The 116,071-nt window shown below is 42.9% G+C and overlaps 1 protein-coding gene across 4 annotated transcripts; it reads right to left on the bottom strand.

Annotated features, from left to right (window-relative positions):
* Window positions 1–21,245: 21,245 nt before the first annotated feature.
* On the bottom strand, window positions 21,246–98,351 carry LPAR1 (lysophosphatidic acid receptor 1). Of its 4 annotated transcripts, none has more exons than XM_055699272.1 (5): window positions 97,856–97,947; window positions 97,289–97,446; window positions 73,637–73,806; window positions 61,386–62,133; window positions 21,246–26,793 (listed from the first exon to the last, which is right to left on the bottom strand). In XM_055699272.1, the coding sequence occupies exons 3-5, from the start codon at window positions 73,694–73,696 to the stop codon at window positions 26,492–26,494; spliced, it is 1,110 nt and encodes a 369-aa protein (XP_055555247.1). In that variant the 5' UTR covers window positions 73,697–73,806; window positions 97,289–97,446; window positions 97,856–97,947; the 3' UTR covers window positions 21,246–26,491. The 4 variants fall into 4 exon arrangements, with proteins under 4 accessions (XP_055555247.1, XP_055555246.1, XP_055555248.1 ...); XM_055699271.1 differs by lacking the exon at window positions 97,289–97,446 and adding an exon at window positions 82,289–82,390 and having other exon boundaries at window positions 97,856–97,923; XM_055699273.1 differs by lacking the exons at window positions 97,289–97,446; window positions 97,856–97,947 and adding an exon at window positions 98,180–98,351.
* Between the last annotated feature and the right edge of the window lie 17,720 nt (window positions 98,352–116,071).

Below are 116,071 nucleotides of genomic sequence, written 5' to 3'. Positions count from 1 at the left end.
GGAAAGCTTCGGTGATGCTGTTAACTGCAAATGTAAAGGCTTTGCTGCTGTTACCTTATGAAAATAGCAATAAATGCCCTGTCTGCAAGCTGCGGAGTGAGGTTGCCTCAGGCCAGTGCTTTAGCTCTTTGCCTGCTACATAACAAACCCAAGCAATGCAAGGGCAAAGATAGCCTGTCCATAAACAAGTCTGTGAAGGCATGAGGTGGGTCAGGGGGATTCCTTTATCTGACTCTGTAGACTGCCACAGAGATGCCATTGGTGAAGGACAGTACAATGAGCCCAGTTTGAAAGCACAGATTGGTGTTCTCAAGTCAGCTTGTAAAACCTGACCACCTAGCTCTCTTCAGACTACAGGGGATCTGAGTGAGCAGGGATTACTTGGGGTAGACCACAGACGAGATGAAAAAGTAACCCAAAGTAACCTCCCCATCTGGTTTCAAATACAAGGGTCCCGAATCATTCCAGTTCAGACTACAAATTCAGCAAATGCTGCCGTTGAAGTCTTAAAGTCTTCACCCCAGATACCCCTAGGATAGATCTGAGAATTTGTCTAAGTCCAGACATGAGCTCTGAACCTTCCTGTAACTGATAGGAAAATGCTGGGAAAATACTGGAATACCTGGAAGAGGGACAACCAGCAGGCCCCAAAGGTATTTGTTTTACTATTCATGGCTTTTAATGCAACGCCATGACTTGTGGATATTTGAGTCTAGAATTACCACTAAGCTTTGATATGAAAGCAACGCATTAAACTCTGGGTTGTCCAAAAATTTTGTGTGTAACAAGCATGGTCTTTGTTGCTCTGAGGCTGTGATCTCACATCAAACCTCCGACAATTAGCCACAGATGCAGTTGCACACTGCAGGGTTTTAATGCTGAGTTTCACACCACAGATTTTGAATGTCTTCAAGTATTCACTCACCCAGTTTTTAAGTATCTCACAGTATGCATATACAGTTACACCATGATTCATTACACACAGTCATGTCAGAGCAGCTATCAATATTAAATCACAAAATGCTGGAGAAAGATGTTGCCAAAGATACAAAAAAATGTTGACGTAACTGCTTTGGGACAGAACAGGAAAAGCACAGGAGCGCACATATATTTTCTTGTCACGCTAGGAAGTGAATAAGAAATAATATTAAGTTCACATCAAACTTTAGTGTGCTAAATTATTTCAAAAGATGTAACAAGGTCACATGTTCCAAGCCAATTTAATTGCTGCAGTTATATTGAACAATTGTGTTAAAATGAAACAAAATGTAAAAAGAAGCAGGTATTAAGGAAATTGTTAGGGATACTACAAAAAACCTTGAAGACTTGAAACTTTGTTCTCTCCAGAAATGTACATAAATGACTGTGCTTGATCTCTGGGGTATGTGTGTGATTTCTGGATTCATGCAAGCTAGGGAAGCTACTCTTTCAGATTATTTCATTCCATCAATTTCTGGTCTCACCCATAAACAAGCCTAGAAAATTAAGGTTGGGGGTGTGGTGCTGGGAAACCACAGCTATTTTTGTTCCTGAATGTAGTGCAAATCTGGAGAAGCTAAAAATATTGGTGCATCGCCAGAACGGTCCTTATTTCAGCAAAATGGGCTGGTCCAGAACTGACTTGGAGGGCATTGGGCCCAATCTTATTGCCACTTACAAAGAAAGTGTCTCATCTTTGCCAAGTGTGAACAGGCAAATCCATGGCAGGAGTGCAGAGATGGGTGAAAAGTAGCAGGATACATTCCTAGCAGAAACAGAAAATGGTTGAAAGTCTGTGCATACATACAAATACTTTCCTTTTCCCCTTCTCTCCCTCTTGCCTAAGGCCAAAATAACAGAATGATCCAACTGAAAAATGGATCCCTGCTCTGTCTTTCAGTGGCAAAAAACACCGGCACCCATTATTCAGAATGTCTGACTTAAATCATAGGGGAGTCAGCAAAGGCAGCCAGGGACAGTTTTGAAGAGTATGTTACAAAATAATAGATGAATGTATAAAGCAGCTTGGGAAATTTCACAACTGGCAAACTCCACACAGGACCTTACCACATGTTTCCAAGAAAAAAAAACAAAACCCAAAACACTTATCTGCCTGCATGAAAGCCAGCAGCTTTATTGCTGTCTGGCTGCATTGCACCAAGCCTGCATGGGAAAGAGCTACAGCCATCATTCTGCTCACTTTGCTCTGCACCATGCTTTCTCATGCACAATGCAAAAATGAAAGAAGAGAGGGAAAGCTAAATGCAGAGATACAAGCAAAGAGAGGCAAGATACGGAAAATTACTGGAGCAGAAAAATACTGAAAAGCCAAATGGCAGGGCCAAGCTGTTCCACCAGGCTCTGTAACATGGCAAATGGCTCAGGACCTCTATTATTTTATTACAAGCAGATGATATGCAAGGCCTGGATCATTCGTCCTAGGCAGCCAGGTGCTTCATACTCCTTGGCCTTTTCTGTACAAAGCTTTTTTTTTTCCTCCTTTTCAGGTTTTCTCCTGCTGCTTTTGCTGGTGCAGTTCCATTTCTGACAGCAGGAAAAAACATGCCAGTGCATGGTGTTTAACCACGATGCCAGCTAGATGTCCTCTCAAAAGCTTTAGAACGTGGCTTATTGGCCAAACCCCAGCTTTCACAAGACATAAGTCACATTAGTCTGCATCGTTTGCCTGCTAGTTCGGATGCATTTGGATGGAGCAAGTGTATATAGGGAAAGAGGCAAGAGGAAAGAAGCCATTACCATTTCCAAGTTCTCCAGGCCCTGGAAAGTTTTACTGAAAGAAATCCAACTGAAAACAAAAAGGGCCATCAAAACCCAACATGGAAGCTAATGGCCGCCTGTATCCCCATGATTTCTAGGTGCTTGCGTTAGAAACCTGTGAAGACTGAAGGGTGGTGTGTGCCCACTTTGGGCTGGGGGAGGAAAGCAGGGGCAGTGTGAAGTCAGTGTGCCAGGGGCTCATTTTTCAAGGTCTGGATGCATGGACTGCCCAGCTGTGGATCACGAGTGACACACAGTGGAGGGGTCCATAAGCAGGGAGAGAATGAAAGGCAGGGTGCAGCTAAAAAACCAAAGCACTATGCCTCATGTCTAATTTGAGCAAAACCCCATACTGTGTAGCTGCAAGACCACTCCTCAGCAACGCCCCTACCCAGCGCTCCTGGGCTTTCATGCAAGGGACTGTAAACAAACAAAGGAGTAGGAAACAGAAGGGGGAAAAGAAAAACCTAACACCTTTCTCAATGAGGGATTTGGCTCAGAAAAAGCAGCATAATAAAACAGGAGCTCCTCTCTTCTACCTACAGTTGAACACAATATGAGTAGGAGAAAAAAAACCTTCCCTTTCACGCTGCTCAAGAGCCCCAAGCACACCCCTCCTCACAAAACTGCTGCTCTGTGCCAGCCTTTGCTATTAACACCTCCCTTCCCACAGTGGGTCTCTGGAGGTCCTCGCTGGCCAGCTGCATCCTTGGTGCTCTGCTGTGCTGATACAAGATGGTTAAGTCCTGAAAAAGTGCACCCAGCTGTGCATAGAAAAAGATGGAAAGTAGTTTACTGCTAAACACCTCTTCATGAGCTTTCTGCAGAGCGTTTTCTAATAACTTGAACTGTTGTGCAGAAAATCTGATTTCCTAATTGTGTGCTGGGGTTTTTCCTAACTTTGTGAGCCAAGCTATTAAAACTACCTTGTTGCCTTCTGTTATGCTCTTTCCTTCTGCAAAGATGGACAAGCTGCTTTTACTTTACTGCAGAGGAGTAACGACAAGGCAGGGTAGGTTTAATGACTTAGTGAGAGTGCAGATGCATTTTCCAGGGGCAGAGCAAGTGTTTTTTTCATCTGAAGGAGCATGTATCTGCTCCTGTCCCAGTGCCTGGCAGGCGCAGTGCCTCACCCATCCTGGCTCTGTCTCCTGCATTGCAACTGGCTGAAAACTTCTCCTGCTTGCTATCTCCTCTTGAATATACAGCCAATTTTCTCCTTTATGGAAAAAAAAAAATCTTTTAGAATAACAGGGGATATGAGATAGATTTTGCCTTCCCTGATCAGTGTAAGTTATACTATCCTTGGAGAGCAGCTCCCTTGAAATCTGTGAATTGTGCCACAAGCTCCAAATAGTAAAGGCAGCAATTGCTTGCTGCAAAATGGAGTTTTGCAGACAAAGGAGGTTTGGAAATTAAATGTAAGTCATAGTGTTCATTGAGGCTTATATACAAATAATTTACAAGAAGTTATTAATAGGTGCTTAATAGTTTGCCTTAGTCACTGGCAATCAATTTTTAAGGAGTCCAAAGGGCAATGAACTGCCTCTAGCCATCAATTACCTCAGAGTTACTTGAAAACCACCACGACACATATTAGTCATGAAACATTTAAAATCTTGCAGTAACCTGTAATAAACCTTTTCCAGCAAAACTTTCATGCAAGTGATGACTGCATTTGTTCTGCAGCGCATGGTGTGCTTCCTGTCTGGATAGATATTTAAATGGTCTGCAGAATCGACCAATGCCACTAGGATGACACAGGATAAGATGACCTGCCTTTCCTGTAATCTTCCCCAGGGTAGTACCTCAGGTTTCAGAAACTGAAGAGTGACTTTGATGGGGCTATGCTGATTTATAGGAATTGCGGTTGTAGCCCTGTAGCAGTTTTTCATTAAAAGTAATAGGGGTTATTACTAAACCTGCTAATGATATCCTAAAGTTTTGATTTCAAGGCATGTGGCTGTAAGAAGTGACTTGGTATGGGGTCATTCTGGTTTTTTCCCTTCTTTAGAGTCACTTTGGGAACAATTTTTCATCTTTGCATATGGTTGTACAACTGCAACGTGATAAAATTCACATACACATAGAAAATTTATTTCTAACTAAAGGGCCTCTGTGACTAGCCAAAAATTCCTCCCTGAACAGTTTTGTGGAAAGCAGTTGCCAGCTCAAAGAGTTTTGATTCATTAACAGGACTGCTGATAGGAAGTGGGCTGGGAATAGTCTTGAATAAATTGCATGAAGTAATCCCCAAACTTTCCATATTATTTGAACAGTCCCTGTGTGCGCACAACCACTCTTCTTCTATCTGGGACTGCAGGAGTGATTCCATACCTACAACAGAGACAAGCTGGGACTCCTTGTCCAGGTCAAACTTACCTGCTCATTTGGTCCCACTAAAACCAGTATAACTGGCTGCCACAGACGACCAGGTCAAATGAGTCTGATAAATGGTAAGATATTTATATTACCATTTACACAACTATTTCTTCTTCTGCTGCTGCTCCTTTGTTAATGGCATACAGCTACAGAAGAGGCAAACTTGAAGTAGAAAAGGGAGAAACTCTGATGTGCACGAACAAAATGAAAGCACTGTGAAAAAAAGAGGAAGAAAAACTGGCCAGTAAATACACATCTATCATATATCCTCACAAATTGTTAAATGCTCCCCACAGTCCTGACTTTGTTCTTTCCAGCAAAATTATTTCAAGTTGTGGAATCCAGAGAGCATCAGAAAACATCTTGCCTGATTCATATATTCACTAATCCATTAAACTGTTTTGTAATTGTATCAATGTCCTTGAAGGTGTAAATGTGTATTTGTCCAAAAGCATTTTAAAGAGCTTTAGAAACAAAGAGACAGAACTTCATATGTGACATTCCACTACACCGAGTATGCAGGTCATGAGTTTAGCATGCCGTTTCTCTGACAGCAGACTTCTTCCCTCGCTTTAACATCAAGAATAGGCAGACTAGAGCATGTCAGATACTTATTTCAGTAAAGTGGGCTCATCTATAACAAAAAAAATATAATTTTGCTGTGTTCATTACACACATGCAAAACTCACTTTTGTTTCTTCCTGCTGGAGCAAATCCTCAAAACATATCCCTTGACTCTAACTCAAGAGGTCTAAATTTGCTGTGAAATTCTGAGTGATGCACAGCTGCTCTCTTTAAAGTTAGGACATAATGGTCCTAGGTGCTGCAGAAACATGCAAGGGTGAGGATATTTTTGCTCCACATCTATCACAACATGCAACAGGTGGGGGAAACAAGAGGGCAGGGAGAGAGTGGAGAGAGCAGGACAGTAATATAAGCGTGTTTTCATGTAGAGAAGTGCAGCTAATTTGTTGAGAGCTGTCAGCAAAAGTCAATCTTCTGCCGACGTGTTTCTTCCTAGTTCATACAAACCGATTCTGCTCTTATCCTGTCACTTGGACACAAAGACATGCTGAGACTGGATGTTCCTGAGGAATTATGCTTGGGACAACCGGAGCTACAGCTGAGCTTCTTTCACAAGACTGGGAGGTGAGCTCAAAATGGAGAGAGGTGTACCTTAAGTGGAAGTTCTGAAAGACAGGAACATTGGGTATTGTTTCATCTTCAGTCCTGCTATTGCAGATGGTGTGACCCAGAAAATCAAGAAATTTGCTAATGGAAAGCAACCTGGAGGAGTATTGGTCAAAGCAGGTAACACAATAGGGAGCAGAACTGACTGGCAAGAGCACCACTGAGTCAGGAAGCGCTTGGAAGATGAGAAGGATGGTCAAAGAGAGATGAGGAGAAGGTAAGGTGGAGAGGCAACAGAAACAGTCAGCATCTGTAGCTGGTGGAAACTTGAGGAATTCTCCTCTGCTTTCAAGGAAGACACTTTGCATCTGCAATGGTCAAACTACCTTGTAGCTGCCTTGAGTTTTTTACAGGCAGTTAGATTTTTCCAGACCACCTCTAGACTTTTATGGAAGAAAAGGTCACTTAATAACACCCCTTCTTCCAAGAATCCATCCCACAAGAATTTCCAGTAATCCCTTGGCCATAGCATTGCTGAAATATGGATTTTCCAGCTGTGGGAAGAGACTTGTTAAGGTGATTAGCCCCAAATATCTTTTTAAAGCACAACTCACATGCCTCTGGTGCTTTTCAAAGTTTCCTCAGAATCACATGTTTTGATTAACTTCAAGATAATTTAGAAGATAAGCTAGATGATTAATCTGCCTGTTCTGGACACAGAGCTAAGATACGCAATGTTAATGGATTTCCAGATTCCTGATTCACCACAGAGATACAACAGCTGTGGATGAAGAGATCCTCCTCTACCAACACACAAGATTTGGTCTGTTCCCCCCATGGTCTGCAGTCATTACCACCCCGAGGGCTGGCATACAGGTACTTGGTCTGTAAAGTGCTTTGGCCCCTGTGGGGTGCAAAGGTTTTCCAGTGGAAGACTGTGACATTTTCTCCTTGCTGCATTGATGTTTCTTTTTTCCTCTCAGGTGTCTCAGGACAGATGCTGCCTGCCTTTCCCCCTCTCTGGTCTGCCAGTAGCTCAGGTTTCAGTCGTGATCACAAGCATTTCCTGGCTACTGGTGTTTGTGTCAGCATAGGGGCTGGAAGCTGTTTCCATCCAATAGTAACCAATGAATGACACTTCTAAAAAAAGGAAAATAAAGGTCTTTGTGCTGGTTTTGCTGGTTTTGACTCCTGTGGTGGAACCTGACATTACTTCTGGGGGAACACAGCTGACACGTTGTTCCCATGTTTTTGCCTGTCAGTTTTTGTGTTTATGGCTTGCAGAAAGGGTTGGGTTTTTTTGCCTTATACCCTGAAAGCCTCTTGTTCCTCCTTCATGGTGCAGCCCTGTGTGGCCATAGGCTCCTGACATAGCCTTGCGGCAGACGCTGGCACAGCAGAGCCAGAGCAACGGGGTTCTGGACAGTGTGCTCCCGGACCCCCATTCCTGGGCAGAGGGATCAGCCTCGGGACACAGCATCCAACCAAACAACTGCACCACATCTCCAGTGCTTCCACACACAGGGGCATCAGGGGACCTGTGAACAGCAGCTCACACAGCTCCTAGAAATGCTGCCTCTGGATCGCCCACACCGATGTATGAGTCTTCCAGCTCTCCAAGTCCTATTGTTTTGAACTGTCTTTAAGCCACCAGAAGCTCTTTTTCCAGCCAGACCTTGAGAAGTTGCATTCTGAAAGGGACTTCTGTGTCATAAAACGTAAGAAAATACAGTGAATGAGACGTGCACACACACACCCCACACCCCCCCTGATTATTAATGAAAAGTCAAACTGATGTGTCAATCTACATTGGCTGCTTCTTTTTTGTTCCGTTTGTCAGCTTTTTTTCTTTTCTTTAACCTTTACAAAATAATGTGCTGTTTGAATTAATTCCTCTAGGCAATAATCACTTAATGCTTTTCAAGTTGTCTAGGTGTGGAGGTGTATTAACAATGTTACACACTAACACATAAAAACACTTTAAGGTGGGCTATTGTATCAGGTGGGGTTACCAACCAGATGTTTGCCTCAACATATTGTTTGAGCTTAAGGAGCTCTGTCAAAACTTTGTGCATTGCCACAGGATCAGCACTGACAGAAAACCAGCATTGCTTAAAGCAAAACCAGGATTTGCTTAAGATCACCAGGATTTAGGAGTGATGCATACAAAGACTAACACAACAGAGATGTGCATGAAGCAGGAAGAGGAATGATGGTTTTCAGCAAACTGTGGAGCTATTAACCTTTGACACTGGTTGGTGTCCTCATGCTGAAGCTGCTTGTACTGCTTGTCCCTATCTGCTTACCTTCCACTGCCTCGAAGTAGGATTTTGAGGGGGTGTCAGCTCTTCTTTGGCAAAACAAGAGGGAATAGACCAGCAACTGTGTTTTTGCTGCTGTTTGGGTTTACGTTAGTGAAACCCTGGCTCTTGTGACTACCACTGAAGCCTACAGAGTCATAGTATGTCACTGGCTATAGCTAATCAGAGCATGGGGGGTGGGTGTTTGAGAACTGTCCAGTGTTGGGCTAACTCTTCTCTTTCTGAAGCCACCATGAATTTTAGTGTCAATTTCAGAGACAAGATAGTGCCGAGGGCTATGGAAAATGACACCTCTGGAACCATGAGATTGTTGTTTTAAACAGCTGTATGAGAGAGGTATTTACCTGGGTGCAAAGAGTGTATGCACGGGGTTGGAATATCCAAAGCACTAGTTCTGAAACCCCTTTGTAGTGACACCACTCCCTGGGTCAGACAGACAGAAACCCCTCTGTCCATGTGGGTTCAGCTTTCAGTTCCCATTTCCTCTTTACAGCCCCTGCACTTCCTTTTCCCAACATTTTCTCGATTCCTGCTGTTAACACCTCTCCATACTGTGAATGTCATCATGCCATCCCTTTCCTAGAATCATTGTTCAGCTCACTGCTAGCCTTCCCACATCAGCTACTAGTGCTCATTCACAAAATAATAGGAAATGCATTCAGCGCTCCTAACATGTCTGTGCTAATGTATGATGGATCATTTCTGGAAAGACTTCCAGCAGCACGTCTTCATTCACCTAAATTACTTCTGTTCACTCTGTCAGAATTTGCTGTTTATTGCTTCAGAGTTTGCTAATGGAAATTGGTCACACAGCAGCCCTGGCTCCTCAGCCCTCCTGCTGCAGCTGGAGTTGGGAGAGGCACTTTCTGGGATTCGTAAAGGCTGATGATATACTGGGCCCTGCCTTGCAACTCCCAGAAATAATTCTTGGAGGTCAAGAATGCTAGGTATTTTCTAAAGGCAGCTCCATCTTCATGCCTGGAGCTGTGAGCATTCCCCAGCTGTTTAAGATCATCCCTTTTGGCCAATAAAGCATATGCCAAAACCATCTTTCAGCCAGTCTCCTATACATTTCCTAAGCTCTCCACACCACCCCATGACCTCTGTTTATTGTAAACATCACAACACAGTGAGGATTTTTGCATGGGGGAGTGAGTAGCCCCTGAGTAGGTGCACAGACTTTGCAGACATGTCCTGAGAATAACCCATTGCAGAGCCAAACTGGAGAGTTTTTTTGAACAGGTGAAGAAGCGACTTACCGGACAAACATTGCACCTGTATTTCTGGTTGTCCTTTTCACTTTTCTTTTGGATGTCAAATTATTTGCTTGAAAAGAAATATCCTAAAGAAAATTGCTTTGTCTAGTAGTGTAAAATTTATTATAGTTGAATATCCAGCTAGGTAGCAGGTAAAACCAATAAATATCAAACTAAATAGTAATTAGTTTTACTCTCAGCTGTTTTTATTTATTTTGAGAGGAGCAATGGATAGTGAAACACCTTTGAAAAACTGAAAGGTAAATGCATTTCAGCAGTTACAGTCCAGGAACATGAGCTTTTAAATGTCCACAGCGTTTAAAAGGAGCTGCAGGAAAAGCAGGCTGCTCTGCTTACTCTGAAACCTACCTTTGAAAACATGAACAACCCCCTGTCTATTGGCAAGTTTGCCATTATGTTGCTGCATCTCCAAGAGTTCACATGGGCTTATCCAGGGAGGATAATATGCCAGGGAACAGGCATTTCCCCCACTGGATGTGGATCACTACCTGAATTCAGAGCCCCAGTTTTTTAATAACCAGAAAATTTTCTTACTCCTGACTCTGAAAAGTCTCCAAAACATATAGGACATGAATGGCCCACAAATTGTAGTGGCAGGTTTGTAGGAGATGGTGAAGCTGGATGGGAATGTTTCTCAGAAACACATTTGCAGTGTCAGTTTATGATTCGTACTGGTTGTGAACAAGCTTTAATTTCCCCCCATCATTAGCACTAAATCTGTCTGAGATGTTCAAAATAGTGTGGAAATCTTTCCTTTAGAAATCTCAGCCATTGTATCTGTACGATTTCAAGCTAAGAACTTAATCTTTAATTTAAAAAAAAGCAAAAATGTTATGAGGATAATGATAAGGACAGTAGGAAATCAAGGTTCAAAGACAATACTGATGCAAGTATTACCAGTGTCCTGCAGTCACACTTGTACCTTTCCATGCAGAGACAGCTCAGAGACCAGTCCTTATCACAGGGGAACTTGGTCCCTGACCTGAATGTTAATATGGACTTTAGCCTTTGTTTTTATTTTCATGAGTTTTCAGAGATTACACGTTGTCAAAGGCAGGTTTCGCTCCCATTTGAAGAGTAGAAGCAGTGCCCACGTTTTGATTCTGGTTTTATAGACATGCCTATGGAGTTGCTTTTCTGATGGCAATAGGATCATTTGGCTTTAACAGGAAAATGAGACAAGATTGTGATTCTATGGATGACAGTAACACCACTTTTTGTGTTTCCTCGTATGCTTCTGGAAACAGCTTAAATGATCTATTTCAGTAAAAATTTAAAGCTGTTAACCTGCAAAAACTGATTTTTCCAGGGTGTGAGACCTGCAAATCTGTGCAAACAAGTTATGGTCTTACTGCAGAAGTACTTCTTACCAGTATATTGAACACTGCAGCAAAACTGATGGAGACTGCATGGAAAACAAATGCTGTTTCCTTCCTAAGAATGGCCACTGGCTTGTCTGAAAAGCACTTGTTTGCTGTAATGAACAAATGCTCTTATGAAATAGATGCAAATGGTTGGCGTTGTGCATTCCTTAAATCACTGGTGTGGCACCTTCTTTTTTGCCTCCAAGGAGATGTTCAATGGCTAGGTGGGTATTAGCATCCTGAGCATCCTAGTCATCCCACCGTGAGGCAGCTTGCTGGGCAGTGTGAAAAGTTCTATTCTGTGTTGAGTCCCTGGGACCATCGGTGAGACTCACACTTCCTTCCACGTCAGGGACATTCCCACACAAACCTCTCTGAAGTCGGCAGGACTTCTTTTCCATCACCTTTAGCAGCCTGGGGGAAGGCAGCAGACCCCTGAAAATGATCTTTCAAAACAACTTAAAATGAGAAGGCTTGCATGTGCCCTGAGACTGTTAGCACTCCGTAACTTCAGTTATTCTAGAAGAAGATACCTTCCAATGGTACCAGCCTTGTCACTCTTGGATGCTATATTCCCATTCATTTATGGTTGCACTTGCAAGAGAAAATCGATGCTGCCTTTCTTTCTGTCTCTACGCAGAGACATGAGTGCTCTGCCAGGAGGCAGATTTTGAGCCACTGTCCTACATCCATTCAGCATACTGTTACAACAGAATTCGGCAAGAGAGTGTCAGGCTGATTGTTTCAGCAAAACAGCTATGGCCATGGCCTTGCCTTTGGTGAGGGAAACCAGGAACACATTTCCAGCTCTCACAAAGGTGAGGAAAGAAAGAATCCCAACTAAAGTTAACACAACAGGAAACAGAGGGTCTGGCAGCTGGAGGGCTTGGGGTCCATCCTGCACAAAACATGATGGAAACCAGCCCCAGTGAGCTGGCAGCTGGCCCACAGAAGGTCAGTTCAACATGGTCACTGGAGCCCTTCTCCTCCCTGGATTAGACATTTAATCTTGGTATTTATGAATGAAATCTCTTTGTTTCCCCTGGGGAATTACCAGGCATGAAAGGACCATAGACCCAGAAGAGAAAAACAGGGAAAATGGAGAGAGGAAAAGCCAGGTCATATTTTTTCATAGGGTGTTGTTGTTTCATGCTCCCATCCAACAGCCACCTCAGCCGCTAGTGAGTTTGATGCTGTAGGTTCCAGCCAATATCCTCCATAATAGATCTCTTGTCAAGTTAGTCTGCTCTTACAAATGCTGCTCTGTGCTGTAGTCATATTTTGGAGCTGTATGGCTCTGCTCCTTGTTTTTCAGGCAAAGCCCATTCCCTTCTCTCTCCTCCCAAGCACCACAGGCTCATCTGTAACAGCAGTCCACAGGTCCACATGGTCCCAGTGACTTGCCATAACCTTCCTCAGCAGCTGTAAGGGTCTGGGTTTGCTTAAAAGATAAACCTGCTGACTAACTCAAGCCTTCCAGGCTTTCAGAAAATACAGCTATTTCCTGCTGGACACTACTTCAGCATCCTACTTTTCAGCAAGTCCTTTGATGGCTTCTTCATCTCCAGTCCTGCAGCACATCAAGATTTGCAGTTCCATTAGTTTTCAGACTGTGGTCCAGCAGAGCTTAACCACAAGGAGTTTTTCAACTTTACATTTAGTCCATTACATTTACGTTTTTCCACATTTCTCCTCCTGGTTTATCATCACTGAACTTATATTTTTCCTTCTTCCTTCATTACTAGTTTTTGGTGTCCAACTGCATTCTGACATAATTCTCTTTTTCTGCTTTCCTGTCCAAGTTCTTCTCCAAGAATGAGGTAAATACATTACTAACCGGCTCCTGCCTGAGTTGACAATGAGTCAGCTGGGTGACCAAGTTACTTAACTGAGAGGCTATTGAGTCCTGCCCCAGAAACAGCCTCATCTCCTGGTGGAAATACTGTCCCGTGGAGATGTTCATTTATTGCTCTGGGTTCTGCAAAAACACATTACAAGGCGGCATTCCCCATACTGTGGAATTCACAGTGGAAAGGGAGCAGAGAGAATAAATCTATTATCTCCTACTGAAATGGAAAACTCAGACACTGAGGGAAATTGCCTAGTCATATACAGTCTGTGGCAGAACTGGGCATCATTTCTACCTCTGGAGTCTTGGTGCACTATTTTACTCAGCTGGCTATATTCCCTCTTTCTTTTGATCATTCCTTGCATTTGTTGAATGTGTCCTGGGTCTCTGTGTTAGAAGCAGGACCAGAAGAGAAGGCAGGGGATGGTACAGTGACCAGACTGCTGCATCATACCATGCGGTGGCCTCATACATGGGCACTGAGCTCTGGGAGAGAGACAAGCAGTGGGACCACAGCCACAGCACTTCTCAGCACAGCCCTATGCTGCCAGCCGCAGGGGCAAACCCAGCTGCAAAGGGGCTGGGGACAGTTAGGGAAGAAGGAGGGGGCAGAAGCCCACCCAGTCTGGTGGTGTGGTTGCAAAGGCTTGTGTAGCTTTATTGATGAACAATTCTTTGATGACTGACTGGATCTGCTTTGTTTTTCATTGTACGCTTGACTTGCACACAGTGTTAACTAATGAAATCATGGTTTTCTTTATTGAAATCACACGTATGTCACTGTTAGTTCATAGCAAACAACATGGCTTCATAACAAATTTATACACTGTGTAATTTTTTTCCACTCAATGAAAAACACACTGTTTTGTTTGGACAACCTCCAGACTTTTCAGTTATGGAGTTACTCACCGAGGTGGAAGCATGTGGGAGGTTGCTTTAAGCAACATTACTAGCAAAGCCACCTACTCTGAATATTGGCTGCTCTTGTACTTTATTTGGATGAAGAGTAATATTTTGAAAAGTGTCTAGGCTACTTAGGAGTCCATGGCCTGCACCAGAAAATTTCACTGGTGCATGCTGAACTGGATGTGATATTTTTCCGTCAATGGTTGCACCTTCACACAGTAATACAAGGCACTGAAACAAAGATGCCTTTTACTAGTGCAGTTTTTTGGTTCCAGAGTGAGAATAACCTGTACTGGCACAAGCAATGGTAGACTAGGACAGATACATTGACTCAAGCAAAGTTGCATCTCTTCCCTTGTATTCAGCAAAATGGAAGCAGCCACATTTGTGAGCGACTTAGGGCACTTGGGAAGAAAAGTCTTTTTGACTTTAAGCCAAAGTATTCTACCAAAACTGTGCTTCTTCAGCTACAAGATAGCTCTGGGGAAATGCTAGCCTTGCAAGTAAAGAGACAGAGCACTATCATTATAAAACAAGAAATCTGTGCTTCAAAGGCTTTCTCTTATACCACTGTGCACTGGAAAATGGGTAGAAAAAACAGGAACTTGTATTTTGCATAGATGACTTAGATGTTTTTTCTTACACCACTGCCTGGTGTCTGCTAACTAACAAAACATCTACCTTGGCTACAGCTGTGCTGCAGGAAACTTCCAAAATGCTATTCAAATGCTGGAGTGAAAGAAAATCCCAAAGCCTGCTGCAAAGCACAGGATGTGCACATCCTGCTGGTAGTATCTGCTGTGGGACGGATTCTTCCACAGCAGCTTAACCCTCCGGCTAGGCAATGCAAGGCAGAAATGCCACTGGCCAGGAGCCACTGGAGAGGCAGAGGGGCCATCAGGCTGCCATTTTTTCTATGCTTCTGGGAGGACCCCCTCATACTAACAAAGCCGTATATGTTCTTTGACACGTCCTTCTTGGCTGAGTTATAGCCATCGAGCACAAGGTAAAGCTAGTGCTGAGGAGCCCATCCTGAGTTCACCGTGAAGCACTGTGACTGACATCTCCCAACAACAAGCCTTAAAGCCTCAGCCCAGACGTTTATATCCTTGCTCCCTGGGCCAGGTCTGCGATCATTATAATCCATGCTATGGATTCATTATAATCACATAATTCCTTCCACTCCAATTGAGTGGTCTTCTGCTGTATCCCAACAGAGATTTCACCTCTTTACAGAATGCTAAAGGCAGGGAAAGTAGCCCGGCCTGGCTCTATTTCATAGAACTACTTGCAAGAATTTTTTGACACCTTCTGCTTGCAACATGGCCATGTGGCTCACCTGTGGCTGCTGCTCCTAGCAAGGCTCCCCTGGCACTGCCACCTGCCCAGGCTGACTTCTCCCTTCAGATAGACATGGGGGTCCCCCCTACACCCCACAGCCTCTTTGGTCCCTGCCTCCCTTTGCTCCACTGCAACTGTGGCAGGGCAGAAACTGGGGAGGGAGAACAAAACTTCCCCAACTGCATCCCCTTCCTTAAGCTCACTGGGTACATGTCAGATTCGGAAGCTAGTGCTGGCAGTTTCCAAGGACTGCAATCCTTCTTTAGCAGGTAGGTTTACATGTTTTTTGGGGTTTTTTGTTTTAAAAAAAGAAAGCTGTCTTCTATGCATGATGACAAAAAAATCATCATTTCTCCCTTTGCAGTTGCTCTTTGTGCCTTTCCAGGATTTTGGAGTATGCACTTAATCAAATTCAGGGTGTGTTCTGCTTAGGAAAAAATAAAGTAATGCTGCCCAGTGTCTGTCAGTTTTTTGCACAGAAATATAAAATAATAATAAAAAAATACATCCTTTAAAGTCTTCTAATTCTGCAAGTTTTCATGAAGTTTGTCTAAGCAAAATCATTGCCTGTGTCACAATTGTGTTTTATTTGTACATTTGCAATAAGAAATTAAACATGCCTGGTGTTTCCAGACCAAAATATACATCATAGCACAGCTGATGAGGAAAGAGGTCTTGCCAGTCAAGAGTCTCAGTTCCCGCTGTACTTTCCTGTGCATTCCCTCTGGTAGATGAAGTGTGGATGGCTTGTGCTTTTAACCACATGGACTGAAAAGGAGGATTTCCACTTCATAGAAAATCTGCAGGGTTTTGGGTTGGTTTCTTTTTTTTTGTTTTTTTTTTTTAACCCTGAGCTATGTTTTTGAGGAATGATGATCCACAGGGAACATTGGTGCTTCTGAACCTCCAGCAGCTGTCATTTCCAGCACGTGGGTCTGTGTGAGCTTGGTGTGGTCATGGCCAGATGCCCCAGCCTGGTTGCCCCTTCCTGGCACATGGCTGCCCTCCCTTGCAGGTGGGCACCACATAGCTAGCAGTCCACCTGCAACGCTCCCCGCAAGCCCTTGCATCTGGGGTCTCAAAATTACCTTTCCTCCCCCAAAATGTGGAAGGTTTCTCTCTCTCTCTCTGCTGGCTAAGGGGGGAAGAGGGCACAAGCATACCAGGTTACTGTTTCCTGGGCTGCTGCTGCCACCACCCCTGCCTGTGAGCACACGACCCTTTGGCCAGCAACCTGAAAAGTCTTAGTTTGCTGCTGGGATCCAGTGTGCCTGGTAGTTTATAACCCTGGAGGGATGTCCCCACCTGGACATTAAAGGTAAAGTAAGTGACATGGGAAGGGGAAAACAACCATGAGTAAAAGTAGTGCCAAGAACCAGACTTTTGCAGACATCCACAGAAGCATGGTTTCATCCTTCACTTCCTCAGGCATGGGCTGTGAACCTTCCTCATCCTTCTCCTCCTCCTTTTCTTTTTCTTCCTCCTTCTCCTTGTCCTTCTCTTCCTCCTTCTCCTCCTTCTCCCCAGTGTGTTGACCACCTCCAAAATGAGTGGTTGGCACTGCCAGGCTTGGGGTCCATGTACACACAGGGCACTGTTGACACTGGTTGGGCAGTGCAAGCCTGTCCTGGCCAGAGCCGGACCGTTCCTGAGCCCTTTGACAGACGCTCTCTTCCTTCTGCCCCTGTGCCTGTCCCAGGTTGAGCATTCCTCATCCCACCACTCTTTCCACTGACACTGCTGGAGGGAGCAGAGCCACGGACAGGAGTGCGTGTATCACTGAACAGCAGGTGAAAGGATAGATGATCTGAAGGCTAAGCAACAGCTCACGCCTAAACATGTTCATGCAAAGATGTAGGAATGATATTTCAAAAATAAAAGAAAGGTCAGTCATCTTTTTCAAACCCTTAACCCTGTCCAGCAGAGGAAACTCTGTTTCCCTGATGTGCTTCTTTAAGAAATAACACAGGGGCAACCAGCTTGCCTGCAGCATATTGCGTTAGCTGTAAGGACATATATATATGATATTAGCATGTCCCCTGACACAAGAATTTCTATACAAAGTTATTGTCACTTGCTAGCATCTAGTTGTGGCTCAAAATCAGACCTCACTGTGAGCAAACAAGATAGGGGTCTGGGAGGCAATGGCAGCTGGACTAGCTCAAAGCAGGCACATTTTTTAGTAACTCCCTTGAACTAGGGAGTGTTTACTTATTTTGAAAAAGCAGGATTGCAAAGAGACACTTGAGGACAAGAAGAATGTACAAACTTCAAAACCTGCGGCAGAATAAGCATTAAAATATCCAGATATCATGAACCTTGGAAATAAGAAGTGAAAAAAAAATAATCTGTGTCAGTCCTTGAAGCATCCTTCAACCTTTCAGTGGTAAAACACCATTTATATAAAACCAGTTTAAATTTCTGTTGAAGTGTGGGTGGGAAATGGGAAAGCTTCTCGTTTCAATTGGCCTTTTGAGCTCTTAATAAATGAAATACACCTAAAACAACAGTGTTCTATGGCCGTGTGTGTCTGTGTGTGTGTGTGTGTGTGTGTGTGTCTGTCTGTCTGTCTGTCTGTCTGTCTGTCTGTGTCTGTGTCTCTGTGTGTGTTTGTCTCTGTGTTCGTGTCTGTGTCTGTGTGTCTGTGTCTGTGTGTGTCTGTGTCTGTGTGTGTCTGTGTGTCTGTGTGTGTGTGTGTGTGCGTGCGCGTGTGCGGGAAACAACAAAAAAAACCCCAAGAGGCAATGCCATGGAAAGGACATTATTCTTTCCAAGACAAAAAATGCCACAACCCAAAATCCTTTCTGAACTTGCCAGAAAGCCTTTCAAAGGATCATACAAACCAAATCCTGCACAGAAGGACAGAGGGTGTTGTCTCCTCTGCTGTCCCTCCCTCACTGCAATTTTTCACCTCCCTGTTCTCTATATATTCTGTTTCTTTATTTTCCATAGAAACATTTAGACTGGAAAAGACCTTTAAGGTCATTGAGTCCGACTGTAAACCTGACACTGCCAAGCCATGTCCCTAAGTGCCACAGCTACATCGTTTAAACACCTCTAGGGCTGATGACTGAACCACCTCCCTGGGCAGCCTGTTTCAATGCTTCAACACCCTTTCAGTGAAGAAATTTTTCCTAATGTCCAATCTCAGCCTGTCCTGGTGCAACTTAAGGCCGTCTCCTATTGTCCTGTTGCTTGTTACCTGAAAGAAGACAGTGACCTCCACCAGCCTACAGCCCCCTGTCAGGCAGTTCTAGAGAGCAGTAAGGTCCCATCTCAGCCTTCTTTTCTGCAGATTAAACATCCTCAGTTCTATCACCAGACCTGTGCCCCAGCCCCTTCCCCATCCCCGCTGCCCGTCTCTGAACACGCTGCAGCCCCTCTACGTCCCTCTTGCAGAGAGGGGCCCAGACCTGAACACAGGGTTCGAGGGGCGGCCTCACCAGTGCCCAGTGCAGGGGGACGGTCACTGCCCTGGTCCTGCTGGCCACACTGCTGGGGACACCAGCCAGGGTGCTGCTGGCCGCCTGGGCCCCCTGGGCACACTGCTGGCTCCTGCCCAGCCGGCCGTCACCCAGCACCCCCAGGCCCTTTCCCACCAGGCCCTTTCCAGCCGCTCTGCCCCAGCCTGTAGCGCTGCGTGGGGCTGGTGTGACCCAAGGGCAGGACCCGGCACTGAGCCCTGCTGAACCTCACACGACTGGCCTGGGCCCATCGCTCCAGCCTGCCCAGGTCCCTCTGCAGAGCCTCCTGCCCTCAGGCAGGTCAGCACTCCCCCCAGCTTGGTGTCATCTGCAAACTGACTGAGGGTGCACTCGATCCCCTCATCCAGGTCATCAATAAAGATATTAAACAGGACTGGCCTCAGTACTGAGTCCTGGGGAACACCACCTGTGACCAGCCACCAGCGGGATGTAACTCCATTCCCACATCATCCCCCAGGGAATTACAAAGAAACCGTATCTGTGATGGAAAGTACCTGGTGTTTACCTTGCAGCTTGGTTCAGAGATGGTTTAGTATGTGGAGGAGCTGCAGAGAAAAGCAACACAAATGAGGAGGAACTGGGAGGGCTCTTTGGAGAGGTGACAGGAGAGTCTGGCAAGAGATTGAGCTTGCAATGACTAAAGGAGCGAGCAGCAGATTCATAACCATGTCAAGGCTAAGCAGTTGAGAAGAGGATGGCTTTAGACAAAAGTGGAAGAGGCTGATTCACATCTGCTCCTGCCGGACCAGCTCATCTGAAGCAGTCCTGTCTTCCCAGCCTGGGAGGCGCAGATCTCAAAAGGCACAAAGCAGGATGGAGCGGTTGGCCCATGCAATGCTGAGGACTGTGCTGCCGGCTCTGGGCATTGTCATCCCAAATGTGCTGGCTCTCCAAGCTCCTGCTCTGCATGCTGCCTACTGCATGCTGAAGCTGTGTCCTGCATTGCTGCACGTGTTGTGTATTTAATGTTAACAGATCACCATATAAACAGTCTGACTTTGCCAGCAAATGGTGATCCGGGGCTTAAAACAAAAAATCCCAGAGGCATTGCAGTGTGTTTTCACAAGGCGTGATTTATTTAGCAATTGTGTATTTTGGCTTTCTGCTTGCTATGTCCAGTAATCAAGCTCTGTGGGGCTGCTTTACATTACACATGCCATATCATGGAAAGCTCAGCACCATGGCATTAGTCATGAATCACCAGGGTTTGGGGACAAGAAAAAAACAAACTCATCCCTTTTTGTATTTTTGTACTTAGTAATGCCCTGAGTGACTAGTACTGCAATTTTACCTTAGGCATGCCAACTTTACTTTCTGTTACTTTGCTGAAGCAGACACTTGGTTTCTTTCAGTATGTAAGTGATTAGCTTCTCTAACAAAAGGCAGGGAGGGGGTTAATCCTTTGCCTAGGTTAACCCTTTACTTAGGACCTCATTTCTTCAAAATGTGAAACAGGAATTGGCATAAGAAATAGAGTCTTAAGCCAGCTATGCTCAAACAACATTGAAATAACACTTTTTTTTTTTTTTTTTTTCAGTTCTTCCTCCTTCCTATGGCTTTGCAAATGTGTGTGTGGACACATTAATTTCCATGTATAAGCCAACCAACTTTGGTTTAGTCAATGTACAACCTTCTACAGTATAACAAAAACTGGGGACTCATTCTAAAAGAAACAGGTCCCTGCACAGCCAGAAAGGAAAGGGTAAGCGAGAAGAGAGAAAGGAAAGGGAGAAGGGAGAGGGAGAAAGGAAAGGAAAGAGGGAGAGAGAAAAGAAGCAGCAGGTTTGTTTTCTCTATGCAGGAAAACTTTTCAATGTAGCAACAATTACATAGGAGGCCTGAGGTTAAATGGTACAAATGTGGACTTGAAGGAAGTGGGGCAGGTAGAAATCAGGAATAGAACTGATTAGATGATTTACTGGCAATAACCCACCCCTTCACTGTCCCCGTGTTTCAGCCCTACACCATCTCCTGGAACAGGCCAGCCGTGCCTCTACACAGACACGCTTTTTGGGTAATTCCCCTCCACACCCAAAATACTAGCTCTCCCGATGAAGGTTATTTCTTGCACACTCTGTATTACACATGCTAAATACTTTATTGTACTAGATACAACCTCTAAACATTTACAGTAAGTGCACTTAATAGCAAAATTGTTTGCCAGACTTCACTGGCTCTCTCCATACTTGTGAGTTATAAACATGGTTTTCTTTTAACAGGAAAACAAACGAACAGATTCCTGAGTCTCCCCCCAACACTTCTGGTTATCAGAAGTGTATCACATGCAAATGGGAACATTTCACAGAGGCTCTTGTTATAATGCTGGCTGCTTATTAGTGCTGGATTTCCATATACCACAGAAGACAGCAGCATAGTTTAATAACCTTGGTACTTGGGTGGTTTTTTTTTTTTTTTTTTTTTTTTTTTGGGGGGGGGCGTTTTGTTTGTTTGTTTTTGTTTTTTTGTCAACCTCTTTTCTTCTCCTTCTAGACTTAGAAAACTGGAGCTGGGTGAATAACTTTGTGGGAAAATCCTCTAAAAAAAGAAAACAGGAGGAAGAAAAAGGGCAGTTTCTCTTGAGGAGGCATAGTTGGACAGATGTAAGAGTTAATACTCTTTAAGCTTTCTGTCTATTTGAAGTGGCCTTTCCAATCAAATAGTAAAACTCGGGCAATCCGCCTGAACAAATGAGTTTGCAGTTGCAAAACTCCTCCATACAGACATCAGTGTATAGCACAGACTGATCACCAACTGATCGAACTGATAGGAGAGGTAAGGGTATTTTCCAACCTAAATGATTCTATGATTCTATGACTGGTAGAATTGCTATTGTAAATTGCTCAGCAGGAAAGCCCTGAGGAGGAACAGAAAGGAAAAGTCTCTGTTTGGGTTATGTTACTTCTGCAGCAGGTGGAAAAGAGCCATCTGCTAACGCTGACCTCTGCCAGCTCCATTCTGTCTCATGGTCAGAAGGGACCCAAAGGAATGACAGCTACAACAGGGATGGGGGTCACACCTCAGCAGAGGATGGGGACAATGCCCTAGAGAAATGCCTTTGACAGCTCTGCTTTGCACCACCTTGATTCACAGTGACTGAAAGGCAGACTACAGGTCTGTGCATCACAGCCTCTCCATCTGGCAGTGTCCTCTTTAATCCCACCTGGGGAGAACAATGTGCTGGGTGGGCTTTTATTTCTTTCATGGAAAAAGCAGTGTGGTTTTAGCCCATGGATAACTGCTGCCAGGACAACAGATAGAGCTGGTGGTGGTTGCATCGCAGAGAGGAACCCCAGTTGGCTTCACAGTAGTTATGCCTGGTATCTGGCAGCATACTTCTGGTGCAACACAGAGGTCAGAAAAAGCTACCAAAAGCTGCCTCAGAAGCAGTGCCCACTTGAGTTTCCTGGGACAGATTGCCTGCGGCCAACCCCTCCTGACCACCACCAAGGTACAGACCCAAAGACATACTCCCCAGAGTGACTTGGAAAGTTTCATCTAACTGCAGTGCCATACTGGGAGAAATTTATGACAATACTGAAAAGTTACTTTGGAGGGGAAGAAAAACTAAGATACTGGTCATAAAAATATCTCCATTCCTCTTTTGACACCCAAGTTGCCCAGGCTTTGCACCATGAACATGCCTGCCCTTTCTTTTTTCACTGAGTGACCCACACCAAGCCTTTGTTGCCAGCTTGTTTAAGCAGTGCCACAGCTGACTGGTTGGGTAAGACAGAGTTAAAAAAACAACAGTGGATCTTGGGGCAACTATTATAAAAATGCCATTACTGGTGCACTACAGGCAGACAGGTGTGCTTGGTTTCAGGAATCACTGAAAAAGCTCTTAATTGGTCTGCCCTGTTTCCTTGTGCCAGCTATCTGCCCAGCTTTGAACATCCCAGTGAGCAGCCAGCCTGAGGCTACCAAGAGATATCAGAGAACACAGAGCAAAAAAGGGGTTGACAAGAAATGCAATGTGTGTCAAACACAGATTACATTTTCAACTTTTCATGTAAATGCTGTGAGTAACAGTTCTGTGGACCAATGGGGTCACCCAGCCTCTATAAATGTGATAACAACAAGGAGTTAAAATTCTACTTAATAATACTTCATTCAAAGAAAAAAAATTTAGTTCTCAGACTTGTGCTACCACCAAAAAAATGAAGTAGGAAAAATACATTTTCTTTGACCTACAAGTTATTTCATCAACCATATTCCTTTTAATACACAACTCCCCACCACTACAATTGCTGAAACAAATACCATTACATTTGAAGTTCAAGATGATTTACTTGGACCAGAGGCAGCCAGCAACAAAAGAATTTTAATGACTGTGGGAGGATCGTTGGTATTTTAAGAAGTCTTCTAAAACCTTTTGAAGGATTTGAGATAAGTAAAAATAAGTGGAGCGATTTTTTTTTTCCCCATAAGTACTTTGCACCATGTTTTCACATAGCAGGAGTGAGTTCTACAACTGCACAATGAAGCTGGAAAATCTGAACAGAGAAGCAAAAGTTAAAATCTGAGATGAAACGAAGTGGCATGGGAAACACTCTAAAGAAGACAGCAAATGAACCCTATTCCAAGCTCTGATTTTTATTCTCTTTGCTCACAGCAGCTTTAATTTCATTAGCTTGCAAAGAAACACTCAATCCACAGATCAGATTTTTCAAGGATATAGAGAGATCATGTCAAAAAAATAAAGCACTAATTAATTTTTAAACAGCAGCCACACGCTCAGTGAGTTCCTCTAGTGGAATCGTACAAGCAACGTTTGCGTTCTGTTGCCTTTGCTTTAAAGCATCGCACTTCACCTTCTGGAAGAAAAAGCCACCTGCTGCTAGAAGTGCTCTGATTAATCTACATGACAACTGAAATTTTAACTGAAATTTAACTTAAATCTTAAATTTAAGTGTTCAAATGGTCCAGCTTCTTGAATTGTCAAATGCCTCCTTGGAGAAGAGCTGATCGATGTACCTGGGCAGCAACTGCCACCTGTCACAATTACAATAAGAAAATAAAAGCTGCCCTGGACACATATATTCACAAGCGGCCTCTGGACCCACCTGCATATCATGAACAATTGCATGGTTTAAAACTATTCACCCACAACTTCTCTAAAATCACTGCACTTTCAGCACAGTAAGCTAAGGTGAATTATTTGCTGCTCTTTTCTTAAGATCATCATCCCCCCACCCTATCCAGGAGAGATTCACTAAACAGCATGCAAACAGCAGTGAAAAGGACACTTGGAAAGGGCACACTGTCCTCACGCCTCCCCCAACCCCCGCCCAACCCCCCCCCCAAAAAAAACACCCCCCCTCCCAAAAAAAAGGAAGTGTCTATGATATCCTTCTTTCGTGAGGGAGTTGGGGACAGGAAAAAGTGCTCTGCCTGATCCAAGGAAGAAAGCAACTATGAGCACTCTTGAGAAAAGGAAATTATTTTTTAGTCAGATGTTGCCGGTCATTGGAGGCACTCTTACCCTCTCCCTTCTTCTGCTTACCTGCAATAGCTCAAACACCATGCAAGCAGTAATGAAAATTTATGAGTGGCTTAGCAAGAAGATGTTTTTAAATCAAAAAGTTCATATAGCTTGTTCTTCTCTTTCTCAGTACTGTTATGTGGATAAAAAGCAAATCGGCCTTCACATTCACTTGCTCTCAAATAGAGTCAGGAAAAAGAGCTGGTTTGTCCAAAGTAAGTGTGACATTCAGTAACTCGGTCAAATGGCAGATAATGTTGTGTTTATCTTCTCTGCCCGCTCCATCTTCCACAATGTCCACACAAATTTGGCTTGACAGTACAGATGAATTTCAGTTTTACTAAAAGCCATGGCAAAACTTCCAGCTTTATTCAGTGGAGACAGTTTCTGCTCACTTGCTGCTCTTCCCTCCCTCAGTGAGGAACTGCCTTTCCCAAGCTATTTTATGCTTGGAAGCATAAAATCCATACATATCTTCAAAGCAAGGGATGCTAAAAACTCTGCTGCTTGCTGGGCTGACCCTGCCTCCTCCATTTCCTCCTTGCCCGAATGGGAGAATATTGCCCCTTATATTACATTCCAGGACAGTACTTTGAAGGATACATCTCTATTTTTTTTGTTTGTTTTTTGTTTGTTTTGTGGTTTTGGCTTTTTGTTTGTTTTTTGGTTTGTTGTTTTTTTTTTTGTTGTTGATATAGAGGCAAATTATGATGAGTAAAATGCCCCCAGGAATTTACTGTTGATATATTTGACATTGTCAGGAGAACACACAGCTTCCCAGTGAAAGGTCCCAAGTTTTTTATTAGCAAGATCCCATGTTTGTTCACTTTTACCCCTGTCAAGGAGTTTTGATTAATGTCACTGATTCTTGCTAACGAAGATTCACACAATTGGCATTTCCCTTCAAAACAGCCATGTACATGAAAAAAATCCGTCTGTTAGGTTAGCTGTTCATAACAATGTGCATGTGTGGCTGTTACCTGTAGCATGGTCTTATAGGTATACAGACCTATAATATATAGGTATATATATTGCAAGCATCACTTGCAATAGCTGACTACCTATGTCGTTTTCACCTTACAAAATAAAATTGTACCTTTGTTCTTAGTAGTCCATGGCTTGTAGGATGAAGCATACATCTTTTGAAAGATAGCCTAGAAATGTTTCTCAGTGCAAAAATGCAGTAGCTGTTTGTTTTTTCTAATTACAAGAAAAATACCATTAAAACATATCCATTTTTTTACATTAAAAATCCCTTTGCTTTCCCAATGCCATAAATATATATATTTTAAAATCTATCAACCTGACTGTAGCCCTTTCAGACCTTAGCAATGTGTTGTACTTTAAGAACTTGTCCATGAAAAACTTGGGACCCCTCATGTGTCATACATTGCATACTGCTCTTCAAAGAACAACGTTAAATACCTTGTGACTAGAGTACTGTTTATTTCATAATCTAAACAAACACTGGAATACAGTCTATGCTTTTCTACTTTCCTGAAGACTTTACAACAAGGGTTTGTTTTTGTTTTTTTTACCTAATTAAAACAATCTGCATACACACAGAGCATGCATGCTTTCTAACACCAGTAATGAAGGTAAGAAGAGTCAGTTTCCATCATCTTTCTGTTGCCTGTATTAGAAAAAAAAATACTTTTGTTTTTAATGTAGTTATGGCAGAGTGGCTAAGGATATGAAGACTAGAGCACAGTTTTACTCCCTGCACAGAAAATGTTCATCACAAGCATGCTGATGATGATAAATATTACATGTCTATTAAATGATAGGCATACTTTTATCCCCTTTACTCCCTTTTTAAAAAGACTAAGTGGCTACATGTAAATGCAGTGAAGCAGGTATAAGCTTAATTAATCGGAGTTGATTCAGACTGGCACCAAGATGCAGCGAAGTCCGACAAAGTCTCAGTGAGGCTTTCCATGAGCTATCGATGACTTTCACCACAAGGCACCTGCCTTCTGCTTTTTGAAAGCAGAAATCAAAAGCCTTGCAGCTCGGCCAGTCCTGCAGATGGGGTGGACTGCGCCAGTGTGTTGGGCTCCCTGGAAAAGAAGCACTTGTAGTCCATTAGTGTTTGAGAAAACCTTGTGAGTGGGTAACCTTCCCTGGGGCCGTGCTCCCACCCAGCTCTGTGGCATAGCCCTCTGCTCTTTGTCGGCCACGCGGCTGGCTGCGGTTTTACACCACCGAGTGGTCGTTGCTGTGGACACCAGCCAAGATGGTGTGGTTCAGTGAGGATGCCGACCGGTCCGAGCCTTCGGTGGGGCCGTTGGCACTCTCACTGCGCTGGCAGCAGAGGATCTGCTTGAAGGTCGCACTCATCTCCTTGTCCCGATAGGAGTAGATGATGGGGTTCATGGCGGAGTTGAACTCCGCCAGGAGCAGGAAGAATTTTTCATAGGCCAGGACGTTACACTGGGGACAGCAAACATCAAGGAGCAGCAAGACTAATCCTGGGGTCCAGCAGATTATGAAAGCACCTAGGAAGAGAAAGAGAGGACAAAAACCACCAAACCCCACAAATACACTAATGCACCATTACTTGTCAAAACACTAAGAGAACCATCCAACTGGAAGTGACAATGGTTTTCTCTTCCAAGAGTATCGTTCCCACACTATTTCTTCGTTGACCTGATGAGAGGGATGTGTTTCAAAGATCTGTAAATGGTTATGGGCAGCACATCAAAAGAGCAAGGCATTCCCCACACACACACTCACCATCCAAAACTCTGCTTGGCAAATACTTTTGTGTTTAAAGTTGATAATGAGGAACACTTTCCCTTCAGCTAGAGACCTCTGACTAATCAATCTCTTGATCAGGAGAAACAATGCAGTAGTTTACTTCTCAAACTAATAACAACAAAGAAAACCTTTCTGTGAGTGCTGTGACTGAAGCATCAGTAACAGAAAAAGAGTGGTGCAGGCAGCGATTCTCAAGAAAAAGAAAGACTGGGTCTTGTTAATCCATTTCAGCCCCATTATGTAACGGAAAGTCCTAAACACACATCCTTCTTGCACTGAAATGCCGGCCTTCAACAGATCTACTTCTTTTTTTAGGGCTCTATTCACTAGAAATTCAGAGGCTCCTCAGGCTTCAATAGCGTAAATGCCAAATGCCTCACACTGATTAAAATGCTTCCCCCTCCTTTCACTGCTTTGCAAAGCTCTGAGGGGAGTAAAGCCCAGAACAAAATTCAGAGTTCAATACAGAAATGAAATCATATGCCTTGCACTTTTTTGGGAGTACTCAGTTAAGCAAAGATGAAAACCCCTTCCAAGGTTATAGATGTTTTAAATATTAGCACTGCTGGGGAAGCCCTTACACACTAGTCATGTCAGAACAAAGACAGTGCTCCTGAGATTTTCCAGGCTGACATGCTTGCCTGATGTGGAAACCAAGTCTTATCATCAGTGGGCAGGCTCAGCACAGGCAGCAGCAATAAGGGCTTCCCAGCACTACCTGGCAAGCGCTGTTTTCAGACAGGTTCTCCTGTCACTGTGGTATTTATTTGCTAACACACTGACTTTGTTTTTTTCTGCAGTGATGCTCTCTGCAGGTCTAGCAGCTGACTACAGTCAGCCTCTGGAGCATGCAGACTTTTTGCCGTGCCTGCCAAGAAGGTGCCAAGCTATTTCCAGTTTGGGCAGCAGCGCCTGTAAGCTGTGCAGACACCTTTCTGTTTGGATACCAAACTCACCTAGATCAAACAGAAAAATGTTTTCTGAAGGGCTTTGCAAACATGCGTGGTGTGCTGCGCTACAGACACTGGTTGCCAACCAGGCAACCACACACAGGCTTCCTACGTACCAGAAGACATCCCTATACTGAGCTTGCTCGCAACTGATGGTGCCACAGTGCCACTCAATGCCTATCACTTTGCTGACCAACTAAGACTGCAAAGGGAAAGAAGCTGTTAGGCAAACTGCTGGCTGACAGTACAAAGCATCGATGTCTTTGGCCAAATGACTTTGTTAGGGGCTGGCAGCAATTTTACAGCATAGGGATGAAACTCTCCCACGCCAAGGTGGCATCAAACACAAGAATACACTTCACAGCTTTTGTCTGCAGCTCTTTTGGAATTCTAGCAGTCCTAGAAAAGAGTACTTGAAACCCATACAAAGGACTACAGTCTTTTGTCCCTTCCTTGTACCAGTTCCCAGAAAAGTAGAAAACGTCACCTCTTTATTTGCAGGATTGTCTGCATTGATACAGAGGCTGTCCTCTGCATGCAGCAGCTCTGCTGAGCTGGTTTCTGCAGAAACCAAGCTAAACTTCCCAATTCAACCACTCACTCCTGAAACTGGTGTGTTCAACCTCTTAGCTAGCGAGGCAGTGGTAGACTTTGTTCCAGCTTGAGCATGTATTTTCTTCATTACAGTCTGCCTCAGGAGAACATCAGAGAAGGGAACAGTGCAAGTCTTGGGACCTACAGTTGAGTACCAAAGACGATGACAGCACCCTCACCAGGCCTGTAGCAGAGAAGTCCAATGCGGGAACAATAGAGCTGACAAGAAAGCTCTCAATGCATTGTTCAAAGTTGCAATTGAAAGCTTCCAATTTTTCAACAATTTTTTGGTTTTCTTTTGTTTCTTTTCCCCCAGATCTGTTGTTGAGAATCTGAACATGCCGAACAGGATACGGTGTTGCTATCATTTTTTGGGTATGTTAAAAGCATCAACAAGAAGAAATAGTACTGTGAGGCAGGTAGGCATTTGCCCTTGGGAAAGCCCCAAATTCTTTGACAAAAGTCCACATGTGGCCCACTGCATTGACACTGGTCTCAGGCAGAGTTTCTGAGCCCTTCTGGGCTCCTCAGTATCTCAGATAGGTCCAATAACTCATATGCTGAGGCTTGACATGACTGCACTTCAAAGTGAACTGTGACTGAGCAAGCAACTAAATGCCCTGTGAAGCTCAATGCTACGCTGAAAAAAGATAAAAACAAAGGGTCGCTTTCCCACACGGCTCTGGAAGGGTATGGAAGTAATTACTCTGCAAGTTGTCACCCTGCTGCTCACACTGGACATGGAGCTGGGTCAATGATGTGCTGGCAGCCAGGGTGTCAAGAGAAGGAGAAACGCACGCTGCCCAGCTCCAGACCTGTCTGGGTAACATGGGCTTTCCTCTGCCCTGGCCCCCAGCCACAGGCCAGGCTGATTTTCCAACCTTTCCCCCATGTGGCAGCAGCAGCAGCAGAGGAGCACACAGCATCCAGGACCTCACCTTTGTGCAAACAGGGCTAGCTTCAAGTCTCTGAACAGACAGCTCATTTGTTATTGGAAACTAAAACCCACTGAAGACAGCCCCATTCATTCTAGAGGGTTTTATTTTATTTTAGCCCCTGGGATTTTCCTAGCAAAACTTCCCATCATGCTAATGGCTCCTGCAGCTTATTAAGTGCTTGCAAATGGTGACACAAACAATGCTTTGGGTTTTCTCACTTGTTATGTAACTGTCAGTACCCTGGAAAATACTGGAAAGCATCACTCATGGTAAGGGCATGTTTGAGTTAGGTACTGTGCAAGGAACATAAAAATGTCAGGCTCCTATTACTTCAGATTTAGGAATCATCTGTTAACATTGAATTCTTTCTCTGAAAGGAAACACAAGCTTGGAATTTATTTTTCCTACTTCTTACTTGGAATATTTGTCAAAGTAAAGTGATACTAAGCTAAAAGCTAGGTTAAATTCTCCCCTTTCCAGAAATCTGTTCTGTATTGATTTCACCAAAAATGAAGATCTAAGAATATCACATCTAATAAAACTATGAGATCCAAAAACTTCCTGCTATCAAATACTGAAAAGCCTTAAGCGTACATCAAAATCTTGATGTATTTTTCTGCTCAGGAACAGAACTGAGAGTAGCCTGAAGTAAAGTATGAGTAATTTCCACATGTACCTTAATATTTTACAAACATGGTCAAAGCAATGATATACAAAGCAGTTCTATTGCATTCAGTGAATTAATTTGTTCATCTTCATGGGTATGTCATTGTCACGCCACGGCACTAGGAGAGCCCAACATGTACAAATAAAATCCTTGGGTGGCTGAAGAGCACCATGGCCTGGAAAGATAGCACCTTGGGGTGACACCTCCAACCCTGGCAGTCCTTAGAGGTGCTGGCACTGCACAAGGCTGACCAAGCTGTCCAGTTGCAGAAGGAGGAACATCTCTGTGTTGCCTGGCCAAGTTCTGCCCTGCAGGTCTGGCAAGAGGGATGGGTGGGGAAGAAATGGCCATCAGGCTGAAGGGGCAACTGGCTAGCCATGAGACAGAAAAGCTTGAGGGAACCAGAAAAATGCCACTGTACATTTTAAAAAAAGATTTAAGGAGACAAGAGGAGAAGGGCTGATACAGGCCAAACTTTCTGTTGCTGTGTGGTACTTTCATCCATGGCTGAAACTCCAGCTCCTCATGCATACCCTGTCTTGCTGTGCTGTGACAGAAGTCCACCGAGGGCTTTCCAATCACCACAATATGACTTCATCACATCTCCCTGAACCTGGTGCACCAGAGCAAATTGCACTTCCATAGTAGCTGGATGCTTGGGAACTCCTGGGTAAGCATGGCATGGCCTCACAGCAAGATTTGATTGCAAGACAGTAAAAACTGTTGTGGGCAGTAGGCATATGAAACCAACCATGATAGATGACACAAAAATAAGTGAGTAGAAAAATAAAAGAGAAAACTCCAAAACCCAGCAGCAGAAAGGAAACAAGCTACATGAGAATAAGCACGGATGAACTAGTCACTCATTACTAGGATGCCAGACTGGATGGCTACTCATGAAACTTCATGAAACTTCTCATGTTAGCAGGTGAATCATTTTGTAAGCAGCAACTTTCCCTCCCCCCCCCCCCCCCCGACAGCCTAAATCTGTGTTTATTCTATGAATGTTTCTTTTCCTCTAACTCACAACAGCAAAAAAGTGTTTCTGCTCCTGCCAAGTCACACACTGCTGTCCCTGGGAGGCTCCAGTGGGATGCGGCTCTTGTCAATGCACACCTATTCTGAAACACCCCTTTTCTCCTGCTTAACCATATTATGTCCCTTTTGTGTGTCCTTTTCTACCCATCTTGATGTTGACCCTGACTTTGCTGTTTTCTGGCACAGCCTTACACCCACCCTGCAAATCCCTTGTAAGAAGAAGTCCATATGGAGGTGAAAAACTATAGAAAGGCCCTCTTGGAGTGAGAGAGGAGAAGGGGGGATAAAGATCTCACTTGTGTTTGCAGTTTTGTAAAGATTACAGAAACCGGGTAAGGCACTACCATATCAAAGACAGAAAAGACCCACTCCAGCTGAACTGCAGCGACATTTATGTTCTGCCACTCTTGCCCACACACTGTCCTCTCCAAATCCCTTCCTGTTGTCAGTGGCACTTGTGACAGGTGGCTACACCATCTCTTCCACTGGGTTGATGGTGACCTACAGAGGAAAGGACATCGAGCATCACTGCCAGTTACCCACAGGGAGAAGGGTCTTGCTGCACATTCTGCAGGCTGAAAGCAATGCTATGGGGAGATGATTTGTTTTATTTAACAAAACTATAGCCAAAAAGACCTACAGAAATGCCTGGCAACTTCCATGCCCTGATACAATCCCACCCTCAGCAGGGAAATCCACTTGCTGTGTTAGCTGAGGAGCAAGCTCATCAGCCACAACACAACTGCACTTCTTCATGCCCTAGCCATCTGTAAGCTGTATCAACATCCCTCCTTATCACACTGCATAACTGTCTTGTGCATAGCATGAATAGACATAAGTACTGCATGAAACAGTGCTTATTTAGTTACATATTGTTTTCCCCAGATACAAATATTAGAGAATGAAATCTAAAATGAATGCTGAATAATTATATATGCAAAAGATCCATGAAGATCATTTATCACACTGTAAACATACAGAGTATATGAGTTGTTCTTCTAATTCTAGTCTGACATAATTTTCCCCAATTTTGCCACAATATTACTACAATATTGCTTATAGTTCTAGGTGGATGAAAACACAGTTGTTGCTGGTTTTTGTAGTTTCTGCTGAAAATAGTCTATATTGGGGTAAGGTGTGCTTCCACGCATGGAATTTTTATGTGAAAAAATAAAATGTGGCTACCACATACGGACCAGATTAACAAATGTAACATAATCCTATGCTGAATTTGGCAAATTCTGCAGAACCTCAGATATACAAGGCTTTTCTCTCCATCCACAGACTCCAAAAGACTAGTGGAAGATGCTAGTGAAAGACAATCCTTGAAAAAGGAGGAGGGCAGCATGCAGCAGGCCAGCAAGAATGGTCTTGTTGGAAAGGGTGCTATCAAAACCCCTTCATTTATTTAAGGTGTCTGTGTTTAAGGAAGCTGTGTGAATTTTGAATTAGTGAGAGATTTGTAGCACACTCCTGCCATTTTTGATTGAGGGCAGAATGCTGCTTTCTCTGACATGTGTCTGGGAGACTTGGATGTGATGGCCCCCTTTGGGTTTCAAGCCAAACATTTCTCTGGTGGAACTGTGTATGAAAGGAAAGGTGGATACCTCCAGCAGTGTGAAACAGGAGATGAGAAACAAAACAACACTAAATAACATCTACATGCATATTCATGCAGTGGTATCTTAAATATACATCTCATAAGATGATTTGGAGCAAGATGACCCAAGCAAATATGAGAAAATACACAACTATGTGGCATATGGGAAGAGCTGGGTGGTATGAGCTATCAGCTTCTCTTTCACAACACTATACATACCCATCCCTGGGGACCCCTGTTTTAGTCTTCCATGAGCTGAATAGCTCTGAATGTGCAGGTTACAGATAAAATCCAGACATCAGCTTTTCCAAGGACCCGAACTCCACATGAGAAGTTGACAGGTTTGCCAGATTTTTCAGTATACTGCATCCATGGTTTGGACAGGGATTTTTAAATAATCTGTTTCTGCTAGTACTGCATCCATTCTCTGACTTCCTACCTTCTCTACAGCTATATGCACCAGCACATTCCGGTTTCTTCCTGAATCCTGTCTGGGCTTGCAAGTTTGGTCAGGCTTTGCACAAAATAATGGGTGGATCATGTAGAACACAGAAATCTTGCCTTGATCCAAAACCTATTTCCCCTTCCCAGCAGGAATACAGTGCTTGCTTCTAACATGTCTTCACTTTTGAACTCCTGTGCACAGAATTTACTCAGTGTTTAAGGGGTGGCCACCTTTGTCAACAAATCACCCCCTCTCTGAGGATCCTTTCTGCTTCCCTCTCAAACCATTCATCTGGTTTAAAACAAGCTGATAACTTTACATGAATGCTTTCTTGGGGCTCTGCCTGTGCTCTAGCTGGGCTGGGAGGAGCGGCAAGCCTTGCCTACAAGTTAAGTTCCAGTGCATGTTAACATCACCTCATTCTGGGCTTTAATATTTAGTATTTCACCTGTCTCTCAATCTCTTTAATGTTCCTCACCTTCTTTCTTTCCAGAGAAAATAAAGTAAAAAACCTCTTCTTAAATGGACATGCATCCTTGACCACAACTGATACTCCTGATGGCATACAGACTCCTTTGCTACAGGCTGGCCTCTGCTCTCCCTGTTCTCTTCCAGTGCTCACATCATTTCACATTTCACATCACCACACTGCTCTTGACAATTTGTCATTGAAACACTGATCTTACAAATTCCTCGGTGAAATCTTCAGGTCAAAGTCTTCCTTTTAAATCAAACACACTTCTGCATCTACACCTGCTGCACACAGGGCCAGCTGAAGACACCCCTGACTCACTGCAGCATTTCACTGGGTGCTGACAACAACCGACAGCCAACAAATGTGCTGGTAGCACCAGCCGCATGCCTGCTGCCTCTCAGCATGGGGATGCTCAGACGGAAAAAGCTTGTGGTCAGTACGACTGCATCTACAGCCATTGCACCTCCCCGTTTCTCACGGTGGCCGACACCTTCGGTCTTCTCTTTGTGTTTTGGTTTGCAAGCCCAGACCAGGGTAATGAAGAGCAGGTTTCTCTCAGGAGGACTTGCCAATGGCAGCTGTGGGAGTCCTCGTGAGCTTGCTCCCTGCAGCACTCTGAGCTCGCCACGCCTGAGTGCTTGCTGCCAAGTGCGGGAAGCAGGGTACGCTGACACTTGGCCTCCTGCCTCTTCTTCTGAAGGTCCTAGCTGCTGGGTGTCTTTCCACCTGGACCCTGAGTGGCCTTTCCATAGAGCCTGGCATCAGCTGCGGATGTTTCAGATACCACATAGGTCTCCATGCCGTTGTGTTATCTCTGTAGTATCCGAAGCTTTTGAAGTTTGAAACAGCAACAGACAGAAAAGCCTGGAGAGAACTGATAACAAAACAAAACAAACTGAAGAGAAAATGAGACGTGAGCAGAAGCAAGCAGTCAGAACTGATCTGTTTATTTCATGGGTGCTCATTAAATCCTAGCCCAGGTTAACACTTGCCTGGTGTCATTCTCTGCCTGCTGCTTGCAGTCCTGCAAAATGAGTTCGCTGGTCTCTGGCCAGCTGATCCAGCGCCTCCCCAGTATTTGTTGACTGACACGTCTGAAGGAGAGATCAAGTGCTAATGCAAATGGAGGAGACCAGGACTGTTTTTCAACTGACACCTGCAAACCAAAGGCGTTTGAATACCTTCGCCTTTCAAACTTATGCTTGTTGTGGTTTTAAAGAACAAATCACAAAGGCAGCACGTGCAAACCACTTTCCAAAAAGAAAGCAAAAGCTTTGGCCCGTGGCAATTTATCCACATGCATTTGAATCCCTCAAATCAAAAAGTGTTAAAGGAAAACAGAATTCACCACTGATCTAGTGACTGCAGGAGAGAGACAGTGGTCCCCTCACCACTCCCTGCAAAAGAAGAAATGAAGCCTTTTATCTATAAAAAGCATTTTAGACAAAAACAGGAAGTCATTAAACACCAATGGTCAGGATTCCAACTGATTTCTAAATTCATAAAGATACGTGAAGCTAATCTCTGAATAAAAGCCTGGCTGTTGCCAAAGCAATCTGAGTATTTATCTCTGTGTAAAGACAAACAGTAGTCCCTGTGGAGTTTTGCTGTTGCCAAAAACCTGACATATGGAGGAAATTTTAGTGTCTTTTTCAGCTTTCAGCCGTTCTAGATGAGCCTTTATTCTCTGTTGTGGACACAAACACTCCTACAGTCCCAAATCAGTGGCAGTAGCTTGGCTGGAAAAGGAACACAAAAGCCCATCTGATAAGAGGCTCCTGAGGCTCCTGGTCCCTTCGACACAGGACAAAGAAAAGCAGGCAACCGATGTCTGGGGAGAACTAGAAGCAAGAAACTGCCTTTCAGTCCATTTCTGGCAACCTACCTGCATCCCCTAGCCCAAACTCAGCCAGGATCCTCTTTGTGGGCACTGATTGCGCAGGGTCATAACTGGGGGTGCCAGGTGGGTGACAGACCCATGCCTGAACAGCAAGAAGACCCTGTCCTAGGAGTCTGGTGAGGCCTTCAGGTCCTGGATGCGGGGTAGCTGGAGGTGGCCAGGTCTGGCGGCGATGCGGTGTGTAGACAAACACGCCTAGGCAAGCACGATGGCTCGCCACAAGAGGTCATCTGAGGCGGGAGTGGGACGGCTGGCACCCTGCAGGCCGGGCTCACAAACTAGAGACTGTTCTGCCCGTCTCCACAAGGTATATTTAGCGCGCCTGGGACTTGGGTGTTTCCCCACTTCTCTAGTACCTGCAGTTTTCAATCACAGAAAAATCATTCACAGCCATGATGAAAAAAAACCCTGTCTTGCCCACTTTTCCTCTGGAAATCCATGCACCGCCTGCGGTGCTCTGGTACTTTCCCATGGACAGTCACAATGCTACACTCAAACAATACAGTTTGTTTAGCAGATTTCAAACAACTCTGGTACAAGAGATTGTTTAATTGTATTTTCTTTTGTTGTTAAGGGCATTAAGTGTTACTGATAATATGTTTGGATAAGCTCCAGTTGCAACACAAGTTTCCAAATGAAGCATGGGTGGATGCAATTTAATATGTAAAGGACTGCTTTGATTCTTACATAAGATGAAACTAATAATATTAGAAGAAAAATATTAGCCTCTATCTGCTTCCTTAATAGCAATAAAATTTGTTTCTCCCATGCGAGTACCAGACTATGAACAGGAGAAAGGGTTACAAAGAGGTAGAGATACTTAAAATGACTGTTATATTCCAGCTCTACCTCAACTACAATAAAACTGTGTGTGCTTTTATTTTTGCATAGACATATGACAATTTATCTCATTATAGCTAGCTGGTTAAGCTGTGGTAGACACCCCTCGAAGGAACTGCATCAAGACCAGTTACACAAAACAGTTTAAAGAATCAGAATCCACCGGTGGCAGTGCTCCTCTGGCAAAATGAAGCACATGAGCTCCGGGGTGCAGTGGACAACAGGGGAAAACCCCTCTGCGTTAAAGGGATGTCACTCCAGAATAAACCTTCTGGAAAATCAGTCTGTCTTTTAGATATGTTAGGATAGCCTCCTCCTCAAAAAGACCTACTCCTCATCTGAGTAGATGAAAAGACTGCCTTAAAGCAGCAGCAGTGTTGGACAGGCTGTATACAAACTGCAGCGCTACCGTAAGTCACCTGCACACCTCTGCACTGAAGCAGCGTCTAGGTCATACAGATATTACTCAGGTTATCAGACTACCAGTAAGGTGTCTACAAATAGCAATGATAAAACAGAGGGATAGCAGACAGATATGGCATAACACTTCACGAGAGAAGCACTGAGTAAAACGAACCACCCAAATTTTTCTTCTGATAAGTAAATTCTGACAGCTTATCAGAAGGGTAAATTCCAGGTTTTAGCACTTAATTCCATATGTACTTGTTTAAACCTGTCTCTATGAGGCTGACAGCTTGGGTAGAAAATGCAGCTTGTGGTCTATATTTCTACAGGAAGATGAGACATGATTTAAAGGGATGCAGCTACCTCTTGGTTCTCACAGATACTTCTGAATTCCCTTGGAACATCTCATTTTCCCTGTCTGGACAAGATGTCATCATAGTGTAACTTATGTCTTAGGCGAGAATGGAAGATTAGTATTTTATCAACTACACTGAAGCCAGCCTCTGGCTTTTCTTTCATATTCAAAATCTGGATTCTCTTTCATATCAGTCAGAAAGGAGCAATGCAGTTGGGTATAGCAGGTACTTTTTTCCCTGTCAGAAGGGTGTTTACTGTCCTGCAGCATATAATTTTACTGTGGTAATGAAAGTATTTCTCATACTTAAAATGGGAAATACAGCGAAACAAGTCTGGAAATGTTTCATTGCTGATGGTAGATGTCTGGATTCCAGTGGCAGCTTTTCTGTGTTTTCCTTTGTATTTAGCATTACAGAATCTATATTGATTTAAAGTCTTCAGGCAAACACAGAAGACAGCACTGATAAAGTTTAGCCTTTATTTCAACTCAGCTTCCAGAATCACACTGCCAAACCACGCATTACTGCGGGAAAAAAAGAGTGTGTATGCAGCTAGCCCCCCTCTCTCACCAGTACACAGTTGTGGAAAATCCTGGGAACACAGCTATTTGGGGAGAGATCCTTTGCGCAGTTCCATGTCATTAGGTCAGGACAAAGCAAGGGAAAAATTCAGAATGCATTGGACACCTCCATCACTACTAGCGAGGGAACCCCAGTCTGATCCACCTAAAGGGTTAGCTGTTAAAACTGCTTCTGGGTTAGGTGAGTGACATATCCTCTCACCACGACTGAGTTTTCACAGACTCCACATATTTATCTGAGATGTGAGTTTGATTCAGCATACTGAACTAAGCTAGTGTTTCAGTTGGTTTTCAGGAGCAGCGCTCTACCTTTGGCAGTCTGCTCTCCTGTGCTATATTTAACCCCTGCTATACAAAGTATGGCACCTAGAAGTGTCCAAGAATAGCGCTTGCCTTTCAGCTACTGTGTTAGCACCACATCCTGCGTCACTGTGGCTTAAAGATTTCTATATAAATAGCCTCTGAAACCACAAAAAGAAGCACTATCACACTATTTTCAAGGTTGCTCAATCTGCATGTTTCTGAGGATGTGACTCCTTTGACCTCTGGCACACAGTCTGCTCCAGTGTCCCCATAAAAGACTGTAGATTTTGGCTATGATAAAAAGGAACAATAACGACGAAGGAAAAAAAAAAAAAAAAAAAAAAGCGGTCTTCTCTTTCAGCTCACTTACTCCCACCTACTCATGAAAGAGCAATTTTATTGCAGCAGAATACTAAGCTACTTTCAACACCAAAACCGGGCTGATTCCCAGCCACCTCCATTTCTTTCAGGGGTGCCCACAAGAAGTGCCAGACAAAGGTCATTTAAATCCAGCCCTTATCTACCAAGTGAGGAAGGAAGAGGTGTCAACACTGCTGCTTTCTTTCTAGCATGCCTGGACCCCAGCTCGGCTTTGTCCTGGGTCTTCTCCTGCTGGGCACGGAAAAAGCTCTGTTCCCACCGAACTCTTGGCCTCTCTTTTCTAAGGTTACCTGTCTCCAGACTAAAGGGTGAAACCACCTCATCCCTTAGGAAGACACAGAGAAGGCAAGCTGCTGCCAGGGGAGAGCTCATGGCTGTGCTCCCTCACAGACATGCCGGGGAGCGTGCTGCTTCGGCAGGGCAAGATCTTGAAAATTCTTCCCTTTTAGCACTCTCTGCTTGCCAGGGACTTCAGTCTTCAGGGGATAAGGGATTTAAACCATTCAATGTAAAATCTTTGGCAGTTGTAAATGACACCATCTAGTATTTTCAAAATACAAGACATTTATCTGAGATGCAAACCGAGTGGATTTGGTAATAATTCACCTCACCATTATATGCGGCAGGACAGTACTTTTTAAAATAACCACTAACAACAGCTCCATCAGATGCAGCACATCAGCTAAGTACAATGCAGGCCACACCAATGGCTGCCAGAAGCAGAATATACCTGTTGAAAGTGTTTGCTTCGCACTTGGAAAGCCTGAGACTGCATGCAGAGAATGATAAAGCAGTGGCATCCAAAAAGCAAGCCTCATTTTTTATCCACGCTCTGATGGCCCTTAGATCTGTCTAATCCCCACTGATTGATCCCATATGCTGTGCCCACTGGCCACATCTGCACGGCATGCTGCTCTGATCCGTCAGTGAGAATAGGTTCTAGATGCAGGTTTGGGATGTCTGCTCAAAGAAAGGGGACAGCATACAAGCAGGGAGCCAGCCATCAAAGAAATCATAACTCCACTGACTTCCAGAAGCAGTTGTAAAAACAAACAGTTGCAAATGGTACAGCTGCACTGAAAGCAGGACTCCAAAAGAAAAACAAAGGCTCCTCCATACTCTCTGTGGAAAACCACAAGAACTTTCTGCAAGTTTATCAGCCCTTAAAAGAAGGTCTTAGTATGTCTAAGCCATCTACTGTAGTGCATCTTTCTGTTCTAAACAATGCTGGGTTGCAACCATGGATACAGGTTGCAAAATAGAAAACCTAACTAGCATAACATCAGCTGTAGTTCCCCAATGAAAGAAGAGCTGAATGACCAAGACTGCTACCAAATCATAAAGGCAGTTTCCAGCTGGATTACCTTCGGCATCTTGCACAGGTCTGCAGCTCAGCTATGGGGCTGAGAAGGCAGTAAATTGATGGGCTAGCAAAAGGGATGAGACAGGGCCATGCTGATTAAAAGTACACCTCCTCAAATCACTGCTGCCAGCTTCTGAATTGCTCCATGTTAAAAAAAAACCCTACAGCACCAAGGAGACAGGTTCTGCTCACTGGCACTGCTCGATGGTACCAGCATGTGTCCAGGAGGTGAAACCTGGGGACACAGGAAATATGTTTTATTGCAGTGTGAACTAATCAAAGCACTACATTGAACACTCCTTCTCCAGGACACACTCAAAATAGTGCTTGCATGATCATTCAGATTGTTCCATCCAGCACTGCTCACAGGAGTTGAAGTCAGATTATTTTGGGACAGACACACCAATAGACGAACTCACAAGATTTCTGCAGTTGTTTTTGTAGCAGTTGTTTGTGGGCTTGCACCTAAAGCAAATGGGAAGCTGCATGAGATAAACTGAGACCTTTGAGGCAAAAGGCCCTCCACTGAGGAATTTTTGGATTAAAAAAAAAGGCAGAAAGGGCAATTAGTACATTGTAAGCAGATTGGTTGCAAAATCCTATTCAGCAAAGTAACTGGTTCTAAGAAGTACCTCTGCTGCTTTAAATGAAATGCACAGCTTTTTTTTTTTTTTTTTTTCTTCAAAAAAGAATAAACCCCAACAATTTAGCAACAGACTGAAGGAAGAAAATCATACCTAACCTCATTTTCTTTTAAAATATCTTAACAATGAAGGAATATTGAGGGAAACTCCCAACACAGCAGCAGTGTTTTGGGAGGCACATAAAGGAGAAGCCCTGATACAAACTCAGATCAACCTTTGCTGGACTTCATTTAAAGCTCCTGGTGATAGTTGCTGGCTTCTCACCACTTTTCTGCAGAGCTCAGAGCAGCGGCCATAAGCAAAGCCAGGCTAGCAAAACTAGGGATGAATGCAGCAAAGCAGCGATGCCATTTCAGTGATGTAGGAAAAGCTCATGCCTCCAGCTGCTTGTCTTTAATAGGCAGGCTTTGTAGCCTCGGGATTGATCACAGCTGTGGCTCAAATAACAAAAAGCCAAACCAAGCGACACAACAAGCTTCAGATCTGCTGGGTTCTTGCTAGCCGTTCTGCAAACCGAGAGGAGGAGAACAGCACAGATTTTCTGTCTCTGATACCTTCTTGGAGAAACAAGTGACAAAAGATGAGTGCACTTGTTCCTCCTCAAAATTAATGAGCAATCAGCTTCCTTAGTCACCTGGTGACACCAGAAGTGTTTTTACTGGCACCAGTGCTCTATCCCCTGTCCTGCCATCTGAACCCTAATACGGTAACTGCATTCATTAATGCGCTATCTTTGTGTGTGAGAATACAATGGGATAATGACCAGGAAGGTTTTCCAGACTAACCTACTGCAAGTTTGATGATTCCATAGTACTTCCAGCATGTATTTTTCTGAAAACACTCACTATTTATATTTATTGTTCACTACTCTCCTGCCTTAAACAGCATTTATCAGAGAAGGCTGGAAGCACATTTCACCAGCTGTAATACTTTTAAGGATGCAGTTTTGGTGTATGCAATGAGGCTGAACACGGCTATGGGCGCATGACAGGTAACGTGGTCTGGGCAGGACAGAGTCTTTGCTGCTTGTTCATTTCATCAGCTTTTGGCTGACCTCAGGTCTGAAGCCAACTGAGTGCTTTGCAAAGCCTGCGGTGTCGGGATCCCTTCGGAGCCACCTGGGTCGGTGAGCTCTGTGTGCTGGTGCACAAGATGTCCTTCCTGGTTGTGACTCAGCCGCCCTCCTCCCTTACTGACATGGCTTACCTGCAGAGTGTGCGCTCCTCACGCCTGACCCACCGCCGGAGAAGCCCGAACCAGTGCCTGACCATGGGGGTTTTGCAAAACCCGAGCTGTGCGTGACTGGGGAGGGGAATGGGTGAGAACAGGGAGGTGGCAGCAGCACTGCTGGACACTGTTCCCCTCTTACCCTTCCCAAAACCAGGAGGATTTTCCCTAGCAAGCCATAAACAGTGTCACTCTTTCACAGACAGTGCTGGCTCTTTTTTTCCCCCTCCAAACTGGCCAGGGATCCCTCGAGATCAAACCCTGCTACTGTTGCCTATCACTGTGACTGTCCTCTGGCATCAATGCTTTCTATGCTACTGCATAATAATACATTTAATTAAATATTTAATAATATATTTATATTTAATTTAGAATAAATTATCTATAATATATAAATTATATAAAATATAGAGTTTAATAACATAATTAAAATAATCATTATGCGATACATGATAATATGATTTGTTATATAAGAATATAATATAATAAAGTAGTACAGTTACTATACTATTGGCTATACCTTACAGTCACAAAAGAAAAAAAAAAAGGCGCAAAAAATGGTGTCTGCACCTGATCTACAGCCTGGAAGTTCCTCATCTCCTCCTTACTCTTCATGACAGAATAATGATTCATCAGAGTTACTTTGGGCAGGAGTTCAGGGTTGATGGGAGAGGGTTGAACTGCAGACATTTCTTAGGGTTCAGTTGTGGTTGTCAAATACTGCTGCTAGCAGCAGGTCTGAGCTGGAACGTTACTTCAATGCAAGCATTTTGAGTGGAAAATTCATTCATTCACAGTAGATGGTGCAGGGCGCAGGCAAAGGCAAACACATCAAAAGCAACAAAATGAGTTTGTTCACAAAATGCGGTACACACTGTCAGAAGACTTTTTGATACTGAGATAACTACATACAGTACAATGGGCGCAAGGAAAGGGAAAGGCGGAGGAAGTATGCCAATGCCTGTGAGAGTGCTGCATATTGCTGCAACAGGCAGGTGTAGACATTGACAGATACAATTTAAAACTTAATCTTTTCCCCAGAAATGTTCTATCGAGACATGTAAAAAAGATGCAAAGCGGCAACCCCAAAAGTTGTTAACAGCAGAAGAGGGCCATATGACCTGCTACCTCTCCATCCTTCTCCCTAGCTGTGCTTTCTCAATTTTGTGACACTACGAAAGTTGTCCCATCAAGCCAGCATCACAAGAGCATGAGCTGTCTCCTTCCTGTGCTGAATAGCTGAGAGCACAAACTTGCTGATGAAATCCTTTCTTGCCACAATTCTTAGGTGATTTTTCGGGGAACATTCACACTTAAAGCAACTTGCAACACACTAAGCAGGGAGAAGGAAAAGAGTGTGAATTACGGAACAGTACTGATGTCTCTCTGGCTCATTTACCGCTGCCTGGCTTTTCAAAAGCATGTTGTTACCACAGTTTTAGAAATTATTTAATGCCACTGTGGCATTGTGTTTGTGTTGCCTGGCTTCAAGAACAGCTAATCCTTTTTTTTTGTTTTTGTTTTTTTGTTTGTTTTGAGGAGCGGTGAAAACAAAAATACTGGCACACCTCCATGCCAAGGGAAGTGATGGGACTCTTTGGGAGTCCCTGCTGGAAGGACCAGGAGAAGGAGCCAGAGCAGCCTCCACTTTCTGGCTTCCTCAGAGAAAAAGGCCAAACAGTTCACAGTGGTCACCCAGGGAGAGTCATGGCCACCCTCTATAATGCTCCCTGGCATCACGGCACAGCCAGTGAGCCAAAACCCTCACTCACTGGAGGCGCTCCCAAGCCCCAACACAAACTCTCTACCCCAGCCATTTGTTGGCATTCAGAGACAACTGCTATGACTAGAATTTGAGGGTTCATCTCAAATTGTGCAGACCCACCACCTGTGCCATCACAAAAAGTGCAGGCCCACCACCTGTGCCAGTTTTTGGTTCTTTTTCTCAAGCATCTGTATAATTCTGGGAAAGGGAAAGGACACATGCATCACATGCAGACCAAAGGAACATTTACCAGCTCTTGAGAGCTCATCAGCTCTAAGCAAGTCCTGGAGCCAGAGCTGACACTGCCACAAAGGGGGCAGTGGTGCTCGCAGAAATGGAGGATCCCCTGGAAAAACCTCACACCAAGGGCACAAATTGCAGTATGCGTATATGCCCTTTAATCTCAAATGATGAAAATAATCTAATATCACCTAAATGAATAAACAGTTCATACGTGAAGTGAGCTAACAAATAATTAAATATTTCCAGATGTTTCTGTTACTGGTATCTCTCATGCTGGTTCAGGAAGTTTCCAAACCTATTGCTAGTCTAGCAACTCTTCTCTTACAGCTCTTTAAAATGCTGGCAATGTGCCCGTCTTTTCCAAGCACTTTGTGTTTTATTTTCCTGGGGCATGAAAGATAGAGGTATTTAGACAAAGAAAATATACTTCCAAGCTTCCAAGCATGTGGACTTTTTTTTTTTTTTTTTTTGCTTTTGATAGTGGTCAGTCCATGTCATGGAAGTGGAGGAGATGGTTTCAAGATGTGGCAACATACATCTCTTATTATCGCAGATTTCAGCACACAGAGAAATCCATCATATCACACTATTGCAAAACGCTGTCTGCAAAATTGCATATGTGCAGCTTTACAGGCAATTATGTCAGGATACTAGTACCTTTTCTACGCACTGTGCTAAGACTACTTTCTTAACAATAAAACCCCTTAACTCTTTAACACAGTGTCAGAAGCCTTCTGCTTGGGCTGACTTTTTTTGTTTGTTGTGGTTTCTTTCTTACATACATCTGAAGAGATGCTCAATGAAATTGCTCCACCCAACAGACTTTTCTCTTTCCTGTTTGAAAGCAACTGCAACAAAAAGAGGCAGTGAACTTAAACTTCAAATGAAAAGATGGGGGTCAAAGCTTCTCTAATAAAATCTCTAGCAAGTATAACATTTTCTTTAGTAATTTTTATTATTTTGGAGGAGATCGGTACTCCACAATGCAATACGCAATGGAGACATCCCATTGCTCACACTTTGCAAGATCCCCTCTACTGTACGAATCAAGGGTAACTCATGATAGTTAGCCTGTGGATGCAGGAGAACACTCTTAAAAGTTTTGGGAGAAAAGCGCATTGTTTTAAAGCAAAGTGCATAACGTACAAAGCTTATGGAGGATCACAGTCATGAATTTAAATAAATTTCATCATTTTTTAAGGTCAAGGTCAGGTTTTAAAATCTGGTTCAAGTTCCTGCTAAGATTTCAGCAACGTTTTTGGTGAAATCCTGGTGTTAACACAGCCAAATGCAGAGCTAGCGCTTCACCCAGCTCTGGGTCCAGCTCTTTCTGCTTATTTTAAATGGAGGAGGTGTTAGAAATTTGAGGCACTGTCATATGCACTGTATCCTGGAAAACTGCTAAGCTGGCGGCTGAACATCCCTCCCAAAGGGAAATACTCAAGCAGGCACAAATTTCTGATCAAGCCTTGACTGGTTGTTATCTCTGTGCAATCTACTTTTTCAATTACTGATGCTCTGTCAGGTGCTTAGCTTAGGAGCTGGAGGTATGTGACAACTAGGTTAAAATAATTTTTTTTTTAAAAAAAAGTACCTTTTTGGTGTCAAGTTTCCCAGAGCACTAAGGAGGGGTTATAGTCTTCCTAGAACAAGCAGAATTTGGGGAAGCCTGGAAAAAAATGTATCCCTACACTACAAACCACTGCCATGCAGGAGGGCGTGCCCCAGTCCTACTCAGTTTCTGTGGGCTCTGCTGGACCAAAAAAGCCCCCCCAGATCTCAGCAGCAACAGTAAAATAGCCTGTGCCAGCAGTGGCCAAGGGCAGCAGGCTCTGTTGCACCCTGGTGCTCTGCTCCCTGGGGAGCAAATGCCTGCCAAGCCAGCTCTGCAAGCTAGGTACTCGATACTCCTCCCACTGAGGTAGTTGTCCCTCAGTCAGAGATAAATCAACAAGGGGGCTCAATGATGAATATTTAATTGTACTATTTCCTAAACTTTCCAAGGAAAAAAAACCCCAACCTTTAAGTTTCATATCCAAAATTAATGGGGTATCTTTACTTATTCATTTGGTTTTAATTCTTAGCAACTCCAAGTTTCTAGATGATTCAGAATTTCTTGGGAATGTAAGCAACTTGCAGATGGGCTGCAGGGTATGAAACAGGCAATTTCAGCAAAACCAAAAAAATCCCACCTGAAACATTCAAAAAACTAGACAAAAAAATTAGATAATTTCTCAAAAGTGTAGTGAATTAAGAGCTCCCTGTTAATTAAACCATGCATGCCTGTAAAATCAACGTCCATATCCATAAAAGAAGTGTAAGAGGTTAAATCTTCAATGCATGTTGCTAATAACATACGCTTCAATATTTTTTTAATGCACACTGAAAAAACTGAAGTATTGTCACTGGCAGGGTGAAAAAATGCATCAAATGGTTCTTCCATTTCACGGCCTCGTTGCAAAAACTCAGGGAAAATATCTTCTCTTCTTAGAGTAGTAAATCTCAACACACTGGATATTTACATCTATGACAATGGTTTCCTGTAAGGTATCTATACTTTGTTTTCTAGAAATAGACCTGGAACCATTTTTCTCCACCGTGCCACAAGGCAGGACAGCCTGGCAGCCCAGTGCAGCTCAGAGGCACCTGAGATGGGGCTACCAGTGCTGTGGGACAGGGTGGTCCAGGCTGCGATGGCCCCACAACATCCTCCCACAGCTCATGCTCCTGTGTACCATCCTGGTGGCTGGGCTGGCTCCCAGAGGTGCTGTTCCTGCCTGCCAGCTGAACGGGGCAAGGCTACAGAAATAAAGTTATAAATAACAAAAGGGAGTGGAGAGATGGGAACAGCAGGAGGGCAGGTGAAGAATTAAAGAAATATAAATAAAAGGGAAAATCTCACAGGAAGCCGCATCAATCACTAGTGTGTTGTCTGGAATGTGCTTAAAAGGTCACATTTTTTGAGTGCATATGGCTTTATAAACAACTCTTATGCTTAACTTGGTGGGGCAACTGGGGCCAGTGCTGCATATCTGAAAACCTTCCACTCTTTAACACCTCCCACAGCAGCACATGGGTATTTGACAGATTAACAGACTGAAAGCTGAAGTGTTCATCGAAAGAATGCTACGTTAATTATTCCCAGTTAATTAGTTTTCTTTGTTGGGTTATTTAAATTGACCCCTCCTCCCTCTAGACTGAACCAAGCCAAGGTTTTCTGCTGGAAAGAACTCAGCGGAACTCATTTCATGCAGAAGACTGGCTAAACAGCCAAGGGTTGGATCCTGACTATCCTCAGTAAAGGACCATTTTTAATCCTCATGGTCTACAGAAGCTGTATAAGTCTCCTAACCAACAAGCATTCTTTTTACCTTTTTTTTTTCCCCTTCCTTTTTTTTTTTAACAATAGGAAGGACGTAACACACTTTGATATTACTCTCTCCTTCTTGAAGGAAAGCAAATCCAAAACGCAACTGGGAGGCACAGCCCGTCCACGAGGCTGAGCATCAGGCAGCAAGCAAGCAGCAAGTGATGATGCCTCGGCATCCAGAACCCCTACACATACGTCTCACAACATTGCTTCCACCTAGGGAAAATGCTTTCTGGGAATCGGGTTGCAAAATGTAAAAATGCAGAACAGGGACATAAAGAGTGATGCCAAGGGGGCTGAGCAGGCAAAGGAGTTTTTGCAGGTGGCCTTTCTGTGTACCTCCCATCCCTGTGGGGCAGACTCAAGCACCCTCCCTGGGGATGGGAATGGTGAGGGCAGAAGCCGCTGCTGAAACCTATGGAGAAGTGACTGAAACCAGCTGCTGGATTAACAGCTCTCTCGGGGAGTCTCTTTATCTTCTGTCCTCACCTGGGGCTGGTAGGCTTTTTCAAGTGATCTCATTAAGCCCTTAGTGTGCCTGAGAAAGAAAAAGGAAGGAACCCCCAGATCTTAATGTTTTCATAGCTAAATCCTGCAGACCACCCTATATTCTGGCACCAGAAGAAAAGCAGAGGAACAGAAAAGCCAATTTTCTTAATTTCCCATTTCTCTATGTTGTATTAGCAATCACTTATATTGAATTCATAATAACAAAACATGTGATCTCTTTAGGGAACAATTAATACATTCCACTGCTGTATACTACAAAAGGTACTTCCAAAAGATGTACTGTTGAAATAAATTAATAAATCTTCATGGAGAACTCATACAAGTTCCAAAACCCATGCCAAGCATTATTAGAAATGCCAGTTCCTTCTGTATTTCACGATGTACCCAGGGGATCAGCTTCAGCTACCGAGGTACCGCATCTCTTCCACTCTCATCTAACAGTGACAGTTACCTCCTTTTCTCTAATATAAATTATTGACTCATCAGCTTCAGAACAGGAATTTTAGTCCGCACACTTAATTGGGAAATGATTCTTCAGTTTCCTAAATGCCACAGCATACAGGAAAAAAAATTAAAAAAATAAAGGGAAAAAAAAAGTAATCATCATGCAACTACAATCTTCAGATTAACCGTATCAGTAGTCAACCTCTTAAACAAAATACAACACAAATTAAAATTCTACCAATTTACCTATTCATCTTGCCTGAATGTAAGTCTTTCCTTCCTGTTACTGTCAATCTTACAGATTTTTATTTTTTTTCAAACCTTTAGGTCAGGGGTCCTCAAACTATGGCCCATGGGCTGGATACAGCCCCCCAGAGTCCTCAATGCGGCCCCCGGTATTTACAGACCCCCCACCCCCACCCCCCGCTGGGGGTTGGGGTGGGGGAAACCAAGCAGCCGCAGATGGCTGCCTGCCACTGCATCCGCACCGGCCCCCTGGTTAAACAGTTTGAGGACCCCTGATTTAGAGCTTGTGCACCACCCCATGACACCCACCCTGCACATTAAGATGCGACACCCTTTGAGTAACCCACCGGCATCTGTGTGGCCTTTAGCAGTACAACCTATGTTTCAGGTGATTTGTGGCAAGTCAGGTTGAAGACCCAATGACCAACACTCGCACCTGCAACTGCGATTAACTTTAAACATTTCAATTGTGCCTAGTGCAGTCACCACATGGAGAGTGTGACTTTCAAATGGCACATGCCTGAAAGCCTATAGCAGAACAGTAACTGACCAAGCAAGCCTTTTGTTATTCTGCAATTACATAAAACCTCTCAATATCCACCTGACAAATCATACACTTGAAGCAAAGCAACAGATACGAAAACCGGAGGCTTAACTGTGACCCATCTAAAATGTAGAGCATGCCCTCTCCATCTCCTTCAAAGGCAGAAAAAAATGACAGAAATTTCTCAGTCTCGGAGGATGAGACTGAAACACTTGGGGATGTCAGCAGGACCACAAGATACCACCTTCACCTCTTGCCTTAAGGTAGAAGAATAGCCCGTGGTCCCCTCAGATGCATTCTACCATATCCAAGGAGCAGAAAGAGCAAAGTTACAAAGTTGCACACTGTTAATATGTGTTTGGAAAGCTCAGAAGGTGATGAGAACTCAAAGAAACACAGCAGTTGCTTTTGTGTGCAGCAGCATGTAAATGAGAGCGTTGCTGTGGAGGCGAGACTGGATAACACCAGTAGGAAATCCAGACAGAGCAAAGGCTTTTTGATTCAGATATTGAAGAGCCAGGTATCTTTCTGTGTTGACATCACTTCAGAAATCACCCATGGTAATCTAAAAATCCACTACATTTTACAGGGTGGAAAGGCAGTCCTCTTCATATTATTTGGCTTCCATGCAAACCTTACAGTTTATTTTGCCTGGGCACATGCATGGCAAAGGCAAGGGATCTCCTGGAAAAGGAACTGGTCAGCACTGAAATCCATTCGACTATTCGCCTCCAGAGGAGGAACGAGAACATGCTGTGCCCTGCTGATGTGACTTTGAACATCAGGCATTAGCAGACGTGCTTTGCAGGTCTGCCAGCTCAAGACAAACAATCTTCTATTGCAAATTTCTGTTTTGACCTCTTCAAGCAGGGCTTAGGAAAAACCACACATCATTCCCACACTGCTTTCTACAGCGTGGTACAAGCAGATGGGAGTTGATATGCATTTCTATTTGCAGAGAAGACACAAGTTTTCTCCTTCAGCCTCTGCCTTTCTACATCCATGAGGCTTTTCCCAGCCTGGAGTTAAGTGACTCTTTCTAGCCCCTTTGCCAACTAACTGAGAGCAAGGGGCTGTTTCACACATCACTTAAAGTTGACATTTTTTTACTATGTATTGAAAGAAATATATTTCCCCCTTAAACAGTTGTAACCTGAAGGTAGAAACATCATTGCTTAAAGTACATAGCCAAACTCATGGCTATGCTAGTAATTTTTGAGTTGTAACCCACCTATATGAAAAGCAGACCTTGTAGCACCAGCTGCTGATTAATAGGCACAACATTACTGACTTTTTAATACCGTTATTCACCAGACTCTTCACTCCTTGCTCTGCTCACCAGCTGAAGAGATAAATAAAAAACCAGCCTGTTCCTCATATGTTCAAGGTTTGAAATTAAACTTTTTTCTATGAAATTACTAAAAAAAACCACCCAACTTTTTCTCCCACTTCATGGGAGCTAACCAAAATGCACATGCAATAGCATTGGCACGGAAGCAGGCGGGCTGTGAGGGGCAGCACGTTGCACAGGAGACCTGCAAGTGATGCTGGGTCCCTGGTGCAGTACCTCAGCCTGTTTTGGGGCGTTAGTACAACCACTACAACCTGGGAAAAGTAAACAGAGCTTCCACTGCACCCTTTTCTCTTATATAAGCAGGATGCTGTTATGGTAGAAAATGTCATTAAATGTGTTTATTTTGATAACTCATTAAGGTAACCAACTTAAAAAAACCCCAACATATCATGAAGGAAATCCAGTTACATATCTAAACACATTTAATATATATTTGAAGACTTACTCTAGATTTCCTTTTATGAACTACAGTTTTCAATTTTAGCTTGTTTAATGGAAGAAAACGGCAACCATCCTACAAAAACACAATCGATTTACACAGGCTTTTTTTCTTAACTCTTATATACACAGCTTCTGCTTGGAAAATTCACTTCTACATTTCTCCTTGTACAAAGGTAAAAAGCGGGCACTTAAAAGCAACTTCAAACAAAGGAAGACAAGAATTATCAATGCCATGTGTCTGAACAAGTTCTTTCTGAGGTTACATCAATATCAGAAGATGGGAAACAGCTCCAAAGCCTCTTTTAGGAGAACAAGGAAGGTAGTGAGTCCAGAGTCAGAGAAAACAATTTCCATGAAAAGAAGATAAATGCAGGAGCCTGGCAGCTTCTCCTGCTTGTAACAGCTAAATTCCCTCCCTCTTCTTCGGGGGCCAACGACTTCTTTCATGAAGGAAGATGGTTCAAAAATCTTAACTGTCCTTGTATTTATCTGTGGTTATATTAGCCAACTCATACTTAGATACCATGTACTTTATTAAAGCAGAAGACCCAAGCAGATAGCTCTTACTCCATCGCAAAGAAATAAAACAGGAAGCACTTCAGACTTAACAAATTATGTCATAGCTTCTGAACTCTCATGACCTTCCATACAAGCTCTGAGTCCTTTTACCTGCTCTCCAGGCACTGGTGGGAAAGGAGATGTGTCCACCAGTGGACAAGAAGCACACTTGAACATAGCGTCAGTGTTTCTCTGTGTGGATACAAGGAGAGAATGAACTTCAGTGACTTTTCTAGGCTGAGCAAAGTGGAGGGGTGGCACGAAGGCTTGCTGAATGAGAACTGCAGAAAGCATGAGGATTTTCTGTTGCTGTTGTTGCTTTCAGCTTTAAAGGACGATGTAAAATGTGTAAGTGTGTAACAGATACTTACTCATGGAAGGGCTGGAAAAAAAAACCAGAAAAAAGCAGAAAAGACCTTTGTGTGAAAGAAAAAAAAAATAAAAAGCAGTCCATCTGTGAGCTCAGTGACTGCATCCCCAGCTGAGTGAAACAGGAAAATAAGAAGCTGTTCTGCTAATCAAGCCAGAACCAGAAGAGCTCAGAATCAATTTTTTCTTTCACGTTCAGGTTCAAAATACATTTATTGAAAAAATGCAGAAACTAAGCCTTTTCCTTGACAACACTTTTCATGCTGAGATTAGAAGGAGGGAGGCACAAAAGCTGTTGTCTGAAAGCTATCGCTCAGTGCTGACCATTTCCCACCCACTGACTAGCGGCTGTACCTCAGATGTCTCAGCAAGCTTTTCCACTGACCATAGCTTTGTGTTTTGATGTTAAGAGCCAGAGTTTCATTGAAACTATAAAGGAAAAAGTAATTTGGGGTTTAAAATCATATTCTTGTGTATTCACAGATTACCCCAAAAAACAGACAACCCAGAATACTTACTCACGCTGCTCATGTGCAATGAAGCAATGCACAAGAAGGAGCACCACTTCTTCTCTCCCACAAAACAATCTCTTGTTTTCAATGTTTTCCACTGGTGGAAACAAATGATTGTTCAACGCCTCATTGAATGCCGTTTTGCAATGCGACAAGTTAACAGCTGGCATTTTTGTTCACATAGTTTCTCAAGCCAAGGTCTAGTTTGAGCCGTTTTCACTGAAACACGGCAAGGAAAAACTGTATCTCAGAGATAAAAAGAAAAAAGGGTGGCTGGACATGGACATCACCCAAGATCTTCCAGGCTGCAAATACTTTAACAGTTACCGAGGCCGTATCAATTTTAGCTGAGGATGCAAGAAATTTAACCCAGAGAGTTAGCGAAGAAATTAAGCAAAACATTTAGAACCAAACTCCCCATGCAATTGCATGCTTTCTAGAGGACAAAAAGTTATCTTGCAAGCAGGCATTCTGCAAAAGCCTTATTGTTGCCCCTTCTAAAAGATGGATTTCCATCTTTTGTTGCAAAAAATTCAGCTCAAAAAGCCCAGGATAAATAGATAATGTCATGACATTTTACATGTAAGCCTTCCTGCAGATGCTGATTTTCCAGTTTTTTCCTCAGTAACAATTTCAACCCTGGGCCTTCAGCTTTTCTCAGATTTTACCGAGAGCTCTGGTTTAGCGGAGATGTCCCACAGCACATCCCCACCTCCGCTATTTTGGAGGAGCCCAGGTTGATAAGTACTCACTTGTGGACGTAGCATGGCTAAGTGGAGTCAAGCAGCAGAGTGAGCTATGATACTAATTTATTTGGTTTAGGGCAGATTTTCACTAAGTGAATTTCTTTCTTTAGCCAGCAGTTTGTTATTTCACCTGGATCCAACAGAAAAGGTTGGATTCTACTGCTTGGAATAAGGGTGTGATTTCAAAGTCCTATTATTCATGAAAAAAATAAAAATCAATTTGCTTGGCCTTGTTGTAAAGAGTACCTAACTTTTGCCATTACAATTAAGTTTTAGAAGCCTTTTGGAAATGAGACAACCTATGCAAGCAATTAGAATTATTTTTTATTTTTTTTAATCAGAAGTTGAACGTGAGTACAAACAGAGAACTACTCAAGGTTTATCGCTCTCTGGCCATTCTTGGAAGAAGGCAGAGAGCTTTCCTTCACCCTTTAAATTTATTTCTTCCCTGAAAAGGTAATAAATTATACTGAAGTCAGGAGAAAGACTTTTATTAAACAAGACCTCATTTCCATTGTATGTAAAGGAATGGATTTACTAGAGGGATTTTCCCCCTTCAAAAGTGAAATAAAATAAAACCACATTCCTGCCTTGGGAAATGATGGAAGTTCCTCAAAGCACAGTTTCAAAGGAACCCAAGTGAAAATAAATAATACTTATTCTTAACTGAAGGGGGAAAGAAGGGGGAAACTTCCAAATGGTTTCCCCAAGGGTGAAGCAATGAATTACACAGGGATACTTGGAATACTTCAGAGAAAAGACAGTTACCAGGGACATAATAAGCTTTAGCTGGGAATGCAGCAAATTTAATTGGAAGGGTCAGTGAAGAAATTTAAGCAAAACTGTTAGAATGAGACTCCCAACACACCCGACCATGCTCTGGGTTCAGAGGAAGAGCTGTCTGGATCCAAGGCACCAGTAACTTCTGCTTTAGCAAGGAGAGCTTGCACAGGCTGGTTTTGAAAAAAGAAAGCTACTTACGAGGTTTATCACACAAACAAACTGACTACACTGTAATTTTCAAATACTGTGCTTCCTTATTCTTTTTCTGTTCAATATCCTCACCAGCCAAGCAGTACTGGGAACAGGTTTGGTTTGGGGCTACCAGACAAAACTCACAAAGGTTAACTGGAATTCATTTACAGGACTATAAGTGACAATAAAAATGATCGGGGAGCAGTGAGATTTAGACAGACAGGTTAAGTGTCAGAGAACGTAGCCAGTATTACTTTTACTAGAAGCATTAAAAAAAATGAAGCAAACACAAAACATCCTATGCAAGTCCAAAAGGTCTTAAATTTAAGACACACTCCAACCATTGCATAACTACATATAGATTATAGCTTAGATCCTAACTTATTTTTAACAGTTCTTTGTGAAATTTTTTCTTTGTTTTATAAAACAGAGCTAGATCTGTCTAATAGAGTAATCAAGCTATATTTATCACGAAAATAAGAATATGGATATTTACACATATGAACATAAAAATATTAGTCCACTTGTTATGGATAAATAGACATCAGGAAAATTCTATTTTTTGTTATTAAATCTAAAGATTTCACAAAGAAACCTTCTAACAAATATAAGCGATAATATGAAGCCTTCCGTTCTGTTTCACCTACTCGTAAGCTGAATGTAAGCCATTTTTTAAGTCAATGCCAAAACGTTGTTAAGATGCATGGGAAAAATACACCAAAAATATTTTAAGTAGTAACAGCAAGCCCTAGGAGCCACCCCCACCCCAAACTGTACATGTTATTTTCCTCCAAGGAAGCTTCTGAGAAGAAATCACACCTACTCCTAAGGACTTCCATGAAAAGAAAGATATCAAAAACCATCAAAAATCCTATATGATAAGCTATGCCATAAAAACCCCCAAACCATACTTAGAGAATAATTTTAACAGCTTGAAAGTATTGCTGCTACATTGCAGCTCTGAAAGCACTTATTATAAACCTACCCTCTCCCTATAATGATAGTAAGAACTAATACTACAATTAGTCCTCCTCTGTGAGGAGCACTCCATATAGACTATAGTCATCAGCCACGATTTCCTGGTTTAGTTGACTGAGTGTTAAATTCACAGTTTATGCACTTTTAAAATATACTTATCTAAAAACACTGGGACTGCACATAACTGCACCCTGTGTGCTAGAACAGAAACTCATTGATGCTCAGGCTTGTATTGCCAGTGCCAGTTTCAGAATTTATTGCCCTGTTTTTCTGTCAGAACTAAATCAATACACAAGCAACATTACTGTGATGTAGAGGTCAGGCAGGGTTGATGACTCTGAACGAGTCCCCAGTGTTGACCACAGGGTAACCCAATATTTATAACTTCACTCCCTCGCTTCCAGAGATGCAGCTGTGAAAATGTGCTACTGTCATCTGAACTCCAGCCTGATGTCACTGCCCAGCCCAGCTCTCTAATAAAAACGTAATAATGTCCAGGCAAAAGAAACCCAACTGGTTCCTGCTCTTCTGCAAATGGGGCCACTGCTGCCTGGTGGAAGGACATCTCAAAGTTAAGATGTCATCCTCATTCTTAGTCATCGCAGGCAAAATGCTGCTGGGGAGCTCAGCTCTCTCCATGCCAGCAGGACTCTTCAGGGAGAAGGAAGTTGTCTTCTTCCAGTCACAGGGCTAAGAAGTAAACCCTGGCTTCCCCAAAAGTTCCTCTTACCAGCTGCATTTGGCTACCAAGGATGATGTTTGCTTTGGCCCACCAGAATAACTTTACATGGGCTGGGAAGGTCTGCTGAAGTTCAAGCGATGACATGACTAAGCTCTGTCTAGACAAGACCATCTTCATCTCGGTCCAGTATCACTTAACCTGGTAACCAGTGAAATATAGTTAATAAGGCTTAGGTAGGTCAAAGCCTTATGATTCAGGGGCTGAAAAAGACAGGCCATCCCAGTTAACCACCTGACACTGCATGAGGGGTATGGACATAAAGATATACCCGGGGCAAAACACAGGGTACTGCCACTCAGGTTGTAGCACTATTTCAGAGCGTCTTTATTTTCTACTGAAAATCAAGCACTCTTACTGCTTGAGGAAAGGAAGCAGGAAAAGGTGCAAGCTGCGTGCCAGAAGAAACAGAGTAGATATTGAAAACATCGTTTTAAAAAAAATGTGCCTCCTCAGAACTTCATGATTTTGATCTTGGCATGAAATGCTGCATATCAGTCAATCACCCAGAAAGGTTAAAGTTATCAATAATGCACTTCATTTGCTTTAACTGTCTGGCTACAGCACATGTTGACATTCAAGTGCATTACCATAGTTACTTGCTGCTTTCTGTTTCCATTTGGTAGCTAGATGTGAAAGAAAACCTACAAAAGTACAAAAATAAGTCTCTCATGCAATTCATAACTGTGGCAGAGAGGGCAGGAAAAAAGCTGTTGCTGAGCAGTTCCACCCTCCCAGATGTTTATACTGAACTTCCAGATGTTTTCCTTGCATTTATTGCTTCGTTATAATAAGTAAGGGACTGTCTTCAAACACAGTGAGACTCCTTTAAATCAAAACAGTTTATAAAAAAAGAGCCTTCACTTGTTTATCTGTGCCCACATTAATTTCTAAATCTTACAGAGTAAACCACATTCCTCCAAACAAAGTGGATGGTCTTACAGGAGGGAAAGGCCCAAGTGTCTTTTTAGTTCCCAGGAACATAAAGGGTAAGCAATTGTGAATTCCTTCTTTGCTCTCCCTACATCCTGGCAGCTAGCTGTGGTGCTCGGCTCAACAGGCATGCCTGATTTTGGCCAAATACTATTGGGAACTCACCCAACAGAAAGCTAATTGGCAGGACTGGTAAAATACATGTAACAATAGCAGCAACAACCCTTCTTATTTAAAATTAAGTGATAAAACCTCGGTGTCATAATCTCACAGTCTAACTTCTAAATAGAGAATAATGCCCTAAGACACGTGTGGAGGTATGGGGAACAGTTATCCACATTGCAAAAGCAAGAGCTCACGAATTAAGGATGGCTGCTTAACCAGCATTTAGGAAGAAAATATACAGGGTAACTTTCCAACAGTAACAATCTAAGCCGGTAGTTGTCTACAAATGTGGGTATATAAGAACCCACAAAAGACTAGCCTTTCATGACTTATTCCAGGCGATGGAAATCCAGAGCAGAGCTAGTTTTTCCAGCCCTGAGCTCTGAAATCCTTTCTTAGTGCTTTTGCCATAGTATTATAAAACCGTAGTTAGCTACTCTCATCCATTTTGGGGCCAAACCTGCACTGGGCCAAGTCAAATGCATTCAGACTCTTAACTATGACCTCTACCAGAAAAACTGTTTAGCTTTGCCTTTAAATATAAGATGAGAAAATGTGGGGGATGGAAGAGAGGATGCCAACTTTCAGCTGTCACCCAACTTTCTGCCTGTTCCCTTGATTGCTCATTTAAACATAACACATGGTAGTGGTGAAAGGCAAAGTGTCATTGAGCTGCAAGCCAAACCCAACCAGATTTTATGGCTATGTGTGTTAACACAGTTCAGTCCTGCCTTAGCCCCAGTGCAAAGGGAAGGCGTGCTCCAGAGAAGGAGCTTTATGTTCCTTGTTACTTTCGAAAGATTTCAAAAGCAGCCTTGTTAAAAGAAAAAAAGGGCTAAACTATGAAGTCACTTCCTTCTGTTTGAAATATTTTATTCAAGAAAAAAACCCAAAAGGGCATGAAAAGAAAAAAAAAAAAAAATCTGCTCTCTGCTTATGACTTGTTCCTAGGATTCAGCATCCCACCCGCTCTGCGGGATGACGCAGTGTGCCAGATCCCGACCGTTCCAGCCAGGGCATCAAGCGCCCGTAGTCCTCCCACACAATCACCCTCTTGTCAGCGGCGGCTGGCGTCCACCCCGCACACGCTGACAGCATCGCGTCCAGAGGACTGCACCCCCTTCGGGGCGGCTCTTCTCCTCGTGGAGCAAGGCGTGAGGAGGGCGGGCAGTGCTGGGCAGCTAACGAACAAGAAGCTCTTGTGTTACTTCCCTCCCCCTCCTGCCCTCTGAAACACAGAGTGGATGGGGACAGGGGAAAAGATGTTCTTCCGCTTGCAGAAGCGAGGCTTTGCCCGGGAGTACAGCCAGCAGGAGAACTTCAGGATGGCCGTTTATGGAAGTTTAAAAGTCAAACGAACAGTTCATTGCTGCCCAAGTCACAAGGGGGTTACTTATGGCTAAGCAGCATTTTAACAATGATCCTAAGATGAGGACCAGTTTGCCTGCCTCTGCCAATGCTCATAGGTTTACTCCAGACTCCTAGCTCTGTTTTTCCTTGGTTCCCAAGCCACCCTCCCTCTCCTCCAGAATGAACTGCCTCCTCCTGGCTAAGTGAGCTGACACACATAAGCTCCCTTCCCCACTCAGCTGCGGGGCAGGAGAGACGGGAGAGGGTTCTTAAGAATAAACTGAAACACTTCCTTTCCCCATCTCCCCTCCAGCAAAATGGTGCTTTCTGCCTCAAACAGCAACATATTACCCTGATCTGCACCATTAAGAAAGGCAGGGTGTCTTTTCCTCTGTGTCATCGAGGTTCACTGATGCAGAAAAAAAAGAGAGATTGCAGGACATAAGCATTCAGCAAGTTGCTCCCAGCAGCCTAAGACACTCACCATTTCTGCCTTTCCCAAAACTGAAGCAGATAAACTTGCAGTGGTATGTATTGACTACCTTTGCAAGAGGGCACTCAGAAATATGGCACTTGAAATTACATTTTCTGTTTGTGAAAACTGCAAGCCACACTTACAAGCATACCGCAAGCGGCACCAGAATACCAGGACACTGGCCTGATCAACAGGCTGACAGCACTGTCTACTCCAAGCTGAGCTACTGTCTAACCAGTGCTTTGAAGGGACGCTTAACATTTTTTTTTTTTCTTTAGAACCATAAAACAATCCTTCACTGGAAGTGCAAATCCAGTAATATGGGACAGCACTCATCAGCTGATGGCAACTGACAAACATTTCTCAGGGTTTATTTAGCAGTCTGCTTAACTCCCTGATGCACAAACATTGAACCTCACAAAAGTCCCTGTGGTTGCCCCTAGGCTTGCTTCTTGAGTTCAGGCTTTTTTTTTTTTTCTTTTATTTATTAAAAAAGCCAAAAAACCTAATCCACAACAAACCCACAGGTACTTGCCAGCTACCTTTATCTTACAACCATGACTCACAGGTAGTAAGGCAGTGAAAGCATTGCTGCTTCTTTACATATAGCCCTATGACTGACCTCCTCTAACCAAAGAAACCATACTACTCTGGGAGGGAAAAATACTGAACACCAAACCAAAACCCAAACAAAAAAGTCAATTTTCAAAATAATACCAAAGTGGGAGATTCGAATACAGGATGACACATGTCACAGCCTGGGAACGCCTTTATTTTCCTCAAACCAATTTAATAAAGTAATATGTTACCTCTCTTTGTAAATGGAGTTTTGTGCAGATTAGCAGAGGTGCTAAAGCAGAGCATGTGCACGATACTGAATGAACTTAACTGCACCAGAAGCAAGGTCCTGTTTGACTTTTGAAGAGAGCTTCAACATGTGCTACCTGCAGTCCTGAAAAAAATCTTACTCCAGATAGCCCCAATGAGGAATCAAGTTATTAATGAACTACATCAGCACCCAAACTTGAGTCACCTTTAGTTTGGCTAAAGCTACTTAACCTCTGGAATTGTTCCACTGTTTCCAGAATAATACCTGGGAAAAATAAGGTACTTATTGGGGGGGGAAAAAGGGCTACTTGATGTTGTTTGTACACATCACTGCTGTGGCCACACTGGGTGATCTTCCCTGTGACCTCTGCTCATAGGAGAACAGAGAAGGGTGCAGTCACTATCTCACTTTCCTGCTGCATACATATCTCTAGTCCCATACTGGGAATGCCTGCGATTAGCTGCCATGTACTGTTTATTCAGTGACTACTTTTTTATTCCTATAACTCTGCATTGCACTGGTATGAATGCTTACTATTTCCCAACTATTTTTTTTTTTTTTTTTTTAACATCTGAGCTAGTTTTTCACCTCACAGGAAATACTCCACTGCTGTATGAACAGCAATTCCTTCAGGAGGGAAAACAAGGATCTACTTCCTAGAAAGCAGACTGCAAAACATGAATTTTCTTTGTGTTCTTAACCTCCTCTTGCCTTCTGCAAGGAGGATCATGGAGGTGGGACAGGACAGATTTCCAAAACACCAGGCAGTCAGGAGAGGTTTTACCCACCACTACAGCCTCCCTTGCAAAACTCACAGAGATTCTTTCCCTAAAGAGAAGAGCAGGCATGTAGGAATACATCTTACCAATGGCTGAACAGGTTAGTCAACTACACAGTTCATGTTCTGGTTACAAAACTAATCACTAGGTCCAAGAGTAACATGTACATTCTTAAACTAACATATGAGTTGACACAGTGACTCACATCAAATCTCTGCAACTGTTCTGCTGTGTTTGTGTAGACAGAAACTGCTAAAAAACCACAAGTCACAGTGTAAAGCCATAGAAATCAGGATGTCAAAGCAAGAACTGGGGCTATTTATGGACTACTAGGGCAACTTCACCATACAACAGGGTACTAGGGTCCCAAGAGACCTGTGTACAGTGCTGGAGGACCTCATGGGTGGGAACACAGGTTGGGACAAAGAGAAAACTAGCACCATCCCTGCCTGCCTGCAGCTCGCTATTATGTGTGGCAACAACGAGCAGGATAAACTGCAAAGAACATCACCAGGGAATGGTACCCAGCATCCAAGCCATGCTTTTGCATAAGAAAATTGGGAGTCCCAGACAAAAAACAAATACAGCAATTCACAGAAAGACAGGAACCTTCTGACTCCAAAGTGTGTCATGACATTTGCCTCACGTTTCCCTGTTTTCCAGGCCCTGAAGTTCAGGCACCTCCTGAGCAGTGTGCTGAAGCACACCAGTGCCTCATATGCTACTTTTCTGCATTAGAAAGTTGTCAAGTGCTCAGATGTGCCAAATATTAATGACCTGAGCAAACTGTACACGCAGCCCTGCTTAAAATGCAAACCCTTTTTCTTCAGTAGCCTGTAGCCCCTCACTGTTCTTGAAATGCAAGTGCACTGCCTGAATACACACGACAGCTTTTGGCTGGCAAAAAGGAAGTGAGAGGTACTTCAGTGGAAGACTGAGCCTTCCCTGTACTATTTTAAGGTTGCAGTCATTTGGCATCTTCAAAGACAAAAGAGCCAACACTGCACAGTACAGGCTGCTACAACAGGTTTTAAAACTGCATTGCTGCTTACATCTCGAGGCTCGGGATTTTCATCAGTTTCATGTCACAGAGCTGAGTGGCCAAGTCTCTTATGCCCACTTCCATAAATAAAATTTCTAGTCCAAACACAGTAATGAATGCTGGGAGTTCTATTTACCACCACCTCTCGTAGTGTCTTCCAAATGCTGCTGAACTCCCAGAAGCTGGACATGCATTACTGAAATCTCCTGATAAGAAACAGAGGGGGGAGAACAGGGGAGGCAAATAAAGCACTTACCAAGCACAATGACCACAGTCTTCAGGAGGCTCATCATGGTGTCCCGATTCCTGCGGGGTCCAGAACTGTGCCTGGACATTCTCATAGTCCTTTGGCGGACATACCCAAAGATATGAGCATATAGGACTACCATGACCACAAAAGTGACCAGGTTGAAAATAGCCCAGAAGACCAGGTAGGAGTCACTATAGAGTGGTGCCATGTTGGAGCAGTGAGTGATGTCACAAATGCAGTTCCATCCAACACTTGGTATGGCGCCCATGACGATGGCCATAGTCCAGATTACAACAATTACGACCACGACTCGCCGGTTGCTCATCCGAGTATGTAGCTGCATTCGGAAAACCGTTATGTGCCGCTCAATAGCGATGGCCAACAAATTGGCTACAGAAGCTGTCAGGCTAGTGTCAATGAGACCCTGACGGAGAAGCCAGGTGCTTACAGTCAGTCTTCTAGTGTTGGGTCCTGTGTTGAACATTAAGTAAAAGTAGGCCAGCCCTGCAAAGAAGTCCGCAGCAGCTAAGTTGGCCATTAAGTAATAAATAGGAAAGTGGAATCGGCGGTTGACATAAATAGCCACCATAACCAAGAGATTGGCCAGCATTATGAAGATGCAGACGGTAATCCCCAGTCCCATTACAAGTTTGCTGACAGTGTTCCATTCCGTGGCTAGATATTTTCCACTTCGGTTATAAAAGAAGGCAATGGTTTCATTGTAGTAACACTGTGGTTCGCTCATGGCTGTGGACTGAAAGAAGAGAGGGGAGGAAAAAACCAACAGAGAGAAAAAAAAGAATGACATCAGAACTGAAAACATATGATTGCTTCCATGGACAAGACACGCGCAGAGAGCAGGGAGGGGGACAGGAAGGGAACACACTTCAGAACAAATTCATTTGTTCAGACCAAATGACATTCCACAACTCGCAAACAATTGCTCTGAGGAGTCCAGTAACAGCAACCAGATTAGAAACATCCAGAAATGGTTCCATCTGCTCTGGGAGCTAGCACGATTTCTGACGTAGTTGTAAATTGCACTGCAAATGAGCTTCTGGCTAAGCAGACCTGCTGAAAATTCACTTAAAAAGAAGGGCATGCAATTTGTAGGAAAAGTTAACGTTGTTACAGGGCACCTTATTTACATTATCAGTGCATAAAACTGTTGTTTGGCTGGAGTGGTGTTAAAAGAAGTACTTCTCAAAGAGGAGAAGAAGTGGATTACATACCCTAGCAGGTTTTGATTCATTCACATCTCCATCAGGGGCATTCCTTGTTGTTCTGTCTTAAAAACTGGGAAGAATACCCTAGACTAAGATCATCAATATGCTCCAAGACAGAATTGCCAGGGCTGGGAGCCATGTCCATAAAACATGCAGTGCATTTACAAACAACAGAAGCATATCAGTGTATTTCTGCAAGCATTCTTTTTTTCATCAGCCAAATTTCAAATCAGGGTTAGAAATATAACTCATCTAAACTGGCTTATACCAATTTGAAATAGGAGCAAAGCAAGAAATCAGAAAAACAGTATTCAACTTAACCAGTGTTAAAAGCATCAAGCCTTATTTCTTGCATTAAGTATTGTTACGGCTATGTTAGGGAATACACAATTTATTTTCCTCGCAGAGTACTCAGCTGAGCACAGCTACAGGTGCAAATACAAGCCTTATACTCCACCACAATGTGGAAGTTTTGCTTAAAGCTGTTAGCTAACAAGAAAATGCTTAACGAGCTTCCTTCCTCACTTATAATCAGTTACTCAAGGTGCAATTCCCAAAAGGCAAAACTTAGAAAAAGAAACCCTCTGAATGACATCCTGGTTCCCTGTTTGGCACAGCTTAACCACAAAGATGTAATAATAATAATTAAAAAAGCCCCAAACCAAGAAAATAACGTCAAAAAAGTCTCTTTCTAAAGAGACCCAGGAGACTTGGCTCTGACACCCTACTTTTATGGCTGTGAAACTCCACTAAATTTGAATTTTTACAAGAAGACAACCAATTTTAGCAAGAAACCAGGTAATAAGACCAATCAAAGAACAGAACAACAAGAAGAAAGGATGAGAATTTCTTCCCATTAAAGCATGCGAACAAAAAACTATGTTTTGGACAGCTCCAGCCGTTCTGCAGGAAATGCTACAGCTAACCTAACCTTCATGTTGAAACCAAGATGTACCGAACTGGGAAACAGAATTAGTAACTGGACTTGAGTGAAAATAGTATCTGATAAAGATTTCCTTAGAATTACCCAGAGCTGTTTCTGTTTCATTTTATTTCCATCTGTTTGTCAACACAATTAAGCTAATTTCAATAAAGCAATATACAAAACTTTCCACCTATATCCGAAGTGCATTACATGACATTTAGACTTATGTTAAAGAAAAAGGTCTTTTTTAGAATGATTTTACCTCCAACACAAACACTGATCAGAAACATTTGCAGACCCAGGATAATAAAAAGCTAGAGTAAACAGTATTTCTCAGCACAGTGACTATAAAACTTTTATTGTTCCTCTAGGATACATCAACTCTCAGGTTAGAAACCTTTCAGCCTTAATTATTTAAGAATTTTAAAAAGTTCTCATGTAAGATTTTTCTGTTGTACAGAAAAAACAATTTATAAAGGATACTTAAAGGGGAACCTAGCTACAAGACATCTGGCTTTAATTCTTTGTTTAAAGACCACGTGGTAATAACAGGTCAAGTATAGGAACCCTTGAGGGAGAGAGGAAGTCATACGAATGAATTAGTGGCCCTTATAAAAGCTTGCCAACATCTGCATTAATTATGTGAATGCCCTGGTTTCTTTGCTTTCTGTAGGAATACCTGGATGCAGTCTTGCAGTCTGAATTATGGAGGAGGTCAGGACTCCAGGATCTAGTGGGGACTTTTGCATTCCTGACTAAATTCTCTCTTTGTCTATATATTTGTCCATCTAAATTCCTTTCAGATGGCTGCTGCCCATATGTAACTATTCCTGCTCCACAGTTGCTCCTGTAGGCAGAGGCCAGCTACACCTGACAACACATTTTTAATTCAGAAACTTAAATTGTGGTAGATACACATAAAAAAAAAAAAAAAGGTGATTGTGTGGCTTTGTTTTGCAAGTGGGTTTAGAATGTGAATTATTCCCTTATTTTGTAATATTTTCCCCAGCCTTTTCACATGAAATATGAAATAAGATATGATAAAAAATATCTTGTCTTCCTCACAAAATGCCAAGCCAGGGCTGAGTGTATGCAACACACATGAGTATGTAAAACATTACAGTTAGACTTGTTCTATTTAAAAGCACGACAGCACTGCAGCAATCTTGGAGGAATAGCATGAGGGTCACTGCTTCTCTTCTCATTTTGAAGACACAGGAACAAAATGCTCTGTTTGCATAAGGGATCTTGGAGAAGTTTTGTTTTTAAGGTGTGCTAATTTAAAACCTGGGAACTCTTTTAAAAACAATCTTTTCAGTCCCAAGGGAAAGAAGTGCAGAAGAGATAGTTTGCTGACAAAAGTTCTAACAGGGGAATTTCAGATGACCAGCTTTCTCAGATGCCAGCATATATCTTACAGGAAGGTTTTGATCTCCCAGGTCATGAATGTACAAATCCCAAGGCATTGCATTTACCTATGATGCTGCTATCTGACTGGAAAGGCTCAAGCGGGAGAGAAACACAACATATCTCCGAGTACCGAAAGTGTTAACATACCATAACAGCCATCCAAGCAGGCAGACTCATCCCCTCTCCTGCCCCTGCAGGAAAAGGGGCAGGGAAGTTTATATTTTAATTTCCTGAAGTTTCACTCAGTGTGTTTCATTGCCTGGGTAAGCCAGATGTGCAATGCCCTGAGATTTACCTCATCCATTTAGAATATCTCAACAGAAGTTTAAAACAAACTGAGCTGCAAATTGCCCATGTTAACTGAACCTCTAGGACACATCCCTGTAGAGAAAAGAAAGGTCTGGATTATAAAGCAACAAGACAGATAAAGCAAAATGGAGTAATAGCAGGCTAAACACAAAGCCTCCTCTAACCACGTGAGGTTGATTTAACACTCAAGACACAGTTGTCCTAAACAAAAGAACAAGAAAGTCCTGAGCACATGGAGTTAAACCTCTTAATATTTGTATGACGTAGTTATAACCACAACATAGTACACACAGACCAGGAAATTTGGCACCAGGACTTAATAAATAAACCTTGCTCTGCTTCTATAGTCAAAACCAAGTCCTCCTGTGACCAGACATCACCTTGGCACTGGCCTTTCCAGCCGCTACATGCTATACTCATCCTCTTGGTTCCTCTCCTTTGGTGGTATGGAACCAAGCCACTGGGGTGGCAGTGGGGAGACTGGGAAGAAAAACCCATGCAAACATCTTCAGAGTGTTTTGTGTTTGATTTGTCTCGCTGCTGTCCCACTTCTCCATCACAGCTTAAAGAGTGGGGTGAGGATCTGGATCCAAGACATGGAGCAGCTTGCCTGTGGGATGTTCTTAAGTGAGCAGGCCCTTACCCACCTCTTCCCTCTTGGGAAAGGATCAGAATGGAGAAGGTACTGGCTGCCTGGAGTGGGAAGGCGAGAGGGGATCTCTGAATCCTGCCAGCTAAGAGGTGAGTGACAGCCCACCTGGTGAGGTCTGTGCGTGGAGAGATGCTTAGGGTGGAAAACAAACACCACCAAGTTTTCAAACACTGCTGATTGATACCGTCTAAATGAAGCATTTAGTTAGCACAAGGTGCCTGAGGGGCAAATGATCAGTTTACAAACCCCACTACAATCCAAGTGTTTGCTGAGTTCCTCAGTCCACCTAACAAAAAACAGAAAAAGAAAAGAGGACGCTCACACCCCACCTCCACCCCCGCATGCACAAGTGTATTTCTTACTGAGAGAAACAGAACTGAACATTCTTAGAATACTAAGGTCTCGCTTCTACAGAGCTTTTAAAACTTGGAAACCACAAAACTTATTCCATATCCAAGAAAATTCTTAAAAATATTTTGACCCTAAGCTCTCTGAACACAGTCTGCTCCTCTTTTTCCCCCCCCCCCCTCCCTTTACTGAACTAACCTTGACATGCTGCTGTTTTCTTACCCAGAATGCAAACAGGAGATGAAAAGCAATTTATTTGGCAAGGAAATCTGAGGGAGATTATAATTTTGTACGCAATGAAATGCCAAGTACAAGTCAGCGACCACAATTTTGAGAAGTCATGCAACTTGCATGCAGTCTCCTTCAAGTTTGCAGGACTCTGAGGATACTCATTCTGTACAGGATGAGATTTTATTTCTGAGGTAGCTAGTATTGGATCCTAAAAATAATATTTAGCATTCTTAGTGCCACCAGAAATCCAGAAAACATTTCAGGGGAAATGCAAAGTTAGGAATGATGGACTAGGACTCCAAAACAGCAAGAGGTGTCTTACACCCTTACATTTAGCGCTGCAGTGACTGGAAAAGCAGTAACACTGCCTTCAGTTTACATAAATACTCTGAAGTTTACCAATATACCAGGAAGGCTAGAGCTGAAAAACTCTGGGGAAGCACCAACTTCAAAATCCCCAAATAAGAGTATCAATTAAGAATATTTTAATATAAGCATAAGCAAGTAAGTATAGGAATAATTGACTCAATACGTAAATACTTTCTTAACCCACAGCTGCAAAACCATGGGTTTTATGAAAATAAAGTTGTAACAGATGAGAAAAAAATTCCAAGTTGCAACAAAAAATTTCTCCATTATCTAATGAAAAACACAAACTATTGTTCAAACTGCACAAAGAAAAAGAATAAGTTTAAAAACAAAGGGGAAAAGACAGTGTTTACTTTAAAGTAAAAGTTTAGGAGGCATTTACCCAAAGTTCAAGTAAAATAAAAAAATAATTAAAAAATCAGAAAGTCTCAAGGCAAGGGTCCTGATTAATTATAGCCTTATGCCTACTATGCCTATGTACAGATACAATCTCCTCTGCACAATGAAAGTATGAAACCCTACCACCAAGACACAACAGCTTCTCACATATTCTTTTCAGAATTGCATCTTCCGAAGTAATTGTTCAACACTTAACGAAAAACTTGTACAATAAGGGATCCTTTTAACTCTGCTGTGACATGATAAAGCTTAGGGACAGTGTGGCAATAGCTACCGTATTAAATCATTTTTAGGATGCTTTTGTTGTAAACTGTATTACTATGGAGTCTCAGATCTAACAAGTGTCCCAACTACTAGAAACAGAACTTCTCAGTTCAGTGTCTTATACCTGGAAAGAGTAACCTCAACCTATCTAGCCACTCAGTGTACCGAAGAGATCCAGACACCAGCAATACCAGAAAAAGAAGCAATTTTACTACTGAAAGGTATAATTCACAAGTGACACAGATCCTGTTGGAAACTATGATTAAGACCTCCACAGACTGACTATAAAATCAGGGAGGGTGTTGACCTTCTCTACTGCTTATTCACTGTTGACTACTACAAAAGCAAGTTCAAAAATAGTTTCCATGGGCTAAAAAAAAAAAAAAAAAAGGCATGAGTGAAAGCAGGAAATCCAGCAAACTCCAAAAATACCTTTCTTCTGGAAGATGCCAGGGTAACTATCAAGTCTGAAATACCTCGACTCAGCCCTACAGCTTTTCAGGACAGATAAATCAGGAGCCATGAAATTCGCTATTCAAACACAAGAGCATTATTGAAGAGTAGTGATGGTCAGGAGCAACACTGAGCTGGCCCAACAGCACTGCAGATTACAAAAGTTGAACCCACAGAGGCAGCACTTGGTACTGCTACAGAAAGGAAGCATGCATGCACAAGCACATGCACATGAAGTCTCTTTCACTGCAGAATTCTGCAAGCAAAAGGAGTTTCAAGAAATTAGAAAGCTAGAAGAGTTGGGAAAAATACCCAATGAAAGACAGTGAACTCATCCCTCCAGCAACCTACCCAATAATTCAGACACTGCTGTGTTGTTCCTCCTTTTCCACATTTTCAGGTGAGCTGCATTGCTAGCCAGCACTACCTACATGTTCTAATGAACATTTTCTAGTTGAGGAGCAAATGTTTGAATCAGAGCATAGTTCTACATCGTCACATCCCACTTACTTTGCTAGCGTGGCTTAAACACTTTGAATATTAGATTTTTTTTTTTTCCCAGACCAAACAGCACTTCTCTGTCACCCCATCTCCACCATTCAAGCTCATCTTGAAGGGAGGCCACCACTGCAACATGGAGGTACTGCAAAAAAAGCTAATTTGCTTTGCCGCTAGGAGAGACACGATAGGGCATGTTGAACCCAAATCAGGTAGTTGAGCCTAAATGTCCCATACAGAGTATAGAAAGGGCTTCTGCAAGCCCTGCAAGCTTCATTTTCTTCTGAGAGAGCTTTCATGACAGGCTGAGCTACACAAGCAGTAGCCAAACACAGCTGTAGGCTCAACATTTCCCAGCTTTGTGGGAGATAGAGGAAGACAATTGTAGTCCATCGCTTAATTTAGTGACTGAAATACTCCACCTCTTACATCTTCAAAAGAAGTCTGTGTCATGATGCAGACTAGGCTTCTCCACCATCTTGCCCAGCTCACACTCCCAATGCCTACCTGCCTCACTCTCAACATCACAGCCAGGCATCTGACCTGCTGCAAACCCCTTGAAGGCTGCTGTGCAGGACAAGTGCAGCACAGGACAGACCTTTCCCAAAGACCCCAGTCCCAGGAAGAGCTTTCTGGAGAGGGGTGCAGCACACAGTCCTCTATCTGTGTCACTTTAGAATCCACAGGAGTGGAAGAAATGGGAAGGGAAAAAAGATCTGCGCCTCTAACACCTCTAACATGGAAGTGAACTTTCATGCATCCTTTGGGTCCAGTTTGGTGCTCAGTAAGCCAAGCTGGGAATTAATTCTTGGCTATAGCGGCTGAAAGACTGGCCTTTTATGTGGACAAAATGCTGTAGGTTACTGGGGCTACTTGCACCTCCAGGGCACAGCTTCCATTACTCCTTGTGAAGCAAACCAGCAGTGTGAGCACTTGGGAGAGCTTAGCCTACAAACAAAATGCTTATTCAAAATTATGTTAATGAGCACAGTAAATTTCATTTTGGACTGGAAACTGAGATTTCCAAATGGAAATAAGATGGCTATTCTGTGTTTACCATGGCAAATAATTTTTTCTTGAAATATACATTAGACAGTTTGTGTTTCTTTTGCTTTGATGCACTGTTTTGTGAAACATATAAACAGAATATAGAAAAATATTTCTCAGAGCTCTGGCAGCAATGGGTTCTCTACCAGTAACTTGTTCATACAGTACTGAGCAGCTGCCTATAAGGCAGTATTGGTCTACTTCGAGCAAAACAGAGATCTCTTTTGAACTCCTGGTAATCTCCTCTAGTGTAAGATTAAAAAAACCCATTCCCTATGACGCCTGTAACTGGATGGATATAGCTCTGATCACAAATGACTACTTCCAGTCTCATCACTTCCTTTTGTTCTCGTTTACCTTGTTCACCACCACCACAGGTTTGTTTTGGTAGAAAGGTTAATTTGTTTACTCACCTAGAAGGGGAGAAAAAAAAAAAAAATCACCCATTTGTTGATGCAGAATTGGGCACCAAATCCAAAATGCAAATCGTGTTGGCCTTTGTTAGGTAAAGGGGTGACTCCATAAAAACTTGTTCTCAAGCATCATTATAAAGAGGGAAAAAAAGCTACTGAGGATAACCATCCTGTGGTAAGGGTAGTTTAAATCTCTTCCACTCCAATTCAAACAAAAAGAAGGGAAAAATAGGTAAGCATTCAGTGGCCCAGAGCAGGAGAAGTGGTTTTTGGCTCTGGTAACCACATAGCAATGAGAGGCCACTATAATGGAAACTGCTCTGGATTTCTCTTAGAAACAGCTGCAAAGCAGTTATTTCAATGTACTCATTTACTTCTAGTATTTGGCTGGTAGGATCCACTGCTGGCAAAAGCAAAGAGAAAATGATGAATTTTTGTTGTTTTCTTGTTTTAAGCATTTCTAAAGCACTGTTGGAAGTCCCTGGTTCATTAAGCAACTGGAGCTCAAATAATTTCTTCTTCAAAGGTTTTAGTGCAGAATTCATCTCATGCCATTCACAAAGAAAGAAGATACTAATCACTTTACAGAGTACATTAATCAGTTTAGATCATCACTTGTCATGTTTCCTTTTTGCAAACAGCAAAGCCCTCTGGGATGCTAAATGCTTCTCACAGAATTATTTAACTTTCCACTTACTGCATTATCAGACTAATCAGGTTTCTAATGACATAATTTTGCTTACACATAGCTGAGGTATGAAGTCATGTGTACCACAAAATATCCCCAACTTAAAAGTCAAGAAGTTTTGTTACATTTTGTTTCTCTCTCTTTAAGAGCAGAATGACTTATCCGTTCTGAAACCACTAGACTCTGCCTTACAATAAAAGCTTGTTGCCAAAAACTCAAAGCATATTCTTGAAAGTTTTCATTTCATTGACTTCTTTGACATATTGTGGATGGTGTCCCAGAATGGTTTTCTATTGCAGATTTCAGCTATGGATAGCTAAACTACCCTGAAACTTTACTTATCCTTCACATTTAAACATGACCAAGATGCCTTAATTCTGTGCTCTTAATCACAGCTTATGCCTGTTAACAGGATGCTGGGCGGGGAAAGAAGACAGGAGCAAAGAGCTTCAGACAGGTCAGTATGTAGGGAGGGTACGAAGAGACATGACTATGGACAATGTGTTGCTTCAGTAGAGGGTTGCAGAAAGCACCAAAAGCAGTTTCTATAGTGGCATGCTAGCAATAAGAATATTTTAAAACAGTAACAATTTCCCACCTGGTATCCAGAAGGGACTTTAAAAAACTTTCTCAAGATGTGTATCTTTTGTTACCTGACTCAGAAGGCAAAGCTTGAGTAAGATACCATTTGCAATTAAATTAGCAGGAACTTATTGTGGTGCCACCACATACATCTGTAGGATTGAAGCCCAAGTGAAAACCTGTCATGGTGGGCTTCAGATTGCAAAAGAGCCTGCTGAGGTATCTGGGATTCTCCTTTATGGCCAATAAGAGTCTATTCCTTTTTGACCTGTGCAGTTAAAGGACTTATGGTAGGCAGAGGAATATTTATTACTGATATGCATATACACACGTAGATATATGTACATGTGTATATAAAATAGATAATATTTACTTCTAAGATTAAATTGACCAAATGTGAAGGAAACCAATTATTCTGGCAATGCCAAAAGAAAGTTTTAAGAGAAAACTTTAAACTTTCTTTATCTTTAATCTTTTTTTAAGTAGCAAAACACTTCTTCTGAGATGCCATCTAGCTCATGCAAAAGGCATGCAAGGCTACTTCCAAGTTAAAAAAAATAAAATCCTTCCCTGAAACATTAGTCTCTAAATGTCTTCTGCAGCACACTGTAGCATCTGCTCTGTTTTAAAAGGCAAAACAATGCACCCCAGGAAAAAAAAAAGGTGTTTTAATGAATACAGTTTTATAAACTATACCCAAAATTCATTTGTATGCTACCACAAATGGGAAAGGCAAGCTCATGCAGTCCCAGTCTGAAAAGTGCTTTACTTCAATACCTCCATCTAACGATGAAAGTCCATTTTTATGCATGAGCTTGAGAGAACGGCATTGTTCTATGACAATCTCCCACACTGAGATACAAGTCTTTTCTTCCTGTTGCTACTTCTTTTCAGCTCCTAAGTCAAACATTATTGATGCATAATCTCTAAAACACATGCGTAGAAGGGCAGCTGTTCAGATTACAAGTCAATGACCAGAATCATCCATTTATCTCTGACCTTGGGTCTAGTGATGCAAGTCCATGGCAGGATTTAATCAGCAGAAACTCCCTGCAGTCACAGGACACATGTATTTGTTGAACCACAAGTACAACAGAGTGGTGACTGTGCTGATCATCAAGTCCTTTACAAGTGACAGCTTTTCTTCCACTCATTCTCGCACCACAGTTGACTTATTTTCTTTTCAAAAAGGCATTTATCCTTACCAGCAATCCTTAGATACACAAATTTCTCATATATAAAGAAGGGTCTGAAGAGACAACCCGTGGAGGCAGGGGGTTCAAGTGCCTTTCAGGGCACATGAGGAGATCCCCTGGGGGAGTCTTTCTCCAGAAAGGGAGAAAGCAGCTAGACAGCCTGGGCTACAAGCATACAGCATCCACCTCCAACTAGGTATTCTGTTCTGCTGTAAAGACCCAAAATCCTTCTCCTGACCCTAAAAGGGACAGAGACTTGGAAAGCAACAAACATACTTCTAAAATATGCTAGCTCTCCATATGAAACACAGGAGAATGAGGAGGACAAAGAAGTTTCTCCAGAGCGGATTTTGGGTTCAGCTCACTTCACATCACCACCTACTAGTGAACATGGTCTTTGTAAATTCACAGGGTCGAGAGATTTCTGAACTACTGCACTTCTTAGTGCAGATTGCTAAGAGGTATAGTCTCCTGAGCCAAAGAATCTTCAGCCAACAAACAAAAGCAAAGTAAACATAAAATCTCCTGTTATCTGACATCTGCCTTAAGCAATTGTGGTGCCTTCTACAGTAAAATGTAGAACTTAGAACTGTTAAGGATGTAACAGACACTTGGATCTCTATAAAGTCAAAGGGATTTTGAAAAATGCTTTTCTGAGATGAAATCTTGATTGTTATTAACAGCTCTTTCTGTTTGTAATACATACTTCACCAGAAAGACACAAGTACTTGGTGTTCAGTACGTGGAGCTGAAGAAATCACTTTAGTATTTATAAATATCAAGCCTGAAACACACACTTTGATTCATGATAGCAAGATTAGTGTGTTAGTAATTGTAAGTACATTATTAATTTTATTACTGCTTTCAGCTTAAAACTTTAGCTTTCCTGATAAGAACACTGAAACTGAAATTTCCTGTGGCATTATTTCAACTGAACCACAGTATGACCTTCTTCTATTTTGTATTCACTAGGCACAGTAAAAAAATGAACCATAGCGCAGGGATCACCTACATGGAGTCAATGAGGACTGTATTTTGCCATATATTTTCTTCTACAAATAGTAAAATAATGTCATGTGTCAAAATAGGACAACATTTTTAGCAAGTGATGACTGTCTAATACAATATTTCAGCTGAGTCACAGAGGGAATTTTAGAAGTGAGACAGGAGAAAGATCTAGGATTCAATGAGGAAATAGGAAAGAGGTTCAGTCAGTTTAGTTGCCAGTTTCATTGTGGTCTACTCACCTCAATTACCTCAGGTTGGGACATCATGGAGGACGGCACCAAATCAGTGGGGATATCCATAGTAGCTCAAAATATCCCTGCTGTCCTTTGCACCCTTCCTCTGCACCCGCAAACCCGTGGTAGGAACACAGAAGCACTTCCTCAGACCCTAGTCATGCTGGCATTTGCTCCTAGTAGGAAGGGAAAAAAAAAAAGTGTTGAGAGTAACAAAAGAACTGGACGTGCAGTCAACACCCAAGCCCCTCGGCTGCTGCAAAAACCAGCCTGTGATTTTGCACAGCCCAACTTGCTTGCATGACGATTCACAACAGATTTGCAGAGAAATTTCAAAGGGCACACTGGAATTTGGTCCAGAAGAACAAAACAATTCACTTGACCACACAAATTAGAATTTACACAAACTGAGTAACAGCAAGTAGGCTAATGCACAGACTGTACACATTTGCAAGGAAAGATGGTCGCTTACAGAGCACTGGAATAGTGTTAACGGATTTTTTTTTCTGTAGTTCTTTTGTTTTCCCTACACACCAGAAAAAACAAAACAAAACAAAACCAACCCCTCACAGAAAAGTACTCATGGAATTACTTGCTGGAATTTAGGATACATTTATTTCCTCAGCAACTATTGGTTTACAGTTTGGTGATCACATGAACTTTTCTTCTGTCTTAAGAAAAATAACTTAAACATTATGACATCCTTATCCTTGATTTATTTTAACCATACATATTTGGGGTTTGGGTTTCTGTTTTGTTTTTTTTTTTTGACAGATTTGCTGTAGGTAAATATACTGAATTGCTGTGTAAAGTTTGATCAGTTCATCCAATTTTACTTCTGTAACTACCATGTTTATCAAGGTTAGATCAGCTTCCCATAGGTTTCTATTCTTTGGTGCAAAGAAAACTAAACGAAAGGGGAGAAAATGGTAAATGGCCAAGAAGTTAATCCCATTTAAAAATTCTGGACTAAGGCTACTGCAGTTTTCTCCCCCCAGTCAGGTCAGACATATAAAACACCACCCACAAGTTAGCCACCACAGAAAGGATTTTGCAGAGACACCTATTGCTCTCAGTATCTACCAGTTCCTATTCTGTAAGTCATGGCAGAAAACCACACACGCTAAGTGTATTCAGCATCCAACAAATGCACCAAAAATGGTGTCAAACCTAACTAATCTTTCTAACTGAGACCATGGTGTAGTCATACAGACACAGCTAGTGACCTTCCTGGCCACCGGTTCATTTTTTTTCGACAGTAACGCTTACGAAGCCAAGAAAGAACAGATCATGCTGTAGGAAAGTTGCACTCCACATGGTTTTCTGAGTCAGTTATGTCTTTTTTTTTTTTATTCATTTAAACTTAGCCTTTGCACACCACTGTGGAAATTTTTCCTCCTTCTTGAAAAGCATCATCTTGAAATGCCTGCCTCACATTTCAACACATCCCCACATGCCTTACGTCACATGTAGCTGTCTCATCTTCCAAGCTCTAGGATCACTTTTTCCATCTTTATATAGCTTTCCAGTGACCCCTATTCTTTCCTACTCATTTCTTGCTAGTAACCTTTCATTCTTTCCACTCCTTGCTCCAAATTTCTACTATACTCTTGAAGAGGACAGAAAATGGAGATTTAGCAGTCTTCCACTGGAAATTGAAGAACCAAGCTACACATCCTTCAGGCTTCCCCTTTTCTTTTAAAAAACAGAGGTTTGCCTTTTTCTGAAATTCACTGCTTTTCGTACAGTGCATGACAGATGAAGGAAACACATAGCATCAACTTGAAACTGCTTTTCTGACTATCTGGCCAAGAAGAGAGTGATTTTCAGTAAAACTCCATCAACAGCCTCAAGATCCTCAACCAACACATTTCATCACTGTCTAGCCAGCTGTCACAAATATAAGAACTCAGAAGACCTTTTTGTTTGTGTTCTTCTGTGTCACTGTACCTACTTTACAGCATCTCACTGTTAGTTTCTTTTAAATTTTATTCTCTTAATCCTGAAACACTGCCACTCCTGGATAATGAAGATGGGGAAAAAAGTACTGATAAAGCAGACTTTAGGGAATACTAGACCAAAATCAAAAGGTACACTTAGAATCCTGTTGGCCACATATGAAAAGGAGAGGAAATCATAATTTTTACTAGGGAGCATCACAGAATAGAAGAAAAAAAATATCTAAAGAAAAAAAAACACCAAACCAAACAAACAGGTCTCCTCAGCCTTTAGCTAGTTCTGTGTACTCCAGGTAGAACACAAATGCCAGAAAAAGCTTAACCCCATAAAATTTAATGAGCACTTTAATGCAGATGAGAGATTTGTCTGTAGTAATTTTTCACCATAAAATCTCCTTAGCCTATGACCATTCTACATTTTTCCTTCTGCACTTAGCTGTATTTTTATTGCTGATATTGCACTGATACCTCAATTCGCCTTGAAAAGGGAAGGGTCTTCTGCATGCGTCTTGCTTCTCAACCACCTGAACACAACCTACACAATAATTAGGACCTTCTGCCAAATCATTAAGCTTCTAAAAGCATTCCAGCTGAAAACAGGTTGGACTATACTAAAAGCACTCTCCCCTGGCTCCCGAACCGCCCCATCTTCTTCAGCAGTAACGAAGTACAAAGAGGACTGTGCTTTCACAGCAGTGCAAAAACAGACTGGCTCCATTCAAGCAAACAAAGGTGGCTTCTAACTTAATACCCGTGTGAGTTCAGGGTGCAGCCCCGTGTTTTTCAAGAACTGTGAATAAAGGGAATAGGATCCTCAAATGAACTTTACGAAAGGGCATTAATGACAGAAAATGTAATCTCTATTAAAAAGAAAGCCTGAAATGCACAAGCACAGGAGTGGCTCCTTACTAATGAGATTTTGATGGCTTGCTGCACTAAAAGTAACTGGGGAAAAAAAAACAAACCCACAAAAACCCAAAAAAACCAAAACCAAAACACCAAAATTTGGAAGTAGATTCACAGGTATTATTCCCAGACACTGAAACTGCAGGTGTCGCATGTCAGTACCACCCTACATACTCTTCACAGACGCTGCTGTCTTTACTGAATGCATCTGCAGAACTGCAAGCTGGGAAACACATTGGATCTGTATCAAAAATTTGTAAAATGAAGATTATAAAATTTCTTATCCTCTGTTAAGGCGAGTTATCTCTAAGAAACTATGTTTCATTGTAATAAACTACAGCATTTAGAAAATCATCTGTAGTAATACATTGAGTTTTTGGTTAACTGAGGGGAAAAAATAATCAGCTGACACTCAGCAGAGTAGCTTATATCTAATATGCAGAGCAGGAACACACCCTCACCAAAAACATACTGCTTTCTGACATGCTATCATTAAGCACCACGATTACTGGATTAGCTCTCTGAGACCACAGAGAAGGGGAACAGTGCAGTTTTGTTATTACGTGGAGTAGTTAGGAGAAATGCAATCACATATTACAGAAGCATCATCTTGAAGGAACTGCTTCTGGAAAATCCATTTTAATGACAAAAATTATTACCCCTTATTCCTCCCCAGTTTCTTGCACAGTACCTTGTGATCTGCAAATATCAGGAGTGATACAGTAATACCAACAATTTCTGCATTACTGTGTATCTCATCTGGGCCTCATCTAGAGTAAGGTGCTGGGACTGAAAGGCAAATTGGATTTTCACAATTTGTGTCTGTCTCTTGTGTCAGAGAATTTCAGGTGTCCTGCATCATTCCTACCTTTCAGCTTTGGTTTCTTGCACCCGTATCAGACTCTTTTGGTATCATGGCTTGACTTCACAGACCTCAGTTTTCTGGGTTACATGACTCTGAAGATGCTGATTGGTAGGGCCATGAAGTGTTAAATGTGACTTAGCTAAACAAAGCTACCCTCCCTGCACACCTGTAGTGAATGAAAGCCTAACTTACAGTTTCTCAGAGAACAGTTTGAAGTTCTTATTGATCCCAGATGGATAGGACCTGTAAACCCATCAAGGAAAATAAAACAGAACAAAATGCAAAAAGATGAGAAAATAAGATGATCGCCTAAGTGTCCCACTTCCAGATGTCACTTCAGAGACATTCCAGATTTCACATGGCATCTGAAGTCTTGCCATCCAAAAGTCATCACCTGGCATCACTCACCTCCAGCAGCCTCTTTCACTAAACAACCATCGCTTTTAAGCATTAGTTTGTTCAACACACAAAAAAAACCTCTGTGACTCCACCACGCAGCCTTACAAGGCAAAAAGGCAAACAAACACCATCCAGGGAACAGCAACAGCAATGACTTGGTGGGTCTACTGCTTCATTTTACCACTTGTTAAACCGATGGTGATAACATGAATTTTTAGTTATCTGCTATGGACTTATGGAGGTGTTTTTTCTGCTCCCAGTAACCACTGAGCTAATAAAAGAATAACTACAGATGCATTTTCTATCATGTAAGAAAATAAAAATGAAAGGCAGAAAAATTGGTTTCAATTTCATGCATCTAAGAAAAGAAGAGGCTTTACTGTTACTCCTTCCTTTACTACAGTGACTGCTAGAAATTATTGCAAAAATCTGGACTTGCTATTGCAAGTTACAGAGCACTAGATTTTCTTCCTAATAGAAAGATACTACCTCTTTTGAGTCCTTATGCTACTTTAGGTAAAACCTTCACCGCCTCTGATGCTGTCACTTTGAACAGCATATGTACATCCTCACAGAAATGCAATTCACTAGCTTAAACCTGTTTGAAAAGTCACAAATAATTTTTTCAGAACACCAAAACTTTTATTGACGTATACTTCAAACAAATTGATTAAAAATCCTAAAAAAAACCTAGGATGTGTCAACACGATTTTGAAGGTGAGCAGAGGTACCTGCAACTGTGAAATGATAGTTTTAGCAAACTGGCAAAGGGCAAACCACATCACAGAAATACAGATAAGAAGCTCTTTATCTCCCTGAAATTGCAAGGTGATCCAAACTCTGTTAGCATTGACTTCTTTGAAACAGTTTGTTTCAGCAAGCCTTTGCATAAACACAGCACTCAATTTTTCTCCTCCTGCCCCCCCCCCCCCCCCCCCCCAATCCCTTCTCACCATTCTTCAGTTCATTACTGGTTAAAATGAGGGGGAAAGCCGTATGCTACTTCCCTGTCCTGTCACCTCAGGACTTTACTCCTCTTCCCTTGCATGGTATGTCTGGAGTGGCGTTTCAGCAAACATCTTGTTTTGTATCAAGAACCAGACTGCTGAATGTTGGAAGTGAGTTTGTTACGTGGTGTACTTTGACAAATAAATGTGCAGAAGGAGAGGCATAAGACATGTGAAACTTTACTCGATGACCCGCCAAAGCATAAGGACAAAGTGAACTAACTGAAGCAGTTATGATCTCTACAATCCGTATTTCCTCCCAATTCTGCCCTCTCTCTCTGTTCCAGGGTGTGTTCTGCCTGCAAATGAAGATAACCTCCTGTGCCCGGTGTCAACTTGCTCAGCAGTTGAAAGAGCTGCAGTAAGTTAATAGCTGTGATTCAGTATTGGGTAAAAGAAGCAGAAAAGAAATAAAAGAGATTTCCAGACAGATGGTGCCGCCCATTGTTATACTCTTGCCCTAAAGTCCTTCTAAACAACAGCAACAACTCTTCCACTTAATGAGACTCTTTCCCTACCTTCTCCCCATCAAATTTCTGATGTCTCAGGAAGGACATCTCCCCTTTCAGCAGATGCATCAGAACAATTTGGAAGCTGACACAAAATTAACTGTCCCTGCCAAATTTGAATACACACATTTTACTGTACAAATTCTGCAGCTTCGTTGCTGTCAGCCCGACTCTTTCACCTCATCCCCCTCTCCTGAAAACAGGATAAAGGCTCCCACCACAGCAACATCTATTACTACAGCAGTAAGTCCTGGGCTAGATCTAGTATATGGTACTGACGAAACAGCTTTACCAGCAGTGAATCTGAAGTTACACTGCTGGAATTGGAAGTCATTTTGTCGATAATAGCATGGAAGAAGATTATCATTTCTGACGTCACAGGGACTGATGTGAGCTCTGACTGGGTTGTACCACTGTTCATATACATCATAGTAGGAAGTGGATGCAACTATTCAGCATGGCTTCAGGCCAACTACCAACAAATTGCCCAAGTTACATCTGTTATTACAGCACACGGAACACTACCCTCTGTTGCCCCAGTGAAGGCCAGTTGTACAAATGTGCCTCATCCCAAAGCCTTCCCATCTGTTGCCTCTAGTGACTGGACAGACTGCTTTAAAGAGCTATGGAGCTATAGCATCTTGCCCATTTGGAAGATCTTAATCAGAATGAATAAATGAACTGTGAAAATGGATTTGTGAGGTTTTACTGAAGGGTCATTGAAGCCTGGAAGGGGAGTGCCAGAGGAAAGGGACAATGTCTCTCTGCTTCCTTTGCTGTACCATCACCCCCCCCTGGAAACAGCCTCTGCCAGTAAAGCTAGATGTTTCTTGAGTCCAGCTTCACTGTCTAGAAAGCTAGGTTTTACTGGAGTTTGCTAATACAGGGGAAGGTTCAGACACAACTATTGGAGATCTCTACCTTGCAAATGCTGAAAAAAAACCCCACCCAAAAACCAGAGTAAAACATACTTGATGATCTCTGCCCTCTCCCGTTAGTGAGAGTGACTATCACTGAAGTTACAACCAGCCCTAAGAAATTGGCCATTTTTTTCAGTTGGAGATCAAGGACAGACTTAAGATGCAACAAAACTTTACTCATTCCCTTCTGCAGAAGAAACTGAGGTCGTCACAGGGAACAAGGTGAGTTTTCCATCCTGCTGTTATGCTAGCACTTCACACATGGGCAACAAATCCTTTTTTGCATGCACAAAGACAGGCAATAACTACACAGAGTAAAAGATGCTTAAGTAATACCTCATCCCCAAAAACACAGCACGTACAGTTGCCCAAATTGCAACTGGAAATCAATCTATACCCAGAAACATTTTTCCATCAACTCCCTGTCCTGGTGGAGAAATGACCTAATCATTTCTTTGCAGTAATCTGTGGTTAATTCCCTTTGAGATTAAATGTCAGTTCTTTGCCAGATGCTGTTTAAGACATCAGACCTTTTCTTTTGCAGGCTGAGTGGGTTAATCCAACAGCATCAATTTCTACCTGGATAATTTCTGCTCACAGAACTTCAGTTACTGGTGAAGTAATTCACTATTCGAGCACAATCATTTCCAGAGCAATTATTAAAAAAAAAAAAGGTAATTTTCCAACCTGACACAACAGATGAACAACAAAGAAGCTGTCTAACCAAAATATCATTAAGCTTTAAAAGGGAGGGAAGGAGGGAGGGAGACATGCAATAAGTATTTTAAATGTTTCACTGTCATCATCAAACAGCTTGTTAATAACAAAAAAACCTGGCAAATACAATGGATAATTGAGCTGGTTGGCCCCCAAACCAGGATCAGTTAGCACTAACCCCTCTCTCCTGCCATCACTGTTTGGCTATACGGTAGCAAGACGAGATCCAGTGAACTGGGGACGCTTGCAGGGCTGCAGGAGCACTAGTGGAGCTGCACTTCAGGACATCCCATGCAAGCGCAAAGGCTTACAAACACCTGCAAAAGGGTTGGCAGTGAGGTAGGCTGAGATAGCTTCCTGCCAAAGGGCTGAGAGAGTGCAGAAGAACAGCCTCCAGCAAGACCTCTGGACAGCAAGTGCCATCACTACCTGCCCTTGGATCTCCAGCATGCTGCCTGACCCACATCGAAACCTCCTAGGAGACCAGAATGAAAGAACACGAATACCCCAACAGATCAGATCACAAGAGCAGAGAACCCCTGTTTCGGCTGTTGAAAAACATCCTTCCTTTACCCTGTGTGCATCATCTGCTTTCTGGCTTTTTTTCTTTAAACGTGATCTGAGCACTTGCGACTTTAACAACCAAAAAAGCAGAAGGACAAAAAAAAAAACCAAAACAAAAAACCCAACCTTTCCCAAGTTCAGATCTAACCCACCCACTGAACATGCCAAGGCAAGTACTGTTTACACTGCCGCTGCTCCAACTTCAGAACGACAGTGTCCTAAAAAAATTGTCTTGGAAGTGATCCAGCATCACAAAGACAGACCACAGAACCAGGGGTTTTATTATTGCTATGGTCCCACTGCTTCTGTGTGTGTGATGCCTGCTTTGATTGCACTTTTTCAGCCAAAGCTTACATTCCACACAATATGTATAGCACAACCACCTCTTAGCCACTAACGGCATCAAAAGCAGGACAGCAGCATGTTTAGCTGTGTATCACTTTGCAGACTGCTTTACTGAGAACAGCAACCACTGGCCAGAGCATTCAGCTTTTACTTAAGCCAAACCAAAACAAAATATTAACAAAAAAACAACTTGCGAAATTTAACCTCAACTTGCTCACCCACCTGAAAAGCATCTTACCAAACAATCAGAAATAAGAGAGCTAACTTAATGAGATCAAATAAAAATGCAGAAGCCCAAAAGTGTATTACTAAACAAGAAAGAAAAAAAAACCCCACACAAAACAAAAAGGAACTCGTCTTTCCTACTTTCCCTTCTGCCTTCAGCTAACTCACACCTGTACACCTCAAAGAGTTTTTAAAAGGTGTTCCAGGGAAGTCTGCAACTTTCTGAAGATAGAAGAGACTTACAGTTTCCACGGCTTCAGTCTTCACTTTCAGGAGAGCAATACAGCTGTTAGCTTTCCTCATATAAGGGGGAAAAAAGACGAAGCTTTCAGCAGTAATCCAAGGCTAGAAAGAAAATTATTTCAACACAAATTTAAGCAATTGTCCTTACATTCAGTAGGACTCTTCCACAACACAATAATCAACAAAGGATCCAAAATCTACGTCATTTGCATTCACAGCACAGCCTGTGCTTTGGGGTGGGGTGGGGGTGGGGAAGACATCAGTCAAATCTTTCTGAATAGGAGCTCTGTGGTTAATCAGGGAAAGATCATTGTTCTGGTCTCCATAACTAATAATATGAGTACCACAGGACTGCTGCTAAATCGTCCCATGACAGAAAACAGCCTGTAACGAGCTCAGCAAAGACGTGTCAGGTAGAGCCTCCTTCCCCACGCTAAACAATTTCATGAACCCTACAGAGGCAGCACTGTATGAAACTGTCCCTCTTCCCCACTGCAAGAGTAAGGAGACAATCTGTCACCTTATTCATTTACCACACACTGAACGAATTTACAACCATAAAACAGTACCACCGTGCAGTGGCACTCCCTTTGAGAAGCCATCTACTCTCACAGAGAACACATGGGTCAGGAGAGACATCTTCCTACTCATCCCCTGGGGGCAAGATCAGACCCCCTGCCCACTCCTCCCAAAAAGCACATAAATCTGAATGTATATAAAACCATCCCAAACAATAAACATCTATTCACAGATTTTCAATGCAAAAAATTCAGTAGACAGTACACTACCCTGAGGCACTTATCTTGCAGGGAAATGTTTTCCATATGCCACTCTTATTTTGCCTGTCCCTGTGCCTCATACCCCTTTTGAGGCTGACAAAAGCAGGCCGAGTTCCACCAAAGGCCAGACAGTCCAAGTGTCAGTAATTGACCTATGCATGTCTGCCCTTTTCCTTTACCTGCTCTGATGTTTATCCCCGGAAAGGACCTTCAGTTGTTTTACTGTGGCCACCATGAAGGCTCTTTGGTGAGTAGATTATTCCTCAAATTACAAGTCTTTCATTCCTTCTGGAATTGTTTTTGTCTTGGGGTTGTGTTTGTTGTTGGGTCTTTTTTTGGGGGTGGGGTTTTTTTTGGGGGGTGTTTTGCTTTGTTTTGCCTTTTTTTTTTTGGGGGGGGGGGGGGGGCGGGGCAGGGTTGTTTTGTTTATTCAGGGAAACCAGGAGTCTGATCCTCTGCCTATGAAGTTCAAATGCATTTTGTTGATGACCTCAATGGCAGGCAAAGAAGGCAGGAGGACTCCCACTTTCCCAAGCATTTGCTACAGGTCTAAGTGAAGTCAGAGAGCTCCAGCACCATTATTTTGCAGCACGTACCCACGCGATTTCCAACATGCATGAGCTGGTTACTCATGGTAAAAGGTATTTGAGAAGATGATGTTACAGCATTGATTGAAGCAGAATGGATTCTCATTTTGCCCATTGTGACACATTTTCAGATTAATGGAACTAACCAAAAACATCTTGAAGGAAAAATAACAAACATCTTCCCTCCTCTGTGTCAGTGGTAGCAAGATGCTCCATCAAAAGGTCTTTTCTAAGGCATATAAACATCCCATCATGAAGGCAGGAAACTAAACATTGCTGTATCTGATTAAAAATAAAAGAGATTTTTCTTGGCCTTTCTAGTCTTCAGTGTCCAAAACAATTAACTCCTTTCCCTCAGGATATTCTAGGGGACCTGCATCTTTACTATTCTGACTTCTGTTATCAGAATAAAATGCCATCTTTCACTAATCAACATAAAATACATTTTGAAGGGAAAACCCCATATTATTTGGCATTGTAACATGAGAAATCATGAACACATTCACCCTAGATCATGTGAATTACGGTACAAACTGGACTCACATCCGCAGCAGTCTAATCCACAAGGCATGCAGTAGTACACTAGGTTTCTCAGCATACTGCTCAGATGAGATTAAAAAGAAAAAAAAGAGGTACTCATTTTCTATTCAAATCTCAACATTTTTGCTATAAATGCCACCACCATCCTGTCCACAACTCAATCATGCTCCTTTTCCTCATTAAATACAGGAATTTTTCTCTGTTACACATTGAGGGATTTGAAATCTGATTTATCATTGGACAAAACTTCATTTTTAGTTTGTGTACTTGTCCTTTTCAAGAATCTTTTCTGTACTTCCCTGACCTAGGTCAGCTTGCACCATCCAGTGCAATTCTCTCACTTGCTCAACCTCCTTTCCTGATTAGTTCCACATTGTACCTATTCAACACACATCTCTTGGGCAGCATTTTCTTGCCTTTAAATCCAAAATGATACTTCATCTTCTCTTGAAGCCTCTTCCTTCTCCGAAAAGATTCTTCAGAGCTTTGCCTTAAAAGTCAGGCCTGCATGGCCTCATTTTCTGCAGCTCCCCCTTTAAAGACAACCCACCAGGTTGCCTTCCCATCACCATCTGGAACCCCTAGACTTATTTCAGTCATTATTTATCAGGAGCGTAGCTTCTCCCAGTGGCCTCCATTAATGCTTGTTTATTATGGATTGCTTAGAGATGATCATTGCCTTCCCACTCCGCAAGGCTGGAGAACCTTTTCCCACCCTCACTTGGGGCAATGAGTTAGCATCTGCCTTAATGCAAGGGATGCTGGCTGGTACATGCATGTTTCTTCAGGTGTTTGGGGAGCTTCTTCAACAAAACTATCAGGTCAGCATAAGGTAAAGTAACCAAACCAACCACACCCACCCACCCACACAAATTGTTTTAAAACATCTGTAATAGCAGCACCAGCTTCAAGAAACAACTGCAGCAGCAGCTCCATTAGATTTTTTGAATTAGTGAGTGCTGGAACAATAAGATGTCCTGGAAAATTAATTTCTTATTCCTCTTTTTCAAGTTAAAGCAACATGAACTAGGAAGACTCCAGAGTAATAATGGATGCCATCATTTAATTTCAACATTATGTCAGTACTCTAAACTTGAAGAAAAGAACCACCAAGAAAAGGCCAAGAAAATAAAGAGGAAAAGCACAGCTAGACACAGACTGCTGGAAAATAACACCCATCTGCTCTGGCTTATGTAAACAAGTAACTACAATATGGATGGTCTCTCATAGCACAACCACAAGGAAGCTTCTGTCATATGACAATGTTTTCATAATCTGCACTTTCATCATAATGATTTCTAAAGTAAAAAATACTTCTAAAATAAGTAATTCCAAACCATTTTATTAAATTATTTTAGAATGGTTTATTTCTACTGACAGACATTAACTTTGAAGATGTTAAATAAGAGGGAGAAAAGTTCAGAGTCACCATGGATAGCTTACGATTTAAGCCACACCATTAACTGGTGCCAGCATTGTGCACGCATGTAAAAGAAGCAAGTATGGTGTATGCTTTTGTCCTCCTCCATTATAAACAAAAAAACCCCAAACCAAAACCCAAGCAAGGAGCTGTTTATTAAAATCATTCTGAACACTGGGGCTGCAAGAAGTAGTTTTCACCTCACAGAGCCAAGACGGAGGCATTGCCTCACACTAGTAGGTGGTAGAATTTAATTCCTAGTGCATTCTCATCACAATTTTGCTTACTAATCAGTATCATTAAAGAAGACAGTAGTAGGCAAAGTCACTTGTATCAAGGTATAAATCACCATATAAGATATCAGAATGCTTTTCTCCAGCTATCACTCCTCAACAGGAAAAGCAGCAAGAACATAACCTTCTCAACAACTTACAGACTTTTAATATTTATTTCCAAGAAGAAAAAACAAAGTAGTACAGTTAAATACTTCCACAGATCAGCAACAGAGACTCCATTTGTTAACCTCACCTGACACCATCCACCTTTTGTTTAAAACTCAGAAAAGTAGTAGTATGCTGTCATTCTTCTGAAACGAGTTTGTATTTAAACATTCAGGCAATATCCTTTTACTAGATAAAAAACATCTGGATGATAACAGAATGTCACAATTCTTTAAACAGCTTTGAGGGGGGCCAATGTTAAGGCAAATACTTCTTTTTTCCCCCTCCATCCACAAAACAGATGTTCAATCTTCAGGCAGAATGAACCACCACAAAACACAATAATCTGGAAATGCTGAAGCCAAGGAAGTCCACAATTAAGCATGCCAAACCCAAAACCCCAAATTACAAATGTACTATCCTAATATAGATCTACACAGGCCCTGACCAATGGTGCACAAACAAGAGTTTAATTAAGTTTATCTGAAACAGAAACTTGCCGGCCACCCCCCACAAAAAAAGTACATCAAAGACTGCAAGGAGTCAGCTTAACATAGTTCAGGCCAGCACCAATGCAGACAGAGTAACTGTTTATCAACTTCTCAAACTATTCATGCTGCTCCAGAAATATTTTTCTAACATCTGCATCAGTTCAACTGACTGTTCTCCAGGCAATTTCTGCAGTGCTGTATTTTGCATAGTTAAGCTGAATGAAGTTTAAAGGAATTTAGAATTTACAATAAGAAATAATTATCTTAATGACAGGGTTTAAATTCCCTATTCTCACGTCACTGCTTTTTCCCAAGACCACAGACTTACTTATCTGATGAACAGCAGTGACCCAGAAATAAGATCTTACCTTTGATCTTGCCACAATGGAGGGGGAAGCAAACCCAGTAGCTCAAGACAACAAAAATCGTAATGTTGACAAATGAAAGGTAATTACTTCTTGCCCACCACACGCCAAGTCTTTGGCGTGCTTAGGGCAATACACACAGAACTTGCGAGTCCAGGCTGTAAAATCAGGGCTGCTTACTCCTTTCTTGGCAGAGATTGAACGGAATTCCTTATCACCACAGTCTAAACCACTGTCTATGCAGCATCCCGCTCAAACAGTTACGGTTTTTGAGGAACAACTTTTAGGGATGATCAGGAAGTCACACTCCCCAAAATATCCCTGGAGCAGCAACAGCTGTCATGGATGCTCAGCAGAGAGCTGCAGCAGAGTACTGGGGTTTGGCCTTAGGTAGCTCGCTCTGATCATTCCATGAATTCAAGATTTATAAACACAAAGCAGTTCTCAAATATGCCCTGAAAGGAGAAAAATGCAGGACATACAAAAATTTCATCACCTTTCTCTCTGACTCTTCCCCTTTCAATTATCAAGTGAAGTTTAATGCAACTTAGGCTGCTGCCTATCTGAAAAAGCAAGTAAACACAGGAAGATTAGCACACAGCTTGACTAATTCACTTTAAGAATTGACTTGGATTAACTCTGATTTGTGTTTAGCAGACAAGCTTTTAGTGCATACAAGAGGTCACATGAATTAAGTGGGTTCTTGTAAATTCACACCATACTTCAGTGATTACTCAACTTCAACTAGGTCCTCAGCATACATACTGCCCAATGGAAACAACAAATATTTCAATCAGAGCATTTAGGAGACACCAAGAATTCAAGTGGAAAATGCAAAGCCAGGGGGAAGAATGCAGTCAGTGTAGAACAGCAAAAACCACCACCACCACCTAACGCACACAATGGCAGAAAAGTACTATCTAGTCTGGGTCACCACTTTTAAGCTACATGCCCTTTGCACACCTTTTAAAGAGCAAGAAAGGAGAAAAAGCAATCCTATTGTAACTGAATAGCAATGGATTGTTCTTAAAGAAAAAAGAAAAGCAAACCTAAATATTTTTTTGCCTCAAACTCTACCCTTGGAACTCAGTTCCATGCACATTAGCATGGGTACAAACATTAAATGCACACACACTTCAGAGCCTCCTTAAGACAGTTCATTACAAAAGCATAAGGTGTAAAGCATTACTCGGGAAACCATTAGGATTCTCTTTGCAACCACACAAATAAGCTAAGTAGTACAAGGGACACAGGCCACAAAAGGAGAACGTACTGAAATCCATCCACAAACCAGAGTTTTTAGGCACCCCACCGTCGCAACCCACCAGCTGTGTTCATGCTGAGCTCCCCTGACCCCTGACAAAGCCCACTTAGGCATGCAGGGTCTGGTTTTCAGTCTCTCCTGCTGCTGAGCAGCCTCTCCTACATCAGCCCCTTTACTCCGCTCTCATGAGACCCCACGTGGAGTACTGCCTTCAGCTCTGCAAGCCCAACGTAAGGACATGGACCTGTTGGAGCAGAGGAGGGCCACGAAGATGATCAGAGGGCTGGAGCACCTCTGCTATGAAGACAGGCTGAGAGAGGGTTGTTCAGCCCAGCCTTTTAGTACTTAAAGGGGGCCTTCAAGAAAAAAAGGGGAGGGACTTTTTACAAGGGTTTGTAGCAATAGGATGAGGGGTAATGGTTTTAAACTGAAAGAGGATAGATTTAGATTAGACATTAGGAAGAAATTCTTCACTATGAGGGTGGTGAGACCCTGGAACAGGCTGCCCAGAGAAGAAGTGGATGCCCTGTCTCTGGAAGTGTTCAGGGCGAGGCTGGATGGGGCTTTGAGCAACCTGGTCTAGTGGAAGGTGTCCCTGCCCATGGCAGGAGGGCTGGAACTAGGTGACCTTTAAGGTCCCTTCCACCCCAAAACCATTCTATGGATCTACACAAACATGTGTCACACAGCAGAATTGGCACCACTTTGGAGAAACCCAATGGCTGCTACTTGGTCAGCCACAGTGTAGGGTCATTGCTGGGTCCCATCTGCCTTCAGTCTTGCAGCAGTCTCCTTTCAAGGGTGCTCCACTTAACCCAACAGGCAACACTGACTGTCAGGAAGAGTAAAGCAATGTAACTAACCAAATCCTCAAAGTTTTCCAGTATAACTATACTAGCATCCCTCTCTAGTGGAGATACAGCTTATGGAAAAGCCCCCACTGCAGGGTCCCAAGGGGAAGTTAAAACACAAGCAGAACGGTCAGGGGGAAAGATGGGGCATGGGATCACTTCTGGCACAATTACGGGAGGCAGATGCACAGCAGCTTGGCATTCGAGTTTGCTACTAACGGAGAAACATCACCTCATTTTTGTAGCTCCCCCATGCCTGCCAGTGCTAAAGCAGGAAGGAGTAGGGTGTGGCTTCAATGCCAAAGCCTTTCCTACAGTTTTGTGCCACTCTCCTGAAGGAAAAAAGCAACTGCTTTCTCACAATAATTGTACCACAAGTCCCTTCACAGTATCTTCAAGGCTTATTAAGAAAATTTTAAGGAGGAAAACCAAAAAAAGCTGGTTGAGAGACTTCTTTACAGGTCTTTGTCATTAAAATCTGAGCAACTGGCTTCTGTTCATCAGAAACTTTGTGGAGGAGACACTGAAGATGGAAATATGCAGGACCATGGTAGAAGTGTTCATTCAGGCATACAAGTTTTAAGGCATTTATGTGTTCTACAGTCATGTAATTCCCTCCTGTCATCAGGTTGTCATCAGCTTGCCCATCCCTCCCTGCATTTTTTCTCTAGGCTGAACCTCTTTGGATGCTTTTGCATGTGAAACTTCAGCAACCCAAGGCAGGGAACAGAAATATATTTTACTTCTTGGAGAACCAGGCACTAAGCTATGCTACTCCTATCACCTGTTTGCCAAACTGCAATAATTCCAGAGACCTATTTTAAGCCCATTCACCAATTACCAGAATTGCTTTGATCACAGCAATACCCTGAAGTCTCAGTCTGCTTCCAGTCTCACGTGCATAGGATATTTGAAATAGGACACTGCAAGTGCTGTAAACAAGAAGCTGAAAGACTAGAGGAGCAGACAGATGAATTTGGAAAAGTCTTCTCTAGTTTGCAAGGTTTCCATACAGGGAAATGCACTGCTCCGAGGTGAAGTTTTCATCAGTTCCATTGAAAGCTTTAGGAGGGGCAAAATGAACCTGGTGCATTGTGAACCACATCAGGACAGCTCTCAAAGCCCTGTGTAGAAACCATGCTCAGGACAGGTCAAAGGCATCCTGGCTCATCTCCACAGCATTAGTCCCCATGTCTGCCACATTTTGGGAGTAACAGCAAGCAAAAGTAAAGACCACTAAACCTGATAGACATTTATAATGTTATCTTTCAAGTACAACATGTCACATTCATAATGGTATTCCTCGAACATCAGGTACCTATCCAGACATCCGTTTGCCTGAAGTTGCTTACCCCATCACAACATCTCAGGAGAACACAGTGAATCCTATTTCCATGACTATAGCAATGAGGGAGCAGTGACCCTGTTGGAGCACTGGCCTTGCATCTGCAAGAGCATAGCAGTTTACAAAGGGAACACATCGATGGAAACAGCTGAACACCCCAAGGAATTCTTCACCAAAAGCCAAGGCTCCATTCCTCAACCAAATCTAACAATTATGTGGATGGTAAACACATGCTCAGGTGTGACTTACAGCACATCCAAGGTGGCATATAGGACAACATGCTCTTAGTACCTTAGCTGGTTCCTCCTGACAAGACAGCAGTACCCAGGAACATTCTCAGCACAGACCCAGGGAATATTCAAGTTATTTTCCTGTACCAATAATTTGCCAGTCAGACACTTCAGCAGAGCTGTGTACACATTTGCAAAGGCATCTTCCAAGTACAATAGTCATGACATTCAATGCAGCATAAATACAGAATTTACTGTGCAGCATTCTCCTTTGGGATTTACAGGCTTGTTATATCAGTCTGAATCTATTCTGGTCTATCGCACATTGCCATACCAATTTCCTCAATGCTTCTGAACTTCAATAATTAGTTTTCTATGTTAAAAACTAGCCGGCAACTATAGAAATGTACTACAAAGTTTAATCCTATAAGCACATCCTGAGGCAAAGTAGCCAAATTGTCCCTATACATCCTACTTACAGCTTCATTACCACACCAAAGCAACACCTCTCCACTGCAACTCATCGCAGGACTCTACCTACCTTGTAAAACTACTGACCCAATCTCTACAGGGAATCACTGAAATTTACGTCTACCAGCTGAGGTGTCAATGAAAGCACTCTGAAATGCATAGATAGAAAACACCCACTCCTGCCAGCCTTTGCTGCTACTTTGTATTTTCTTACACATAACTGTGAAAGTTATTAGTAAAATAACAACCAAATCTTAAGGGTGCTAGGACCCAACAAGTGTCATCACAGCCACACAGTAAGGGACTGGAAAAAACACAAGAAAATGGATCCCACCAAGAAGTTCAGTGAGCACCTGACACAGGCAGGGGAACCGAAGGAATACCATGTCTTGACCACAGTAAGTACCAGCACCATCCCTCCCAGTTCAAGACAACTTCTAGGGGCAAGGTGATCTCCTGCCGACACAGCAGTTCTCCACTGAGGTCTCCTGCCATTAGCCAGGCAGTCGAGGGCCAGCAGCTGTACCTGGTGCTGCTTCTCGACAACTTGCTTCACCTTGCCCCAGAGCAGCAGACAGTGGAGATGCTCACCACCTGCGAGGCTGCCGTGCTGCCAGCTGAAGGGACAGTGACCACTGCAGCAGCAGCGACTCTTGCTCACTGCTGGCAAAGTTGATTTGGAAATGAGCAGCAAAAAACCTCGGGCTTTCTTCTGCACCAACAACCTGGTGACACCTGCAGCCTGGCTGGGGACAGGAAGAGAAGGGGAAGGCACACTGCCTGTCACACACTGCAGCTATGTAACGGCACCCCAGTTCCCTCACTCTGTCAGCAGCAGCAGCTCAAGGCGTCGGGACACCGTCCTGCAGGTCTGACATCCACAACAGATCAAAAGCAGATGACTAAACATTTAGTGAAATGCAGTGGCAATGTACCCGTTACCAATGCCCCACTGCAACAGACAAAACAACACTTGCCACGCTTGCAAGATATGTAGCTATTTCCTCTTGAGAGGTTAGCAGCCTTTCGCCTTTCCTGCACACACCGACCTGAAGGATAACTACCTAACAGATAGGAATGAACAGCATCTCCCTTGACTTCTCAGATACCAGTAAGTCTTTGCTGGAGTTAGTGTCAAAGCTTAGTGCTCTTAAATAATCACACACACATTCAAAGAAAATTTGAATCTCTCTATGCAGTTAAACATTCAACACTCATCCAACACTTTTTTTTTTTTTTAATTTAAGCAGAACTGCATCCAACTTCTTCACAATAAAAAAGGATACTGTTCTAGTCATACATATTGTTTTCAGCCTGGATGGAAAAATATCATCCTCAATGGCCGAAGAAGTTCTAAGAAAAAGTCTCTGCAAACTGCTCCTATAAATAATGTACTGGCACCATTTTGTATTTGACATACACGCCCTAAAAAGAAGGGGAAGAGGGAGGGAAAGGGGCTTACAATCAAAAACAGTATGCATTTCCTTTGCCAGATTTTTACCACTCTGAAAATCTCCAGCATTCTGTACAGAAAGATCTTCCCTTTGATGTCAATCCAATGCTTTTTTGCTTGCTCCTGCAAGCACTGCAGTATGCAATAAATTTTCTAGCTGGCAAAGAAACGGATGTACTTTCTAGAGAGTACCTCTGAAATTCACCCTACTTAGAGGGTCACTGTGGCACACAGATTCCTAAAGAAAAGGCTAACGGGTGCGTAGGTCTCATGCGGGCATGTTACAGACATTTGAAGTTCATCATATATGACCATCAAAATGATCAGCACTATTTCATCAGTTTCAAAAATCCACTTCAGCCGATGTTTGCCTGTTGTTCACAGCCAGAAGCAAAAGCAGATATTACAAGGCTCAAATACTTGCCATCTTTGTATTTTTAAATAGAATTTAGAGGTTTTCACCTTCTGTCTAGAACACGCCACGTGGGAGCCAAAACAAATAATCAGTGCCAATGCCTCTCAAGTTGAAGTAATTTAAAATAAAAATAATGCAATTGGCACAAAACTGTAATGCAGTTCTCACCAATACAGTACTTGTGCCCCCAACATGTTTCCTCCTGAAAGAGATGCAGCCGTCCCACTTTTGCAACTGGAAGCATTTTTCATGTCACTGATCCATGCTGTGTACCCCCACCTCAGCAGCAGACCATGATGCGATCTGCGAGTGGAAAAATGGGGAAATGCTTACCTCCTCTTTCCCGAGCAGGAACAACAGCCAGCTCCTCATCCAGCTCCACCAGTGATAATCTTAAAGGCGTTTGGAAAGCAGAACACTCCCCACACGCCCCAGCCTAGGACACTGTCCAGGCTATTCATTCCAGGAGTAGCCTGAGGAGGAGGGACATGGCTTCTGACCCCTGGCAGCATGGCTGGCAGGGGCACGCATGCCTTACCCAGACTCCTTGAACCACAGCAGCCACATGAATCTGTGGCTGTTTTCATCTGCCAGAAGCAGAGGAAGAAGGTTTGCTTTTTTTATGAAGAAATACTTCTTCACAATGGGGCGAACATGCCAGTGCTCACCCGTTTACATGCACTAACATAACTACCTGCATTATGTGGGTCAAGAAGGAGCCAGATGCAGTAGAAAGTAGATGCAGGTCTGAGAAAAAAGTGTTTAACAAACTACTCCAGGCTGTGCCTGTCAGGAAATTCTGGGGACTTTGCACTGATCTAAGCAAGGGTATTGTTCCCTATGCAGAAATGTAATGTCTTAACCACCTTAAAAGGTCTTTTTGAAGGGCTTCTTAGAGAAATGGAATGATCTTGGAGTTGCCATATGTAATAGGGACACACATATACTACCCAAACTGGCACTCACTAGGTTCTTTTCCTTACTGGTGCTAATTGCACAAATAGAAGCTACATTTTCAAGAATAAGAGGCACCAGTTATTAAAAAATGAAAATTGATCCTAGAGTGAAACCTTCAGTTAAACAATGACCAAGACTTTACAAGTCAAGCATGCTATTAATCAGCTCAGGTGTGGAGGAAGAGCTTCAGGCAGTCAAGGAACAGCAACAGGTGAAAGGAGAGATCTGGATATACAAAGGCAGGCACTTCTCAGAATTCTTGAACTTCATTAAAAATCAAAACAAGGCACCAGACCTGCTTCAGATGTTCACTCTCATTTGCTTCAGCACAGCAATGAAAGTGCAAAAATGCATAGGCAATGCTTCTACTTGTTTTAAAGCAACTAAGCTTGAAAGATAAATGAAGAAAACCAAAATCTGAGTCCCCTGAAACGTAAGCAGAACAGCAGCTCTTATTCCCTCCATAGAGCTTTCCTCTGCCCTAGAGTAATCTAATATTTCTGTCAAAGCAACACACCAGCCTTGCACCTAATCCAAAGCCGTTCAGTGCCAACAGAGATTTTAGCATTGATGCCTATGGGCCATGGATGAGGCCTTAAGCACTTGCATTAGCTACAAAGGACACTCAGGGAAAACACAAAATGTCTAAGTTCAGCCCTAATGCTGCATCACTGAGGAGTGTCACATTTCTACAGCATTACCTTGCAACGCATGGAAAAGCAAAGTTAAAAACATACATGGAAAGTGCTACGTAATCACTACCTGTCCAGGCCATTACCACCTCAAGTCCCTGTTGATCAGATCTTTCTGGAGAGCAGTGGGCTTCAAATTGTCATTACATCACAAGACTTCAAATGGGAACCCTAACTGAAGGGAAAGCAACCTTAAAGAAAAGGACAGAGCAAAGAAGGGGGGGGAGGGCGGCGAGGGAAGAGTGCAAATAGGTTTTTTCAGCGATTACCATTGCCTTTTGATAACTCCTGTGCTTTTGTTTAATATTTTTTTTTTTTACAACAGCACTGTTTACTTCTTTTAAAAAGTTTGCTTCCTTTTCTTTTCATAGTGCTAAACTGTTAAAAAAAAAAAAAGAAGAATATAACCTATTGTGGAAGAAGAAGCAGCAGTGAAATACACAAGAACTAATCCACAAGCTGTTTAGTGAAACAGTTGTGTTTCTTTTTCCTAGCACTACTTGTGGCAGTTGCAGTTCAAACAACCCATTTACACAGATTTAAACTGAATTTAAGTGTCCCTTAAATTACATGCATTTTTCTTTATGGAAGGGAGGAATTCTCACAAACATAGCTGATTCCAGCTTTGGGAGGGAAATGATAATGAAAAGGACAACAGTCTCACAGTACAACCTGTTCCCACTCTCAAATTCTTCTAGGTGTCCTTGGACATCACCAAGACCATAAGTAACAGCTGTGAGAACTCCCCATCCAGCCCTGTCGGTGACAGAGCTGCACATAATTTCCCCCTGAACTCATGCAATAAAGAAGCCACACAGACAGCAAATGGCACGGTAACAGCGCTCAGCAAGTGCAGGCAGGTCACCACCTAGAGGTGCTCCAAGCCAGCTCTTCAGATATCTGCAGGAGGCAGCTTACCTCTGAGAGCCAGTGCACAGAACTGCTGGGTACTCAAAGATGGTGGTGGTCTCCCAAAAACAAAAGCTACTCAGAAGACGTGCCTTTCGGTTTAAACCTCAGAATATCAGAGAAAGCAAGCTCAATACGGAGATGCTACTAGGAAACAACCGTTTATTAAGGTGTTATTAATGGCCCATCACAGCAATGCAAAAGCCAGCCCTTACAGAAGTCCTACCTAAGTTTCAGCTCCAGAGCTAAACACTTTCATCAATACCCTTGTCCTGTATTCCCCACATGGTTTTGCTGTGTGTAACAAGCTTGTGACAAGCCAAGTTAAATTTTTTCTCCTATTTCTTAGCAGAGAAGTAATTAAAATATATGTTTTATATATCATATTTTTACAATCTTCCAGAGTTACTGATGAAAATCATGCAGCTGTTAATTATCTTTGCACACAGTGATAAGACTGCCTGTTAATCACTCATTAAGCTCACATATTAAAGCTGGGTACACAGTGTAGCATTACTTCAATTCTGCATTTCCCATGTGTTTTGTCTCAAAAGCTGTTTAACCTTTCCACCCTTAATATTTGTTTTGAAGAGGGAAGGAAAAGAAAGCAGACACCAGTCAGTATTCTCTCTCCAGCCAGCACCATTACTGGTAACTTCTCAGAACAAAGTTTGTAGCAGCCAAGGGTCTAACCAGTGCAACCTGTAATAAGGAGTGATCTGGACAACAGCATACTGAGCATGAAGCTATGTTTCCACGTATTCCTAAAATAACATTTCCTTAGTTATTTGCAGCTGAAAGCCAGAACCACAGCTCAGGTACAATTGCACAGGATGAGACACTGTCAATCTTTTCTGGAAAAACACAGCATTTGATTTTGGGTAGTTAATATTTAATAAAAACAACAGTAAAATGCTGGCCTATCGAGTTGCTTTGTAAGTCTGAGCACGTATCAGTTAAGGAAAAACGTATGACATGCCTAGAGCTGGTATTAGCGAGCTGCAGGACGGAACCTCACTTAAGCCCGTGCGCAGAGAGTATGCTTCAGTCCACTGCTGAAATTGCCAGAAGGTATTATTTTAGTACTACAGTATACCCCATCCTCACACAGGAGTAAAAGGCTGCATGGCATGCAGTCCTGGCTGCCAAATTGAAACATGACTCTCAGACCTGAGAGTGACTCATTTTAAACCAAATGGTACAACACACCAAACCTGACTTAGCTTGCAAGAGAATTTCTCTGAAAAGATAGAATTGCAGCAGTTTTAATTGTAAAAGAATGCAGCTACCCTAATTCCCCAACACTTTGGGAACACAGGTTGCCTACAGAGGCTCCTGCAAGAAATTTTGCCTTGAACCTTAAAAAGAAAAATTACAGTGGGGGAAGAAAAAAAAGAAAATGAGGATTTGAGCAGCTTCTAATTTTTCTAATTTCTTCAGACAACTGAACTCAAAAAGGTATGACCTTGTTTCACAGAGAAATGCACAAGAAAAAAAGTTTAGGCATTCCAACATTTTTCTGATAAAGGGCTATACAGAAAACTTTTCACACATTTCCATAGGAAGGATCTTTTTTGGCTGGGAGGTTTCCCATTGTGGAGCTATTAAAAAAGAACATGCACAAAGGAGTGAGACGAAGAAACCTGGTCCCTCTGGTTCCACCTCTCTCTTCTCACTTCACTTTACTAATGGCTTTTAACCTAAAGCTCCCCTCCTTCTTCCCACCTTGCCCATCTTTCTCTAATACTCCATACCCTGATACTTCCCATTCATCCTGTGCCTGTGCTTTACCTTTGCAAACACCAGGGATACACGCACACATGTCCCATCTGACTTTGGCAGGCTCTTCATCCAAAGGACTGAGGAAGTCAGGGGAGAGAGGTGGCAATCATTTTTTTAGCTAGGACTTTTTCCACTGTCTTAATTTGGTATAAATAAATCCAGAGAGACTTCGTGGAAAAAAAAAAAAAAAAAAAAGAAGTTAAAAAAAAGAAGAAAAAAGTTAGGATAGGCCCTAAGTATGCGAACAGTGGCAGTACTGTCAGTGTCCCTTCATCAGCCAAGTGTCCATTCCTTACTCCAGGCCAGCCTCAGCGGCGTTAGTACAGCAAGAACAGCTGCCGGACCCGCCGCCCAAGCCCGCCCAAGCCCACTCCCACGGCGCCCCGTGCCGGACCCCCGCTTGCGGCGCGCCGCCCGCCTCGCTGCGCCGTCCACCCGCCGCGGTTGGCACCAGGTCCGGCAGCACCGCGGAAAACACCCAAAAAGAGGAGGAAAAGCCCGGCGGCACGCAGGCGGAGCCCCGGGACGGCGGGACCCCTGCTCCGCTGCGCGGGCGGCCCGCCGCGGGGCGCTTACCTGCGGGAGCTGCGCGGGCGCGGCTGGAGGGAGCGCGGCGCCGCCGCCGCCACCGGCGCGCACAGAGGGATGAGAGAGAGGGCGGGGGGCGGGGAGGGACGGGCTCCCTCCGCCCCCGCTCCGCCCGCCTCCGCCGGGCGGGGGCCCAGGTGCGCCCCGCGCCGCCCCGCCCCGCCCCGCCCCGCCGGACCCCGCGCCCGCCCCGCGGTGGCCCCGGCCGGGGAGCGCCCGGCATCCCCGGCTCGCCGGCATCCCCGGCTGTCCCGGCGGCGGGCTGGCGGCCGGCCGCGCCTGGCGGCAGCGCTGGCCCAGGTCGAAGGCTACCTCGAGTAGGGGCTGCGGGGCTGCGGGCAAAGGCTGCCCGGCGGCGGCATGCGGGTGTTTCTGGAGCAGCCGAACTTCTCCCGCTGCAAGTGCTGGGACCCCCTGCGGCTGCCGGCAGGAGCCGGGTGCGAGATCCTCTTACTGGAAGAATCAGTCCGTGCGTTCACCAAACCCCTGTAGCTGGAAAGGGGCAGGGTTGCGCGGCGGATACTTTTCCAGACTTCTTTAGAAGTGTTATTTCATTATACACAACCAGATTCAAATTTCTTCTACTACCCCCAGCCCCCCACCAGCTTTTGCTGTGGAATAGCCTGATTCCGTTGGGTTGCGGGAGCATCTAGAGGCCACTTTTGCATGTGCATGCATCAAGCGAAAAGGCAGTGTAGGCTGCACGGCACTTAGCATTCAGAGGCTGAAGTGCCTAGGCGTTTCTAACCCCTGTAGAGAGATTTTTAGAGAGATTACTTACGGCTATACAACAAGCCAGCAACTGCCTCCAGCGGTACAAAAGCCCATAATGAAAGACCAAGCCCATTTAAAGTACTCCTTGTGTTTCCCAAGAAGCCAGAAAGCAGCAGAGAGAGTTCTCCTCAAATCACACCTTTGCTTGTGTACTGTCAACACAATGATGACCCTAGCTTCTACAGCTACTGACAGTATCTACTGTATCACTTATATCGCTGTTATTAGAAAGATGTTCATCATCCGTGTGAGCACATTTTTTTACTGCCATGGCTGGTTAGGAGCTCTTTCCCTTTAGGAAGCAGTCAAATGCTCTTGTCTGTGTGTGTATCAAAAATGGTTATGTATGTGTATATATATCTTTATTTCAAGAAGACAGAAGTTTGGTGCCCACACGCTACCAGACCTTGTTTTTGTACTCAGCACTGTGATTTAGCACAGAGACTGAGCTTTAACATGCTGAAAAGTCTTGTTAAACATTCAGCAGGCCATTAACTTTGGCAAATGCTTGATTTCATCCTCTATCCATTTTCAAAGCAAGCTACCAAGTGTTTGCAAGGAGTGACCAAGAAGCATGTTCTTTTACAAGCTCTAATACATGGTTTAGCATCCATACACTAAGTGTTGTGACAGTCTTTAATGGTTTCCCATCTATGCACAGGCTGCATCCAGGTCGGACAACAACTGCAGGCTGGAAACAGTGTGCTCAAACTGCACGTGTACACCCTGATGGTAGAAAAGGGGTGACTTGCATGACCCACTGGTTGAAAAGCAGATCTTCAGAATGTAAAAATGATTCCTCCCATGCTATGTCAATAAGTTTTTCTTGTGTAGCTTCATTATAAACCAGATTTTACTCAGCTTTTTTGGGAGTCAGGGGCTGCCTGCATGTGTCTACAATTCCTGTCCTGTGCTTAGCCAGTTGCCTGGGTACTGCTGTAACAACCAAGAATAAGTTAAATATAATCAAAGCTTCAAGCAAAGGATGAGCTGACAGGACCTACATCTCAGTGGCAAGACCTACCACCCCAAGCAAGCAGGAGCATGTTTCATTGTGATGGTGCAGGTATGAAGACGGTCGGTGGGAAGAGCCACTGCATCTGCACATTGGTAATTACCACTGCATAGCCTCCATAAAAACATCTCACCTAGTATGGTTACTCAGATTTGCTGGTTAGGACCTTCTCTAGTGACTTTACCTACTGACGCCTGAAGGAAAAGAGCAGTCCTGTGCTCATGGGGAAAGCATGATCTGTGCATGAGGTGGAATTATATGAAGGCAAAATGATGACACATGTTAAAAAAGAAAAAAAGTATTTCCGAGTCCACCTTCAGTAAAGTAAGGTAGTTAAAGCAGCAATGTTTTTTCAGTTGCTCTGATTTCTGTTAGTGAGTTCAGACAAGCTTGCTTTGCCATGAAACAGTGACTTCTCATTTATTCAAGGCTAATATAATTAATTCTCAGTCTCCTACTCTTGCTCTAACTAGAAAATATAGGCAATCTTCAGTAAATCTTAGAAACAGGCAAATACTGAAGGTCCAGGGGAGATCATGTGGTCTGACTAAGTTTAATGAATGTAACTTCTATGAGACTTGGCTGTGCTGCTCCGTGGTCTGAAATGTGTTTATGTAATCACACACAGATGTACTGAATCGCATCAGATAGGGAAGTAGTTTTCACATCTTTCAGCCTGGAAAAAAATTCTGATTCCAGAACAAACCTTCTAAGTTCCATGTGCTCGATTTTGTGAATTGATTCAAATCATAAATATGCTTAACATGTACGCACATTGATATATTTAATTCTCAGTGTTCATAGAGTTTCAGCAGTGTTTGCAAGATTAGTCATACAGACCCAGAAAAGTTAAACATCTAATTCCTCTTTGGTAAGGGCCTGGAAAGTACCTCTGGTGTTTTTAATTAAAAAATAAAATTCAGGGAATTTACAGTTAAGATGTCTCTTCATTGTCACTTCTCTATGCAGCATACTGTGGTGTTCTTTTAACAATGGATAATTTAATTTCAGATTGGAAATGTGCCGCATCTTTCAGTGCTGTGGATGCTTTGAAGGAAGTGTTAGATGAGACCACAATTAATAGTATCTTAGTGGGGAAAAACTGGGAAGCTTCAGCATTATCTGAGATAGGAATATTAGAGAACTTTAAAAATATTTTCAGTGTAGACTTTTTATTGATCAGCTTTTAAGTATGTTCCAGTTTCTTAAAACACCACTGTCCACAATGAGTTGCTTAAGCACATGTTACGAAGAACAGCTCCAGCAATGCATGCAGAATAAAGAGCTCTCTGGAGTGTGACTTTTTGCTCATTTGTTATATATAGACTATCCAAACCCCAGTGCTCAAATGTAAGGGATCTGTTCAGAAGAGGATGCAGAGGAATATGAGCAAATAACCTTACCCACAGTTGGAAGACACACTGTTCTCCAGAGCAACTTCAGACACATCTGAAGTCCCACAGAAAGAAAGCAGCCCTATCCGTAAAGCCACGACATCTTTGTTCTGTTGTGACGCTTCTGCCCTCCTTCAGTCTCCTCTGGCCTCCTGCTATGTATTTACAGCAGCAGTGCACGATGGCCTACGAACCATGAACTCCCAAACCTGGAAAGCTCTCAAGGCAGAGAGGAGCTTTTTCCATGCAGAGTTTCTCTCTCCCTGGCTCAGCTTCATGCTGCTCAGACCTCAGCTCATCTAAATGCTTCTGCAGCGTAGCTGGTTGCTGAAAAGCTAACACAACTGTACTCCTCCTGCAAGCCAAACTTTGGCTTTTCATGGCTTTCTGCCCACATCCAGCCCCTAACAGCAGGACTGCAAGGCTGTGATTGAAGGGAAAGTGGGTGCCCATGGGTGCCTGAGCAAACCAAGGGTTAGCGATGTGCCCACAAAAGCAGAGGAGATGGCTGTCCCCCATAGCCTCCATGGAAAGATCTGGGTCAGGTAACACTGTTTAGAGCAGCCTAATGCCAGAAACAAGAATGGCATCCATCCAAGTGGTCAGCATGTCGGCTCTTTGTGAAAGGGGCTTTAGGTTTGTCCTGGCGCTTGCACTATCCACGCTGCTCTGAGATGGTCACACCAAGATTTGTAAGATGCTTCAGGCAAGTTATTGTGAGAAGTGTGAAGGAGTCCAATGCATTAGTGGCAAATCCAGTAATAACTTGTACACCTGAAGCCTCAGCTTCACTGACCTTAGAACCCATGTGTCAGTAGGTGCCAGAGCACACAAGAATTGGTGGTGTGAAGCATATGGTGCTTGTTTGGGTTGGGCGCGGGGACAGGAGGCTGCCTTTTAGGAGCAGAGGCCAGGAAGCTGACTGTTGTGGCAGCTTCAGAACCACAGGGGAGGTGAGAGAGTGAGGGCAAGCTGTGAGTTTTGGGGTAAGGGCAGAAATGGGGATAGCTGCAGGATCCACAAGGGGAAAGCAGTGGAGATAGGCTGGGGACATGTGTCTCCCATGGGAGGGCAGCAATGTTGAACAGCCCCACGTGGCATCAGTCCTTTGGCTTGGAGATGTGCCTGGGCTGGAGCCTGGGACTGGGTCACTGCTGCTGTTTTGGGGAAGCTCTGCTTTTATGCAAGATGCCTAAAAGCCCAAGTAGCCACCTGGACACTGCTACTTGGCCAGCATTTTGTTCTCCAGGTTCTTTAAGAAACAGCGTTTGTTTGTGGGGTGTTGAAGAAAGACTGGATGGTGAGTGTTGTTCTGATTTATCTCTTCATAAAGCATAGGATCCCAGTCTGCTATGAAAGAACTGAAATCCCCCTTCTCAGGAGGATACAGGGAGGCAAGGAAGAGCTTTAACCCCGGCAAGTGCTGCGGCAGCCAGTTAAAGCGTGCTTTCACACATCTCCAGCACTCACCTCTCTGACTCTGGCTGTGAGGTCCAGTGAACATAAAATCCTGTCCCAACAGAGTTCATTAGCTAACAGACAGCATCTAAAATACATAATTTTTCCTGTCTGTGCCCTTTCACTGGGAACTCAATAATATTTTTCCACCAAGAAATTGAATGCTGTACTACTTTACAGGATTAAAAAAAATAATTCTCGGAAAATGTCTGATGGAAACCGCTGCACTGTATATAACTTTGCACATCAGTTTGGTCTGTTTAAATGTCAGATCTCTGAAGAGCTGCTGGAGCTATCACTTGAAAAAAAAAAATAATGGCAGGTGAAAAACTCAGTCCAACATTAGAATTTCATTTCATTCAAACAACAGTATTTATCATTAATGTCTAAGTGTTGTTACTTCCACTGAAATATAATTTGCCCCTTCTGTCTCTTCCAGAGCTTTGGCACCATGAACCACTAAAACATTTCTGTGTGGTGCTGTGTCCACATGGGGATGGGGAACACACAAAGGAGAAGTGGAGTGGGATTGAAGCTTTAACTGAACAAAATTTAAAAAAACCCACCCTTTCAAACACAGGATAAGACCTGTAATATTAGCTGAACAGTAAAGAATTTGGATATATTTAGTTAATGAAAGCTATTGCTTGAAGGTAAGATTGGTTCATTTATGTCTGCACAATAACAGCCCCAATGCAGAACATATGAATGCCAGATGGCTGGAACTGTTCCATTAATGAACTGATGCTTTCATTGTTCTGAATTTGATTTTGTAGCTTTTTGCTTATAATGATTTGATTGCACCATTAAAAACCTTCAATAAATTCCCAATAAATTATTCAGTGCTCAGAATGCGAAAGAGGAGATGCCTCTCTGCCTCCATTTTCCATTGGCCTTAAATGGGACTTGCAGGTGTATAACACCTCTGGCAGTCAGGCTGATGAATACATTTCATGCTGTTTTCTTAGTACCGCCATTTAAATAATGTATGCAGGACCCACGCACAATGTTCTTCTAAGGCACAGGAAGATTCATTCCAGGTGACACTCCATTAGAGTCAATGGAGTTATCCAGGGAGGAATATGAAGGACAAAAAAAAAAAAAAAAAAAAAAAATCATGGGTGTGTATATAGGGAGAAATTCCTTCCAAATATGTGAAAATACAGGAGTAACATCAGGCACTGGGAGACACACTTTTCCTCCAGAGCACAGGCCTCTTTCATTAAACATAATTCCTATTATAATAATCTTCCCGGTCTCCAGGTTTAATTAATAAGCAGTCTAGGAATCTATTTCTTGTATATGTTACCACAGGCACATTAAATTTCTGGCTTACACACCTCCTCTCTAAACTTGCTCTAGGCTTCAACACTCAACTCCAATGCTGTGGCTCTGCTGCCACCCTTTGTCACAGACAGACCTGGTATAGTTAGGTGACAAACATATCTCTGTCCTCTGTGGCTCCTCTCAGATCCCCGTGTCTGAACAGAACTTATGAACAGGGAGCCTGGAAAAAGAAAAAAAAAAAAAATCTAGATATTGGTTAGCAGTGAGGACAGGCTTCCTACCAAAGCTGGGCTTCTGCTCTACACCTACCTTTGAGATGCTGGAAGGGCTTCAGTCTCTAGTGCCAGAAGTGAAGCCAGGTCTCTTATTTCTTCTTTTACTTCCACTTCAGTTCTTTTAAGGTTGTACTTATTAAGCAAACTAATAATAAAGTTAAATAAAATAAAAGGGGGAAAAAAGAGGAAGGTAGTGGAGTGTGGAAGCAGACTGCTCACAAGACCCTTGGGGACACACTCTGCTTTATCCTGTTGCCCAGGGCCCCTGTGCCCCTTTTTCACATAGCTCCAACAAACCTCCTCTGGTGTTGGTAGGGATTATTTGTCTCTGACATAGCTTTCTGGGGCACGACCACACTGAGAAAGAAGCAGAGGTCAGGTAGCAGAGGGAGGTTTTGGTGCACAGCCTCCTTAGCATGAACACAGGAGTACAAAGGCAAGTTGGGGTGGGGAGAGGCAGGAATACCAGGTAGCAGAGCTGGCAACCCTTTTCCCTGGGCACCTCTTTTCCCTCAGCAGAACACAGATTTTTTCCTGGGGTGCTCTGTGTGGTTCGATCCTCCTGGATTTCAGCATTGTGTCTCAGGGATACTAAAGCCAGGGGCTGACCACCAGCCTGGAAACCAGGCTGCAAAGATGGGGTTCACCCCACCGTCTCATTTCTTGCTCCACCTGGAACACTGTGGGGTGTTCCCCTAAGTTCCACTAAGACCTGGCCTACGGGAGTTGGGTCTGCAGGGGAGCTGCAGAAAGCCCTCCTGTGCCTTCCTGGTGTAGGGGGAGAGGACACTGAGGCATTCTAGATGGAAACATAAGTGTAGGTTTAGATCCGGTCACCTGCCAATGGAGAGCAAGCCAGGGCAATGGAGAAATCTCAAGGATTTGCACACCACCACAGAAGCAAAGCCCATAAAGTCCAGAAACTCAGATGCTGCACCCTTACAAGTGCTCTGCTGGCTGGCTGCCACAATATCTCTTTCCCATCAGGGTGATGTGTCACATCACATGTGGTGAAATGTCCCTCTCTCTGCCTCATACAAGTACGGAGGAAAGACTTGGGGTCAGCTCAACCTCATTAGTTAATAATTGAAGGCCTGGTTGCCTGCTAACTATCTGTTGCCATTTACAGTTGAATCACTGCTTGTGTTTACAGACCACCACGTAATATTTGCAGCATTTGTTTGCAAATGTTCTTGTAGCTCCTTTGTGCTGCCTTCACAGGGCAGGCAGAGTAAGGGCTACAATGAAAACCAGGCAGAAAGCTATTTGTTTGATGCCCGTGGAGTCAAGGAACAGACCCCTTGACCTCATCAGCTAAAGCCACTTTAAAACTGATGAAGGTCTAACCCCGTATTTTTAACAGATGAGCACACCTTCCCTGATGTCACATCTGCTTCTTTGAGCAGCTGCCAGAATGTAGCTGGCTTGGACTGTGGTTTTTCAAAGATTTCTGGATTCCCAGTTCTCCTATTTTTTTAGTAGGTAGAAGGTGTCCAAAGTGCAGAGGGAGGTCTGGTAATTTCCATGGTAACTCTTTGGAGACATGCTTGCCTTGATGGACCTCCTCAGCACCAAGAGGAGCCAGAAATAGCTCCAGTTCTGGCTTTTGAGCAGCGCTATTAAAAAAAAAAAATAATGTGGGGCCACATCAGATTTTGGTTTTCATTTTTTGTTTTGAGGAGCAAAAAGCTTCTCAAGGAAAGGCAGAGCAAAGAGTCACCTGAGCCAGGGCAGGGAGGAGGCTCAGGAGGGTGTTCAGTTCCAAGGGGACACAGGCCCATGGAGGACCCTGCACCAGGGCAGTGGAATCAGAAACAGGAAAAGCAAAAGTAAAGGAACAACAATGCACCAACCCAGTCCCCTGTACCACCCGCCGCCTTATCAAAGGGGCTGAGTGAATGTGGCAAAGAGAGCAAAAAGGGAGAAGAGGTGTCAGGAGTGCAGCTGAGATGTTTCTCTAAGTGTTTGTTTAATTGTTTTTGTTTCTCAATACCAGCATCAATAACTAGAAGCTGATTAATTTGGAATAAATTAAATTGGTTGACATTTCCTGACACAAAACTGCGTTTTTTGGCCCATGACAGAAAGATGCTGTCTGGTAGGCAGAATATGGGTTACTGATTCCTACAGTTTTGTTGATGGAAGTAATGGATGTCTGGCTGTTCAGGACTAACAATACCTGAATTCAAATCCTTGCTTTACCATGGCTTAATATCTTTAAGCCAAGAGTATGTAGATGTTTTTATAGAAAACATGTTTATCAGTCATCAGTTTTGAATGCAAAGGACAAGTAGCCAAGGCAATGTCTGTGGCAGCTACTACACTTAAAGTCAGATTTAATTACTTTTCCCTGAGCCTTCAAACATATAAGTTGAATTAAAAGGGCCAGCCTGCTTCTGCATTAGCCTGGGCAAGAAACCCCTGCCTTCCAGAAAGCAATAACTCTGTTAAATGGAAGGGAAAAAAGTGTGCTGCATTACAGGAGAGAGGCACTGACCTTTCCAGAGGTTAACAGGCAACGCACAAAATAGAGATTTTTTGTTCATTAGGAGGAAACATGAGAGCATAATTAGAAACAGGCCATGCTGTATGGTTTTGCCTACTACTACTACTATTCAACACAGCAGAATAGAGGAAGGTACCCACTAGTGTGGGGGTTGAATTAATGATTGGAAATTTAATAGTGAATGATTAAAATAGGCACTAATTTTTTTCCCCATAGAAGTTAGGAGACTAGCGATTGAGTGTTTGAACTTAAAATCAGTTGAATAATGGTAATTTTAAAAACATGTAGGTTTTTTATTTATTATTCAATAGTATAGGTAATGAAGAGGAATGTATGCCATTCAAATATATCATTAGGTGGATGGAACAGTAAGAGGCAATAGGAAAACTATAAGCATACCACAGAGACTGATCTATTCAAATTGTCCTGAGATCTGTTTATAAAAGACCCTGAGCCAAAATTCAGTCTCCATCTCACCAGCTGTGCATGAAGGCTGGAAACAAAGACTTTTCCTTTCTTTGAGGCATGCCCATACACCCTGTGAAGGTTAACAGGAACTGCAGAAGCATTTGCCCTACGGGAAGGTGGAGTCAGGAAAAACACCGTATTGAAATGCTCCACCAGGAGTTTGGTGTTCAGGACGTACAGCCCACATGGATATATTGAAACTATTTTGTCTTTCCCTTCCCAGCAAAAGCTTTGCGGAAGTTGTAAAATGTTGAGGTTGAGCAAGGAAGAAGTAGGTCGGGGTGCAAGGCTGGTCAACTTCATATACTGGGAGCCTTACTGCTGAATTACACATGCTTGCTGCCACATGCTTAAGCTACTTAAAGTAGAGGCTTTAAAAATCTGGCCAGTCTGGCTTATTTTCTGCTGAAAGCCATGGAGCTGTTGCTAGTCAGGAAGAAGTTCTAAAGCCAGGGATTTGACACAACCTCTTGGTCACAGAGATGACCCCTGACTCAGGTGGCATAATGCTTGAATCACTGGAAACAGAAGTGTCACTGTGCCTCTTTCCATTCAGCTGGCATCTATGGGACAAGATTCATAGCCTGAAAAAGACCAGAAATCCAGCTCCTTTTCAGACAAAATATTCTGGGTACCATTTTGAGGCACATGCTTCATGGTCACAGATCGGTCATCCCTGCAGTGTATCTTCCTTTCTGACACAGAGTAAAATACATGTGTGTTTGAAATTGGATTGTAAGGACAAGAAAGAAGGATTTCCTTCATGTGGATGCCAAGAATCACTTCTTCTTCAAGGCACATTTGGATATTATGAACAGGTGGATGAGCCAAGTGAAATCCACTCCTCAGCCTGGGTTCGTCCCAGCTAAGGGTAAACGCAGATGCATGGCAGCAAATCTTGCAACTCAGATAAGGTGAGTTTATGTGGTCCCATAAGCACTGAGTAAGTGAAGTTACATATTGTGCAAGAAATCCGAAAAATTGTGAGGCAAAATGCCTAAAAAACCCTATTTATGAAAGGACTGATATCATGTATAGTCTCTGCATTTTAAATAACACTGTGTATAATGTGCTACGTAAGCTTTTTAAATACCATGATTTATTATACCTTCATGAACTTTGTTAGGATAGCTTTTAAATATGTTGCATTAGAGGACATATTGTCAGCCAAACACTTCTGGACCCTGTTATTCTCTTTTGCCTTTTGAACTGTGACCCGTTCTTCATCCCTAGTGTGATTCAGCCAAGCTGTTATTTACTGCAGTGAGTGAAAGATTACATTTTGTGGAGACCTAACACCTAACAAGAAGGCATCCATAAAGTCATTCACACAGTAACATGCATAACTTCTGTGAACTCCAGAAATTCGTTACTCCCCCAAAATACACAGGTCATATAGAGGCAATGATGAGTTAATGGTTGAGGTCAAAATCAAGTTCTCAGTGTCAGGAAAGGGCTAACATAAATCACGTGGCTTTACATAGAATCATAGAATCATTTAGGTTGGAAAAGACCTGTAAGACCACCAAGTCCTCATCCACACCACTGTCTGCATGCCTAAGTAGCTCAGCGTGTGACTTCCATTAGCACTTGAAAGGAGTGTGACAACAAAATCCCTCATCTTCAAAATAGGAATACACCCTAGTAGTTTAGCACATTCCTGGGAAGTCTGGAGCAATGCACTACTTGTGACTTGGGAAGGGTGGCTTCCAGATGCTCTTTTGGTCAGTCAGTTAAGCAGGGATTGTGTGCAGTGCTGCTCCTCAAATTGCAACTCTTTTCACACTGCTCATGCAGCAGAACAAATACCCGTGCTCCCTGGGATGAAGTTTAAGAATAAAATGTAGCAGGACTTCTCCATTCTGCTTCCTACTGAATCAGAAGCTTGAACTTTGTTATGCCAAAGATGTATAGGCTTTACATTGCTGGAAGTACAAGAAGACTGCGGGTACAAGAAATAGCAGATTTCCTTTTGTAGTAAGGATGCTATCTGTACAGAGCAGGAAAAGCTCCTCCCAGCATCCATGGCATGATGAGAACATGCTTCTCTTGTCTTGCATCCCATTCTGGTTTCCACTGTGCTTCCCAGAGCCTACCAAGAACAATAAATCTGCTTCTTTCCTACTCACAGATGGATTTCATCTGGAGGAGGATTATCTTCAGGTGCATAGTGAGGGGTTGTCTCTAAAAATAGCATCTGCCTTCTAGAAAAACACCCTTAGAAACCACCATCAGCTAGAAGTAATGGAGATAAGGCAGGATGGAGAAGTGGAGGAGGAGAGTGGTATGTCCATGTGGTCCCTCCGTGAGCTGGGCACCTGCTGCAATCCAGACCAGCTTCCAGGACTCCTGGAGGAACTCAGGGTCAGAGGTTTCAGTGAGAGTGAAACTGAGAACAGAGTCCCTCAGGATATGGAGTGCAGAGGTGAGCTTTGAAAACCTCTGAAATTAATCTCTACAGTGAAAAAAAGATACAAGGCCTTTTAGTCTCCTTCCAAATGCTCCATTTAAAAGCATCAGTGCTAAACTCAGTGAAAGCAACAGCAGGGGTTATACACTCTTTGGGGCACAGACTGTGTTTTGCCAGTCTCTAGCAGGGTGAAACATCAGTTTTGAGTGGAAACTGCAAGTATTGTAGTTAAAAGGAAATAAGAAAAATGCAATTCATACACTGCCACCCCATACATCTAGGGCTGTTGGAAGCATGTGACTCCTGGGTTTGAGTTTCAAGTGACATAAAAAGTCCATGAGTATCATTACTACTAACCACATGCCTTGCCCCTCACCCACTCTTACTAATGCAGACGTTGTCCTGGTTTCGCTTAAGCTCAGCGTAAACTTGCATTTCACTGCTGTAATGTCACAGACATGAATTAGAGCTCCTTGATGACATCATAGTCATGAAACTTGCCTCACTTTGCTAACTGGCAGTGGAAGTCTCACTCCTGACTTCCAGTGATGCAGAAGACAGTATGCATGGTGCAAGGGCGCAAAACGAGGGGATGAAATAGGGGCCTTTGTGACAAAAGGAGGCCAATTTCCAACAACAAAACGAAGCTTGTGCTGGGATTTTAAAGTGATCATGTCACAGCTTGGAGCTGCTCTATAAAATCTCAACCTGCCACTGGGCAATGGCAGACTTGAAGGCTTGCGGGTGGCAGAACTGTAAAAATCCAGGAAACTATCAAATAAGCACAGCTGTAGCCCAGAACCTTCTACCCTGCAGCAAATTTGAAAACCACTTGACTTTAAACATCCCTCCTCCTTCTGTCCACAAAGAACATGAGATATGGAAATTTTGGGACTGGGGGCTGGGAACACCAAAGATGCAAGCCTTGTTATCAAACCTTCTTCTAACTCCACCATCATTAGTTTGGCTGATGCTATTCAGAAAAACTGTGCTAAGGAGATGCATTTGATGGAATTACACAGAGCAAAAAGACTAGGCACAAAGCAGAAATCTTGGAAGGCTATATAATGTTCTGAGATTATAAAGCAGAGATTTATAAAGACACAGGAAGAAAACTGAATTTTGCAAAAGAAAATATCTCTAATAACCAAACAATAATGATAAAAAGCCTTTTGTCTGCAAAATCATCCCATGGGTTTCATTGTTTCCTCTTGCAAACAATGTTATCTGGAGAACAGGCAAAATTTCCATTTTACAGTCATCTATATGTTACAAGAATAAGGGGGCAGCACAGATGAATTGTCCTTTCTAAAGAACACTTTTGCTGTACCTGAAAACCTCCCCTAAGATTAAGGTTTTAAAAAAAGTATATTTCTCTTACACTTTTTTGAAGACTAGAGTTGTCAGTGATGCCATAAATTTGGAAAAGAACTCCCCACCTTTCCTGCCAGCAGCAAAAGATGTTTTGCCCTACAGCCACGAGTGATTTTAGATTACACATTAAGATTTGATCAACATATGATTAGTGTATCTGAGCATTTCAATGAAAAAAAACAGGCTGGCATTCAAAGGCTGAGGTCGCTGCTTGAAAGAGAAATGTACATGCATAAGGACACACATGCCTCCTCTTCATTGGCATCTCTTCCTTTCAAAGCACGTATAGTCACTGACCTCCTTTGTCTCTTCATCTGTGTCTATTTAAAAATGCCAGTCAGTTTGAGCTGTGTAAAAGACTTCTAAGCTAAGTCTGATAAACATCTCTGTCATACTGAGTATGGTCTGTAGTAAGTTCTTTATGGTGGCTTACAGACAAGACTTCCTTCTTGTGGCTTTGGGAGGTGTGCGCACAACAGAAGCAACAAGTACTGACCTTGCCAGAATGGACCATCACCAGCACAGGTGGGAAAGCCATTATTCCTTTACAACAAACAAATGTATAAATAAAAACAAACCAGAGCAATGTTAAAGGATTTGTGCCTAGGTTGAAAAAAACCACCAGGAAGCAATTACACATCTCTGCTTTTTTGTTGAATCTTAAACTGTGCAGCACTTGCCTTCTGCTGAAGCGAGCGATAGGCTCTTGTGACTCACGGCTACTTAAGCGCTTGTCTCTTACCTGCTTGCTTACCTTTCACTGCAGCCTAATCCTTTACTGGCGGATCTGGAAATGGATTTTACTGTATCAGCACCTCCTACGCTCTTTCCGGCCTCCCAGGCTCCACTCGTGGGGATCAGGACTGTGTTGTGCCAGATATGTATATGCTAGAGCAGAAATTCATAGTCTCTACAGCTTGCAGTCTTAATAAGCAAGACCTGCAGAGAGCAGGAGGGAAGGAAGGGTTATATTCCCCAGTAAGAAATGAGGGATTTAGTGATTTGCTCAAAGTTGTGCATGTAATTGCTGTCACAGCTAAGAACTGGAAGCAGAACACTGGTATTTCCAAGTGCCAGAACAAAGAAACTAGACTTGTACAAAATTTGCTCAGCTGTGATTAAAGGAAATAAAAATATAACTTAAAAAAGGAACCTAATGGTTTTATGTTTGATATGTAGCAAGACACAGAAGTAAATCCCCCACCCCCCCCTTTCTCAAACCCAGATTCCATGTACAGATGCATACAAAGATGAATTCAGAGTTTAAGTGGGTGAAGTTTGGTTTATTCCCCTGGAGATGTGCTTGTTTACATATGGCTGAACTAGAGGTATTATGTCTTTGACAACATATTCCATTAATATTTTTGTACATACCCATCTGAACCACAATCTCCAACTGTTGTCTATTACTCTGTTTTTCAGTTGTTTAAACTTTTCACCTTCTTGCTGACTTCCTAATGGAACAGATTCCTCGTGCTCTGGTTTCTGGTGTTGGGGCTGAGGGGTTTTTTGTTTTTGTTTTGTTGTTGTTGTTGTTATGTTGTTTTGTTTTTGAAGGTTTGTACAGATTTTCCACCACTTTGAGCAAAAGTTTTAGGAATAAGTATGCAACAGTGGGACCAATCCTTTTGCCCTTCCTCATTCTGAGGTTCTTCTTTTGGTTTCAAGAGTAGAATCTGCCGAGCAAGACACTACTCAGCACAAATAAAGCTGGCAGAAGGAGCCGTTAAGCAGAAACAGAACTCCTGTCCCTCAACCAGAAGGCATTATGATTTCTGTGACAAAGGAGATCATGTTGCACTGTTGCACAGTCACAATAAGAGGAACAGTCAGTTCTCTGAAATATATGATTTTATTTTAAGCAGTTTTTCATGGCAGAGTGGGCTAAGCTAACACTGCAGCTAGGGTCCTGCAAAGAAAAATCAGAAAAAATCCTTGAAGGTCAGATCCTCTTGCCCCTTTTGGTCTTTAAAAATACAGCTGGAGGCGGGTGGGAGTAGCACACCAGGCAACTGTGACCTCCAAACACATCTCCACAGGACACAGCCATAGAAAATGCTTGATCAGATGCTTCAAGTATCAACATTCAGATTTATTCTAAGTTACACCTTCTTGTTCCTACAGCATAAAGGGCACTAACTTAATCTGCTTGGGACAGTGACAAAACCTGTGCTATCAGATCTGTGTTATGCTAACCACCTCCTTAGACTGAATGTATGGACACACCTTTATGACCCCAACTTTTCTTTTGAAACAGGATTTAACCCTTAGAGATCAGGGGAAAACACCTGGGAAAATGCAGAGTAGATGCAGTAACATAAGGCAGAGCATGTACCAGAAAAGACAGTGGTGTGAGAAGCTCCTGCTTTACTGAGGAATAGATTTGAGGGAAAGGAGACAAGGCACACCGGAAGAATAACTGATATTATCCAGAGACAACACAATCCAAGCTGCATGTTGACCAACTGGATATTGACCCAGGGGGCAGGAACTGGAGAAGCTGAGAGACATGGAAAACTTCTTAGGAAAGAAAAGCACTGCAATGAAAATTCCTGCAAAGCTCAATGAAAAACTGGAGGGGGGTGTGGATGGGGGAGGGTGAGTGTCCAGGGAAGCAGTCAGAACAAGGAAAAACAATACAAGAAAGACAAGTGAAGACTTAATGACTGAAGCAGAAACTGCAGTAAAGTGGGGAAATGGGGAGCCTTCTGCCAACAGACAATCTGCAAAAGAAGAATTTGGGCAATCAAAAGTAAAGATGGAAAACATCCTCAGATTCAGTTAGAACAACACAGAAAAAAAAAAAAAAAAAGGCACAGACTTTTAAACAGAGTGAGTTCCTCCTTAATACAACATCCAATGAAATATGGGAACATAGCCAAGATATCATTAATATTACTCCAATAGTAATGTCAGAAATAGAAGCTGCAATTCAAAAGATGAAAAACAATAGAACAGCCGTCAAAAAAGTCCTAGCAGTAATGCTAAGGGTATGTGATATCCATCACTTAAAAGAAACTGTGGCAGCTCAGCAGCAATGCTTGAGAAAAAAAAAAAAAAAGAGATCCCTGCAGCACACTGGAAACATGAAGTTATTGTCAAAATGCCCCAAAATGGGATTATAGGAACCATGACATCTGGAAATCAGTTATCAGCTGTATTTAATCTGAAAAGTTCTCTGTAAGCGCTGCACCCCATGGGGTAAAAGGAGCAGTGGATGGAAAGTTTTGGGAACAGTCTGGATATAGGCTCAGCCCTGTATAAACCAGATACATCCACTTAGCCTGTTGTAGATATATGCAAAACAGATCTCAGTGGCTTTCAAAGCTCCCAAAATAGCTTGAGGAGATCTTTGCTGTGGCGTGTCTCTTGGTCCAAGAGAAGCTTGGCCGCTGTTATTAATAACAATAAGGAAGATAAAAGTGAAGTGCTGTAGCAGAGAAAGAGTAAGCAGTGATGTGGTGTGAACACGCCTACAAAACATGGCTGCATTTCCCTTCCATTGATATTAGGACTTGCCCTGATACTGATAATGAACATGATACTGAACAACAACTCCAAGAAATGACAAGGAATGACACCTGAAAAAGAAAAATACAGGTCAAGCAAAGCTCAGATTCCATTATGCCAAAGATATTTTTCTTAAAAATTGGTTCTCAGCAGATGTCAAGAAGATAAAACTTTTACCTGAGTAGTACAGTAAAAGCTAAGAGAAACCACAAGAAAGATGTGAAATTAAGAACAGCAAAGATATCTGCAGTATTCAGTCAGCTTAACACAGCAGTCTCCCAGAGGCACAAAGAAAAGACGGTGTGTAGGAGAAATCTTTAAGAAGAATTTTCCCCAGGGAGAACAAATACCTGACCTCATCTTCAGAAGGGATAGAATCAGCCGTTAAGGAGAAAGCAAGGGTAAAAAGACAAGTTCCCACACTTAGCATCAACGTCTTTTATGAGGAGACACTACCTCTCCATTTTGACAGCACAAATGCCCCAAGGTACAGCTCATTGCCACAACATGTCACAGTGTCCAAGTTCTCAGGAGTTCTCAGGAAAAGAAAAGCTAGATGTTTGCATGGCTGCTTAGAGTACCCTACACAGATTGTTCTTTAGAAGATATAAAAACAACCATACTAAAATTTCCAGCCTTTCTGGCTAGCTGACGGAAGACAGTTGTCATACCATGGCTGTGAGCTGTGGTCACACCTATTCAATGTGCTTAACACATCTAGTAGTTCTCTGAAGGCTGTAAACCACTGTGCAACCTTAGTTTGCACTGCACACGTGCAGAATTTTCTGAATGCTTTGAAAGACCTCTGGGTAAAACTGGGGGCAGACCACCAGCAGAATAACCATGCAAATGTAACTCATTGCTGTCCTCTTTTTGTCTATGCACCTGACAACAGGTTGGATGTATGATCAGCAGATTTGCCATGTGATGCTTAGCTTCTCATACTTATTCTGCAATCACTTCAGAGCACCAGTGTAGTTAACTCCTTAACAACACACTGACATTTGTAAGAAGGTCCATTGTTTTGAGGAAAGCATATCTCAGCCCTTCTGCTAGTGTTGCTTACAACTTGAGGTCTAACTCAGTAGCAGGTTGAGATTCTTGAAGAGTTTGCAAAGTTTAACTCAGGGATGTGAGACTCCATGGCCTCCTCCAATACGGACAGGAAACCTTTACATATGCTCCCAGTAGAATCTTCAAAGGGTGAGGCAGGAAAACACGTGGTGAACATGTGGGCTTCTGTGGGGGGTGATTCTGCTGTAATGGATATTTTTCCTCCATCAGTTTGTTGTGATGCAGACAGCAGATCCTGAGGGAATAGTGTGGCCACTCCTTGGAGTGCAAGATCTGCTTGCGCTGCAGTGACAGGCAAAGCTAACGTTGCAACCATTTGCCATTGCCAATAGCTATAAGCTGCAGGCTGGCTTTAGTTGAAAAAACATGGTGTCACAAGCAAAGGTGAGCATATTTTCTAATGAAGATTTCCTTGGCCCTGATCTCTGTCACTTTGTGGAAGCTTATGCAGCAGAGGGAGAAACTCCTTTTGCTTTGCTTCATTGCTTTTTTTGCCAAGGGCTAATTATTGCTTATACATTGCAGTTATATAACTGATTATCCCAACGTTAATTAAATCCTTGCAATCCTTAGAACCCCAAGCAATGGAGCTGCCATATTTAACCATTGTATTTAATCAGTCAGTAGGAGAAGGAATCTCCTGTTTAGAGTGGAATATA

This window comes from Falco cherrug, chromosome Z (genome assembly GCF_023634085.1).
Source record: "Falco cherrug isolate bFalChe1 chromosome Z, bFalChe1.pri, whole genome shotgun sequence".
Taxonomy (NCBI): domain Eukaryota; kingdom Metazoa; phylum Chordata; class Aves; order Falconiformes; family Falconidae; genus Falco; species Falco cherrug.
Note: the sequence above shows the minus strand (reverse complement) of the source record. Positions and strands in the feature narration are given on the sequence as shown.

What these genes read in the sequence shown, in the direction of transcription:
- LPAR1 (XM_055699273.1), bottom strand. Translation starts at nt 73,696, where the DNA reads ATGGATATCCCCACTGATTTGGTGCCGTCCTCCATGATGTCCCAACCT. An exon ending in CCCAACCTGAGGTAATTGAG is followed by an intron (nt 62,134 to 73,636) that starts GTGAGTAGACCA and finishes CTCTTCTTTCAG; the next exon opens with TCCACAGCCATGAGCGAACC. An exon ending in GACTGTGGTCATTGTGCTTG is followed by an intron (nt 26,794 to 61,385) that starts GTAAGTGCTTTA and finishes TTCTCTTCCTAG; the next exon opens with GTGCTTTCATAATCTGCTGG.